The sequence below is a fragment of the Cnephaeus nilssonii genome, assembly GCF_951640355.1.
Source record: "Cnephaeus nilssonii genome assembly, chromosome: 7".
NCBI lineage: Eukaryota > Metazoa > Chordata > Mammalia > Chiroptera > Vespertilionidae > Cnephaeus > Cnephaeus nilssonii.
The window spans coordinates 51,113,475-51,257,653 of NC_137078.1; the positions used below are offsets into that span (position 1 = coordinate 51,113,475).

General features: G+C 38.2%; 1 pseudogene across 1 annotated transcript; it reads right to left on the minus strand.

Annotated features, from left to right (window-relative positions):
• Window positions 1-128,111: 128,111 nt before the first annotated feature.
• Window positions 128,112-128,822, minus strand: LOC307103888 (thiamine pyrophosphokinase 1-like; annotated as a pseudogene). The gene has a single exon. The product of its transcript is annotated as a thiamine pyrophosphokinase 1-like (transcript).
• Between the last annotated feature and the right edge of the window lie 15,357 nt (window positions 128,823-144,179).

Below are 144,179 nucleotides of genomic sequence, written 5' to 3' on the forward strand. Positions count from 1 at the left end.
TTATTATATGGGTATAAACACAACCTAACTGCAAATGAAAATAGTCTTCTACTTTATTAGGCCTTTAATCTTTAAAGATTATTGTTTGATCACAGCCAAAGCTTTGAGATATTCTCTTTGTTTTATTTTTAGAATTATAATGGACTGATAAAATGGAAATAACCCTTATTGATTCTTCAAGGTGTATTGTCTTCAATTTCTACAAGTCAAGCTAGAAGTGATTGTTTCATTCAATGACTTGTTTTCCTAATTGATTTAATCCAATTCTATATTTAAAGTAATGGTTGAAAATATCAAGATCTTAATTTTTTAAAAATGCAAATTTATTCATCTACTTCTAATGCATACCTAATAATTTAATTGATATCCTAAAAACACAGTGTGACATTCTATGAGCCAATATTAATACATTTTTGGTAGTCTTTCTTAGTGAAATTACCAATGTTATTTTTAAATATTAAATAAGGCAAGGATAGCAATGAATGCATATATGAAAATAATAAAAAGAAGAAAACAACTTCTAACCTCAAATAAAATATAATATGTTCTACTGAAGAAATGACATTAAATAGATGGAAACATACAAGATAACAGATTAAATTAAGAGAACTTGAAAATAAGGTATAGTAATAATTGCAATTGTTTAAATTTTACTATGTCCTTGGAACTTTGATAATCATTTTACATGCTTATTTCATTCAATCCTTGCAAGGGCTCAATGTTCAGCTATACAAATACATGTATTTGTATAGCTGAACATTGCTCAAATACATAGACTAGCACTATACATAAATACAGGGTGTCCCAAAAAATGTATACACACTTTAACAGCTGATAGATCAATTTTGAAAATGAAATGTATTTCAATACACAGTGCCTTTATAATTACTCGACATGTGTGTATATATTTTTGGGGAAACCCTATACGTATATTTTACAGATGCAGTTGTGATCAATGAATTTGTTTGGGGTCACACAATCAATGAATTGAAGAACTGGGGACTCAGTATGTTTGACTTCAAAGCCCAAGTTTCATTTTGCTTCACTGTCAATAAACTGACCACTATTGGAGGAATATTTGCTGTGAATATGATTATGAAGCATGAAAGACACTATGATGGCTATAGGAATGAGAATTTCTTGATTGTCCAAAACTATGTTAGACAACTAAACATATATTTAGAAAAAAATTAAGATGAGATTTTATGCTATTTTTTAAATATAAAATTCCACAGATAAAACACAGTACTGAAACAGGAATTTTTGGGGGTGAAAAAGACAGGTTTTAGGAAATTAAGGGGACATGGAGGAAGCACAGGGCTGCAGAGCAGCAAAAGGTATATTTCCATAGAATAGGGGAGCTGAAAGGCTGCAACAGGTACATTTCCATAGAATGAGGGAGCTGCTAACAGCAAAAGGTCTCTATATATAAAATAAAGGGAAGGAAGACCTTCATCCAGAAGGAGAAGAAGAAAGCCAAAAAAGGAATAGGAAAACAATAAGAAAGGAGGAGGGGAGAACCTCAAATGTCCTTGAGGTTCCACCTTTGAGCTCAGGAGTTACTATAGTAACCAGTCTAAGGGAATAGTGACCAATCAGAGGGGATATCAAGGCACAAGGGTCTGCAGCCTTTATAAGCCATAGGGAAAGAGAACCCAGTGGGACTCTTCCCCCTCCACACGTGGGAGTCCATTCTGTGGGACTCTTTTTCCTCTCCCCACGTGGGAGTCTGTACTTGTTATTCAATAAATCTCCACCTTTCCTATACTACCCTCTGTCCATAGATTCATTCTTCCACTCTGGCGGACAAAGAATCCGAGTTCCAGTCCAAAAATTCTATTTTAGTACGGACTTATTTTTTTTCTAGTAATCTAAGGCTATGCTAGGAGACAATATGAAATAATCATTTCATATTACATTTATTTTTACCTTACTGATCAATAAGTTTATTATTTTTTACCTATTACTACTTTGGTTAATTTATCAAATCTATTGTGTGTGCTCTGTAAAAAAAGGTTGAATGTGAACTATAAAGTCTTCAGGTAATGGGTGTTCAACTCATATTTGTTAAAAATAGTATGAATGAATAAAGATATGATGAAATGGCTTGCTATAGCAATTTCAATTATTTAATAATGCATTTTACAAAACAATCATAAAGACAGTCATGATCCATTTTCCTTCTATTATCTGACCCTGATATTATCTTTGCCAATTGTTTAATTACTATGGCTATTCGTGTTTTATGCATATAAAATATTTGAATTTCCATACTTTTGTGGTGCAAAACAGTTTTGCATTGCACACAGATTTTTAAATTATAATAAATCGAAGTACATTTCCGTATCATTTGGATACTGTGATTACTGAATACAAATTTACTTAGGGACAAAGCAGCATAGCAACTGATTAAACAGAGAATTACTTGCACTTTTTAGTATATTTTTTTGACTACATAATGAAATTAATAATAAATTGTATTTTTGTAGTTATTCAAATTGGGATTTTTATTGTTTAATCTGAAAACTTTGAAGACCTCTGAAGTACTGCTTATACTCTAATTTAGAAATTATTTCTGTGGGTAATGGATATGTATTTTCCACAAGAAAAGCAAGGTATCCAGTAGAAAGAATACTGACTTGAAGGATCTTAACTATACTAGTAAAATCATCAGCTATCTGATCTTTGGCAAATCTTTAATTTTGTTGCAGTTTGATTCCCTTGCCTTTAACAAAAACTTATGCTATCTACTGAGTAGTTGGTGTGAATGTTAAATGAAATAACATGCTCTATTTTCCCAATAAATTAGAATAATATATCATTCTAACAGAATTTTGATTATATAAAATATTAGGTAAGAAACTCATAAAATTGCAAAGCCTGCAGACCACTTTTATTAGCACATCACTTTCCTGGTTCATCAACCATCTGATATTTAGTAGATCCTATCAATATGTACAGCAGTATGACAAGCACTATGAAGGACACAACATTTATCAAACATATTTTATAGTTTAGGTAACAGTAGTAAAGCTATGGAGATATGTCACTTTTAAAAGTAGGTATAAAAAAGAATGAAAGGAAAATATGAGCGCTTCTAACAGGTTCTACAGAGATAGACAGGGGAAAGTTAATTTTAAATCTGAAATTCAGTGATTTAGCTGCATGTTAAGTGTGGTTCAGTCTGGAATAAAGATTGGGAAAAGACAGGACCATGTAAGAACAATAAAATACGCTTGGTGTTCAGAAAAAGGCATGGGGACTGTAGGTAGAAAATGAAGTAATGGAATATGGCTTTTAACATAGCTATCTTGACCAAATTATTTTAATGCAACCATTTGGTACAAGGGATATTTTAATTTTCATATTTTTCCTACCTCCTAAAAGATACTGGATTATAAAACTGATCACCAAACAAGATATTCAACTGATATTCTTACATCACACTCCTCATGTCTTCCCGTCCCTTCTCACTGATCCTTCAAGCTTATTTTATCCCCAGACTTCCTCCTGCTCAAATTCTCATGGAATTAAAATGTCTTAAGAAATCATCCAGGACAAATTTTTCTAAAATTGAAAAGATTCATTAAAATGTACTATTTTGGCAGTAAACACCAGGTTAAAATTAAAAGCAATAGTTAGAAGAGTATTGAAAAATCAGATTTCAATAGCTAGAATGGACTTTACCAGTGTAAGATTTGCAAAAGTAATATGATGAAAGCAATGCTTCAGGGAAAGGACTATGACAAAGTAGCAGAATGAATGTAGAATGGAGTTTATCACTGAAGATAATGGAGATTAGTTGTGATATTCTTGTAAAATCCACAAATAATTAAACCTAGACAGAGTGGTGGATATTAAAATTCAGAAGGGACACATGAGGAAAATATTTTATGATGACAATAGGAAAGAATGATGCTTAAGTGGATATTGAAAACAAAGATGATGTTCCTAGATTTCTAAAACAATATTGAAGCTATTAATAAAAAATAGGAGTTAAAAAGAGTTGTTTTTTTAAAAATCTTTATTGTTGAAAGTATTACACATGTGCCCCTTTTTCTCCCATTGATGCCTTATCACTGGCCCCTGCCCCCGACCCCAGAAAAAGTTATTTTTTGATGATGATAATGAATTTAGTTTTGACAGTTTGGAGTTTATTATAGAAAGCTAAGTATTTACATGTATATTGTTTACTTAAAATTATTGCCACCTAGTCAACCACAAAAAGAGGCCTGCTTTGTTTTAAAAACTCCTAAAAATAAATTAGTTAAATATTATAAATTTAAAATAGTAAACAGAGATAAGAAACAATTAATTTGATTAACTATTTAGGAGGGAAGAGAATCGCAGCTAGAATATATTTATTTTAGTCATTAAGAATTGACTACATTTGGTCTCAGAATATTTTATCAGTCAATATAATACCTAAAATATATTCTGGGTTTAAAAAGTTTGTTTTAAAACATCATTTCCCAAGAATTTACTTAGAGAAAAATCAACCACATAACCATTATGCAAGTTGCAATATTACAACTATATGGGCTTATCCAGCTATATGATTTTTGATAAATAATAAATAAGAAAAAAACATTTTACAAATAATATATTGCCCTCTATAAACATAATATACTGTAAATTGCACCTCTTTTAAAAATAAAAGCAATAAGGCACTAACATCAAATTTCAATTAAGTTATAGCATTTCTGCAGAGAAGGTATGAGATGTACACAAAATACATTACATGAGTGATTTAACTTAATACAAGGATAGAATTTACTGAACATGTCCCTCTCTCTAAGCTGTTAGATTCTTACCTGAGCTTTTGGTACTGCTGGATCAATTTAGGGCAAATGCTTTGGCAAAAGACTGCATTGTTGGTTGAAAAGTTACCCATATTATTTTGATTTTAGACATACAGGTAGAAAAACTTACTTTCTATTATGATATTTAGGAAGCCTTAGTTATATTTTCATTCTGACGATGAGTTCTCCTTTTGAAAATTGGTGGTACAAAATAAAATGTGGGTGAGAATTTAGAACCGATGAAACAAACTTGGAAGTGGTATGGTTAAAGAGCACAGAGCAAATAAATGACATGATTAATTAAGTGTCAAAAGGTGGTAAAAATGATAGATGAAAGAGGCATGAATGGAGACAGAGAAAACACTATTGAATTGTGATATAGTAGATGATGACAGAATGAACCATCTGATTAAATATGAGAGGAAAGAATATTTTGGAGATCTTAGGAGAGAGAAGCAAAAGATATAATGATTGTCTAATGTATGTGATGGAGAGGGAAGGATCTAAGATAACTCCAAAGTTTTCAGCTTGGCAAACATACTGTTATTTCATTAATGGGAAAAGAATTTGAAAAATAGACATATTAAAGTTATAGAAAATACCATTTCAGTGGATGGGCAAATGGGTCAAAGAAAAAATATATAGTTCCTAGACAGCAAATTACTTTAGATAACATATAATGATTGAGGACTAGGTAAGGTATTACATAGCCACAAAGAGAAAATAGTAATTTTACATACTAGTAGTCATTTGGAGTAGGTTGGCTGTGGCATTTGAAGGGGGACTGTGGTGAGAGGGTAACGAAAGTTTTTACAAAGGAAGTTGCCCCGAGCTAAGCAATGAGAGATAGTAATTTTAAACTGCAATTTAGCAGCTAGTAGACATAATCTAAGTAATAGTTACTAAATGGGAACATTATTCCTGGAGAACAATTTAGTTTCCCAAAATGTAGCTATGATCAATTACTCCATACCAGAAATACATAGTACCTTCTATAAATCAAGAGCCAGTTAGAGCAGTTTATTTTAAACTACTATGTTTAAAAAATGCAAAATAAAATATGGAAATCCAGAAAGTCTATAATTAAATATCCAATCTTAAAAAGTTGGATATTTAATTTCATCAAATTGCAGACTCATAGGAAGTTCAAAAAATAGTATACCATCTCATGTACTCTTCACCCAGTTTCTTGTAATGGTGATATCATATATAGCTGCAGTACAACATAAAAACCAGGAAACTGACTTGCATATATTACCGTTAAGTAAATTACAAAATATATTCATTTTTCATATTTGCTTTTATCTTGCATTCATTTATTTATGTATGTGTCTATGCAGTTCTATGCAATTTTATCCCATGTATAAATTTTATAATCATTATCACAGTCAAAGTACAGAACAATTCATCACCACAAAACAATGCCCTCGAGCTACCATTTTTTATTTGCACCCATCCCTTCACCCAACCTCCCTTTCTGTCCACTGGGAACAAGTAATTTTACCTTCTTCTCAATAATTTTGTTATATTGAGGATGCTATATAAATGGAATTATCCAGTATGTAAATCTTTGAGACTTTTTTCCCCATAATCATAATTCTCTTGAGGCTGTTGCATTTATCAACAATTCATTCTTTTATACTACTGAGTAATATTCCATTACATGGATGTCTTAGACTTTGTTCAACAATTTATGCATTGAAAGACAGATTGGTAGTTCCAGCATAATGCTATTACAAATAGAGTGTCTGTGAACATTTGTGTACAGGTGTTAGTATAAATACCATTTTACTTATCTAAGAAAAGTACTCAGTATGATTGCTGAGTCATGTGACATATACATGCTTAATTTTGTAAGAAACTGCCACCATGTGGTTTTGTTTATTATTATGACAGTTTTATATTATACAGATTTCAACAATTATGTCCCCAGGTTTGAAATATCCTTTGCAATGTCAGTTCTAGAAAAGGTTCTTTGTTTTTCTACCAATGCCTATCTTATGTAGAGCACATTGGTAGAAAAATGAAAGAACATTTAACAGCAGCCCAGGTATATACTAGTATACCATTGACTTAATCCATTTGGACTGCTATAACAGAGTACCATAGACTGGGTGGCTTTTAAACAAGAGGAATTTATTTCTCGCAGTTCTGGAAGCTAGGAAGTCCAAGATCAAGACGCTGGCAGGTTCTGTGTGGGGTGAGGGTCCATGTCCTAGTTTACAGGTGGCAATCTTTTCCTATTGTTTTCACATGATGGAAGGAGGCAAGGGAGGCCTCTTGGGCCTCTTTTGTAAGGGCACTAATCCCATTAATCAGGTTTTTGCCTTAATGACCTAATTACTTCCTAAGTGCTCCATCTCCAAATACCATCTCATAGGAGATTAGTTTTAATGATATGAATTTGGGGGAGAGAGAAATATTCAGTCTACAAAAACAATTTAACTGCATAACTACATTTATTTCAGTAGTCCTTGCTCTATCTTAGAGTTATATTAGGTCTGAAAATATTAGCTAAGCAATGCTAAAAACAATATAATTATTAATAAATATGTAATGTTTGCTTATCAAAAAGAAAATAGAATCAATTGAAAATTGTTTAAATTGATAATCCCCAAGCTAAACTTAAAATTACCACTTTAAATTCCAGGAGGCTTGCATATAAAATTTATTAAAGCAAAGTTGTTTCCCATTTTACAAATGAATAGGATATAAATAATAACAAAAATTGAGCCTCATTAGGATTCCTCTTAACATTAAACTCAAATTAAAATGTAATATAAATTTTTTGGAAATGTTTAATTTTTTAAAGAATTAACAGCTTTATGAGGTATAATTGACATACAATAGATTACACATGTTTAAAGTATGTGCTTGGTAAGTTTCAACATACTATGCATGTGTGAGTCCATCACCACAATCAAGTTAATACACATGTCAATCACTCTGAAATATTCAGTCATGACCCACTGAAATTCTTCTCTCTCACCCTCTACATACTTAACCCATTTACAGTAACCACTTGCTTTCTGTCCACTCTAGATTCATATATGATGTTGCCCATATTATTTCTTTAGGTATGTATTTAACTTTTATTCCCAACTTTTTCAAAGTGATCTTACCATTTTACATTTCTACATTTCAAGGTTCATATCCTCTCTAGCCCTTGATATGTACAATCTTTTTTCTTTTGGATTGCTCATATATTTGTAGTGATATACTTCTTGTGGTGGTAATTTTCATCCACTACTTGTGTATTTTGACACTGCTGTTAAGTCTATGGATATTTAGAATTATTTCCTCCTGATAAATTGACCCCTTTAACATACTGAACTAACTCTCATCAGGCCTGGTAATATTTTTTGTTCAGAAATCTGCTTTTACTGATGTTAATATAACCCCTCCTACTTTCTTTGAGTCGTGTAAGCATGGTATACATTTCCCCACCATTTTACTTTTACCCTATGTGTTTTTTTAAAAGGGGTTTTATAGGAAATGTACAGTACGGTTTTGTTTCTTTATCCAGATTGAAAATCTTTGCATTTTAATTGAAGTGTTTACATGTTTTAATGTAATCATTGTTAGTGATAATTGATACATGTCTATTGATTAAGTCTATCATCTTGCTATTTACTTTCTATTTGTTCTACCTATTTTGTGGTTTTTATTAAGCTACATTTTTCCTACCATTTTATTAAGTAATTTTTATCTTTATTTTATTTTTTTGTTGTGCTAGCTATAATTCCTTCTTTTCATATTATGTTGATTGCTGTATAGTTTTAAAAAATACATGGAAAACTCATCATAATATACCTTCAGGTGATAACATACAATATATAGTAAAGGACCTCATAAAAATATGGAAGGAAAAACTGGAAGGAAAACTTCCAGTTTTCCTTCCTTGACTTTTATATTATTGTTAACACACATTTAGTTATATATATATAACTAAATGTGTGTTATATATATAATATATATATATATAATATCCTACAATAAGTTGTTTTTACTTTCAACATTAATTATATTTTTCAATAATTACTTTTATAATTCTGCCAAATAGCTTGGAAGAAATATAGCATTTGGGGGAAGTAACTACTGAACAACCTGTTTGCTAAGACATAACCAAAGCCCTAGGACTGCTTTTGCTCACATATCTTTAAAAATCATGTTGGCAGAAATAACTCAACTTTTGCAATAAGTAAGGTTATACTATTTTGGCACTACATGCTCATGGGAGCAGAGAGAGATAGATTGTTGGTTTGCATACATGCAACAAAATCAATTCTAAATATTAATTCTAGGTACAGTAAATTGTGAACCAACTATGGAAGGAGACATCCTATGGAAGAAAGAAATGAGGGAAAGGCTATGAGAAGATATACATAAACTAATAAGCCAAATTGTAATTTAAAGATAAGACAAGCTAAATATGAACACATGGGTGTGTATGTATGTGAATATAACTTTAACTTTATAATTTTCTCTCTCTCATGAATATATTCATATTATGGTACCAAATACCGAATAAGATACTATCATGGCTCACAAGAAGCTGAACATATAATTTTGCTTAAGAAACTGGACCAAGGCTAAATGATGATGATGATGATAATAGTTGAGTATAATAAAATCTTGCTGGTCCAAGGACAGGAGATAGAGACTGGGCATGCACAATTTGTAGTTAAATTAAAATTAGGTATAATAAAGTACCTAGACTAAATGTCCACTTTGTCTTCTATTTTTTTCTATTTCTAATTTAAAATATTTACAGTCTAGCAGTTAATTACATTTGTCTCGAAGAGTTTTGTGTAGAGAGATAGGTAAAATGCTAAGCTGAGCTTTATGGCAAAGACAGGAAACTACAGGGTTAGCAACTAATGCTTCTTTCCAGATACTATTAGTAACTTAAGCCTGTGTTATCTATCAACCCACCCTTTACCCACCTGACTCCCCATGGAGCACTCCAACTAATAAATTATTTACAAAAAGCGGATAGTATTTAACTCTTAGGGAAGAGATAGTTCTATAAAAATACATGTGTCCATGGGCATTATTATTTAGTTTTTGTTATTGCAAAATGTAATCCAGGACCTCCTGGATCCATATATTTCAAGTTTATTGTTAAAAGGAAACTCCCTGGGCTCTACCTTAGTCTGACTTATTTAGACTCTGAGCTGGAACTCTGGGAGCTATTTTCACAACTTACCCACATGGGTGTGTTAGAGTCACTGTTCCAACGATAAATGAATTTGCCTGCCTTTCTTTTTGACCATGTATAGAAAACTCCTTGTAATAAGTGACACATTATTTCAAGAAAGATATTGTTATGAAGCAGTCAATCCAATTGAATCCAATCATGTTTATTGATTAGGAAGTTGCAGAGTACTTGAACTGCTGTGAAGGGCACAGCGATGAATAAGATGAGGTACCTTAAAGCACTAGATGAGGTCTGAAGTGGGAGTGATTAATGTCACAGAGAGGATGTAGGTAAAGTTCTCACAGAGTGCTTTGAGGTGAGCATTGAAATGTGAGGCAGAACAGGAAACATGAAAAAGGAGAAGGATTCTGAGTAAGAGAATGACTCAGGTCAGAGAAATGGGAACGGGACCATTTGTTCTGGAACCTGGGGTAGGTGTACAGAACTGGGATTGGCTTGGCAAGAAGTGAAAGGGGGTGTCCTTGTCAGGCCTTTGCAGCTTTGTCCTAGTACATGACTCTCATTGCTTCTTTATTAAATACTTGTTAAGTGGAAACAAATACAATCCTAAATGTCTTAACTCTATCTTCACTTTTTACCCAACGGTGACTTCTTAGCATAACTGACTGCTGTGAAACTCCAGGGTGTGCACTCAAGCCTCATTTTAGCCAGGTTCTTTGCATGGCTGTAGATTGTTCCTGCTAAGAAAGAGGTCCTGCTGAAGAGGTGAGGTCGACACATATGAAGAGGATTTTCAAGTCTGTATGCCATTCACAATAGCTTGGCCGCATTCATTTCATACAGGAGGACACCCAAGGGTATCTTGTGCACATCATTCTTACCGGACCATTGTGTCCTTGCAGGTTTTCTTTGTATCTCTTCTTTATCTCCTGTCTTTTCTGACATCCTTGGAACTGAATCCCCCCTTCTCTGCAGATACATCTGGACATACATAAGTCCATTAACATATAGTTTATGGTAGTCAAAATAATTATCTGTCCCCTCCTCCCCCTGCTAAAGATGTTCACTTGCTAATTACTGGAAACTGACAATATATTGCTTATGGCAAAAGTAACTTAGCAGTCTTGGGATGGGAAGATTAATCTAGATAATCTGGGGGCGGGGTGTGTGCAATGTACTCAGAAGGAACCTTATAAAAGAAGGCAGGAGGGTCACAGTCAGAGAGCTGTAACTATGGAAAGACGGGGTGGAGAGATGCACTTTGAAGATGGAAGAAGGGGCCGTGAGGTAAGGACTGTGGATGACCTCTAGCAGCTGGAAAATGCAAGAAAATGCATTCCCTGAGCGTCTCTCAGAGGGACATTGCTTTGCTGACACCTTGAATTTAGCACATGAAATCGATTTTAGACGTCTGACCTCTAGAACTGCAAGATAATAAATGTGTGTTGTTTTAAGCCACTAAATATGTGATGATTTTTATGTCAGCGATAGAAAACGAATACATATTTCAAGGCAAGTAAGCACTTTGGGAGGGAGCACGCTCATGGCAGCATTAATCCCATCCAGAATATGCTTACCTTTTTCTTCTGCGAGGTTATTTGGAGGCAATCCCTCTCAAGATCACGTAGGCACTTAGAGCTGAATGATTGAGAGCCATTTATTTTGCTTGCTTTGGCTGCCAGACTGGCCTGGAAGCTGTCTCACCCATGATGGCCAGAATACTGTGGAGGGGCCACAGTCCTGGTATCTTTTTTATAATGTCAATTGTAGATTTTCTTGTTTCTTGGCTGGATCAGTTCAGTGCAGATGGCCTAACCAGACAAGTTCTCTTTGTCCCATAGGATTTAACTCATATTGCTGAGGACAGCTTGCCCTTAGGGTTCTCAGCAATTAAAATGTCTGTTCTCTCATTTGAATACTCTCTTCTGTCTGGATTGTAACAACAGCTGTTTTTCAACTCTTGACTGGACAGCTTTGTGTATAAGTGGTGTGTGTGTGTGTGTGTGTGTGTGTGTGTGTGTGTGTGTGTGTGTGTGATTTATATGGATTGCAGATGTAATTTGAAAAGTCAACTAAGGGTTAATTAATATTCTCCCATCCCTCCACTGGCAGCCTCAGACCCTTTTAATGCTCCTATTGGCACACACATAATTGTTCACCAACCATTGGGAGAGACCTAATTGTGGTTTTGTAGCTCATAGTTCTCCTCATTAAGCTAATGCCATCTCTCTTCACAACAGTGACAATTAGAACCAGGAAAGTGCCAAAAGTTCCCTTAAGTTCACCGAGCCTGCGAGCCCAGACAGGCCTAATTACAAGTCAATGTCAACTTTCAAATTGAGAAGCAGAAATTGAAATAACACAGAATTAATGGTGAGACTAAATTTGAAATCCATCCATATAGGAAATCATAGGGTCTCACTGCCTATTAGAAAGGTCTTTGGTTCATTGAATTTAATTGTTGTCATATTTCACATATAGTTTTTCTATAAAAATATAATCACTAATTTATAGGATAAATTATTTCATAAAGAAATAATCATGTTATAACCTGGAACAATCCCATCCTGCTTGGTTTCTAATAAATTATAGAGGATCAACGTTTGAATATGAATTGTAGGATGAATATTTGGTTTGCAACAATATTATCTGTGTGGCAGGATTGAGTTTTATATCCATTTCATCCTTTTCTTTCTTCTGCTTCTCACTCCTGGTTGAGGGTTTATGGTATAGACTTTGGTGAAATAAAAAGTAAATATATTCTTACTATAAATGCTCCTCATATGTGTATAATAGCAATTATTAGTGGAGGTTGGGAGATGGGGCAGGTGATAGGCCTTGTTAGTATTGTTGATTTTATTTTGAAGAATCTGAAAGATACCTCCTTAAAAACTGACAGTGAGGAATGATTATTTTCTGTTTAATAAATCAGACTTTATGAAACGCAGGAAGGACCATAAGAATAAATGAGAGATTTAGGAAAAAGAACAAGAAAGAGCAGAAAGAAGATGCCCATTCAAGGCCAGATGTAAGGTGACCATAATGAGAAAGCTCAAACATATAGCACCAGCTCCCTGTAAATTTGTGACAGGCTTAGAGAAAGCATATCGTGTCACTCTTCATGGTCTGCCTCTGAAAAGTCTTTCAGGCTTTGAGCAAGAATGAGGATCACAAATATAATATTGCAAGACACTTTCCTCATTCAGTTCTTGCCTCTATCAAATAAACGTAACACCTAGAATTTCAAAATAAATAAAATACTAGTTGTTTTAAATTAGCTGTGACTGAGTGATCTATGTGAATTAGGCTTTGCTATGGTACTATCAGGTTTGTGGTTCTGATCAACTTGGTAAACTACAACCTATTCCATTCACTCAAGCTCCTATAGAAAATATTTCTGTGTGGCTTCAAATATGGACTCACAAGAAGAAAAAAATAAGTACAGGGATGGACAAAAGTAGGTTTACAGTTGTGATTACATGAAACAGAGTTTATTCTTGTATTATTTTTTATTAATCACTAGAGGCCCGGTGCATAGATTTGTGCAAATTGAAAGGAAATTAATTAAAAAAAATATTTTAGAGGCCGGGAAGGGACTGTGGGAGGTTGGCTCCAGGGCATGTCTGGCCCCTCTAGCTCAGTTCCCATTGGGGCCAATCAGCTAGGGAGGGGTCGTGGGAGGACTCCAGGGCGTGGTCTCACCCAGTCCCCATCAGTGGGACCCTAGCAGCAAGCTAACCTACCAATTGGAGAGTCTGCCCCCTGGTGGTCAGTCCATGTCATAGCGACTGGTTGAACGGTCAAACGAATGGTCAGACACTTAGCGTATTAGACTTTTATTATATAGGATGGTATTAGTTTTTAATCTCAACAACTGTAAACCTATTTTGCACATTCTTGTATAGCTACATTTAAGAGGATAGGAGAAGTATATTATAATTACCTGGAAAACTTTTTCCAATAATGCTCTTACATTCTCCACCATCTTTTTCTGATATAACCTATGGGGTTGTGAATCACATAGCTTGAGAACACTACAGAAGTGAATAATTTTTCCCTGTTTTACCTCTCTTTAAAACCCCTATATCCAAAACGTTAAACAATTGTAAAGCAATTAGATAATCTTTTGTTAATTTTGGGTTTAATTTTGATTTATTTGTCCTTGATTTCTCCCTGGAATACAAGATATATAATGGCAAAAAAGGGTAAAAGTAATAAAGGAGTCTATAAATTCTAATATTTAATATTAAGTAGCCTTTTTTTTAGAGATAACAGCTATACATATGTTATCTTAAGGAGATGCATTTATTAATCTTTAGTTAATTTAATAAAATTTATTTATTGAGCATCTGTTATATAGTAAGCTCTTTGCAAGATTATTTATAAACACTATTTTATTTATCCCTCAAAATAGTTATTTACAATAGGTGGTCAGTTTATGTTTAATGTTAAAGTAATTTATAGTCATTGTAAAAGTTCAGAAAAATACAGGTGAGTATACTGAAAATTATAAAAGTAATCTATAATAATATCCAGTAATAACTACTTATAACTGTAGCTTATTTTTATATGTGTGTATATGTGTACTTTAACACATAAAACAATAGAAGTACAGTACCTATGAATCATAAATGTAACATAAAGCACTTGACAAAATACAACCAAATGTTACCATGCATGAAGATAGCAGATTGTTGTAGTAGTATCATATTTTATCCTGGAGCTCTGTAATAACTATGGAAACTGGACCTAAGTTGGAATGTTTTCCTAGACATTCACACCCTCTCCCTTCCATTCCTTTCCTGACACTTTCATTTTTGCAAATAAGATGCTGCAAAGCTGGGCACTTTATAGTTTGTCCTAATTTTTACTTCTTGTTTTAAAATAATTGGCCTTCATATTACATCTGGAGTGAATCCTATATAACAAAGAGGTAATATGCAAATTAACCATCACTCCAACACACAAAATGGCTGCCCCCATGGGGTCAAAGATGGACACCCCCATGTGGAAACAAGATGGCTGCCACAAGATGGCCAGCAGAGGAGGGCAGTTAGGGGTAACCAGGCCAGTAGAGGAGGGAAGTTGGGGGCAACCAGGCCTGCAGGGAAGGGCAGTTGGGGGGACCAGGCCTGTAGGGGAGGGTAGTTGGGGGGGAACCAGGCCTGCAGGGGAGGGCAGTTTTGGGGGACCCAGGACTGCAGGGGAGGACAGTTGGGGGACCAGGCCTGCAGGGTAGGGCAGTTGGGTCCAATGAGACCTGTAGGGGAGGGCAGTTGCGGGGGACCAAGCCTGCAGGGGAGGGCAGTTGGGGGGAACCAGGCCTGCAGGGGAGGGCAGTTGGGGGTGACTAGGCCTGTAGGGGAGGGCAGTTGGGGGGACCAGGTCTGCAGGGGAGAACAGTTGGGAACGACCAGACTTGGAGGGGAGGGCTGTTAGGGGCAATCAGGCCAGCAGGGGAGCAGTTAGGCATCGATCAGGCTAGCAGGCAGAAGTGGTTATGGGCAATCAGGCAGGCAGGCAGGCGAGCAGTTGGGAGCCAGCAGTCCTGGATTGTGAGAGGGATGTCCGACTGCACATTTAGGCCCAATGTCACCGGGATCGGGCCTAAACGGGCAGTTGGACATCCCTCAAGGGGTCCCAGATTGGAGAGGATGCAGGCTGGGCTGAGGGACACACACCCCCACCCCCCATGCACAAATTTCTTGCACCAGGCCTCTAGTTTACATATAATTAAATAACCCTAGGTGTTTTCAACATCTGCATGGTGTCTCATCTTTAAGATATCTGATCATTGATTTACTTATTCCCATATTGCTAGTTTATTCTATTTCCAATTTTCCATTATTACTAATAGTTCTGCATAGATCTACTTTTGCATAAATCCTTGTCTGCATATCAGATTTTGTCTTGTGATAGCTTTCTGGAAGAGTAAACACTGATTAAAAGTGTTTTTATGCCCTGGCCAGGTGGCTCAGTTGGTTGCAGTGTCGTTCCATACACCAGAAGGTTGTGGGTTCTATTCCCAGACAAAGCATATACCTAGGTTGCAGTTCAATCCCTGATTTGGGTCTGAATGGGAAGCAACTACTCAATGTTTCTCTCTCTCTCTCTCTCTCTCCCCCCGCCCCCTTCCTTTCTAAAATCAGTAAAAAGAAAAAAGAAAAAACAAAACTAAAAAAACCCCAAAGAAACAAAATAAAACATCTTTGGATAAGGGTTAAAAAAATTGTTTTCATTATCCTATGGCTCTTTATATGGATTTGACAATTGATTCTAGAGGTGTATCAATATCTAAATTCACAGTGCTTATTTTATTGCACTGGCTAACACATATCATTAAGAAAGTATTAATTTTCTAGTTAGATAGTCAAAAAAAGTAACTGCTTATAAAAGATGTAGTATGGTGATTATAGCTAGGATGTGAAATTAACCAGATTTAGAGTTGGGAAGACTTGGAAATTTTTATGCATAGTTTTTCTTTAAAATAGGGAAACACACTAACCTCATAATATTGATACATAAAAAGAGTAGATTGTTTTATGAAAACATTTCCTTTAATATCTAAAAGGTAGTAATTGCTCCATAAATAATTGTTTTAATGAACTTTGTTATTTTGCTGAATTAAGTATATAAAATTTTGCATTACATGAATTACCAATGAATTCTAATTGCCTTTATTAGTAATGAGATTGAACATTTCTACATAAGCTCATCAGGTATATGTCATTTGCCTGTTTTCTTTTACAATCTCTATATATATATTAGAGGCCTGGTGCATATACTGTGAACTTGGTTTCTGGCTGAGTGGTGCTCACCCTGTGGGAACACACTGACCACTAGGGGGAAGCTACTGCATTGAGCACCTGCCCCCCGATGGTCAGTGTACATCATAGCAACCAGTCGTTCAGCCGTTTGGTCGATTTGCATATTACACTTTTATTATATAGGAAGGATATATATCAATTTTCTAAAATTTAAATTCTTTATTGTTTATTATATCAATATTGTAAACACATAATTAATCTGGAAATAATTTACTATTTTTTATTTGACTTTTTGTATTATTGTTTACAGAGTTTTGAATTTTATGTAACCAAATGTTCTCTTTTTTCCTTTAAAGTTTCTTCTATTGCTTTTATTTTAAAAAATCTTTATTGTTGGAAGTATTACATATCTCCCCCTTTTCGCCCATTGACCCCTTCTAGTCCACCCCTTCCCCAATCTTCACCACCCTATTATCTGTCCATGGGTTATGCATATATACATACAAGTTCTTTGGTTGATCTTTTCCCACTCACCCACCCACCCCCACCTTCCCTCTTCTTTTGCTTTTATATTAAACAAAAAACTTATCTTTATTTTTATTTTTTGGGGGGCAGAGAGTCTAAATTCATGACCAGAACAGGTAAGGGCTTTCCTGGTACCCATGTCCCATGTCTAAATATGAAAAGGGATCTGTGTGTGGGTGCATATTATGCACATTTGGGACGAAATATGAGGTCCTTGAGGATTTACTGAGAGATGAACAAAACAGTATGCGTTCTCTCTCCTGTGAAAAGTTGTTTATGTTTTTGTTTGTTTTCTTTAGATTACGTCTCTGAATGTGTGCTATAGAATTCCTTATATGGCAATGGGGGTCCAGTGAGGAAGAACTTGATATCTATTACCTCTTTTGAATCTTTCTTACTGAGAGCAGCTACCACTGAACATGTGTGCATTTTGAATACATGAATGCATTTCTCTTCCTAGAGACGGAGACATCAAATTATTTTGGACCATATCTTTAATTTTTGAAAGAATCACTTAATGGCTCTTAGTATTATTAATGGAAGGCAGGTGAAGACAAACTTCCCTTAGAGAGGACAACAGGATTTTTTTGTTTACTAGGATTATGTGATACTTATCTTTCTCTGGCTGTCTTATTTTGCTTAGCATAATACTCTCCAGGTCCATCCATTCTGTTGCAAATAGTAAGAGTTCTTGCTTTTTTTACAGCTATGTAAATGTACCACAGTTTTCCAATCCAATCATCTACTGATGGGACTTGGGCTGTTTCCAAATCTCAGCTATTGTAAATTGTGCTGCTATGAACATAGGGGTGCATATATTCTTTCTGATTGGTGTTCCTGATTTCTTAGGATATATTCCTAGAAGTGAGATCATTGGGTCAAATGGGAGTTCCCTTTTTAATTTTTTGAGGAAATTCCATTTGGTTTTCCACAGTGGCTACACCAGCCTGCATTCCCACCTGCAGTGTATGAGGGTTCCCTTTTCTCCACAACCTTGCCAAAACTTGTCCTGTGTTGATTGCCATTCTGATAGGTGTGAGGTGATAGATATCTCATTGTCATTTCAATTTGCATCTTTTGGATGATTAGTGACTGAACATTTTTTCATGTATCTCTTGGCCTTCTGTATGTCCACTTTGGAGAAGTGTCTATGTAGGCCCTTTGGCTATTTTGTAATTGGATTGTCTTCCTTTTGTTAAGCTGTATGAGTTTTGTATATAATTTGGAAATTAACCCCTTATCGGATGTATCATTGGCAAATATATGTTCCCATGCAGTGGGCTCTCTTGTCATTTTGTTAAAGGTTTCTTTTGCTCTGCAAAAGCTTTTTATTTTGATGTAGTCCCATTTGTTTTTCTCCTTAGTTGCCATTGCCCTAGGAGATGTATTGGAAAACATATTGTTACGAGAGATGTCTGAGATTTTGCTGCCTATGGTTTCTTCTAGGATTTTTATGGTTTCATGACTTACATTTAAGTCTTTTATCCATAATCTTTTTTCAAATGCACTTCTTTCTTATTCATTTTACATTTAACATAGAGCCACTTAATGTTTTTTTCAAAACAGTATTCTATAGCTTGTTCACTTTTTTACAAACAGTCTTCTCCGGCCTATTCAAAAATACACCTTAAGAAACAAAGTGTAGCCAAAGTAGCTATCAATTATTTTTTGTCTAATTTGCTTTCATTGTTAGTAAGAATAGTTCTGTTAAAAGCTGCTTTGTTACCTCCTAATTACTATGCTTTTTTAGCATTTTAAACTTGTACACTTTTTAAGGTTAAAACTGCATTTATTTTTATTATCACACTAGAGGCCTGATGCATGAAATTCATGCAAGGGTTGGCCTTCCTTCCCCCAGCTGCTGGCTTCACAGCCCTGGCTTCGTGGCCCTGCCCACTGCCCACACCTGCCTTGGCCTGGCGCTGCCCACATCCACCGCCACACCCCCAGCCCCAGTTCACTGGTTCTGCAGAGCCCCCCCAATTGATCGCCCTGCCAGCCAGTGGCCCGGGCCTCCCTCTGCAGGGCAATCATGGGGCGATAGGGGCCCCCCTGCCCCCCGAACAATCCCATCACACCCATCTTAGCTGGCCTGGCGCCAGTGCATGTCATAGCATGGTCATCCAGATGGTCATTCTGTTATTCGGCCGTTCGGTCAATTTGCATATTATGCTTTTATTATTATAGATTTGAGTCTAATAATAAGATATGTGATAGCAAAAGGAGGGTTGTTAGACCCATCACTTTGTTGAGGACAGTGTGTTAGGAAAAGTCTTAGATACTAGTCTAAAGCCACAAAACAAGAATATTGGCAATTTGCCTCTGAAACCCAGATTATCTTAATAAGACATAGACTACACTGTTTTTCCTTGCTATAAGTATGCTTTCCTTTACACATGGATGCTTTGACAATATTGATTTAAGTAGCCTATAAAATGGGCATAACAATATACTTCCCAAAGACAATACAAAGAAATCACCTGATTCTAAAATTATATATATATAAGTTTTTCATTATCTTTTTATACTGTTTATAACATACCCATTAGAAGAAAGATACTAACTCTAAAAATAAGATAAATATCTGATACTATTCAGTTTAATCATGTTTAAGAGTTCTTCGGTAGAAAAAATTTTCATCAAAATGTATAGAATAAATCATAAGGTAACTTATTTACAAATAGTGAAAATAAATGTGGAATCTCTACTTTGCTATACTAAATGTGTCTGTATAATGTATTTTGAGGCCTGTAATGACAATATCCTAAAAAATTTTTTGTGCCTTACCACATGGTTGTTACAATACCAATTAATTCACCATCACAACTATGTTGTTCCAATGCTATGTCAAGTGTTGAAATACAGAGAAACGTATGGCAAAGTCACTATTCCCTAAGAGCTTGCATATCAATGGGGAATAAAAGGTCAGGGACTAATACAGATTGAGTTCTTATTACATGCCTTAGTATATTCCATGTTCTGTGATAAATTAGTGCATCAAATTAATGACTTCATGCCCCACTGTCATGGCTCAGTGGTTGAGCATTAGCCTATGAACCAGGAGGTCACGATTCATTTCCATGTCAGGGCACTTGCTGGGGGTTCAGGCTTGACCACCAGTGTGGGGCATGCAGGAGGCAGCTGATCAATGATTCTCTCTCACCATTGATGTTTCTATATCTCTCTTCCTCTCCCTTAATCTCTGAAATCAATAAAAATGTATTTTTAAAAATGAATGACTTTATGACTATTAATCCTATTACTCAGGTGAATAAATGGAGAAAGACTATATAATTTGCTTAAAAATTCACACCCAATACTTTGTGGAACCATTTTGTAACTAAGTATCTTTAGCTCCAAAGTCCACCATAACACATGGCTCTTCAGGGAAATCCACCAAAAATGAAGGTAAAATGTGATCATTTCAGTGTGATAATTTCAATGTGCTATAGGGACCACTGAGGTGAGGGCCTGCTAAAGTGCTGAGGGTGAAGGTAGAGATATTAGCCTAGTAACACATTGGAGATACTCACATTTATTGCAAGAAAAAAAAAGACATCCTAGAATTTTCAGGAAATGAAAACACATGTGAAAAGTCTCACAGGCATGAATGCACGGTTTATTTCAAATAATGCAAGCAGTTTACCATGCCTAGAACATAAAATGCAAATGGGTGGAGGAGTGAATAAAGCTGAAAAAGAAGAAAAGAGCCATACTGAGAAGTGACTTGAGGCAGGTGGGGGCGGGGGGCGGCGGCGGGCAGCGGATTAATCAATCCTGGTAGATGGGTTAAGTGCTTTAGGCAATGTAGGCTAAAAATCATTTTGTTACTTTGATTCAATATATACTAGTATTTAGGAGGGTAATTCTGGGTTTATGAAAGGCTAAAGGTAGGCAACCATCTGAGAAGTTACTTCAATTGTCTAGGTATGAAAATTAACTGTTCCTTTGTTTTAACTTCTGAAAAATCAGTTCTCCTTTATGCCTATTTTGTTGCATCTATGTTTCTGATACAATACTTGATGATGGTATATGTATTATATATGTCTATACTTTTAAAAGGGTAATATGCTAATTAGACTGGGAGACCTTCTGGACAAAGCCATGGTGGCAGGGCTGAGGTAGAGGCAGTTAGGATAGGAGGGGAGGGAAGTTGGGGACAAGAAGGCTGGTGAGGGGCAGCCGCGGGCGATTAGGCTGGCAGTGGGGGGGCAGTTGGGGGCAAGCAGGCCGGCAGGCAGGTGAGCGGTTAGGAGCCAGTGGTCCTGGATTGTGAGAGGGATGTCCGACTGCTGGTTTAGGACATCCCCTGTGGGGTTCCAGATTGGAGAGGGTGCAGGCCAGGCTGAGGGACACCCCCTGTGCACGAATTTCATGCACGGTCACTAGTATATATATATATATATATATATATATATATATATATATATACACACACACACACATATATGTATATGTATATGTATATGTATATGTATATGTATATGTATATGTATATGTATATATACATATATATATACACACATATATCCTATATAATAAAGAGCTAATATGCTAATTAGACTGAACAGCCCAATGACCTTCCGGCTGTCCTTCTGGATGACCTTCTAGACGAAGCTAGGGCTGCAAGGGCTGGGTGAGGCTGCAAGGAGTTGCGAGGGCCGGCCGAGGATGCAAGGGCCGGTTGAGGCAGCTGGGACTGTGAGGGCCGAGCCCCTTGCACGAATTTCGTGCATCAGGCCTCTAGTATGTATATATATATACATATATATGTATATATATATATATATATATATATATATATATATATATATATATATGGTTTTTAACTACCCTTTTTGATGCTTAATACAGTTAATGAAATAAATGAGTGAGGCCAGTGAGTGTTTCTTAAAATCATGGGTCTTTAAAAACAGTTTAGCTATAGCATAGTCAAGAGGCTGTTGAAAATGTTCTGATGTGAAAGGTACATAAAGTCAACAAAGTAAGTAATATACCCACGACTCTAAACTCTTGTAAATTGGAGAAATGAATTTCTCTGGAGTCCCTGTGGTATTGCCTTGGTGCCATTTGCCTTGGTGCCATTTGCCTCATGCTGAATGACACATATTAGCGGGAGTGAAGGATTCTGAAATTGTCTTTCTTATTGACCTCATTTTCAAGCACAGGTTTTTTTTGAGTTCTTTTCCTCCCAAGAATAGTATATCTCAAAAATGCAATTCTTGTCTTGAAATTGTTACCACAGGGCTTGAAAAATTATCATCTGAAAGCAAGTATGAGTAGCTTATATGAAATAGAAAGTGTAGGTTACTTAGAGAATCATGTTGTGTTTTAAATCTTCCAGAGATTTTTTTTTCTGTCAATTTTCCTTGCTCTCTTTTATCTATTCGACCTGTCCTCATATATATAGGCTGCTTCCCAACAGCACTAAATAGGCTCAAACATCTCTTACTTTATAAACAAAACCAACCAAAGTTCTTTCATTTAAGCCACAACTCCCTTAGGTACTTTTCTCATTTTTCCATTAATTAATTCATTGGAGAAAAAAATATTTAATCCCTAGCTCTGTGCAATACAGTCAGACTTCAGCAGTGAACAAAAAAATCCTCTGCACTCACAGAAGCTCATTCTGGTGGGTGACCGGCCATCAGAAGATAATTAGAAGAGTGGGGACAAGCGCTAGGAAAAATAATCAGGGTAGCATTTGAGGACCTGTCCTTTGAGCTGTGACCTGAGTGACTGAGAAGAAGTTAATAAGGAACATTAAATTTAAAGACAAACACAGAAGTGAGCCTGGGGTGTTTTAGGAACTGAGGGAAGGTCCTTGTGGCTGAAATGGAGCAAGAAAGAGGGAAAGTGGTACAAGGTAAGTTGGGAGAAATAGGAAGGGGCTAGATTATCAGGGCCTTTTAGCTGGTGGTAAGTTGTTCTTCGAATTATAATGGAAACCCATTGAGGATTTTTAAGCTGACTTTTTTTTATGGTCTCATTTGTATACTTAAAAGATAATACTTTGCCCTTAGCAAATTGGTTTTTGTGAACCGGCAAAAAATTTTTATTTCATTTTTTTATTGGTGGTTAAAAGGTTTCAGAATATATTTGCATTTTGAAAATATAATGTAGACACTAAAATATACTTGGAGCATCTACTACAGATATATAATTAAGATATACTGAAGGGCTGTTTAAAATCAATAGGGAGATATGCTCTCTGAAATAAAAGTGTGAAAACCTTTTCTTTCAAAGGGGAGGAAAACCAAGTTCAAAGACCTTAACACAGTCAAGTTTCCTGTTTTACAGGGTTGCGAAGAGGTCAGGGAGAAGCATTTTAAGTACAAGGCAGTGGCTTAGGATAAGTTTGGGAAGCCCATGATAAAGAGATAATATTTTATTTCACTGATAATGGAAAGCTACCCTGTTTTTAAAGCAAGAGAATGATTAATATGATGCTTGTCTTTAAAAGATCAATATGGTTGCCTTTACCTCCTCTGCTAGAGCAATCTTACTTTCTCCTTCACTTTACTGAAAAAAAACCTCCCTCGTGTCAGCAATATTTTCTCTGTTGCCATTTCTAATGGATACAACTCACTCCCTACCTCATTTCCTACTTTGGCATTTGACAACAGTGACCCATCTCCTCTTTCTAGAACACGTGATTGCTGGACTTCAGGAGTCCAGAGTCTTTTACGCACACCCATGCCTCCTGGGAAGCCCCCTCCTCCTCTGCCCTACGTTTGTGTTTGGATTTGTGCACTCAGGATGCTGCCTTTTGCGGAGAGTGTCTTGCTCTGCACACGCTCCACACGTGAAGCCATCCAATCTCATGGTGTCCGTTTCCGTAACTGTGACTCCAAAATTCCACCTGAAGTCCAGGATCTCTCCTATACGTTAGGCTTGAATACACAAACATCTTCCAGTCATCTCCGTTCTGAACACCCACCTCAGACACACCTAAGGCGTCTCAGATGGGGATTTATAACAACATTTGCCAACACATTTGCTCCTCAGCCTAGGGACAAAAAAACTTAATCCATATTTTCTCCCTCCTGCTGTGTCCATTCCAAAATGTCCACTTAAGTTGTGTCAGTTCTATTTCCAAATTATATTTCAAATATCCCCTTTGTCTACTTGTTGCTAATCTCACTACATGCTGGTCTAGGAAAACACCACTTTTTGTCCCCCATGAGTCCTATACCCTGTTATATTCTCCTATAATATTCTGTGTATATATTTATATTATAAATAAAATAAAAATTCATAAACATCCTTAATTTATCACTGTAGTTTATGCTTCACAAGGCTATGACCACACCTATTTGGTTTATGCCTTTACAGGGTTTTGCCTATACTGTGGATTTAATAAATATTTGTTAAACAAATTAATGGATGAATAGATGAAGGTGAGGATAATTGTTCCTAGATAAGGATGAAAAATGGCCAAGAACCTGGGAAGAGATTTTAGGTTAGGTGATGATTTCAAAAATTGTACTGGGATCCAAATATGTGCCCGTGCCAAATAGTTACTTTAATTGTGCAATCCTGACTTCGTAAGACAAGGGGTTATTATTAAGTATTTAGCCTAATAACTCACCATACGAAGGGACAGAGAAGAGGGAGAGTATTATCCTCAGTTATTACCAAGAAATAATTCCTAGTAACTGAAAGAAGTAAGTGGTCAGTAAGAGACATAAAACATTTCTCTGGAAACTTTACTATAGTCATTCTTTGAATACAACTTTTTGTTGTTGTTGTTGATCCTCACCCAAGGATATTTTTCTATTGATTTTTAGAGAGAGTGGAAGGGAGAGGGAGAGACAGAGAGAGAAAAACATCGATATGAGAGAGACACATGCGCTCTCCAACCAGGGCTGAGGATTGAGCCTGCAACAGAGCCTGCAACCTAGGTATGTGCCCTTGACCAGCATCAAACCCAGGACCCTTCAGTCTGCGGGCTGACGCTGTAGCCACTGAGCCAAACTGGGAAGGGCAAATTCAACTTTTTCTTAATCACATACCGGTTATGATAATATTCTTTTGTATCAATTGCTTTTCTTTCTTCGTAATTAAAGATTTATTTTAGGTATATTTTATTCAAGGTATGTTTCACATTGCAATGAAACTTAAAAAGGCAAAAGCTTTAGTAATATTGGCTTGGAAACATGTTCTTCTGACACTAAAGTAGAAAAAGAACTTGTAGGTGCTAAGAATATAATTCATGCTTAGCGAGCAAAGGCTCTCTGTACCATCTTGCAAGAAGATAATTGAAAAGCTGGTATCCATTCAGTAACTCACTCAGGATTCAAGAATTCATTATAACTATCAAATCTTCATTACTTTCTTAGTAGCTAAGGTGGGTTTTATTTGAAAGTGCTGGGTGATATACAGTATACTTGTATAATATGACACCCTTAGGCAGAAAATTTGGAGACTTGCTATAGCACCATTATGTACAGATTATAGCTTGCCTGTGGTCTTCCTATTTAAAAAAATAAAACCCTAAATTTTGACTGTAATTTTCACCTAGGGGCCACCTATTTGAGAGTTTTATTCTTAAAAAAGTTTGAGTCTGTAATTAAGGATAAACTATGCACTTTTTAAATGCAGTTTACACATATATTAAAATTTTTAGAAACTGCCGAATTAAATACTCAATAGAGAACTGAGAAGCAAAAAGAACTAAGACTGAAAACCAAGGACTGTTTGACAATCAGAAAAGGTGAAACATATGTGTAATGGGAAAGCCAGAAAAAGAAAAATGAGGGGAATGCACAGAAGAAATATTTGAAACAATAATGACTGATACTTTTTCCAAATTAACGTCAGGCACCAAACCCAGGAAGTTCAGGGAACACCAGGCAGGATGAATATCTCCCCAAACTGCACCTCAGCATGTCATTTTTAAACTGTAGGAAATAAAAGTAAAGAAAATACTTTGAATATTTTCCCCTGAATATAAAAAAGGGGGGGGTTTACATACAGAAATTGCTATCTTTGTTCTTCACCTTTAGAATAACAAAGATAACAATTACATCTGACTTCTCAGAAACTAAGTTCTAAGGTACAGAATATTCACTGATCCTTAAAGGATATAAAGAGGTTGATGGCAAATATGGGAGGGATCCCAGATTATTTTCTTTTGTGAAATCCTGAAATTTTAATTCAAGTGGACTGCATTTTATCTCAGTGGCCGAAGATCCATACGACTTCATCTGGGGCAGCACAGTCGGACTCGTATCCCTTCCTCCCACCGTGGGTCAGGTGTTTTTGGCACATTGTGGTTTCCACACAAAGTCTGTAGCTTACATGGCGATTTTATATCTGCATGAGCACGTCAACATTCCCTCTGCCATTTCCTAAGAACTAATTATAAAGTGACTTAAGAAGGTGCCGTTTTTTACAATCTCCCAACAAAATACTCTTCGTTGTAGCTTAGAAATATTCTGCTAGATCCTGTTCATTGAGCACTGAGACATGTGGTTTAGCCAAGCCACGCTATTCTTAAGGTGCTGGATCCATTGTCACCAGTCGCCAGACAAGTCAACTAAGACCTTAGAACGTAAGGCATTCATTGATTTGTTTCTGAAGTTTTGACTGCATGTCATCAGCCTGGGTGAGATTGGTGAAAGGAAAGATGCAAAATGCAGCATGTTCTGGGCAAGTGGCTGACAAGGGCCGAGATAGACGCTTTGGGGAAGGCTGCTCAGTGAGCTGTGACTTGTGAGATCAAACATTTGTCCACATGCTTTTTGTGATGTGACTGTTTATCCTCTGTCTTTAGAGGTTGATTTATAAAGTTTGACATGGCACTATATAAACGTAACACTCTGCTACTTGGAAACAGGAGAAAATGATATATTAAGTCACAGTGGCTCAATTGTTTTTGAGATCTTACGTCCCATGTCATAGCAGGACAAATGAAAACTCATTAGAAGTGAATATTGTTGCTGTTCTTCATACTTGAAAATGGCCTTTTGAACAACTGCCAGAAAGATTTCTATAGACTCTAAGAAGTTTTGATATCCTATGCATAAGTATTGTCTACTGATGCTAACACTCTATCATTCTATTCTATTTTCTGCTCAATTCAATCAGCCCATCTCAAACAAAACAAAACAAAACACACAACAACAACAATAGCAACAGATTGAAACAACATATATTTTTATAAAGTTACATACAGAAATAATTTAATAGTGTTTCATTTAGGACATTCTCCACTATAGCCATAAGCCAATTTATACAACAAGGAGAATGACTTTCAACTGATTTTATGGTGAGTTGTGATAGGGTTTTCATATGTGATATCACAACTATGACTTGTTCTGTTTTTAAAAATGTGGGAAAGTATATGTAATTACATTTCTTTTGGTTCCATATGCAACTGATACAAATCTAAGCAAGAAATTCATGTAGGCAAATGTTATTTTCTCCATAATTAAATGAAAATTATTTTTGGAATCTCACTGCAATAAGGGAAATAATTATAATCTATCAATTTAGTATTTTGCCTTACCAGGATTGTATTTACAGGATTGTATCTTTGGTTTTGGCGAGCTCAAGGCATAAGGAGTGGTGTGGGATGGATAGAGGAGGGCCTTCAGGCACATAACTATGTTGTCATCTGCTAAAATGCCCTCCTTCATCTGAGAATCATTCAATTCCTGAAACTAAACACAAGTCCACTCCTGGTCTAGTTTATTCTCTCAACTTTCTTACCCCTTTCTAGCACATGGGAAATATGTGTTGTTTCCAAATCAATATGAGATCATGAGGTAATGGTAAAACTTAAGGATCTTTGGTCCAGGTACAACACAGTTAGGGGCCGGAAAAACTGGGCTTCTTCCAACCTTTTCAGAATCTAGTTGGGGACATATAGCTTAGATTTCTCTGCTCTCTAATATCCTTAAGGTTATCTGAGCTTTCCTTGTTCACCCCACACTCTTATGGAAAGATAGGAAGGACATAAATGTATTGAAATTTCCTTGTATTGATTGAGATAAAACCACCCCTTGCAGAATGGAGTCTTGAAATAGAAATCAAATTCCATTTCATAGAGATAAAATAGTTTATTTTTGTGTTTCCTAAGTTTATAGTCTAAAAATTATATTTGCTAAATATAATTGTTTTCTGGCTATGATAGAAGTAGCTCTTTATACTTAACAACTTTTGATACCTTTCTGCTTTTATACTAAGCATTCTTCAAGGACAATATTATTTAATCTTCATAACCAACAGAGAAGTAGCTACTTTATAACCTGTTATTATTAATGTACTAGAGGCCTGGTGCACGAATTTGTGCATCAGTGAGGTCCCTCGGCCTGCCCTGCGGGATCGGGCCAAAACCGGCTCTCCGACATCCCCCGAGGGGTCCCAGATTGTGAGAGGGCACAGGCTAGGCCAAGGGACACCACCGGTGCACGATCAGGGCTGGGGAGAAACTCAAGAGGTTGGCCAGCCAGGGAGGGACCGCAGGAAGGCTCTATGGCGTGTCTGGCCCATCTCTTTCAGTCCTGATCGGCCAGACCCCAGCAGCAAGCTAACCTACTGGTTGCAGCATCTGCCTCCTGGTGGTCAGTGCACATCATAGCAACTGGTTGACTGGTCGACTGTCTGCCTCCTGGTGGTCAGTGCACATCATAACGAGCGGTTGAGCGGCCTTAGCATATCATTAGCATATTATGCTTTGATTGGTTGAATGGATGACCAGACACTTAGCATATTAGGCTTTTATTATATAGGATTATACTAAAAAGTATACTGAAGTTCTATAACATTATCCATTACCATGTCAAAATTGTATATATAGTAATTGATGAAGTCAGAATTTCAACATTGGTAAAAGAGATATTGACATTTATGTTGTTACCCTTATTTTAGATATAAGTATTTTTTAGTATGGGGATAGATAGATATGCAAACAGATAATTTACTTTAGATTCCTATGAACATATCATATGGTTAGAGTGTTCTAGGAGTATAGTAGACAAGATAAGTAGTTCTATTTTAGTGAGCCATTAATAGTTTTCTCATTTTGTATTTATCAACCACCATTTGAAATAATTGGATAGATACTATTAAACAAAAATAATTTGATGCAGTGGCTTTACATTCAATGTGGTAGCTAAGTCTGCAAGATTTCCCCACAGTGACCTCAGTCTCCAAGTATTCATACCCTTGTGTGGCATGAATACTAAATCAAGGCTGCTTTATAATAGCAGTGACACTGGTTGACTTCCAGGGCTGGATCATAAAAGGCCTGTAGCTTTCTTCTTGGTCTTTTGAAACTCTTGCTTTGGGGAATCTTCCTCTTGGAAACCAACCACCAAGTTATGAGAAGCCCAAGCCATATGGATAAATAATGTGTAGAGATTCTGTTTCAAAGCCCATGTCAAATGACCAATCAACAGACAACATCAGCTCTGCCATGCAGGAGAGCCATCCCTCTTTAATATTCCAGCCCACTGTCCACCAGATGACTGAAGCGCTGACACCATGTGAAACAGCTGATACTAGTCAATACACCAAATTATGAGAGATAACAAAAGAGTTGTTCTTTTAAGCCATTGAATTTTGGGGTGGAAGTGGGGAGGTGAGGTTGGTATGTATAGATAAATAACCAGAATAGTAAAAAACTTGACTAGCGTATCTTGAAGTTTCTAGGTGGCTTTAGAAAAATCACTAAATCTATATAAACTTTATTTTTTTAAATCTGTAAAGTATATAAAATAATAGTTCTTGAGTAAGAGTAGAGTGGAATTGATATTATGTGAATGAATTTTTAAAACTCTGGAGCAATCCCTAAGTACATGTTAACTCTTTTTTGTTTTTTATTTTGCATTTTGATAAGGTGCTATATAGAGAAAGATTAAATGACTTGCCTAAGACAGCAGCTAGTATGTAAGTAAACTAGAACTTTAGTCCAATGGCTTCTATGACTGATACTCTTTCTACTTCTTTAGGTGTTTGATAATATAATTTATTAAGAAATAGATTTAAAAAAATTCATGATGCATTTTGCATACAGTGCATTTTCTCTTAGAAAATGGGGAGTCAATGTCAAGAAATGGACATTTCATTTTGAAATGCATGCCTTTTGGCATATTACATTGATGGTCATTGAATATAATTTTGTCTAAAACATTTTGCATATTTAGACAATGGTCTCATAGCATTGTTTACATTTTGTATTATCCACTTAGTATATACATGGGAGTAAAGATTTGTTTCTTGGCTGAGAAATTACATGGCAAATTATTATAGACTAGAGGCCCGATGCATGACATTCATGCACTGGGGGGCGGGGGAGGTCCCCTCAGCCTGGCCTGCACCCTCTCACATCCTTGGGGGATGTCCGCCTGCCGGCTTAGGCCCCAGCAGGAGGACATCTCCTGAGGGGTCCTTAGTGCTGCTGTGGAGGCGAAAGAGGCTCCCACCACCACTGCTGCACGCACCAGCCGTGAGCCCAGCTTCTGGCTGAGTGGTGCTCCCCCTGTGGGAGCGCACTGACCACCAGGGGGCAGCTCCTGTGTTGAGTGTCTTCCCCCTGGTGGTCAGTGCGCATCATAGTGACCAGTCATTCTGCCATTCAGTCAATTTGCATATTAGCCTTTTATTATATAGGATAGCTTTTAGAAAAAATCCATAAATTTAAAGGGGTATTATTGTATATTTAAAAACATAAGATGAAGTAATTATGTTAAAGTAAGATTTTTAGTATGACTTATGAAACTCTGCTTTCTGCTTCTTTTGGTGAATTCTATTATTTTAAATAGTTTATGGAGCAATGTGATCTTTTTGTATATGTGGAGCTGATGACCATCAGACTAGAGGTTTTTTTGTTCTGTTTTGTTTTTTAACTAAAACCAACTGTAGCTATTATGTTGAAAGTACAGAGAAGTCCATAGGGCTCAAATAGAAAGTGTTTTTCATTTTAAAATCTGAATATGTGGCTTTGTTTTCTTTATCTTGGGTGAACTCTGTCTGCTATAATTTTACATTTTAAACATATAATTCTTATACCTTTAAAATTATTTTGATCACTTTAGACAAATGTACAGTCAGAGTTTAGCTATTATAATACCCAACAGAGTTTCATAAGACAACTCTGAACATCTTTTAAAGTTGTAACTTCTCACCTTCCTCAGTGTGGTACAGCTTGAGTCTAGGGAGCCTGCAATGGAGGAAGAAGGGCCTAGTTAACATCTTTTCTTTATTTTTTATTTTTTCTCTTTGTAGTTGACACCTCTTTCCCACGTATTTCTGCTCCATTCTCTAGCTGTGGTTTCTAATACTTTAGTTTTATAGCTATGAGCAAAACAGAGGAGATTATTTAAGGGACTAAAAAAGGTGTTACTTTACTAGTATCTTTGTGATGTGGTATTTTTCATACTGTAAATAGTGGATTTGAAAGAGGACTTTTTCTCTGATAAATTCTGTACGTTTCTCAGAGATTTTCTCACTGAGGACATCCAACTGAAATTTCTGGGAGAGCTAGATTTACTCTGGCTTACTTTTTATTCCAAGCCTCAATTTTGGCATCCTATAATCTCTTCAACACAACCCTTTCTGTTGGAGCCCTGCCATAACTCTTAAGTGATTCTCTTGGGCAAAGTTCTTTTCAAGATGAGTCCTGGCTGACTTTCTACAAAGTGACCCATGGTGGGTTTGGAAGTCTTACATCTGCCATGCATAGCTTCTTTCCATGTAGCCACCTTTACTCTCTCTGCTACTAGAGGTCATTCCAGCCCCAGGTTGTAATCCTAGTCTTTTGGATGTGGCCTAATTACCATTATTCTTAGCTTTTATATCCCATCACCTTTCCCCCTAAAAAAACTCCAGGTAATAAATATAAAAATTTCCATGTGGCCTTCTGAAAGTTTCTTTCACTAGCTTTGAAGTGAATGGGAAGACTCCCTTCACTATCATGTTCATTATGGTAGCAGGGAGGCTCAGGAAAAAAAAGCATATATATATATATATATATATATGATAATTATTTAGGCTAGGCCTCCTCAACCTCATGAAGATATAAAAAAACAACATTATTTGTATCTCTAAATCCAAAGTTGTGTTTCATGTGACAAAATCATTTTTTATTACATTCTTAGTAGGTCCAACAACAGTGGTTTAACACCTTACTTTGAATTGAGGGGATACTTGCCACTTATTGTTTAGTTCTGTAGCTACTGTGCCTCAACCACAGCTGATAAAGAATATTCACAAGGACATCCTATTACACATTTGTAAAAACAGAACATAAAATACTTCTTTAATTCCTTTTCAAAAGAATAAGACACATGAAAAGTAAGGATCCTATAGTCTAAAGAATGTGTCAAGATCAACACTGAAAAATAGCAGAAATGTTAATGAATATTTATAAGCAAGATTCTTCATTACAGTGTTAAGATTAAATATGTGAATAAAAATAAATTAATTTTAAAAAAGGTGAGAACCAACTAAATATATGACAATATGGGGATAGTTTAAGATCTTGTGGTACATCCATGGTATTAAACACTCCACTGCCTGTATTAGAGTTCAGGGGGTAAAAACAGATCCACTATACATTTTATGGAGATAATGGATTTATTATAGGAATTAGACATAAGTATGGTAAAACTTGGGCAGAAAATTGAGTGAAGAAGAATCAAAGAAACAACCAATAACCAGTATGTCTAAAGCAAGTTGAAGCTTTCAGGGAAGAAAAAAAGCCAAGTACAGCACTTTTGAACACCAGAGAGGTGCTGAGAAGAAGGACCTCCCACAAAAGACTATTGAAATTGCCACCTTTGGGAATATGGTCCTTGTGTGTAGCCAAGTTTACAGGCAAGCCCTTAATGGCAGACTTGAATCCCCTGTTAGCTAGCCTGGCTGGTAGTCAAGAAGATATGCTGAATATGAAACAGAGGAGAGTGAGGAATAGCTGGACACCTCTTTCTGTCACTTTGGCTGATTGTGACATGCTTTTGAGAGTAATGGTTTCTGCTTCACTTCTGCCAAATACATACACTTTCCTTTCTTTTGCCTACCTCCTACTCAGAGGTGTCCAGGGAGAATGATTTTGGAGCCATGTTCAGCATTAGCCACCTTGACATAACACCATCCAGTACACTCTTCTTAAACAAACCTGACATCAAACTCAACAATTTAAGAACAAGTTTCTGACTACTAATGAGTTTAACATATTCCTTGACTACCCATAGTATGCTAATCGCTGTGCCTGTCGGATGCAAATACATGTAAACATGGATCCTACACACAGGACATATAATCTACTACAGTGGAGGATTGCAGGTAAGGATTAAATCCCTGTGTGAAAAGCATGATTACAGAGGAAATATAAGGAGATCTCAAAGTACATAAAAACTGCATCTAATCTAGACATGGGGATCAGAGAACCCTTCCCAGATGCAGTGACTTTTAAACTTGGAATGGAGAAATTAACAGAATTTACCAGAAGCAGTTGTGAGAGAGTATGTGTGTATATCAGGGGTCTATTGCAGGAGGAGGGTGTGGAGTAAATGGCATAGAGTGAGTGTTTCTCAAAGAACAAATATTTTAACACTTATAAGTACTCTGTACCAAATGCTGTCAAGTTCTCTACTTTTTGCATCTGTGATTTTTTACTTGAGAGTGTTCTGGCTGCAGGAGCCTATTTATCTTAGGGACATATTATGACTTCTGTGGACCCTAGGCTAATTGGTCTTCATGGGCCACTTTCTCCATAAAATAATATTAAATGTTATGTTTGATGACTGTGTTGATATGAAAACAAGTAAAATCCATACTGTATTATATTCTTTTTTAAATTATGAGTTAAAATAAGTTAAAACTTACTTTGGAAGCCTCGAAAAGTATCACAGGCCATAGGCACTGCTTAATGTAGAAGTCAGCCCTGAACTGGCCCACTTTCAGGGCAAGTCAGAGTTGTCAGGGAGCCCTGTGAGCAGCTCACAGAAATGAGGATGAGACATTGTGGATAAAATCTCCAGCTCTTGTCCATTCAGGGGAAAATACTTAGAGTCTGTACCACACAGTTTCTCAGGGATCCCTGGTCAGGTACTCATGATAGTAACTGGCCCATTAACTCAACTGTGTTGGCTTCCTGGGATCAACTCACACATAAGCCATTTATGTTCAAATTATTTCCTCAAAGTCTTTTTATTGTTTTATTTTAAATTCTGGGAAAAAAAACAAGGTAAGAAAAATAATAGCATATTGGAGGAGATGAAACATGCCCTGGGTACTTGGGATGTAAAATCCAAGAAAAAAATATTGAGCAACATTATACTGGAGAAAGTAGGTCTTATAATCACTTCAAAATGTTTGGATTTTATCCTAAGGTCATGAGAGAACTACACAAGCTTTATATTCCAATTGACTAGTGTCACTCCAATAAATTTAATTTTAAAAAGATATCAGCCTGATCAGAATTGTTGGAAGAAGATAGTTCTTATTAGCAAACCAGGAGAGAATCAGATGTGAAAGTTTTGGAAGTAATACAGGCAGAAAAAGTTATCTGGACTACTCAGTTTGTGACAAGAAGCTTGAGAAGAATGAAATAAAGTTTGGGGAATGTTTAAGGAGATAGAGAACACAGGATTTGATAATTGGTATGGAGAATAAAGTAAGAAGGAAATATAAGGCTGGCACTAAAGTCTCAAACTTATTTGTCGGAAACTAGGGGTGAAACAAAGAATAAAATATTTCAAAATATAATTCAAAGCTTAAATATGAAACTATGCATTTGTAATTGTATTTATATATTCTAAATATAATTATTTATTTATTTGCATTTTTATTTTATTATTTTATACAAGTTAATATATATACAAACTTTTAATTAGCAATTTTTTCTTTTAGATAAGCATGCATAGAACAGAGTTCATTTAAGGTACAGTGTTTTATTGAGAAAAATTCACAATTTAATCCCAGAAAAGATTCATTTATATTAGTCTCTGATAGATCAAATGTACCATATAACTTCTAATATCCACTTCATTTTTTTGTTTGTTTTTAACCATCTTATAAAATTTGATTTCAAATTAGTCATTGACAATTAAATGTTTTATTTGAGCATTCATCTTTATTTACACAGCCATTTTTCAAATAAGATTTGAAAGCTTCTATAATGGAGACTAGTAATCATTTAGCTGTTTTGATCACTGCTTATGACTAGTTTAAGTGATTTCTGTGTCCAAAACAGAGAAATATATGATATTTCGACTTTATGGATGAGTTATCCACAGTGGACTAATTAACTAAAAAATAATAAATATTCACCGTTTTCATCATTCCTTAGGAATTTGTCATTTCATTTATCCAGTTGGAATTCAATATTTTAAAGTATATCTGAAAAAACTGATAAGCTAGGATAAATGTTTGTAACAAATTAATCAAATAATTAGTGTCCTTAAAAGATAAGACCTTACAAATCAATAGCACACACACACACACACACACACACACACACACAAACAACAACAATGATAAGTAATTTGATTAAAAAATGGACAAGTTTAAGTCATTTGTAAAAGATTAGATACAAATTTCAAGTAAACACAACACAATATAAATTTCAACAGTTTAAATATACTGTACATTAAAATAAAAATGAAAACCTGTTTTTCTTTAATCAGGCAAAAGCCATGTTTTTAGAAAGGTAATGGCTAATGAAGGTAATCATGTAGTTTAAAGGACATCATTCCATCCCACAGTTCTAGCGTATGTTCCCTGAAAGCAATTTGTCTATAGACGTGTATACAATGAGGATTCTGATATCATAATTTTGTGACCAAATATCTATACCCTTCTACAATTTGGTGTCTGAACCTGCTGCAGTCTCCCATACTGGAGTTTAAAGTCTGACTCTGATGAATTGCATTGCCTGTATTGTCCATTTCAACACAAAACTTGTTTACTAGTTTATTTGCATACTCCAAGGGAAACTGAGGCATTGGCCCCTGCCTTATGACCACCCCTCCCCTGCTTACCATGTCTTATAACTCTACCTCACTTACCCAATGTAACTAGAACATTTCTACTCATGAATTCTGGAGTGAGTCAATGCATATAATCACTGAGTAATTGACAGCACTCCATCTTTTATAGACACTTGATACTCCAGCCAAGTTACCTGAGTCACGAGAAACAGCCAAAAATTGGAGTCAACTGAAACTATCCATTGTTTTTATCTCACAATTCCACTTGCTGACTGCTGAGTCAGCTGACCCTTGAAAGTCCAGTTGCCCCAACCAATCAGAAACTGAATGATTTAAGATAATGATCTTGTTTCCTTAGTAATTTATCCTTTTAACCATCAGCTCCTTGAAACTCTTACTTTTAAAACCCTTGCCTTATTTCAGAGAATGTCTTCAGTTTATACTGAAGGGTATGTTCTCTGATTTGCAAATCATATCAGAATAAAAATTTTGAATTCCTCAGAGTCCTGTGGAGCTTTTCCTTATAACATACTATTTGAGCTCTAAGAATTCTAAGTAAATAATCAGAAATTTGTTAAATTTATTTATTTAAAATTATTCTCATACTAGAGGCCTGGTGCATGAAAATTCATGCACTGGTCGTGGGGGGGTCCCTCAGCCCGGCCTGCCCCCTCTCACAGTCTGGGAGCCCTCAGGGGCAGGAGGCAACCAGGTGATCAGTGGAAGGCGATGCCTCATCACACCTCTGCTGCTGTCACTGTCAGCAGCACAAGCCTCGGCTGACCCTGGTTACCTGAGCCTTGGGAGGCCCTGGATGGCTGGGGGGTTGAGGGAACTGGGGGACTCTGGAGGGCTGAGAGGACTGGGTGCCACCATCTTGTGGCTGTGGGTGCCGCCATCTTTGAGGGCATGGCAGTCAGTTAGCATATTCCCTCCTTATTGGCTGTGGGTGCTACCATCTTTGCAATGGCATGAGGGTCAATTAGCATATTCCCTCTTTATTAGATAGGATTTGTTTTTATCATCATATCTAATAATAGACAAGCATGTAAATTGACCGTACCTCCACTACGCCCACAGCCAATCAGAGTGAGTATGCAAATTAACCCAACAAAGATGGTGGTTAATTTGCATACATAGGTGCCCAGCAGCCTGGGTCCTGGGAACATTCTCGGCACCCAGATCACTCCGAGGTAGGCCCCATATGGGTCCTGAGAAACCTGTGAAAGGCCTGAGCCAGGGGGCTCCTGGGCAGGGGTGGTGCTGGTGATGGGAGGGAGCTAGGGGCCCCTGCCCAGGCCCCAAGGCTTTAGGCCTTGGCAGGGGTGAGGCCGGCGATTGGAGGAAGCTGGGCAGGGGCGGAGCCAGTGATCAGAGGTAGCTGGGGGGCCCCTGCCCAGGCCCAGAGGCTTTAGGCCTTGGCAGGGGTGGAGCCGGCAATTGGCGATGGGCAATTGGTGTGAACTACAGAGGAAACACCTTTTCTGACTGCTTATTGGCTAAGCTTCCTGTATGCCACTGGTAATATTCTTAGTAATTTGGGTATAAGAATCCAAAAAGGTTATCTAGGGTTTTTCCACCACACTCCTGGAGAAAAATAAGGAAGGTCCGCTTCTGGACGGCTAAGAAATATAATATCCTGCCCTAGCCGGTTTGGCTCAGTGTATAATGCCTAGGCCTGCCGAGGGTCTGTGTTTGATTCTGATCAAGGGCATGTACCTAGGTTGCAGGCTCCTCCCTGGCCAGGGCCCAGGTCAGGGCTCGTGCAGGAGGCAACCAATCAAAGTGTTCCTCTCACTTTGATGTTTCTCTCTGTCTTTCCCTTTCTCTTCCACATTCTCTAAAAATCAATGAAAACATATCCTCAGGTGAGGATAAAAAAAAAAAAAAGAAAGAAAGAAATGTCATATCTTATGAAAGACACATCTTGAAAATGCCTAAAGAAAGTTGTCATTTTTTCTTGGTGAAGGGACTGGAGTCCGTGTTGATGAAAACACCTTGGTGGCTGCGGTGACTGACACTGGCTGCAGCAGCGGGGTGATGGGGCTGGTGCCTTCCCCTGATCAGCCTGGTCGCCTCCCGCAAAGGGAGGCCAGACTGCGGCCTAGGCCGGCTCCCCACGGGAAGCAGGCCTAAGCCATCAGTAGGACATCCCCTGAGGGCTCCCAGTATGTGACAGGGGGCAGGCTGGGCTGAGGGGACCCCACCCCAGTGCATGAATTTCATGCACTGGGCCCCTAGTAGTAAATAAAATCTGAAATAGCATAATATCCAAAAATATTTAATTGGTTAATAATATACATATAAAATATTTGACAAAACATTTTCAAAGAGTATTTTAACATATAAAAATGATTCTTATTAACAGTTATATATTTTAACCATATCACATTGATTTATATAATATTAAAATAAATATGATCTAAATTTTCTACTAAATTATGGGAGTAGAGAGATAACCTGGACTCTTGTGGTATATAGATGACTTATTCTTAGAATAACCTTTTGCATATAATTAAATGTCCAGATGTCCATATCTAGTTGTCAGTTTTAGTGGGTCCCTAAGCTTTCCTTTACAAAGTATAGGTTGGATAACTTCTGGGAAAGGCCAGCTTGTAAAATGTTTTTTTGGTCCTTATGCACATTCTAAATAAGGGTTCTAAACAAGTCTGACATATTTAATATTGTTACAGATTTTCCAGGTGAGTCTCATCCAAATGTATAGCACGTTTTTCTTTTCATTTACCCAAAGAAACTAGAACATTTCTACTCATGAATTCTGAAGTTAGTCACTGGAAATGATCACTGAGTAATTTATAGCAACCCATATTTTACAGACACTTGACACTCCAGACAAATTACCTGACATTTTGTGAAATGGAGAGTTTATTTAGGACAGACATTCAAGCAATTTTTGCCATTTTTATGTAACTTTAATTCTCTGTGGAGTTCTTAACCTCCTGGTGATAAACTTTATTTTATCCTATTTGTTTTCTTTTTTTCATTTTCCTTTCTCTCTCTCTTTTTAATGTTCAAGGAATAAGATTAATTTCCATGAACTTGTATTATTGAAATGAAAAAAAAATGCATTCTCCTTACAAAGATATTAAAAGTTCTGAAATAGTTTTATTAATTGAGATTTCGCTTAACCACTTTTAAATCCTAATGATTTAAATCCCACCTTTCTTTTCAAATTTTCTAAAGTCTTTTATATGCTAAATCAACTTTCTAATACCCACAGGATGAAAAACTGACTAACTTTAGTTGGCCATTCATTCATTCATCCAAGAAACATTTATGGTTTGTCTTCTATGATCCACTCCCTTCAGTGGTAAAGTGTTTACCCTCATGTAGTAGAATGACTAAAGGAAAGACAGACATTTCAAAAAATGTTAAATTATGAATTAATATTAATAAATAATTACTATTAATGCATACTCATAATCATATTGATAACAGTTATATGTTAATAACAAATAATACAGAATTAACTGATATATTAATTGATTAAAATAGCCTTAAATTTTCTGTTCTGTGACTGCACAAATTCATTGTTCATTTTATCTTTTGATTTTTAAGAAAGAAAGAAATTGTGTTAGTGCTTTCAAAGGATTCTTAATAGGACAGAGTCATTTCACTTTTCAGGTTCTATTTATTCAAACTCTGACTACACTTTAAGGAAAGCCCAGCACAAACATTACATGCTTCATGAAGCTCAACATGACTTTTCATCCAGAAGAGTATTTTGTTCTCAAACAGCAATATCACTTGATTTGGAATTTTTATCTGAGATGTAAAATTATTTTAAAGATACAGTTGTATGCACCTATTTCACTTATTAGAGAACAAGATTTTGAAATTTTGGATGATAATATTTACATTTAAATGTGTATCTTTCACTATAATATGTACCCATTATATGTTGTTGAAAAAAACAGAAGCATAAACAAAATTAAAATGAGTATTTGTGTGTGATGCAGCAGTAGAGAGAGGTCAGAACTTTGTGCTGATCCAGAAACAACTGTTCTAACAAATCTCTAACTCAACATATCCCTAAATAGAGCTGAAGAATTGGAATAAGATTCTTCCTTCTAACTCTCATATTTGTAGCCATGAATGTAAACTTGCTCTAGCCCTGTTTTCATATATCTTCAGTGATTTTTATCTAGTAACCCAGTCTCCTACCCTGGAGGCAAGGGACTTATTAACAGCCTGAGCTCTGAAATAGCTCATTCAGAGACTATAGTATTATTAGGGGCTTAGGGCAAGCACATTCAGAGCATTACAGATGAAAAGTCCTAATTCTTTTTGTTTTATTTATTCTAATATGAGTTCATGATAGTATAGTTCAAAGAACTTGAGTATTAGTATTGTTTTTTTGATGGTCTCATTCAATATGTTAAATTGAATATGTTAAATTTTATAAGAAAACTACAATTTAATTAGTATCTCTGGAATTTTAAGTGCAAAGCAGGTAGTGGTGGAAGTTGAATTTGAAGAGCAATAGATGGACCTAGTCATAAAGGGCCATCTATAGCACACTGAGAAATTTGGAATTTATTATGTTAATGACATGGAGGCACTGAAGATTTGGTAACATGAAATTTCACTCTGACCATATGGTTATATAGTGGTGTGATCAACGGAGAGACTAGAGCAATAGATAAGCCATCTTCATGAATGTAAAAGTTACCCAAGGTCATTCAGGTATTATGATAGAAAGATACTGAGGTCATGTGTTAAAGTAATAAATAATGAAAGTGACTATAAGGTCAGAGATGTTGACGAGAGAAAAGAGGGGAGGATGGTTTTAAAATGTGTTGTAAACCTTTCAGAATGAGGTTATTTGCTTGTTAGTGTGTTTGTTTTGAAAAATGGGGATCTTTAATGTTTTGACAGGCAGACCATGATAAATACAAAGTTCAACAAATACCAACCATACTGTTGACAAATGGAACTTTTCTGGTCAAAGATAAGGAGATCCTAAAACAATACAGTGGTTAAAGCTCTGGGGAAGGGAAAGTGGAATTTGTACTTATTTAGAAGTTAAAATTGGGAGCATTTAGGTTTTATTTGGCTGTGGGTTGTAAGGCAGAGAAGTCAAAAGCATGTTTCCAGTTTGGGGCTTAGTTTTGGATGACTAGTTGGACCATAAATAGATTGTAATATTAAGAAAATAACTGACCTGGTTTGGGATACTGGCCTCATCTCCTGTTAACTACATTCACTAAGATACATTACTTAAGCTTGTTTTAAAATGAGTTTTCTTGCCCTAGCTGGATTGGCTCAGTGGATAGAGCATCGGCCTGAGAACTGAAGGGTCCCAGGTTCCATTCCAGCCAAGGGCACATGCCCAGGTTGTGGGTTCAATCCCCAGAAGGGAGTGTGCAGGAGGCAGCCAAACAATGATTCTCTTTCATCATTGATGTTTCTATCTCTCTCCTCCCTTTCTCTCTGAAATCAATAAAAATATACTTAAAAACGAATTTTCTTCATGGTATAATGAAAGTAATATTACCTATTTAATATAGTTGTGTATTAAATAACAGGGTAGCCATAAAGCATCAAGCACAAATCCTGACAGCATCAGACACTATGAACATTAATTTTTATACATTTTTTCTACCCTTAATGATAGAGAGACAGTATAGCTTAGTAAGAGTTTGGACTTGTATTTAGACAAATGATCTCAAATCCTGGCTCTTCCAAGCACTATCCTATCTAATAATAGACAAATATGCAAATTGACCGTACTTCCGACACACCCACAAGCCATGCCCACAAGCCACTCCCACCATCCAATCAGAGCAAGCATGCAAATTAACCCAACAAGATGGCTACAGCCACAGAGAGCAAGGTTTCCTAGGTAACAGAGGAAGCCAAGCTTTCTGCCTGCCCTTGCCAGGCCTAAGCCTCCACTTAAGCTACAAAGTTTCAATTATAGAAGGTAAACAAATTCAAACAAATGGTGGCAGAATGGAGCTTGAGAGAGCAGGCCAGGGTTGCCGCCAGCAACAGGGGAAGCAAAGCTTTCTGCACACCCTGGCCGGGCCCACCCACTTAAGGCAACAAAGTTTCAATTATAACCCCAACACAAATGGCTACCAGCCTTGGAGGGAGCCCCAGGCTTGGCTCTGCTCCAGACTACAAAGTTTCAATTGTAGAAGGAAAATAAATTCCAGATACCAGGACCTCTGCTTGCATTGCCAGGGGGCGTGGCCCACCTGCAAACCACCACAGGCCCCTCGCTCAGGCCCCCCACACCCCAAGGGAACCCCCACCTGATCCAGGACACCCTTCAGGGCAAACCAGCTGGCCCCCACCCCTGTACCAGGCCTCTATCCTATCTAATAAAAGAGTACTATGCAGATTGATCATCACTGCAACACACAATATAGCTGCCCCCATGTGGTCAAAGATCCTGCCCCCATGTGGACACAAGATGGCCACCACAAGATGGCCAGCAGGAGAGGGCAGTTGGGAGGCACCCGGCCTGCAAGGGAGGGCAGTTGAGAAGGACCAGGCCTGCAAGGGAGGGCAGTTGGAGGTGATCAACCCTGCAGGAGAGGGCAGTTAGGGCTAACCAGGCCGGCAGAGGAGGGAAGTTGGGGGCAAACAGGCTGGCAGCAGAGTGGTTAGGGGGTGATCAGGCTGGCAGGCAGAAGCGGTTAGGGGCAATCAAGAAGGCAGGCAGGCAAGCAGTTGGGAGCCAGCAGTCCTGGATTGTGAGAGGGATGTCCGACTGCCCGTTAAGGCCCGATTGGATTGGGCCCACACGGGTAGTCGGACATCCCTCGAGGGGTCCCAGATTGGAGAGGGTACAGGCTGGGCTGAGGGACAACCCCCCTCTGTGCACAAATTTCGTGCACTGGGCCTCTAGTTTGATAATGGTTATATAATTTTTCTCAACTTTGTTACCTTAATCTATAACATGGGGATAGAAATACCAACATTTACATTTTTCTTGGGGATTAAATGGGATAATATACTTTAAATGCATTGCCAATTGTTTGGCATATTACTCTTACACTTAATAAAAATAATTATTTGTTTAGTGCTCTCAGAAGACAGTTTAAGAAGGCCCCCATAATTGATCCAAATCCCTCTTTGATGCCTGTGTTATGTGTTGTGCTTACCTACTCACTAGATAAGCACAACACATAATTTAGTTGTAAATTTAGCAGTAAATTTTAAGTATCAGAGACTAGGACCATGTATTTCCCCACTCGTGATGCCTAATGCAATGGAAATGCTATTCAACTGAAACTATTCTTCTTCTTCTTCTTCTTCTTCTTCTTCTTCTTCTTCTTCTTCTTATTATTATTATTATTATTATTATTTGGCTTGCACAACAGAACTACTGAGAGCAATTAGTGTTATACCATGCTCCTGCCTGTGTTGAAGCATGATGTGCCAGTCTGAAGTATGTACACAGTACATGTGACTACTGGCTTGCATGCCATTTGTACTATAAAAAAAAATTCTTCTGTTTGCTTCAAGTTCTGAGTAATGCTTTTAAGATTTTGGAAAGCTTGATTAGCTAAAATAAGTCTGGCTGAAATGGAATATGGCAGGGTTGCACAAATTCTGTCAGGATATATTTTTTTAAAGATTGTGGGGAAAAACCTGCCAAATCTGGTCCATCTGTTCACATATGAGTTCTTCAATATTAATAGGCTGGGCAATCAAGATATTTATTTCATTAATCTTCATGGCTAGTGCATCAGGCAGCAATTATCTTTACTCTCATCACAACAGTGCTGCTATTTCAAATAAGCTCAGTCCTGGCCAGTGTGGCTCAGTTGGTTGGGCATCATCTCATGCACTGAAAGATTGCCAGTTCCATTCCTGGTCAGGACACATGCCCAGGTTGTGGGCTTGATCCCCAGTGGGAGGTGTGCAGGAGCAGCGGATCGATGTTTTACTCTCACATGGATGTTCACTTATAGCTCACCGAGCCTCTTTAAAATGATCAGTCAGGTATATCAAAGATCTCCGTTTCTTTAGGGTCATTTCTGGTATTTTATTTTGTTCCTTTCTTAGTGTCATGTTCCCATAATTATTTGTAATTCTTGTTGCTTTGCATTGGTGTCTGCACATTTGAAGAAGTGGGCCCCTCTTTTAAGTCTTCATTGACTGGCTTTGGCAGGAAAAGCCCTTCACCAGTCAGCCTGACCAAAGATTCTGAGAGGGCCATCAGGGTGGGTCTGCATGCAGGATGACCTGGTGCCTGGGAAGATATGGTGCTTGGGTCTACAAAGCAGATGTCAACCTGAGATTTGAGTTCACATGGTTGGGTCCTGATGCTGGGTCTATGCATAACAGCCTGGCAGCAGCAACCATGGGGTAGACCCTGTGACTGGGTCTGAAGGATCATGCCTGGAGACTGGATCTTGCACAAGGACAAATCTGGTGCTGAAGAAAGTATTGAGCCTGAGTCTGTGGGGGCTGGCCTGATGCCTTGGTCCCTGGTAATGAGCTGGGTCCTGGTGTAAGAGTTTACTGGAGTGACGTTTGTGCTGGCATCCACACCAATCTGGTGCTTGCTTCATTCTCCTTCTTTAACAAAGAAGGTATCTCTCTCAGCATTGACTGCCTAGACTTGGAGGAGGAGTGACATGGGTAATGTGATATTATCATTCATACCCTCTTCAATGCATGTTTTCTTATTTATGTACTCAGTTGCTATCACCTCTCACCTGGAATTTGTAACTCTTGTAAAGGTACTTTTGAGTGTGGATAGTTATTCAACTTGATTTTTTCTGCGAGTGTACAAGAACTGGAAATGCCTATTCCACCACCTTGCTGACATTGTTTTGCTGATACCAGGCTATAATAGAAGTGTTATACTAGTAGCATGTCAAGGATAGAAAACAAAAATTACTTAAAAACATTCCTGGTTTCTAAGTATGGGAAAACTCTATGTCTCCTTTCTAATTTAGGAGTGAAGTCAAAATCATTTTTGCTTATATGAGTTAGGAATATGAAAAGTATAGATTTCTAAGATTACAAAAGAAAAAATGCAGGTCTCTTTGCCTTTGTTAGCAGCTATGTTCTCCAGGTGTCTAGGTTACCTTCCAGACATTTTATCTATTGGCATATGCACAACCTCAAATTAATATGTTTTCAAGTAAAATCATCACCTCCGCAAATTCAGAAGGAGATTTATTATTATACTATATCCCAATCTCTCAAACTATAAACTCCTATTACTCTTTCTTTTCCCAAACCTGATAGCTTTCAAATTGTTAATTCTAATTTCAAAAATGTTTTTCAAAACTAGCCATTCTTATACATCTTTACTGCCACTGTCTTACCAGATGATAGTAAGTAGATTCAAAAAATGTCTGGTACAGTGGCAAGTAGAAACTTGTCATCTAAAATTGTGCAGTTATCACTAATCAATTCTAAACTCTTTTCATTAAGAAAATTGTTCCCTAGATATATACTTCTAGTTACTGAGATTTTGGACAAGATGAAGAAGGAAAAATTATTAACTTCATTTACTGTGCTCAAATTCTGGATTAATTAAGAGATGGACAAACTCAGAATAATAGAAATAAATTTATAACTTTATTAATAATTAATCATTAATGCTAGGTAAGAGGGACTAGCTTAGATGTGCAAAAATAATGGACTTTCTAATACTGAACCTCAGAAATACACAGCATACTACATTAGATACCTGTTAGTCACCCTTCCCATTGCAGCCAGCCTAGTAAAATTTGAATGGAGAGCAGCAAACAAATAAGTTTGCCTCCTCAGAATGCTGTCTCTGGAAAGAAAAAGGGAAGAGAACATTGTTTGAGTTAGAGGCACTGATTCTCTCCCAAAGTATTTAGATTACCTTAGTCCACTTTCCTGGCCAAGTAGTAAGAGATAGCACAAAGAAGCCAGGATTATTGAGAGGGGTAGGGAGGAAGTGTTCCACTAACAGTATAACTAGAGATCACTCAAAAGACCAAATGTATTTCCCATTTCTAAACCAGACTACTTGAAGTTGGTCAAACTGTGAGGTTAAGGGTACAACTATCCACATTTCCACATTTACCCAAGATATCAAACTCCAACTGCAAACTGTATGCTTCAACTACAAAGTTAGAAGAGTATACACAAGACTATTCTCACTTCTGACACCAATTGTAAGTATGAGAGTTATTCACAACCATCTTCAGGTTTAATAATTTAATAGAAAGGCTCACAGAATACTGAAACCAATCATACTCGTGGTTCTAATTATTATACTAAGACGACACAGAACATCAGTCAAATAAAGAGACACATAGGGAAGAGTCTGGTAACATTCCACAGGCAAGATTTCTGTTGTCCCAGGATGTGTTACCCGACCAGCATAATGTGTAACAAAAAACACAGTTACCTGAGCTTTAGTGACTGGAGTTTTTATTGAGGCTTCATTTTGTAGGCATGATTGATCGATTGACCATGTTGAACTTAAAAATAAGCCTGGTTATTAAATTTAACTCAATGGCTAGGTTGACTGATATTGCAAGATCCAAAGCCCCTACCCTAAATTATAAGGTTTGTCTTTATAATATAGCCAGACTCTACCCTGAGACTGCAGGGTGTGGCTGGTCCCACCATGAGTCATCTCTTTAGAGTAAACTATTAGGTATGGTTCAAGGGAACTAGCATTATAAACAAAGATACACATATCAAGAAATTCCAAGGATTGAGAGGTTACCTTCTAGGACCTGGAGACAAAGGCCAGACTTTTCTTTGGACAAGGCCAAATTCCTTACTATACATAGGCCTTAGTCATATCTTTCTAAACTGCTTCAGAACTGACTTCCCAGTCTTTCTCACTTTAAGACCATTAACTATAGTGCCAGGAGTTATCTCCCTCTGTAAAAGAAAGAAAAAAAAGAGTAAAGGGAGGGGAGGAAGGGAGGTAGAAGGAAAATAGACCTGCTCACATCATTGACATTCTTTCTCTTTAAAAAACCATTCTGTTCCTGGTTTTCATTTTCTTTTTGGCTTTAAAGCCCTCTACAATCCTTTTAATTTTCTGTCCAATTTCCTGACATTCTCCTAAGGACCCACTGTGCATTCCTGTAGGATGACATTTCACTCTTCACTGATGGTCACTGTTCTCTGGACAGTCTGCTACCTTTTGTAACTTAGTCTGTTGGTACATGGAGTCCTTCAACCCTTCTTTGTCTGGAAAGCTCTCATTAACTTTCCAATTTCCAACACATTAAAAGTATATAGTAAGGATAGTGTATTAGTAACAGTAGACTAACCATTATATATATTTTTAAAAAGACCAAAATCTCAGTGGCTAAACATAATGCAAAAGATATATTTCACACCAATTTGTCAGACTGCTGTCTACACAGTAATCCAGGGACTCAGACTCCTTTTATCTAAACACTGTGGTTTTCTAAGGAAGGCCTCAGAGTTCTCCACTGGATCCTCTATATTCAATCAAGTGTTGAGAAAATAAAGATCTTTTGAGAGATTTTTAAATGCCATTACTGGAAATGGTATATGTAAGTTCTGCTTCCATTGGTGAGAAATAGTCACACGATCTCACCCAGATGCAAAGGCCCAGAAAATTCAGCCTAGCAGACAGATTCAAGGGTGAAAGGACAGAAAAATTGGGGAACACTTAGAAAACTTCTGGCAAAACAGTTTAAATATAACCACCTCAGTATATCCTTCAAGATGTCTTTCAGACAGAAATACTGACTCTGTTCTTGATGATGGCACAGTTTTTGTTCCTGTGGTGGCATATGCCATATTGATTGCAATTTATTTATTTGCATATCTTCTTCCTTTAGGGGCTATGAATTCTTAGATAAAAGAGTCTATATTTTATTTATCTTTATATCTGACATATAGCAGATATAGAATAAATACTTATGGATGAGGAATATAATAAATTAATGTTATTCAATATATCTCATGTAGTTATAGAAAATTCATCTGACTACCTTTAGAATCATTAAGCAGAATGTGAAACACATTTTGTGACTTAGAATTTTAGAAAAAGGGGACTTCATTATCAAAGTAGGAAAAAGAAAGAGAGAGGAAGAAGTGGAAAGGAAATGTTAAGGAAAGTAAAATGGATTTTTAAAAAATCCTGCTACTTCTCTAACAATGCAGAATACTGCAGGTCAACATTGACCTTGGGTTATGGAAAGAAAGGATCAGCTTTGATTATAGAAAGGTTAAAGTTTAGCACTCAAATGAAGACAGGGAAATATCCAAGTTTTAAGAATAAGCCAACAATAATATTGAATGTAGTATTTGACCAGAGATATTTTATTAAGGCTAATGGATCAGAAATACACTTCTTTAAAAAAAAATCCAGGAGTCACTATTAATAAACATTTAAAGTACTGATATATGGCAATATACTGTTTTTATGTACAATCTAAAGATGTACTCCTTGCCATGTTATTTTTGTTCTAATATGTGCAATCAAAATAAACATACATCCATGTAAGGTACGTACCTATAAAGCAGTTCAACAATAGTAAAAAAAAAACCATAGAAATACAAAATTAGGACAATTAAATTAATTGAAAAAAATAGTGAACTGGACTTTTATGTAAGTACCTCATTTCTTCCTGTAGATAATTGGAATGAGGATTACCTGGTTATTTTTAGGTAGATATTGACATAGCATTCTAAGCAAAAATAATTTTGTATTAGTTGTTGGGTGGCTTACAACACACATACATATACACACACACACACACTAACAAAAAACAAAACACAAAATGTATTCTCTCACAATTCTGGAGGCTAAAAGAGTAAAAGAAGGTGTTGGCATGGGCATACTTCCTCCAAATCCTCTAAGGAAATATCTGTCTTCATCTCTCCCAGCTTCTGGTTGTTCCCACCAATCTTTGGTATTTCTTAACTTGTAGAGCATTACTGTAATCTCTGTCTCTGTCAACATAGCATTCTACCTATGTCTGTGTCTGTGTCTTAATTGACCTCTTCTTCTCCAATCATATTGGATTAAGGCCCACCCTAGCATCATAATCTTAATTTGATTAAATCTGTGGAGACACTGTTTGCAAATAACATTACATTTATAGGTACATGGTGTTAAGACTTGAACATATTGGGGGGCGGGGGGAGTTGCAATTTAACCCATAAGTACTCTATAGGAAAAATCTTACCCAAGTGCTTAGTTAATCTCCTTCTTGTTTTCTACACTTTTCAGTTTTAGCTTTTATTGTTGCTTGTTGTGATTTGTGTGGATAAATCAAATCATTCCTTCAGCTTCTTTTTAAAAAATATTCAACAGATGATAGGTTTTAATGATTTTAAAGAGAGAGGAAGGGAGGGAGAGAGAGATGAGAGAGAGAGAGATGAGAGAGAGAGAGAAGAAAAGAAAGGAAGGAAGGAAGGAAGGAAGGAAGGAAGGAAGGAAGGAAGGAAGGAAGGAAGGGAGAGAGAAAGAGAGAAAGATGAGATGAGATAGTAACATCCACAACTGTGTATCAAACCCACAACCTAGATATGTGCTTGGATTGGGAATGGAACCTGCAACATTTTTGTGTATGAGATGACTTTGCAACCAACTGAGCCACCGGGCCACGGCTCTTCCTTCAGCTTCTTGAAGGGCCCTAGCATCTCATCCTGGGAAGATGGCAGCAGTTCTATTTCTTCTACGTGTGCCCGGTAAGTACAGCTAATATTCACGTATGAAGTTCCCAAACAAAGGTAGCTCAGAAATGGCCAGTGATTTCTAAATTTAGTTGAAGAAACTGAACCATAGCTCATAAATCTAGCTTCCCCAGATAGAATGAATATAACACAGTCCTATCCAAAAACAGATCAGCATAAAATGAAACATCAGAATGGTCTTTTTGCTGCAAATTTTCTATTTCAAAGACAACTTAAATATGAATTTTGTCTTTTTTTTCTGCTAAAATGATGGGGAAGACATTCAAAGATTTATCTGGCCCTTGCTTTTGTTTCCTGCAGTAAAATGAAACAAATAGTTCGATAAAAATCCTAATGCCATAAAGAGAAAACAAGAAAGCTGTATATTGCCAGGAAATTAAACAATGTTATACCTGAAAGGGATCCTACTGAGATAGCTAATTAAACATTTGAAACCTTAGATGTGTGAATGTATAACATCTGCTTCAAGCTTGGTTGCTTTTCTGGTTCTGTTTCATGTAATTCACCAGCATTAAAGTCATATGAAGTTAATATATTAAACACACACACTCACACACACACAAATCACACATTCACACCATGATTTCACAAATATAACAATATAGCCTGTATTGGATTTGGAGAACAAGTGTTGGAGAGATATGGATTTTAAGCTCTTGCAGACACAAATTCTGAGAAAATATAATTCATATGTAAGATATGCTTCCTGCTGAAAACCTATTTAAACAACATTTTTTAGCACTTACTATATGCAAAACTCTATGTTAAGTGCTATCAAGGGCAGAGGTGTAGCATTAGAGATGAAAAAAATTATAATGTTTGAAAATATGATGGAAACATCAAAGGTAAACGAAATTAGCCATGTAAATTGTGAAGCATTAGTCTTTACTCCAAAGCCTCAATGAAAGTATAAAAATTCTACCTCTTCTAAAGACATAAAAAAAGAAAAAATTAACTTATCATGTCCAAATAATCTGTTCTACTACCCTTTTCTTGCTAATATACCTATTTCCATTGCACTATGTTGTTATAAGGAATTTAGTGCTAAATTACACGTAATTTCTTTTCTCCAATTTCCAATCAAGCTGGAGTTTGTAGGAACTTTTAATTTTGAGGTTTATTTCTTGCTTGTTCTTGTTTTAGTTTGTTTTTGTAAATTGCAACAAAGTATTTGGAGTTCCCACCTTCTAAAAGCACTAGAGTTAAAAATCTGGATTAGTATAACAGTCTGGGGCTTTATTCTAAGAAGTTGACTATTGAAAGTAGAAATTGAATGGTGTAGATATCAGTTATAAATATTTTTCTGAAACATGAAACTAAAATTCGTTTAGCGATTCAAAATTCCCATGAACTACCTTTGCATCTGCAGCTCTTTCCCACATCTAACTGTCTAAATAACCAAGTAACTCTCTATGTCCTAAACTGTAACATAAAATCCTGATTACATTAGCACAATTCAGTTTCTTAAGAAATTTACATTCTGCTAAATATATAATTTAAGTAAAATTTTCATCAAACATAGATTTTAAATTCATTTGTCAGCTGAGTTTACCACATGTTCTAGGACATATATACACTGAATGGCCAGATTATTATGATCTCTGAACGCATAACAATCTGGCCACTCAGTGTGTGTGTGTGTGTGTGTGTGTGTGTGTGTGTGTGTGTGTGTATACATATATATATATTAGAGGCCTGGTGCACAAAATTCGTGCACGGGAGGGGGGTGTCCCTCAGCCCAGGCTGCACCCTCTCCAATCTGAGACCCCTCGAGGGATGTCCGACTGCCTGTTTAAACCCGATCCCACTGACTCTAAATGGGCAGTCAGACATCCCTCTCACAATCCAGGACAGCTGGCTCCCAACTGCTCACCTGCCTGCCTTCCTGATTGCCCCTAACCGCTTCTGCCTGCCAGCCTGATCACCCCCCTAACGACTCCCCTGCCAGCCTGATTGATGTCTAACTGCTCCCCTGCCAGCCTGTTTGCCCCCAACTTCACTCCTCTGCTGGTCTGGTCACCCATAATTGCCCTCCCCTGCAGGCTTGATCACCCCCAACTGCCCTCCCTTGCAGGCCTGGTCCCTCCCAACTGCTCTCCCCTGCTGGCCTGATTGCCCACAACTGCCCTCCTTTGTAGACCTGGTCCCTCCCAACGGCCCTCCCCTGCTGGCCATCTTGTGGTGGCCATCTTGTGTCCACATGGGGGCAGGATCTTTGACCACATGGGTGCAGCCATCTTGTCTGTTGGAGTGATGGTCAATCTGCATATTACTCTTTTATTAGATAGGATAGAGGTCTGGTGCATGGGTGGGGCCAACTGGTTTGCCCTGAAGGGTGTCCCGGATCAGGGTCGGGTTCTCTTGGGATGTGGGGCGGCCTGGGCAAGGGGCCTGTGGTGGTTTTCAGGCCGGCCACACTCCCAGGTGACCCAAGTGGAGGCCCTGTTATCTGGAATTTATTTATCTTCTACAATTGAAACTTTGTAGCCTTAAGCGAAGGCCAAAGCAGGCCAAGGCTGCAAAAGCTTGGCTTCCTCCATCGCTGGGGGCAACCCTAGCCTCCTGCTCTCTCCAGCTCTGTGGCTGCTGACATTTTTGTTGGGATTTATTTATCTTCTATAATTGAAACTTTGTAGCCTTAAGCGGAGGCCTGGGCTGGCTAGGGTGTGCAGAAAGCTTGGCTTCCTCCATTGCCGGGGAAACCCAAGCCTCCCTCCTGCTCTCTCTGTTGTTGCAGCCATCTCAGCTGGGTTAATTTGCATACTCACTCTTGATTGGATTGCGGGCATGGCTTGTGGGCGTGGCTTGTGGGTGTAGCGGAATGATGGTTAATTTGCATATTACTCTTTTATTAGATAGGATATATATATATATATATATATATATATATACACACACACACACACACACACACACACAAACATATATATATTAGAGGCCCGGTGCATGTATTCTTGCATGGATGGGGTCCGGTCAACCTGGCCAGGGAAGGGGATATGGGCGGTTGGCTAGCCTGCCTGCTGGTGGAACTCCTGGTCGAGGGTAACAAGTTGCATATTAGCCTTTTATTATATAGGATATACACTGAGTGGCCAGATTATTATGCATTCAGAGATCATAATAATCTGGCCACTCAGTGTGTGTGTGTGTGTGTATATATATTTGACTCAATATATTACTCCTTTATCTTTATAAACTATCATAGGATGAACAAGAATGGAACGAGAGGCACTCATAGTCACTTCTCAGTGCCTCCATCTACTAAATGATTTATTATTAAATGACTATTTATAAGTAGGCTGACACTGTTCTGGATGGCAGTATACAGAACTAAAGAAAGCAGAGGTCCTTGCCTTCAAATAGCTTTCCATGTGGGAGGAAGAAAAAGGCAATGAAGCAAATATATAAACACAAAATACTTTCAGAAATTAAAAAGAGTTATAAACATAATACATCTTAGCAATAAAAAGGAGAAATGAAGGCAATAGTAACTTTATGGAAGGCTTCTCTAAGGAGATCTATATGTGGAAGAGGATTTGGCTATGCAAACAGCATCCTATACAATAAAACATTAACATGCAAATCGACCAAACGGCAGAACGACCAGTCACTATGACGCGTACTGACCACCAGAGGTCAGACGCTCAATGCAGGAGCTGCCGCCTGATGGTCAGTGCACTCCTACAGGGGAGCACTGCTCAGCCAGAAGCTGGCCTGACAGCTGGTGAGCGCAGCAGTGGTGGTGGGAGCCTCTCCTGCCTGCACTCAGGCGGGCGAGGAGTACCTGACTGTGAGAGCCCCAGACTGCGAGAGGGTGCAGGCTGGGCTGAGAGCACTGCCCCCCACCCAGTGCAAGAATATCATGCACTAGGCCTCTAGATGAGAAAATAAGTCCTTAGCCTGAGAGAACATTAAGTGTTAAAGACCAAAGGCAAGAGCAAGCTGTTCAAGGAATAGCAACAAGGCCAGCATGGCCCATGTTGAGAGAGAAAGAGAGAGTAAGGTAAGGTGTAGAAGGTAAGGTATTTCCAACTTTTGAAGGGCCTTGTAAACTGTGGTAAAAAGTGTGGATTTTATTTCAAATAAAATACATTAGAAGCCACTAGAAGATTTTAAACAAAGCATGGAGGGGATCTGAAATGTACTTTAAAAGTTGACTTTGGCCACTCTATTGGTGAATGAATTGCAGGAAAATGTATTACTTATGGTATAGACGAACCTCTGTGATAAAAAGTTGGCAAAGTCAATAGAGCTTATAAGATAAAGTTTCTCTCTCTCTCATCTAGTTCTTCCATAGTAAGTACGCATCTCACTCACCTCCAAAGTATGACTCCGCAAACCAGACTCTTCTCTTTTGCAGCTCCAATGCTGTCATCATTTTCTTTTTTTATCATTACCTTGTAATGTCTACATTATCTACTGACACTGTTCATAAGCATCAGGATCATATTCCAGCCAACAGAGTAGGGAAAGAAAGAAAATGGAAGGTTAGGCAATTTATCTTTTAAGTGAAAGCACACATTACTTCTGATCACACCTCACTGGCTAAAATTAATTATGTGGCACACACACAGCTGAAACATGTGATTACTTAAGGGAAGGAAATATAAGGATGGAAATAGAAAAAAAAAACAATAGAAGAGTACATACACGTAGCCATCTAGTCCATACAGGTAAGTTTATGTCTTGGACGAGGCAAGTGGTGATGATGACATCACCTTGCTATCGTGAGAATGGTCCATGTTCTGCTACATAGTGACAAAGCTGTGGGACATGGTCCTTCTATTCAAGGCCTATCCTCCTAAAATAATACCTCTCTGTTTTTTTTTTCTGTGTAAATCAGCCTATAATAAACACTGGGAATACTGGTACTGATGCAGCCTCCAGGGATCAAATCACTTCACTTCAAATGTTACTTCAATATTTACTACTTGTGTGACATTCAGAAAATCACTCAAACTTTCTTTGTCCATACTTGTAAATATGACATGGCAATGTCACCTACCTGTAAAAACTATTGTGATAAATAAAAATTATTAAGATAACTAGAATTTATAATTATAAACTACATAGATATTATTTATATGACATTGTGCTGGACATGCAGTATGTACACTATGAGTACTAGGAATTGTTTCTTTAAGAGTTATTAGAGTTTATGCCACAGCAGAACACATATCACAAAATGGAATGCCAGACACCTTCTTTTTAATCATCCCTTGATCTTTTATAGAATTAAGCATCTAGCCACCCCTCTTATTCTATTGCCTTTCTTCTCCACCCCTCCATCTGTGGTACCAAAGAAAAAGAAAAGGATTCTTCCATTTGTTATGCAAAAATTGCATTAGGTTGAGGATGTTTATTTGTTCCTATGTTACAAGTTAAGTCTCTTTTGGATATTGGAATTTCTTATTTAAAGCACCTATTTTAGAAATATTTACAACAGTCTGATGAAATATGTCTCATTAGACTTTTCTGTGTTCTTTTACTTTGGGGCCATAAGTGCTTTCGTAGAGTGACTGGAGAGAGCTGTCTCAAGCCTCACTACTTATCTGCAAGAAAAATATTTTTAAAAAAACCTTGCTGCCATATTTCCAGGAAGGAATGCAATAGCTCTGTTCTTCTCAGTCCCCAAACCAATTTTGCAAATTTCAGGATATTCAATGAGACAAGGTCTAATACACTGGAGAAAAGAAAAAAAAAGGAAGCAAGATCATAAGTAATCAGTGACAATATATTCAGTATCATGGGACACTAGGAAAGGGCAGAATGAAGAAGACCTTTATACTTGACTAGGACAGATACCAGTGAAAAAATGTACATAGAAAGTTCACCCAGACTCTCATGGACAATAACCACGGTCAGAGATGGAGAGGGAAGAGAACTGAAATTCTCATACATCCTCACAGCTGAAATGTATGCATAGGGTTGGAGTGGAAGACCAAAAATCAAAATTAATTCATTTGTTTGTTTGGAGATAACAATAATCGCTCAGGAATAATAAGATAAATACATATATACATGAAGCTCATGTTTGTTTGAAAGCAACCCTTAAAGAAAGCTCTGTCAAAGGTAATAAGATAGAAAGATGGTATGCTCATTGTCATTATGCTTATTTTAAATACAATTTTATTATGGCTACTAGAAAAATGACTTCAACTCGCACAAATTGAATTAATGGCTTACTCTCTTGTTCATCATTCTTGTAGAAGAAAAGAACTGAAGATTATATTAAAGCAGAAAAGCATGATCTCATTATATACTTCCCAGGAAAGCTGTGTACAAGACCAAATAGAAGAAGGGAGTTGAACAAAAAGGCAGGATTTAATTACATGATTACAAGTGACAATAAGTTGCTTTCCTCAGAATGAAGCACTTAGTGCATACATTTGAAGAGTAAAATTCTATATAATAAAAGTCCAGCGACCGAAACTGTGGAACAACCAGAACTGCCGGAGACCAGGGCGATCAGTCAGGTAGGCGAGTGGTTAGGGGTGATCAGGCAGGCAGGCAGTTGAATGGTTAGGGGCAATGAGGCAGGCAGGTGAGTGGTTAGGAGCCAGCAGTCCCGGATTGTGAGAGGGATGTTCAATTGCCAGTTTAGGCCTGATCTGCGCAGGATCGGGCCTAAACCGGCAGCTGGACATCCCCCAAAGGTCCCGGATTGTAAGAGGGTGCAGGCTGGGCTGAGGGACACCCCACTCCATGCGCAAATTTTATGCATTGGGCCTCTAGTATCAAATAATAAGAATATTAGAAAAGTGAAGAAGAATATACGAAATGTCCTCTGGTGGGAGAGAGCATTTTAAGCAGGACAAGAAAACAAGCAAACAAAAACACAATAGCTGACAGATTTTACTTGACACAAATTATAATGTCCATTTGACAAATATAGCCAAACAAAATACAAGACAAACAATAGATTGAAAAAATGTAGTTATGATAGATTTGATAAATGGACACTTAATATTTCCTTAATATTTGTTAAGTGTCTATAAATTGATAGAAAAACAAAACAAAGATAATACCAAGAGGAAACGATGTCAAAGATTATAACAAGGCTATTCACAAAGAGAAATACAACTGCTCCATAAATAAATTAAAAGAAGCTCTATTTAGTTATGTGACAGGAAAGCACAATCAAATAACAAATATTCTTTTACCCATCAAATTTGACATTAAAAATAAGAAAGATCAGAGCCATCTGTTCTGGCAACACAATGTACAGAATTGGGCTCTTTGATAGGTCACTCTGGGAAAGTGAGTTGCTGCTACTTTGCTAGAAAATAATGTTATTATAAAATACATTTTAAGACATATTATTTTTGGTCCAGCAAGCTCACATACAAAATACCTCTCTAGAGGGATACTTGAACGAGATATTTTTAATTACAACAAATTATCTAGGATGGGGAAAAAAATACTATGAAAACCTGAATATCAGTTTGCTGCAAAGAATATCATAATGATTTTGGTATGAAAGGAAAAGTCAGAGTTATAAACATTTTAAAAAGATAGGGGATTAGGCCCTAGCCAGTTTTGCTCAGTGGATAGAGTGTTGGCCTGTGTGACCTGGCTCAATTCCCATCAAGGGCACATGGCTGGTTGGGTCTCTATCCCCAGTAGGGGGAGTACAGGAGGCAGCTGATCAAGGATTCTCTCTCATCATTGATGTTTCTTTCTCTCTCACTCTGAAACCAATAAAATAAAATAAAAATAAAAACATTAAAAAAAAGCTAGGGGGAATTATGGCAAGTGAGCAGAGGTTGGTAGTACGGCTGTCCAAGGCATGTGGCGATATTGTGCTCAGCTGGAAAATGCATTATCAAAGTTATAAAAAAACTAGAGGCCTGGTGCACAAAATTTGTACACTGTGGGGGGGGAGGGGGCTGTCCCTCAGCCCAGACTGCACTCTCTCTAATCTGGGACCCCTTGGGGGATGTCTGACTGCCGGTTTAGGCCCAATACCACCAGTAGTCAGACATCCCTCTCACAATCCGGGACTGCTGGCTCCTAACTGCTCTCCTGACTACCTATCTGATTGCCCCTAACTGCTTCTGCCTGCCAGCCTGATCACCCCCTAACTGCTCCCCTTCCGACCTGATGAACACCTAACTGCTCCCCTGCCAGCCTGATCTCGGCCCCAACTGCCATCCCCTGCAGGCCTGATCTCGCCTTCAACTGCCCTCCCCTGCAGGCCTGGTCCCCCACAACTGCCCTCCCCTGCCGTCCTGATCTCACCCCCAACTGCCCTTCCCTGCTGATCACCCCTAACTGCCCTCCCCTGCCATCCTGATCTAGCTCCCAACTGCGCGCCCCTGCAGGCCTGATCTCACCCCTAAGTGCACTCCTCTGCTGGCCAATTTGGTTCTGATTGGTCGGTTTCTATGCCAGTCAGCGTCAAAAGCTCTGCCTCCTAGGCAGTCATTGGCTCCTCACAGTTGACCCAGATTTGGTTCTGATTGGTCGGTTTCTATGCCAGTCAGCATCTCTGGGCCTATCAACGGGGCCTGATCAGAAAGGTGGGGCTGATCAGCAGCCCCAGTGGAGGCCTGGAGAGAAATGGAGGCGTGGCAGCTGGCCAGACTCAGAGAGAAAGAGAAAGGCAAGTGCTGATCAACAGCTGCCACAGAGGCTATGGATCAGACCCTGCTTCTCTCTTTCTCTCTGGGCCTGATTCGCAGCCCCCTCAGCAGTCAGTGCTGGGTCAGAATGCCTGCTGCCATAGCAGTTAGTGCTAGGTCGCCATGGCAACCCAGCACTGACTGCAGGACTGACTTCCTGTTGGTCCAGCCTGCGGTCATGACGGACCCAGGGTTTTTATATATTAGGGTGTCTCTAGGCCTAAGTAAAGGAAGAAAATAAGAAGCAGTGAGCTGAAATGGAAATTCAGGGATTTTCAATTTAAGATACTGGGTTTGAAAATTTAGCTCAATTCTCTGATCCTCCTTTTTCTCTTCAAAAACTGGTGATAAAATACTGAAATAATAGGGCTGTGGTAAGAATGAAAAGAGACTAAATTACTCAGTGAAGCTGCTGATACAACCGCAGTGCTCAGTTGAGGGAGAGTGAATAGCTGCAGGTAGCTGAGATTCCGCAGTGCCAGCTTTATAGGACTGATCACCATACTGAGATCTGGGACTGGCACAGCCTTCAGGAGAGATAGCCTGACCCATTGTTCCTGCCAAACATGCAGATGAGGGAAAGTGTTATTTTGAGTTGCTTTGAAATATTGTTGTTGTTTTTTCAGACACTTCCTGAGCACATACATATTCATGAGTGCAAATTCAATATTGTAGTTATCATCCAAATGAAAAAAAAATGCAACATCCTTACAGGGAAAGATACTTAAAAACACTTTTAAAATTTTTATACCTTCAGTGTAAAATATAAAGCTTCAAAAGGCCATTGAAAGTTGTAAAGTTTAATTTTTTTTTCCAACAGAGAACAAAGAAACTAAGACTGGTTCTAAATGCCTTAATTTTCTACAAAGAAATGAAATTTGCTTCTCTCATCACTTCAGGAAAGCCTTTTCACAAATATCCACTCCCTACCCTACCACCGCAACCACCAAAGTCTGGAGTTAAAGTTTATGCAAAGAAGACAGGAGACACAATCACAAAAGGACTACTGATTCACACAATATGCTTCTTTTACCCTGGAAGGGAGGCAAGCCTGTGCAATTGATGGAGAAAATAAGACATTTTTTGGGGGGCTAGCAATCTGAATCTGTGCCAGTAACCTAATGTACATTCTTGATAGCCTATAATTAAGTCACTGACCCTTTCTCCACAATCTGGTCTTGCAAGACTGGTTTACCTAAATACTCACATTTTACAGAGGCCATAAACCATGAACAATACACAACCCCCTGAGGGGGTTATCAGCGCTGGCACCAGGCCAGGCCTTTAGGTGTGGTCTCATGGCCCCCATCCTGCAAGAAGTCCAGAAGTCCCATCCATATTTGGGGGACAAAGAAACCAAAGGGTATAAAAGGAGAGCTCCCTTCATATTGGTTTGCTCAGGATTTGGAGAGAAACAGTCTCCCCTGAGTCACTGTACTAGTACATGCGAAACATCTGAAAATAAATGGGTTTCTCCTGTATCTCCAGGTACTCCTGTGTATTTCCCGGTCTCCTGGTAAATTCTGTAATACAATGACTAATCAAGAAACTCTACCTTTGAATTTGCCACTTTTAGTGAAGCTCACAGCCCATTAATCTTATTACACAGTGGAACTGATTAAAGCAAACCTAGGAAATTTACAAAATGGCTCTCTGTGACATTTACTAGTAGGTACTCATGTAAAATAAGTGTCTATGTTGCTTTTGCTTAGAGCATATAAAATGATTCTGCTGCAAGTTGCAAGCACTAAAACAAAGATGATTACAACACCCCTTACATACAAGACTCAACTGCCTTGTACCCCTTATAGAGAATATCAGGGCCAGCAATGAATGCCGTGAATTTCCACAGGTTGCTGTGTCTCTAAGCAAAGGAACTACAGCCTGGGAATTATCACTTGATTGATACTGAAACTGATCCAAAAACAATCCCAGAGACTCTTGGAAACAATGTTGGTAGATAGGTCTGTTTGACACTCAGCAATCACAGTCTGCTCAACAAAGGTATAACACAGACCATGATTAAAAGGAAAAGCATAGCCAAAACCAGTTTGGCTCAGTGGATAGAGCGTTGGCCTGCGGACTCAAGGGTCCCAGGTTCGATTCCGGTTAAGGGCATGTACCTTGGTTGCGGGCACATCCCCAGTAGGGGGTGTGCAAGAGGCAGCTGATCGATGTTTCTCTCTCATCGATGTTTCTAACTCTCTATCCCTCTCTCTTCCTCTCTGTAAAAAATCAATAAAATATATTAAAAAAATAAAAAAAAGGAAAAGCATAATTATAAACCAATTTTTGAAGAAAAGGACACAAAGTACTTTAAGAATACCTAAAAGTAATTTTAGCTAAACTGATGTACTGGCCAATATTGAATACTTTCTACACTTATTTCTCTTGATAGTTATATTTGACATTTGCTAATCTCTGTATAAGAATCTACATTCTGTGAATGCAACTATCATCTTCCTAGGTACTATTGCATATCATATAGTGCTTTTTTAAGAGTTAAAATAACATATTTGAAGATGTTAATTTCCAAAGTTCCTTTCTTGTTGTAGAGTAGATGAATAGTATTCATTAAATGCATGTGCTTATTCAAACAAAAATTAAAACACCAGTGGGAAATGCCTCCACTCTTTTAAGTGAAAGTTTGATTATCATCGGAAATCTGGTAATTATATGATTCCTCATCTTTATTAACTTTAGTTTATATAACTTCAATAACATTCTTAATTTAAATAATTTTCTTTTTTTTTTCCTTGTCTTAGATTAATTCAAGTACTTGCTTTTCTCTGTCTGCAACTTCTCAACTGGACTTGCTGGCAAAAGTCAGACTCAGGGCAGGGGTTGGGGTGTAAATTCATGATCAAAATCCCATCTACATTTCCAGTCTCCAAGTCAGTTTTACATTGGATCTTTCTTTATTATTTATACTAGAGGCCCAGTACATGATTTAATCATGCACCTGGTGCACCAGCGGGCTGGCTGTCCGCCGGTGCACCAGGCCTTCCGAAAGCCTCCGGCGCGGCGGAGGCTTTCGAAAGGCCTTGTGCCGGAGCAGACAGCTGGCCAGCTCCCCCGTTTTGGCTTTTGATCGCGGGGGAGCTGGCCGGCTGGCCGCCGGTGCACCAGGCCTTCCGAAAGCCTCCGGCGCAGCCATGACACAGACGCTGAGCTCGCGGCGCCAGTGGCGCCGCAAGCTCAGCGTCCTGCTGGCCCAATCAGCTACCCCGGCCACCCTGAGTCCCGCCCCCTGCGCCTCCTGCTGGCCCAATCGTGGGTGTAGCGGAGTGATGGTAATTTACATATTACCATTTTATTATGTAGGATAACTAGTGACCCATGGTGCAAGACCCGGGACCCCTCTCCCCTGATCCCCCGTGCCATGGGACCTTACCCAAATGCTCTGAGCACAAACCCCTGCACTTGCTACTGGGATGAGGTTCATGTGGGCAGCCATCTTGGCTATGCCCCTTACACCTCGCTAAGCCCCTCACACCGGTCACGTCATGTCATTTTGCTTATTCACATTATGCCCCCATCCACCCAACAACGCCTTAAGCCACGCCCTGGCCACGCCCCCTAAGGGCACCTCAGCTTTGCTCAGAGCCTCTTCCACGGTCTCGAGAGCCTGTGCATTAACTTGGCCCTGCCCCTGCCCTCCACCTGGTTCAAACCTCCTTCTAGCAGGACGTTCTTTGCAATGCCTCTGAGGGCAGCAAAGCTATGCCCTGTGGACTGGGTACACCCTCAAGTTTAGGGTATGTCCTTGGGTACACTACTCCATGGCCCCTCCTCTCTATTGGTGTTCACCCTCATTCTGCTGACTCCACGTCTGTCCCTTGTGGGCTTTTAACTCTAGTAATCCCTGTGCCTGAGTTAAGCCTCCCACAATCTCTGGGTTAGGCCAACGCCACGCCCCTACCCACAGGGCCAGCGCCTGCACTCCTTCCTGTGGTTCCAGGCTCTGCCCCACCGGTTTGTGTCCCAGAGTCCTGGAGTGCCTCCCTGATGCCCTGCATGAAGCGGATGCCGGGACCCCCATGGGGCCATAGGAACCCTGGCAGAATCTGTGTGCCAGTAGCTCTCTGCGGGGCCTGGCCACTCCGCCCCCACTGCCCAGAGACTCTCTGCGGCCCAGAGGCATATCTGCGGCCAGGCGCAGAACGCTTGCCCACTCTCAGGGGCCATGCCCCCGGGACTGGGGTACTCCAGCAGGGCTGAGAGGACTGGGTACTGCCATCTTGTGGCAATGGGCACCGCCATCTTTGTGATGGAGTGATGGTTAATTTGCACATTACCCTTTTATTAGATAGGCTAAAGCAGTACTTACATCAAGAACAACAAAACTTCATCATAATTCAAATACCACTGATTGAATGTTTTTGTAATGGAAGAGTTCATTGAATTGGTACATTTCATTCACATTTAATCCATATTTCCCCCTTTTTTAAAGTTAAAACAGGGCTTTTAATATAGTCATTTCTATGGTAAGAATATAAGAGGTATAGTTATTTTTTCCTGCTTCCTGAATTTCCCTCTCACACAGGCTTGTATTGCTGTGCTGCATCTTGAAAGAGTCCCTTTCTTAAAACAAATGTTTTGTGTGTGGCTACTGATTGTACTTTGCACTTGTTTTGAGAGGAGGCTATATACATAGAAGCAAAGATATGCTTTCTTTCACTTGAAGGGCTTACTAATTACTTTGTAAATCACACTCATGCAGTTGCATGAATAACTTTAAGTAGAATATAGTGTATTTTACACATTATAGGGCGAAGCTTAAATTAAATTATATTCATTCATTAATTTAACAAATATTTATTGAGGGCCTTCCATTAGACAAGCATTTTCCTGGATGCTGGGGATACAGAAATGCAATCTTATACTTAAGTAACTTATAAAGTCTAAAGGCAAAAAACACCTAAGTGCCTGGCAGGTGTGGCTCAGCAGTTGAGCAATGACCCAGAGGTCACAAGTTCAATTCCAGGTCAGGGAACATGCCTGAGTTTTAGGCTTGGTAACCAATGGGGGTCATGCAGGAGGCAGTCAATCGATGATGTTCCTCTTTCATCAATGTTTTTCTTTTTTTTTTTTTTAATTTCTTTATTGATTAAGGTGTCACATATTTGTCCTCATCCCCCCATTCCCATCCCACACCTCTCCCCATGGATGCCCCAACCCCCTGTTGAACTTAACCATTGGTTAGGCTCTTATGCATGCACACAAGACCTTTGGTTGATCTCTCCCTTCTCCCCCCACCCTCCCCTATCCTCCCTCTGAGGCCCGATAGTCCGATCGGTGCCTCCTTGTTTCTGGTTCTGTTCTTGTTCATCAGTCCATGTTGTTCATCATTTCCCCTAGATGAGCGAAATCATGTGTCACTAGAGATGTACTTATAAGAATTGAATGTGCGACGGGCAATAATAGTTATGCTGACAGGCAAAAAATCAGTCTGTAGTGAGTTTCTTTCTGGACCAACAGTTCTTTTGAGACCCAATATCAATGTCCACCAGTTCCTTATGAGTACATGTCGGCACTGACCTCTCAGCTCTGGATGGTGGACAAATAGTGATAATGCAGGTCCGACTCCCTCTGGTTTGGTCTCGGCCGGACCCAGGGGGGGCACGGCTTCACCCGGACCCGGGACCCAGGCTCACCCGGATCCAGGGGCCCGCGGCCTCACCCGGACCCGGGACCCAGGCTCACCCGGATCCAGGGGCCCGCGGCCTCACCCGGACCCGGGACCCAGGCTCACCCGGATCCAGGGGCCCGCGGCCTCACCCGGACCCGGGACCCAGGCTCACCCGGATCCAGGGGCCCGCGGCCTCACCCGGACCCGGGACCCAGGCTCACCCGGATCCAGGGGCCCGCGGCCTCACCCGGACCCGGGACCCAGGCTCACCCGGATCCAGGGGCCCGCGGCCTCACCCGGACCCGGGACCCAGGCTCACCCGGATCCAGGGGCCCGCGGCCTCACCCGGACCCGGGACCCAGGCTCACCCGGATCCAGGGGCCCGCGGCCTCACCCGGACCCGGGACCCAGGCTCACCCGGATCCAGGGGCCCGCGGCCTCACCCGGACCCGGGACCCAGGCTCACCCGGATCCAGGGGCCCGCGGCCGCACCCGGACCCGGGGCCAGGCTCACCCGGATCCAGGGGCCCGCGGCCTCACCCGGACCCGGGGCCTCGCCCGGACCCGGGGCCCAGGCTCACCCGGATCCAGGGGCCCGCGGCCTCGCCCGGACCCGGGGCCCAGGCTCACCCGGATCCAGGGGCCCGCGGCCTCGCCCGGACCCGGGGCCAGGCTCACCCGGATCCAGGGGTCCACGGCCTCACCCGGACCCGGGACCCAGACTCACCCTGACCCAGTTCCCAGCCTCACCCGGACCCAGGGGCGCGCAGCTTCACCCGGATCCGGGACCCAGCGGGGTTTCGTCTTCTTGATCCCATTTCCTGTTGGTCAATTCCATCTCAGTAATTCCTTCGGCCATTTTCTCAGAGCTCCAGGGCAGCCGCCGCAGAACTCGTTGGGCGGCGGGCTCGGCGAAGCTCCGGTGTGCCCGGTGCGCGGCAGCGGGCTGGTCCGGGGTGGCTGCGTCGGCCCTTGGGTCTGCAGCGGTGGCCAGTCACCGAGCGTGCGCACCTGGCCGCTTCCGGGGCGTTGAGATTCTTGAAGGACTCGGAGGTCAGCAAGCGCGGAGTCTCCCACCCCATGACTCCCAGGGGCTCGTCTGTCCGTGCTCGGCAGCGAGTGGGGCTTTCCCCTCAGCCGGAGACCGCCGGGGGAACTGCGCCGAGCACGTTCCAGGCCGCCACTGTGTCGTCTGAGCCGTAGTTCTTAAAGTGTGATCTTTGGGTCACCGGCATCAGCATCATCCCGAGTACCCCTCTCTTTTATTCTAGTTGTAGAGCATCTGCTCAGTCAGCCCTCCGGTGGTTCTGCATGGTGTCTGCTCCGCTCTCCCGTCGTAGACTCAAAATTGTTGTGGTAGGCAGCAATCAGGCTTCCGCCCTATGCCTCCATCTTGGTCTTCCTTTGTATAGTTAAGTCTTGATTGTTGTTGGTGTTGCTGGGAGGAATTGTCCTCCAGGCCAATTGGCCGTGCAGATCCTCTGTGTCTATAAAGGAAGAGTTGCTGTGTAGGAGACAGATTTATGGGCCGGGTCTTGGTGCAGCAAGGCTTTGGCGCTCATTGATTCTGCCTCTGGAATGTGTCCTTTATGCGAGTGGTTGAAATCTGGTGTCATCTCACACCGACCACTAGATGCCCTCGTTTCTGGGTCTCCAATGGTGTGTAGGTCAGCTACTACCTGAGACCACTCAGCAGGACTTACGGCAAAAACTGCAGTTTCCTCCTCCTGTCTGAGCGTCCCTAGAGCAGTCCGACTAGAACCGCAGTTTATCTGGTCAAGCTGCCATAGGGCAGGCCACCCACATGCAAAAGCCGTTGCTTGGAGCCCAGGTGTGCCTGCAAGACGTGCGGGGCGGACCTGCAAAACGAGCGGGGCGGGTCCCAGGGCGGGGCGGGTCTCAGGGCGGGGCGGGGCCTCAGGGCGCCACCAGGCCATGGCGAGGCGAACCGCACTGGCTGCAAGTCTGCTTTTTCTGTTTTCCACGTTTCCAAGCCCCCTCATTCCGCACTCCAGCGCAGCAAACATTGATTGCTGGGCGCACCTCCACAAGGAAGTCACTCCCACTCTCCGACAGGAAGGCCGAGAGTCCAGCCTCTTCCTGCAGGCGTCTGGGGAGCTAATCTCCCCTAGGGTTGGAACAAAAGCCACAAGTCCCTTCCCCCAACCCACGCGCCTCCGCACCTCAGCTTCTCCAGAGTTCGCTCTTTCCTCTTCTCTCTTAGCTGTAAATCCACCATTCAGCCAGCTCTCCTGTGGTTCTGGGTGGCAGACGCTCTGTGCGCGGCGAAGTTCCTTTGTTTAACTTTGAAATTGCTGTGCGCGAAGTTCCTTTGTTTGACTTCGCTGCCTTCTTAGTTCTCCTCTCTCAAAATGGCTAGAGGACTTGAGTGTAAGACAGGAAGTCTTAAGAATCCTCTAAGTCGGTGTTGGCGGTCTCCGGGGCCCCCGAGGATCTCAGTGGGGAGCTGGGCCAGGTCGGTGACGCGGGTGGGCCCGTCTCGCAGAAAGATGGTCTCTTCCTTCACCGAGAGCCGCTGCGCCGAGTCCGCGGCCGCCGCCACAGCAGCTGCCGCGGCGCCCACGAGCTCATGGCCCCGGCTGCGGTGCTGGCTGAGAGGAGCCGCCGCCCGGTCTGGGGAGACGCGAGCAGGAGTCGCCGCGCTCACCAGTCCATCTTTTAGTTGTTTTTCCAAAACTGCCATGCGAGGCAGCAGATCAGCCGTTCACCTCCGCCGCCATCATCAATGTTTTTCTATCCCTCTCCCTTTCTCTTCCTAAAAATCAAAACATATATAAAAAATACCTAAGTAAATAAATAGCTTAACTCAAAAGAATGCTGTGTGTACCATATTGAAACGTAGGTTGAGACAGGGAACTTCTAAACCAACCTGGAGTATCTAAACAAGAGCCTACATCAAACACACACACACACACACACACACACACACACACACACACACACACATCATCATCATCATCATCATCATCATCTGACCCTTAATGCAATATAGATTATGTTTTTAATTAAACTAAGTCTGTGAATTATCTCTGAAGTCAAGCTGCTTGGGTAAACACTTACCTCTGCAATGCCCATGTTTTTTAAACTTTGATATAAATTTAAAAAAATAGTAGTACTATTTTTATATATAAGATTGTTGAAAGTATACACAGTACATGCATATGATAGGTCCTAGCACATAGTAAGAAATCAATAAAGATTAGCTGCTGTTACTCTTCCAATACGTCTTTATCTGACTAAAAGGCAATATTTATTGATTTTAAAAACAACGAAAACATGTAGATGAGTAAAATATTTTAAAATATAAAATATCCTCCAATATAATTACTTTAAAAATAGTTATACTTATTAATATGAAATTTTTGGACTGGAATCCAAATTCTTTGTCCACCATAGCTGAAAAATGAATCCACAGAGAGTAGTATAGCAAAGGTGGAGATTTATTGAAGAACAAGTACAGACTCCCACGTGGGGAGAGGGAAAGAGTCCCACAGAATGGACTCCCACATGGGGAGGAAGAAAAGGGTCCCACTGAGTACTTTTTCCCTATGGCTTATAAAGGCTGCAGATCCAGGTGCCATGATATCCTCTCTGATTGGTCACTATTCCCTTAGACTGGTTACTATAGCAACTCCTGGGCTCAAATGCCCCATGTGAGGTTCTCTCCCCCTCCCTCCTTATTGTTTTCCTATTCCCTTTGGGCTTTCTTTTTCTTCTCTGGATGAAGGGCTTCCTTCTCTTTATTTTGTAAATATAGACATTTTGCAGTTCCCAGCTCCCTCATTCTATAGAAATGTACCTGTTGCAGCTTTCAGCTTCTCCTATTCTATGGAAACTAGTGGCTTGGTGCATGAAATTCATGCATAAGGGATGGGGGGTGTCCCTCAGCCTGGCCTGTACCCTCTCCAATCTGAGACCCCTCGAAGGATGTCCTACTGCCGGTTTACAGGGATTGGGCCTAAACCGGCAGTCGGACATCCCTCTCACAATCTGGGACTGCTGGCTCCTAACCGCTTACCTGCCAGCCTGCCTGATTGCCCCTAACCACTATGCCTGCCAGCCTGCTCACCCCCAACTGCCCCCCCCACCAGCCTGATCACTCCCAACTGCCCCCCATGCCAGTGTGCTCTCCCCCAACTGGCCCCCCTGCTGCCCTGCTCACCCCCACCTTCCCTCCCCACTGGCCTGCTCACCCCAAACTGCCCCCCTGCTGGCCTGCTCACCCCAAACTGCCCCCTGCTGGCCTGCTCACCCCCAACTGACCACCACTGATGGCCTGCTTGCTCCCAACTGGCCCCTCTGCTGGTCTGCTCACCCCCAACTGCTCCCGCCCCCCATAGCCTGATCACCCACAACTGCTATCACCTCTTGGCCTCTAACCGCCTCTAACTCGGCCCTGCCACCATGGCTTTGTCCAGAAGAACATCCAGAAGGTCTCCTGGAAGGTCTTCCAGTCTAATTAGCATATTACCCTTTTATTAGTATAGATAGAGGCCTGGTGCATGGGTGGGTTGGCTGGTTTGCCTTGAAGGGTGTCCCGGATCAGGGTAGGGGTTCCCTTGGGGCGTGGGGCAGCCCAGACAAGGGGCCTGTTGTGGTTTGCAGGCCAGCCACACCCCCATGGGGTAAGGGTCCCCACTGGGGGGGGCATGGCCAGCCTGGGTGAGGGGCTGAGGGCTGTTTTCAAGCTGGCCATACCCCCTTCAGGGTGAGGGTCCCCGCTGGGGTGCCTGGCCTGCCTGGGTGAGGGGCTGATGGCTTTTTCAGGCTGGCCACATCCCCCAGTGGGGACTCTTACTTCATGGGGGCGTGGCCAGCCTGGGTAAGGGGCTGAGGGCCGTTTTCAGGCTGGCCACACCCCCTTCAGGGAGGGGGATCCCGCTGGGGTGCCTGGCCATCCTGGGTGAGGGGCTGATGGTTGCTTGCAGGCTGTCCAAGCCCCCCAGCAGGGACCCTCACCCCATGGGGGTGTGTCCAGCCTGTGTAAGGGGCTGAGGGCCATTTTCAGGCTGGCCATGCCCCCCTGGCAACCCAGGCTCCCAGCCCCTCCTTCAGTGGAGGCCAGGGTGGGCAGGAAGCTTGGCTTCCTCCATCGCCGGGGGCAACCCAAGTCTCCTGCTCACTCCAGCTCTGTGGCCTCAGCCCTCTTTGTTGGATTAATTTGCATAATCACTCCTGATTGACTGGTGGGTGTAGCAGAGTGATGGTTAATTTGCATGTTTCTCTTTTATTAGTGTAGATATACCTTCTGCTGCTTTGCAGCCCTGTGCTTCCATAATCCCCTTAATTTCTAAAATTTCCTAAACCTGTCCTATTTTTCCCCCTAAAATTCCTGTTTCATTATCATCATTTAGATCATTATCCAGTGTTTTTTGCTTGTGTCTGTATATGAGTGTTTTTAATAACATATGAATTACATCATACATGAAGGATTTTTTCTACTTAGCAAGTTATTATAAACACTAGAGGCCCAGTGCATGATTTAATCATGCACCTGGTGCACCAGCGGGCTGGCTGTCCGCCGGTGCACCAGGCCTTCCGAAAGCCTCCGGCGCGGCGGAGGCTTTCAAAGGCCTTGTGCCGGAGCAGACAGCCGGCCAGCTCCCCCGCTTTGGCTTTTGATCGCGGGGGAGCTGGCCGGCTGTCCACCGGTGCACCAGGCCTTCCGAAAGCCTCCGGCGCAGCCATGACTCAGACGCTGAGCTCGCGGCGCCACTGGCACCGCGAGCTCAGCGTCCTGCTGGCCCCAATCAGCTACCCCGGCCACCCTGAGTCCCGCCCCCTGCGCCTCCTGCTGGCCCAATCGTGGCCGTAGCGGAGTGATGGTAATTTACATATTACCATTTTATTATGTAGGATCATGTCAAATTAATAAATATTAATTTACAACATTTTTCTTAATGGCTCAAAAGCATTATGTTGGGTACCCAAAGATTTATTAAGTGAGTATTCTATTGTAGGACACCTCACTTATATATAAAAAAAAGCTATGATGAAAATCTTTGTAAATTAACTCATATGATTAACTAATGCCTTCATTTCAACGATGACTGGGTATTGAGATGCCTTCCCTTCACCTTGGATATTAAAATCTTCTAAAGTGAGAAGCATTAAAAAAAGGTGTTTGTGTCAGGCATAACTTAATCTTATTATAGAGCCTAACTAAATTTTCATGCTATAACTATCATCTAAGTGGCTTCAATCAGGTAGTTTTATATCTTGGGTCAATTTGTACCCATTACCTAATGTTATTTTTCCTGATTATCACATTTGCAGTACAGAAATAAAATATATGAGAACAAACTATTTTGTGGTTAGCTAAATGATGTCCATGATTTTTAAAAATCATTTAAATTCTAAATAGCACATTAAAATTCTTGTAAAGTTAGCTATGGAAATATATTATAAATATACCATAATCCCTACTATTTTTTGTGTATTTTCAGGCAATAATCCTTATAATTTAGACTTAGAGAATCATCTTATTTAAAATGACTATTTGGGAGAGAAGGGGGAGATTTATAATTTAGGTATTATTTGTCTTTTTTGAATTTTCCACCAACATATGATTTTCTATACAATATGCCTTGCTGAGTCTGAGTCTTAAGGGATTTAGTTTTATTGATAGAAGAAGAAAGAATAGAGTCTGCTATGTGGATAATTATTTGATTTTACTATGCTGTATGTTTTAAAAGAAAAACTTAAAAAGAAAATTAAACTAATTTAAAAAGCACATAATTTGTTTTTTGCATCAAAGCAATTAAGAAAGCCGCCTATCCAAAGTGATGGGTAATATTCTAAACACAAAAAGGGCTAAATTGCCTTTTGTTTGGAAATTGTGTATTATCTCTCAAGGTTTAATAAGAAAGAGTATTTCGGATTAATATGAAGATTCACTGCATTCTGTTATTTATGAGTTACTAAAAATTTGCTATACATTTTAAAGTTAGAATCAATTCAAATAATTTTTTTATGAATAATTTTTCTCCAGTTTGTATTTGAAACTAAACAGAAATATTTTAAACCAAAGCATGGCAATTAAAACTCAGAGTCCACCTTGTATGAAAATATGTTTTTTAATATATTTTTTCTATTGATTTCAGAGAGGAAGGGAGAGGGAGAGAGAGATAGAAACATCAATGATCAGAGAGACTCATTGACCAGCTGCCTCCTGCATGCCTCACACTAGGGAATGAGCCTGCAACCCGGGCATATGCCCTGATAGGGTATCGAACCATGACCTTCTAGTTCATAGGTCGATGCTCACCACTGATCCACACCGGCCAGGTCCATGAATATCTTTAATACCTGTATATATTTTTCAATACCTGACCTTGCACTGATCAAGAATTTTTGGGGGAAAAAAAGAAAATTTTATAAATTATTTATTCATAGAGCATATTCATTTGTCTTATTTATTATCCTAAATTATTCCTCATTTTTTCAACTGATATTTCCAGGATCATCTCCTCCGCTAAACTAGAAATTTAGAACTGTGTTGTTTCCATATTCCATTTGTATTTAGATTCTCTTTCTGTTTTATCCTTATTACTCCTGTTCTAGGTCAGGCTGCACCCATTACAATTCTCTATTACTGCAACCATCTTCTAACTAATTCAGGGTTAAAGTTCTTCATTGGAATGACATTGTCTATGAAATGATGCATAAATTATTTTTATTGATGCATAAATTATTTTAGGGTCACATTGGTTAACAAAATTCTATAGGTTTCAAGTGTACAACTCTACAATACATCACCTATACATTGCATCTTGTGCTCACCACCCAAAGTCAAATGTCCTTTCATCACCATTTATCCTCCCTTTACCCTCTTCTACCTCCCCCTACCCACCTTTTAACATGAGGGGTCAGAGTTTTCGTTTACTGGCCCCTGTTCCCATCATCAGCTTCATCTACATTACCCCTCATTCTTCACAGATAAAATTTCAACAACAAAAACCTTTATGTAATGACTTACATGTGCCATATGGTCTTCTTTCAATTAGTTTCCTCAAGTATATTAATCTTATCTGATGAAACTAAAACAAACATAAGCTATATATGCTTAAACCAGTGGTGGGATGATATAGAGACAATTAGAGAACTTTCTGAAACCATTTATGTTTAATTTTTGGTGAATGCACTTTACCAAAGCTAGTTAAGATATATCTTAATTTTACTGAATTTTAATATTATGCATTATATATTAGACACTATTATATATATATATATATATATATATATATATATATATATATGAATATTTTTAAAGCATGGCAATTAAAACTTAGAGTTCATGAGCCTTACAATTTAGTGTTATGTTTTCTGATGAACAGAAAGGATATTAAGACTCAAAAATGTGAAATTATTTGACAAAATTCAAGCATCTAGAAAATGTCTGTGATGGAATTGTTACAGTAGCTAACTCAAAAAATTACTACATTGGAATAATGTTTTGAGTTATTAAATGATATAATTTTCCTTCTTATAATTTTTTTTTTTTTTTTTACCTTAGGGTAGGTGGATATCCAAGGTTACCTACAGCTCTGGGCTGCTTCTCTTTCAGGCCCTTTCAATTACATAGCTCTGTGTAGGGTATTTTTAGAGCTATTCCTAGCACTTTTATTATGCTGCTTCTGGCTACTAAGTGTACTCAGTATGTATTAAGTATAGGTAGAGAGAGAGAGAGAGAGAGAGAGAGAGAGAGAGAGAGAGAGAGAGAGAGAGAGAGATAACGGGAGAGATTGATTGTCTTTCAAGGAGCCAATTCCTTCCTAGAATTACAGAATTGCAGTAATTATGGGCAGAGAGATTTTTCCCTTCGAAAGAGTGGTACCTTCCTGTACCCACTGAGCATGAATCATAAATATGATAATCTCTTCTCTTTTTCATTTTTATGATGCACAGCCCAGAACCTTTTTCAGTAATGAAGGGCTTATTCCCTCAGCTTTTGGAGGTGCTGCCAATAGATACTTCTTAGCTATCAAGCCTCTTTGAGGATTGCTTTGACTCAAGACATATGGCTTACCCAAGATCAGGCCTCATTTTGCATTTGATGCTTAATCAGTTTGAATGCATGAAAGCCGGGTGACTTCACCCCCATTTGGAAAACTCTGAAGGTTATCACATATGCCATGGGTCAGAGGACCCCGACTGCACCTTCTGTTCAATCCCTTTCTTCTCCCTTCCTTTCCATAGGTGTTGTTCCCAAGAGTGCTCCCTAGGGAAGGTTCTACATATTAAGCTTTAACTGAGAACTGAACTGGCAACTGCGAGTGTTTGGGCTGAATTAATAGTCATATGAATCAGTTTGGCCAATGAGATACAAAGGGCAACATACTGGAAAAGATATTTTCTTCTTAGGTAAAAATACAGAATTGTGAGAAGACTCCATTTCCACAATCCATTCTGCTTAAATGTCTGCCAACTCTTTTTTGAACATGAGGACAACCCAAAAAATATCCTGGATATGAATATATCCTGTATTATAAGTGAACCACTGGTAATGCCCACCTTCTGATGCATTGTTATGTGGAAAGAATAAATATGATATAGGTAAAGCCATTGTGTTATTAGGTTCTCTGCTACATATAGCCAAAATCACACTACTCTATTACATTGTGTTGAGAATGTGTGTGTATTCCAATAATGGAGGTCTAGTGTGGGAATTTATTTCTCTATGTGTTTTTTTATTTTAAATTACACTTATTGAGGTGACATTGGTTAATAAGATTATATAGGTTTCAAGTGTACAATTATATGATACATCATCTGTATATTGCATTTGCAGGTAGTGTTTAATGAACCACCCTGATAAGGGCCACATAGACTTTCCTTAATTTTTGTATTGTTTGATTTTTGTTTTGGGGTATATTCATTTTTATTTAATCTTGTCATTAGTTTTCTCATTCTACTAGTATGTTTGTGTGTTGGACTTATTTTATTCTTCTGTGATGGTTAATTTTATGTTTCAGATTGGCTGTACCATGAGATGCCCAGATGCCTATCTGGTTAAACATTCTTTCTGGGTCTGTCTGTGAGGGCATTTCCAGAAGAGATTAGTACATGAGTTGGTACACTGAGTAAAGCAGATGGCCTCCCAATTGAAGATGGGAATCGTTCAATCTGTTGGGCCCGAATAGAATAAAAAGGCAGAAGATTGTATCTGTTCTCTGCTTGACTAGTTAACTAGAACATTAATCTCCACCTACTGCTCACATTCCTGGCTCTTAGAACTTCAAACTTGAACTGAAATCTATACAATGTATGTTCTAGTTATCAGGCTTTCTAACTATACTGCCAACTTTCCTGGGTCTCAAGCTTACAGATGGCAGATCTTGGGATTTATCAGCCCGCAATCATGTGAGCCAATTCTTTATAATAAATCTTATTTTATATACAGAGCTATTTGTGTATGTATAGTATAATTATTATAATGATATATAAAAAGTATATATCATATATAAAATATTATATATTTAGATTTATGTTTCGTTATATATGTATTTATTTTATATATAATACTAGAGGCCTGGTGCACAGATTTGTGCACCGGTGGGGTCCCTCAGCTTGGCCTGTGGGGATTGGGTCAAAACCGGCTCTCCGAGGGGTCCTGGATTGCCAGAGGGTGCAGGCCAGGCCAAGGGACCCCACTGGTGCTCTATCGGGGCTGGGGAGGGACCACGGGAGGGCTCCAGAGTGTGTCTGGCCCGTTTCGCCCAGCCCCAATAGGCTGGACCCCAGCGGCAAGCTAATCTACCAGTCAGAGGGTCTGCCCCCTGGTGGTCAGTGCGTGTCATAGCAACTGGTTGAATGGTCAAACAAATAGTTGGGCACTTAGCATATTAGGCTTTTATTATATAGGATATATCACATGCCATTCAGTCCAGCATGCCTACTGCTGTTTTTTATCCAAAAATTGAAAACATTTATCCATCAAAAGACCTCTATATTAATGATATATGTGATAAACAAAATGTTATATATTCATGCATCTCAAAAGCATCATGTTAAGAAAACCCATTGTATAGTTCTATTCATGTGGTTCTATACTAAGGGCAAAAAAAGGTCATTGATTGATTACCAGGGACTGTATTGATGGAAAAGGTAATGACCATATAAATAGACACAAGGTAATTTTGGGAGCTGATTAAAATTTTTATATTTTAATGTGTTATGAACTTAAAACTGGATGCATTTGTCAAAACACATTACACTGTTCATTTTAGGACCTCATTCATCATGATATATAATTATATGTATCATAATTTTGAAATAAATTGCATATTTTTCAAAAATTATCAATTGATTTTATAAAATGTGTATTTAAAAATAAGTACCTAATACTTTTCTCAAGGATGAAAGAGAGGAGAATGAATATTTTTGTTCAAAAAATCTTTTGTCCAAAGCAAATCTCATAGGTTTTTCAATCAATCTTAAGATAATAACTGCTTATACTATTATACTGTTTTTTAAATGTATTTTTACTGAACAATTTAGAACTGTGGGAAGCTATGGACAATGTAAATACACATTTGCATTGGCAATACATATGAAGTTTAGTCTCATATCAGATCAAATATGAGTTATGTCTGGCTGTAGCCCTGTGTATTCCCAATGACTCAGGCAAAGCAGGGAAGTCCCCAGACCAGCCAACGGGTAAAGTGAACATCAGTTGTACAGTGACTCCTGACAGAATTTTCAGAGGACAAGTCTGAAACTCCATAATTTAATTTCTTAATTAAGTGGAAACCATGTATAATGGGGTTTCTGTGATAGAAAGAAACAAAGTGTAACAGAGCAAAACAAAACAAAAATGTTCAAATTGGAAGAAAAGTAGATTTAAGAAATTGCAATGATAAATAAATGTAAAGAAATTAATATGTTAAATAAATATCAAAAACATTTTGGGAGATATAAACTGTATTTTTATTTTGAATTTGCAACTGAATTTCTCTGCATCAGTTCTCTAAAACATATGAAACTATTTACTTCTTCTACAGATTCTTCTTTTGCCATCTGGATTATTTTTAAACAACCCAGTTTTCAGGTTTTGTAAAGGATTAATCCTACAAATGAGAGCTTATACTGCAGTTTTTGAAGTTTAAACTTAATCACAGAGGTTTTTTTTTTTTTTTTACATATAGAATTTTTTTCTGCTCCTTCTGTAAAAATTAAAGCTACTGTACAAACAATGTGAAAAATAAGAATACTAGATAAAAGAGGGTACATTAAATAAAGTATATTTACAAAATATCTTTCTTCAGAGAGTTGGAATATGTTCATATTCTATCTCATATTTGGTAATGCAGGGCAAACAATGCCATATGAAAATTAAAGGTGGGAATTAAAAGAAAGCACACTTGGGAAGTGAAGGAGGCTGCAGAATATGATAAAACCATATTTTTAAAGACTACTCATTCTACTGAAAATTAGTTTGGAATCCTCATCAGTGTAATCAGAGAAAAAAATCACTCTATGCACAGCCCCAAGATTAAAAAGAGATCTCCCAAAGAATGAATTTATTCTCCACATTCATTTTGTGGTACAGAAGAAACATTACTCTACATTATGCGTTATATTAGACTTAAATAAATTTCATTATGAAAACAAGGTTAGAAGAGAGTTTTGTAATATAAAAACATCCAATATTTATATGAATTTCATAATAAAGCACTTTCACGATGATAATGTGCTTCTGTGATTTTTAGATAAGTAAATATCAAAGTTCATAGAAATAGTTTTTAGTCTGATTTTATAGGTTTAAATCAAGCGAATTTAGAATGAAATCCTCAAGACATCTGTAATTTATTTTGCCATTTATAATGCTTGGCATTGATTGCCTTTATTTAGATTAAGTGTGCAAGCAAATGTTTGCTGAACATGAAAATGAGAATTCAAATGTAAGCTTGGGAAGAGTGAGCACTCTTATTTCACTCTAACTGATAGAGTATACCTTTTGTAAAATCAAAGGCCATCAGAAAAATATTAAAATAAATAGAATTCCTATTTGATTCATTTTTCTTTCAGTACATAAAGAAACAATTCATTTATTTAAATGGAGTAGTTTTACTGCAAATCTTTTTTTTTTGTCAAACACTATATTAATGCATCACTTCATAAAGAAAAAATCATACCAGTCAAACCAATATGGATATTCCTCGTCCTCCACATGACTGCCCATTACTCTTCAAATGCAGAATTACTTTGATGTAAATATAATAGACCTCCCTCCTCTTCATTTTTCTTGTAGCCCTTCAGAGTAAAACTAATGTCTTCTGCTAGATCCAATTCAAATTTAATCCCAAAGTTGAATTATTTCCTTTCTTAGCAATTCGGCCCTGGATTTGATGAGCCAACTAATTTCCTAAGTAATTCCATGAAATAATTTTCTCCTAAGACTATTAGTTAATACAGGTAGACAATTAAGAGGTACTTTGAAAATGGTTCTGAAGAACTCTAGACTATTGGGATGCTGCGTAAAAAAGTTTTTAAAGATTACATAGTAAAATATAGTGTCCTCCTGACTATTCACTAGAAGCTTCAGGATAATGTGCTCAGTTACGATAAATCCAGGATTTCTTAAAGTCACAAATATAATTACATAAACTTATAGGACACATTGGGAAAACATGTTTTAAAGGGTAATTTATTTGTGAATACAAATTTATGAGTAAATCTAATACAGAAGACAAATGTGCATTTTTTCTATACATAATACATTTGATATTCTTAGCAGATAAGCTAAGCAGTATAATTAACACTTATCTGTATAGTTAGATTTCTATTTTTGAAAATTGACAAAAAATCAAATTAGATTATTTTTATTCCAATCAAATTTATAGGAGTATGGCTTAAAACAATTGTTTTTCTGTTAAATATAAGAAAGATATAGAGAACACTGAGTGGGATATTAAGGGAATACATTTGTTTTTGTTTTTACTTACTCATTTACCTACTTGTGTGTTTAATTACTTATTAAGATGAGAGATACCTAGCCATGTCTTTTTGGTTCCTAACCCAATTCTGTATACTAGTACATAGCATACCAATTCCCCAGTTTGATTAAGAATCCTATATAATAAAAGGGTAATATGCAAATTGACCCTATTGGCGGAACAACCAGAATGACCACTCAACCAGTCACTATGAGGCGTACTGACCACCTCTTGGTCCCTCCCCCTGGCCAGAAGGCTCCAATCGCCCGATGGCAAACGGGGTACTGGGGGTGGGTGGCAGCTGGGGGTGGGGCTGGCTGTGGGCAGCTGGGTAAGATGGCCCTGATGGCAAGCCAGGCCTAGGGACCATACCCACACGAGTTTTGTGTGCCAGTCTTCTAGTAGTAAAAATAAACAATCATATGACATTTTATGTAAAACTTCTTGGGAAGACTATCACTAGAAGGTAGGGCATCTGCTTTAATCAAATTTTGTTTAAAATTAGGTTCACATAATTTCTCAATTTTTAAGTTTACAGTTCTATGGATTTTGAAAAATGCACACAGTTATGCAAGTACCCCACAATCAAGATAGAGAACATTTTGGTAAACCAAAAATTTCCCTCATGTTCCTTTGCCATCAAGATTATCTGACATCTTTCCACTACTGCCTCTAGCAACCACTGGTCTATTATGTATATAGGGACAGATAAACTAGAGTTTATTATTTTAAAAAATTATTGAGAAGTTCCAATCAGAAGCAAATAAAAGAAGAGTTGCTTTGGTAAATTGAATTTAGGAGGGCTGGAGGATTATAAAATTAACATGGCTTTAATCTCTGACACTGGTGTGACTAAAGCTTCAGAGAACATCAGCTAATTAAAAAAGATGCTTGAAATAATACTTATAGTTTTTCACACTCTCCTAAATTTGGATGTTTTGGTTGTTTTTGAAGATAGATAAGGGAGACAAGGAAATCTGGAGGAATGATTTTGAAAAATGAACACAATTATGTAAGTACCATTTTAATGAAGTGCATGGAATTCTAAAAGGTTTGATTTTGGTAATATTGGCATCCATTCATGGCAAGTGATAAACTTACTGCCCAAACTTTCTACATAGATAGCTAAGAAATCTCATGACTTCCTTACTGTGCTCAAAACTTTGTGGCCCAACACCTTTAATCATATTACCATTATATTTTTAAGTGGCTATATTGTCAAACTTTTCCTTAACATTCATGAAGAAAATTATAATCTATATTTGTTCTTAGGCTATGTTGTTAATTTTTCATTTTTTTTATTAATTTCAGAGAGGAAGGGAGAGGGAGAGAGAGAGATAGAAAATCAATGATGAGAAAGAACCATTTATTAACTGCCTACTGCACAACCCATAATGGGAATACAGCCTGCAACCCAGGCATGTGCCCTGACCAGGAATTGAACCATGACCTCATGGTTCATTAATCGACGCTCAACCACTGAGCCACACCAGCTGGGACTAACACTCCAAACTCGTTCTCATCTACAATAGTTGTGCTTGGATTTTTCACCTTCGACTTGTTCCTTTCTTGATTTTTTGGACTCTTGTCTGATTTAAGCTTAGTTTTGTGATCTGTGAAAGATTTTATGGGAGTTTCTATGCATATTTTGAAACTCTTACTCTGTGGTTCTTATCATTCTGATATTTTCTCCTTCAAATTCTAGGCCCTTGTTGCAGCATAAAGCTGTATCTCTTGCCCTCTAAAGAAATATGTTTTCTGCTTTCTAATCAAGATCTACCTGGTGGCTACATGGACAAGGCAGTGTTCTGAAGGGGAAAACTATATAAATATGGATATCATCTCTTATATATTTCTGCATTTAAGGATTGAATCTCCCCAAGTGTCTGCCTGCTTTTGTTCATTCTATAGTGTCTTCATTTAATTGTTCGACATATTTTGGCCAGAGATTTTCTTATTTATCAGCAGGAGGGTTAGTTTATAAAACCCACTTTGTCATTCACTAGTGAATGCCAGAAACCTGCTTTTAGATTTGTTTTGAAAATAATATTGTTAATTATTATCTGATGATGCAAGTAAGAAAGGGTCATTATAGGACCTGGCCAGGTATCTCTGTTGGTTAGAGCATTGTCCTGATACGCTAGGTTGCAGGTTAGGACACAAAGAAAAATCAACCAATAAATGCATAAATAAGTGGAAAAACAAATCTATCTCAAAAAAGGGGGGGCATTATAAAATATTTTGAAAACACATTAAGTGATAATGAATAATATAAAATGACTTATTACATTAATTAGAATTAAACTGTATTTTCCACATTTTTATGTACATAAACATGCTTATAGCTAAAATATAAGATACTAGAGGCCTGGTGCATGAATTCATGCACTAGTGGGATCTCTCAGCTTGGCCTGTGGGATCAAGCTGAAACCAGCTCTCTGACATCCCCTGAGGGGTCCTGGATTGCGAGAGGCCACAGGCCAGGCTGAGGGACTCCACTGGTGCACAATTGGGGCCAGGGAGGGACATAGGAGGTTGGCCAGCCGGGGAAGGACTGCAGGAGGGCTCCAGGGCATGTCCATACCATCTCACTCAGTCCCTATTGACTGGACTCCAGCAGCAAGCTAACCTACCAGTCGGAGAGTCTGCCCCCCTGGTGGTCAGTGCACGTCATAGCGACTGGTTGACTGGTCAACTGTCTGCCCCCTGGGGGTCAGTGCATGTCATAGTGAGCAGTTGAGTGGTCTTAACATATTATGCTTTGATTGGTTGAACAGATGACCGGATGGCCGGACACTTAGCATATTAGGCTTTTATTATATAGGATTATAGTCATGTTGGTAAACACTTAAAATCTTGTGTAGACATATATTTTACTTAGCATGATATTAATTTTTATTTCTTAAATAACCTCTTAAAACACAATTTTAATAACTTTATATGGCATCACACAATTAGCTATAATTTGTATAACTCTTCTAATAAGTCATTTATAAATAACTAATGTCATCTACCTTTGCAAGGAAATATATTTGTGCAAATTTCTTTATTTCTTTAGCTTAGGAAAATAGAAATGGATTATTAACACAAAGGGAACAACTATTTTGAAGATGATTGCTATATTTTGCTAAATTCTTCTCTAAATTTTCCCCCAAGGAGTCTGTGAGGGCATCCCTTTTATAACACCTCCAATCAGCAGTTCCTGCTACTTGACTTTATATTCACCTAATTGGGAGAGTTTGTTTTTTATAGGATGTTGACCACTTATAGTGTCTCACTTTATAATCATCTAACCATATTCTTTAGCCGTTTTGTTGATTGGTATGAGTTCATTTTTTATCTATATTACTCACAATATTAACTTTCCATTGTAATTATTTTTAACTCAATTTTGAGTATAAATATTTGATTCTATTGTAGCGGCCTCTGTGTTACCAGGTTTCATTTGTTTAGTTTTGTTTTGAGGTGAAATTCACACAGCATGCAATTAACCACTTTAAATTATAGCCGTGCACTCACATTGTTGTGCAACTAGCACTTCTTTCTAGTTTCAAAACTATTTTATTAACCCCCAAAGAACAACCCATATGTTCTAACTCTTTGAGGCTGGAGAATGATAGCTGCCATGTGAAACACTGAAATTCACTGAATATTACCAGCCTTTTTCTTTGTCAGACATTATTCTGGATACTGCAATTGTTTGAGTAGATTGCAAAGTTCCAAAATAGTTGACTCTAATAGTTCTTGCCAGCTCAGAAGCTATTTTGGTGGACAAACCAATTCCTGGAGCTTCATACCTCACCATCTTCTATGATGTTATTTAATTCCTAGGTTTTTTACTGTGGCCAAAATAATATTCACTTTTGCTACTGAATTTTCCAATAAAAGTCCAGGAGAGCTTACTTCAAATTGCCCACTCAGCACTCTGCTTCCTTAAAAATATATACTTTTAAAATTATGTACTTTTCAAATATATCAATTGCCACAAATTTCACAGCCTGAGCTCACTGGAAACAGCTTTACATTGTAAAAACAAAATGAACTTTGCGAAGTTTGGAAAAGTTGCCCCAAGAACTGGCGTGTTTTGACATCTTGTCCATCCTTTTTTATAGTATAATACACAATTGGCAAATGGCAGGAGTGGGGTTTGAACCCAAAAGACTAGAAAAAGTGCCAGGAGACGAAAAGACAAACGTAATCTTCATTTGCTACAAAGAGCATGATGAAGGGTTGAGAAAAGGGCTGTGAAAGACTGGTACATTCTTTAAAATGTGATAAACAATATTTTAAATGAACATTTTCATTTTGGCATTTAAAATATGATAATATTTAATGTAATAGTATAAAAGAACACAAAACTGTTCCTAAAATTTAACTCAGAAAATTATTCTTTTCATAAATACTATAGCCACATACTTTATTCCCTAAAGGTCTTGATATGCAATATTAATACTTATTCTTTTTATGCAAACTCATTTTGACAGCAATGGTGCAAGCCTATGATTCATTTTCATTTAGATTCCTTACTTATTTAAATACTTTAAGAAAAAAGTACAGCTAGCATAATTTATGAGGCAGTACAAAGACGTGTATGATGCTTATAGTTCAAACTTGATTTAACATTTAAAAAAATTACAAAGGAAAAGAAAAAATACATTCAGACTGTCACCTCTTGAAATTCAAAATATATGTTATATATGAATAGATATCATACATTTCTCTTTATAATGACTTATTCTGCAATTGGAGACAGCACATTTTGAGGAATTTTCATTTGAATATGAAAGAAAAATTCTGAGCATTAAAATGTGCTAAATTGATTTCAGTTAAAGGATGTTAATGCTATTTTAGCCCCACCCCTTCCATATCCATTATCCAAGAATTGTAGTGATTTCAATGCATTATCATGACTTTTATTTCTAAGTGGAAGTGTTTATGTGAGAAGATTAATGTGATATAAAAGAATTTCTGGGCCAAGGTATTGTATAAAGCAGCACCGTGAAATCAATAGCAAATGGGAAGAATAACATTGGCATTGAGGGTAAAATCATATGAAAAATAAAAATTATTTGGTTATTTCATGCTAAATGGATCTATCTCAGTTCCCATGATAATTTGAGGAAAAGTTATTTGTCAAATTATCTCTCTTCTCTATTTTACTTTGGATTAATCTGAATGGCACTGACATTGGAAAAAAAGGTAAAGAATTTTATTAGTTCATTAATCTACTCTATCTTTACTGATAGACTCTGTGAAGCTGGTATTCTGCCCTGGAATTTCAAAATAACAATTTACTTGCCTATTTTCAAGGCTCTTACAGTATTCCGGTAGAGGCAGACCAAATAACAGACACTTAAAGAACCATGTGAATGGGAATATGGTACAGGAAATCACTGACTGTGTTGAGAATATGGAAAGTCACTTAGTAGATATAAGCAGAAAATTTTCACCTGCCCTAAAAAATATGTTTGGGTCATCTCATTGGATAACTCTCTTCAACTTTTATACAAGTTGGATTTAAAAAAGAAATTGAAACTACACATGACACATTGTCACAGAGGACTCTCATATACTTCCCTGGCTTTAGTAATAATATATTTATTTAGGGTAAGATAGGACTCAAAATTATATTGGATTAAATGAGATAACATTAATTTCTGTCTTATATAAAAGTTCAGATAGGTAGCCAACACTAGGTGTTATGAGAGTACTGCTCCAAAGAGTTATTCTACTTTCCTTAATGAATGGCCTTAATTCCCAAGGTCAGTTTATACTCTGGGATGGCTGTTACAGCCACAGATATCCAGTCCAGGCAGGAAGAAGCACAACCATAAGGGGCAGTGGGCATACCTCACCCATCATTTAAGGTAGGTTTTTAGAAGCTGATGCAGGGCACTTCAACTTACAGAACATTGGCAGTTATTAATTATATAGGTACACCTACCTGCTTTGAAATTCTAGGAAATATAGTCAAAGTTATCCTTATTTTTATAGACAATTTTACAAGAAATGTATAGAAAAAAAGCTTTTAAATTAAATCACATTATCCATGTACTACCGACTTCCAAATCTATATCTTCTCTTTCATGATATTTCAGAGTTTTTGTCCAAACATTTACTGAATAACCAATTTGGTTCAACAAATATATATTTAGGACACACTGTGTGTTACACATTTTATTCAGTAATAGGGATAAAATAGTAAATATAATCATCTTCATCCCTACTCTCAAGTAATTTATAGACTCGTTGAGGAAGACATCATGTAATTATTTCACAATTTAATCAGTTGTATGTAGAGAAAATTTAGGGTGCTATGGGAGAATAGAGGAGGGAACATAACAGGTTTGGTAGTCAGGAAATTTATTATAGATTGGGTGACATCTAGGATGCTCAATGGTAATAAAAAATCACCAAACAAACTCTAAATGGAAGGGTATTCCATATATCTCCAGTGATATGAATATTTAAAGCAAGGTAACTTCAAGGGGCTGAAAGAGTTTGCAGTGTTATTGCAGTAAGTACAAGATAATGATAAACTAGAGATGATGCTAGAAAAGTCAGCAGTAGAAAGCTCATGATGGGGCATTTGACAATTCAAGAAAGGGTCTTGGATTTTAGAGAGAACAGCAGCCATTAAAGCATTCAGGCACAGTTCTGCTGCCAAAGGTTATATATGAGATTGTGAAAAACATTGATTTCACCATAGTACTTTAAAAAGCGAGAAAATCTAAAAACTTATGTATTTTTAAAGTCATAGAAGAGCTAAAGTTGCAACAAAGGCTTAATAAACCTAAATTCCAGAGTGGAGTGAGTTCTTCCTAAGTGATTAGAGATTGCTGTTGTGAATATATTTTAAAAATATATTTAAAATTACTCACCTACAGACATATGATACTAAAGGTTCTCATTACAGTTTGGACAGCAGGCATTTATGAAGCCTGATTATGTGCTGATGATGTGGAGGGTCTATACTTTATTCTCAAATAGCACATGTTTTGTTAGAGATATGAGTGATAATTAGGAAAGGTTACACTCAAGCTTTATATTCATATTAATGGTTAGGGATTTTATAATTTGGGAGAGAAACAGATGAGTTTCCAATGAAAATAGTCATTCAGTTTTTTGCACTTGAATTGGAATTTGAAAAGTAAGGAAACTGGCCAGATAGTTCAGTTGATTAGATTACTGTCCCATACACCAAGCTTGTGGTGTTGATCCAAGTCAGGGAACATACAAGAATCAACCAATGCATGCATAAATAAGTAGAACAAAAAATCTCCCTCTTCTCTCCTCTTTTTTTCTTTCTCTCTGTCAAATTAATAAATAACAATTTAAAAAATAAAAAAATGATGAAAATCTCTCTGACAACTCTCTGTTGGATTATGCATTGAAGTAAACATCTCCATATTTGCCACAAACCATAGGTAATCTTTTCCTGAGTTTTTAATGAGGTAAATCAACCTGTTCCAATAAACTTAACAAACAATTTATTGCAGCAGATTCTAAGCTCAATTCCTACAAAACTTTTTGGACCAGAAACCACATATCTAGCCATACCCATTAGGTATAATTGCCTTCCCCCAAAAGTCAGCATATTCTTGTTCCCAAGCTCTTCACTTCTGCTGCCCCCCCTTTTCACTACATTTTAAAAAGAATTTATTATATTCTACATTGTATTGTACAATAAACAGATTTTTTTTAAATTAAACTTAAACTTTTTTTTTAACCCTTATCCTTCCTTGATACAAATCAGAAACCTTTGGGGCCAGAGGGATGGAGTCATGTTATCACATAGGTAGAAAGATAATCCTGTTAGTTACTATGTCTCCAGCAGTCTTTTTACCAAAAACAAATAACCAGTATTTCTTTGATGAAACAGTGTAAGTTGGAGACCATGTAAGGTAATCTCAGCATCCCAAAGATGAGGACAGCCTCATGTTGAAGGGCACGCCAGTTCTGTCACTTGCTGGCTTTGTGACACTGGGCAAGTCTCTCTTTTATTTTAATATATTTTATTGATTTTTTACAGAGAGGAAGGGAGAGGGATAGAATTAGAAACATCGATGAGAAACATCGATCAGCTGCCTCCTGCACACTCCCTACTGGGTATGTGCCCGCAACCAAGGTACATGCCCTTCACTGGAATCGAAACTGGAACCCTTGAGTCTGCAAGCTGACGCTCTATTCACTGAGCCAAACCGGTTAGGGCTAATATATTTTTTTAAATATAATTTTTTTATTGTTTAAAGTATTACATAAGTCTCCTTTTTCCCTCATTGACCTCTCTCTCCAGCACATGCCCTCACCCCCCTGTCTGTGTCTATTGGTTATGCTCATATGCATGCATACAAGTCCTTTGGTTGATCTCTTGCCCCCTCACCCCACCTTCCTTCTGAGGTTTGACGGTCTGATTGATGCTTCTCTGTCTCTGGATCTGTTTTTGTTCATCAGTTTATGTTGTTCATTGTATTCCACAAATGAGAGAGATCATGTAATATTTATCTTTCTCTGATGACTTTTTCGCTTAGCATAATGGTCTGCAGTTCCATCCATGCTGTTGCAAATGGTAAGAATTCCTTTTTTTTTACAACAGTGTAGTATTCTATTGTGTAGATGTACTATACTATAGTTTTCTAATCCACTCATCAGCTGATGAGCCATTAGGCTGTTTCCAAATCTTAGCTATTGTAAATTGTGCTGCTATGAACATAGGGGTGCATATATCCTTTCTGATTGGTGTTGCTGTTTTTGTTTTTGTTTTTTATATATTCCTAGAATTGGGATTACTAGGTCGAATGGGAGTTCCATTGTTAATTTTTGAGGAAATGCCATACAGTTTTCCATAGTGGCTGCACCAGGCTGCATTCCCACCATCAAAAGTGCACGAAGCTTCCTTTTTCTCCACATCCCAACCAGCACTTGGTGTTTGTTGATTTGTTGATGATAGCCATTCTGACAGGTGTGAGATGGTATCTCATTTTTGTTTTGATTTGCATCTCTCAGATGATTAGTGACTTTGAGCATGTTTTTATATGTCCCTTGGCCTTCTGTATGTCTTCTTTCAAAAAGTGTATATTTAAGTCCTTTGCCCATGTTTTATTGGATTATCTTCCCTTTTTTAAGTTGTATGAGTTCCCTGTAAATTTTGGAGATTAAACCCTTATTGGAGATAACATTGGCAAATATATTCTCCCATGCAGTGGGCTTTCTTATTTTGTTGATGGTTTCTTTTGCTGTGCAGAAGCTTTTTATTTTGATGTAGTCCCATTTGTTTATTTTCTCCTTAGTTTCCATTGCCCTAAGACCTGTATTGGTGAAGATATTGCTATGACAAATGTCTTCTATTTTGCTGCCTATGGCTTCTTCTAGGATTTTTATGATTTCCCATCTTACGTTTAAATCCTTTATTCATCTTGAGCTTACTTTTGTGTATGGTGTAAGTTGGTGGTCTAGTTTCATTTTTTTGCATGTATCTGTCCAATTTTTCCAACACCATTTATTGAAGAGACTGTCTTGTTCCATTGGTTTATATGTCTATTCTTTTGCCAGCACCAGGCAGTTGTGAGAACAGTGGCTTTGTAGTATAGCTTGGTATCTGGTATTGTGATTCCTCCGACTTTGTTCTTCTTTCTCAAGATTGCTGCAATGTATATGAGGTCTTTTTTTATTCCAGATGAATTTTTGGAGAGTTTGTTCTAGGTCTTTGAAGTATGCCATTGATATTTTAAAGGGGATTGTATTGAATGTATAGATTGCTTTGGGTAGTATGGACATTTTAATGATGTTAATTCTATCAATCCATGAACATGGTATATTCTTCCATTTGTTTATGTCTTCCTCTATCCTTTTTTTCAGTGTCCTATAATTTTCTGAGTACAGGTGCTTTACCTCCTTGGTTAAATTTATTCTTAAGTATCTTAATTTTTTTGTTGCAATGGTAAATGGGATTGCGTTTTTAGTTTCTCTTTCTTTTTTTAAAAAATATATTGTATTGATTTTTTACAGAGAGGAAGGGAGAGAGATAGAGAGCTAGAAACATCGACCAGCTGCCTCCTGCACACCCCCTACCAGGGATGTGCCCGCAACCAAGGTACATGCTCTTTACCGGAGTCGAACCTGGTAACCTTCTGTCCGCAGGCTGACGCTCTATCCACTGAGCCAAACCAGTTTTGGCAGTTTCTCTTTCTTTGAGTTCATTATTGGTGCATAAAAAAAGCCATAGATTTCTGGGGTTAATTTTGTATCCTGATACATTGCAGAATTCATTTATTAGTTCTAGTACTTTTTAATGGAGTCTTTAGGGTTTTCTATGTACAATATCATGTCATCTGCAAATAATGACAATTTTACTTCTTCTTTTCCGTTTGGATGCCTTTTATTTCTTCTTCTTGTCTTATCACTATGGCTAGCACTTCCAGTACTATGTCAAACAGGAGAGGTAAGAGTGGGCATCCCTGTCTTGTTCCTGTTCTTAGGGAAAATGCTTTTAGTTTTTGCCCATTGAGTATGATGTTGGCTGTGGGTTTATTATATATGGCTTTTATTATGTTGAGGTATGATTCCTCCATTTCCACTTTGCTGAGAGTTTTTATCAGGAATGGGTGTTGGATTTAGTCAAATGCCTTTTCTGCATCAATTGATATGATTATGTGATTTTTTGTATCTCAATTCGTTTATGTGATGTATCAGGTTTATTGATTTGTAAATATTGTACCAACCTTGTAGCCCTGGAATAAATCCCACTTGGTCATGGTGTATGATCTTTCTAATGTAATGCTTGATCTGATTTGCTAGAATTTTGTTGTGGATTTTAGCATCTATGTCCATCGGGGATATTGGCCTGCAATTCTCTTTCTTTGAAGTGTCTTTATCTAGTTTTGGGGTTGGGTAATGCTGTCTTCATAGAAAGAGCTTGGAAGTGTGCATTCCTCTTGACTTTTTTTTGGAATAATCTCAGAAGTATATGTTTTAGTTCTTCTTTGAATGTTTGGTAAAACTCTCCTGTGAAGCCTTCTGGTCCAAGGCTTTTGTTTTGCTGGAAGTTTTTTTTATGACGGCTTCAATTTCCTCCTTAGTTATCAGCCTGTTGAGATTGTTTTATTCTTCTTGATTGAGTTTTTGAAGTTCATATTTTTCTAGAAATATGTCCATTCTTCTAGGTTGTTTAGTTTGTTGGAATAGAGTTGTTCATAGTAGTTTTTTTTACAATCTTTTGTATTTCTGTGGGGTCTGTTGTTATTTCGCCTCTTTCATTTCTGATTTTATTTGGGTCCTCTCTCTATGCTTATTGACCAGCCTGGCTAGATGTTTGTCAATCTTGTTTATCCTTTAAAAGAACCAGCTCTTGTTTTTATTGATCTTTTGTATTGTTTTGTTGTTGTTGTTTTTGGTCTCCATGTCATTTATTTCTGGTCTGATCTTTATTATCTCCTTCCTTCTACTCACTCTGTGCTTTTCTTGTTGCATTCTTTCTAATTTTTTTCCCCTAAGAGACGGTGTCTTGCTATGTTGCCCAGGCTGGAGTGCAGTGGCTATTAACAGGCACAATCTCACCACTGATCAGTATGGGAGCTTTGACCTGCTCCATTTTCGACCTGGGTCAGTTCACTCCTCCTTAGGCAACCTGGTGGTCCCACACTCCCAGGAGGTCACCATATTGATGCCGAACTTAGTGGGGACACTCTATCAGCATAGTGCACTAAAGCTATATCACTCTTTATTTCCTCCTGATTCTTACATAGGTTGTTGATTTTCTCATCCATCCGGTTTATGAACTATATGACCCTTGTTCTGAATCCTTTTTCTGACATATTGCATGCCTCTGTTTCACGTAATTCCTTTTCTGGCAATTCCTCCTTTTCTTGCCTTTGGGTGTTGCTCTTCTGTCTCCTCATTGTTGCTTTCTCCAGAGGACCTAGGTGTTGAGTCTCATGGGGCATGTGGCTGCAGCAGTGGGCTTGGTGGCAGGTCGCATGGTCGCGGGCAGCAGTGCTCCTCACGCAGTTATGGGGCAGCTGCTCCTCACGAGGTCACGGGATGGCTGCTATTCAGGCAGTCATGGGTGGTGGCTGCTCATGGGTCAGCTGGTCCTCGCATATTTGGGCTGGCATGGTCGTGGTGCTGGGGCTAAAACATATGGCTGGTGGGAGGGGAGCGCACTCCAGAACTCACAGTAGCCCTCAGCCAGGGAGTCTGGATTCCCAGTGTCTGTGGGTCAGTAGCTGAGGCAGCAGGTCCCAGGCCAGTGTGGCTGTAGGATCCCAGGTGTTGTCTGAGGGCCCCCTGGGTAGAGGTGAGGCTGGGATCCCAGTCACAGCAGCTCTCCCCTTCAAGATGGTGCCACCTCTGCAGCAGAGATGGCGCTCCGGGAGAGATTATAGCAGTAGCAGAGGCTGCCTGGCTATGCGAGCCCAGTCTGCCGGCCCCCAAAAGTCCTGTAAGATCTAACTGTCTCTCATTCAGACACACACACACACACACACACACACACACACACACACACACCACGTCCACACATTCCCCTTTCACTCCCTCACTCACTCACACTCTCTCCCTCACTGCTGTCCTCCCAGCCACCATCTTGGAATTCCAACAGTCTGGGCAAGTCTCTTAAGATATCTATTTGTCAACTGCACTTGTAAAATATAGATAATACAGGACTGGAACTAGCAATATGGGAGGCACCTATGAATGCATTAATCTAGATAACTAGTATTTTAATACAACATTTAAAAAATATTTCAATATATGAATGATGAATAACATAAACTTTTACATAAGGATAAAAAATCTGACCCTGTACTGACATGACTCATCTCAATCAATTCACCTTAATCCCAGTTTGATAAAATACCTACTTCCCAAATTTATTGTAAGAATTTAATGAACAAATACAAATGGAAGGGATTAGTAAAAGCTCAATAAAACAAGATTGTATTTAGGATCTCATTTCAATTTGATTCAGACAATTAAATACTTTATTAAGAGAATCACTAACATTTGGCTATAAATGTGTAATTTAATATCTTATTTCAGAAGTGAGAGCATATGCAAACAATGATAAAAATGGTGAGACTAAGTAGAATTTCTATTGCATAAAATAAAACTAAAATTTTTATATGAAAATGCAAGTGTACAATTGTGTTCATGCTGCATAACTATTATGATTCCAGCACTATTTAATTTTTTGCATAACTGCTGTAACAGATTAATGGTGCTTTCTCACTTTTGTGATGTATTAAGAACAATAAATTCAGATATAAATGTCAATATAGAAGTGGGTGCAAGGTCTGATATAGGTGGAGAGAAGAAAGAGGTATTTTATCATTAAACAAAATATGAAAAGTGTTATTTCTCTTAACAATTTGACATGGTTTATGAATTTAATTGACAGCTTGTATACAAAAGAATGGACTGTAAGATAGCAAAAGAGAAAAACATCTCTTCTACATGCCAAACATAAGGAGGGTGTTAGAACGCACTCATTAGAAACAAAGATGATTTCTAAATAACATTTTAGAGAGGACCAATGACTCCTGACATTTTCATAATAACATACTTCACAAGTAGGAACAGAAATAATAAGAAATAATTTCTTTTTTGACAAAGATTTTATTCAAATGTGTTTCACTGTCCAGAGACATTAACAGATATCTGTACAAATATCCAATATCAGTATCTCTTGTATAGGAAAAAAATCACAAATCTAAATTAAGAAGACTGGTTGAAGATTGAGAGACTATATTCAGCTTAATTACTGTGGGATGCTGGGTAATCTGTTTAAACTCTGCATTCTCACCTTTTTTTTATCTGTTAAATGGGGATAATAATATAACAGAGCTGTTATGTATATTACAGTTTTTAAAATGCATGTCACAAAGCTGCAATAAATGTTACCTTTGATAGTTATTAATCATCAATCCATTCAACAACTTTTTAAGAGTATGCATAACATGTGGAAGGCACATTCCCCCTCTACAATATCTTCCATATGATGTTATTTTGCTCCTTCTTAAGCTATGATTACTTATACATTATTGCAGTTTGCATAACTTAAAATGTTCCCTTTTGCCCTCAACAACAGAGAGTTAACACATATAACCTGCTTTATGAGGCATATGCAAAACTACATTTGACCTCTATTTGTTCATATAATTTTATTTGATAGAACTGTTATAATTAGTTGTTTATATATTACTAGGAGCCCGGTGCACGAAATTCATGCACTGGGGGAGGTCCCTCAGCCCAGCCTTCCCCCTCTCACAGACTGAGAGCCCTCAGGGGATGTCCTACTGGGGAGCGAGCCTAAGCAGCAGTCTGGACTCCCTCTGCGGGAGGCGACCGGGCTGATCGGGAAGGTGCCACCCCCATCACCCCACTGTTGCAGCCACTGCCAGCCACCGCAGCTGCCAAGGTGTTTTCATCAACACGGACTCCAGTCCCTTCACCATGAAAAAAATGACAACTTTCTTTAGGCATTTTCAAGATGTGTCTTTCATAAGATATATAGGATATGACATTTCTTTCTTTCTTTTTTTTTTTTTTAATCCTCACCTGAAGATATGTTTCCATTGATTTTTAGAGAGTGTGGGAGAGAGAGAGAGAGGGAGAGACAGAGAGAAACATCAGTGTGAGAGGGACACTTTGATTGGTTGCCTCCTGCATGAGCCCTGACCTGGGCCCCGGCCAGGGAGAAGCCTGTAACCTAGGTACATGTCCTTGATCAGAATCAAACCCGGACACTGCGGTTGGCAGGCTGAGGCTCTATCCACTGAGCCAAACTGGCTAGGGTAGGATATGACATTTATTAGCCTCTCCAGCAGTGGACCTTCATTTTTTCCTCCAGGAGTGTGGTGGAAAAAATCACCTTCTTGGATTCTTATAACCCAAGTTACCAAGAACACTGCAAGTGGCGGCGTATATAGGGAGCTTAGCCAATGAGTGGTCAGAAAAGGTGTTTACTCTCGAACTGGTTTGGCTCAGTGGATAGAGGGATGGCCTGCTGATTGAAAGGTCCCAGGTTTGATTCCTGTTAAGGGCATGTACCATGGTTGGGGGCACATCCCCAGTGGGGAGTGTGCAGGAGGCAGCTGATGGATGTTTCTCTTTCATCGATGTTTCTGACAGTCTATCACTCTCCGCTCTTCTCTGTAAAAAATCAATAAAATATATTTTTTAAAAAAGAAAAGAAAAGGTGTTTCCTCTGCAACCCAGGAGCAGAGGATCCCCTGCATTGTGTCCACTGGGCTAGGGGTGTGCCCCCGGGCTGCTTGGCGCGGGTGCACGTGCAAGCATCTGCTTGTCCTGGTACCCAGCCTGCTTGGTGCCCCTGGCCGCTTGTCCTGGGACCCAGGCCACTTGGTGCTGGTGCCCGTAGGCTACTCCTGGCCGGGGCGTTCTGGGACCCTGGCCACTAAGGACCTACGCGCGGAACTACAGGCTCGGAGCAGCCTGGGTCCCGAGGATGTTCCTGGGACCCAGGCTGCTTGCTGGGTGCCCACATATACAAATTCAACTGCCATGTTTGTCAGGTTAATTTGCATACTCACTCCTGATTGGCTAGTGGGCATCGCGGAGGTATGATCAATTTGTATCTCTTTTATTAGTGTAGATTTTGTCTTTACTCAACTTTTGCTTAAAGACAGTGTTTGTATCTTCTCTATATTATTATTATTATTATTATTATTATTATTATTGATTTCTAAGAAGAAGGGAGTGGGAGAGAGAGATAGAAACATCAATGATGAGAGAGAATCATTTATCAGCTGCCTCCTGCCCCCTACAAGGGATCGAACCCGCAACATGGGCATGTGCCCTTTGACCGGAATCCAACCTGGGACCTTTCAGTCCATAGGCTGACACTATCCACTGAGCCAAACTAGCTAGGGCTCTTCTCTATCTTTTTATTCAGGGTCCCAGAAGTGCAGTGTTAGGAACGAAGATTCACAGGAATCATCATTTGAATTGATGGCCCAATAAGCATGTGCATTAGCTTGAACTATTTGGCAACTGCAATAAGTTCTCTTAAAATGGAGGAAAGATGGAAGATCTATTACAAATTGTTTGGATTATCTTGTAAGTGTAACTGTCAAATGCAAAAGGAGAAATTATAATAATGAAGATCTCAAAGTTCATCATGGATTAGATATTTTTAATGATAAGCCCTCATTAATATCCAATATTCAGATAGAACAATTATGCAAGAATTAGAGTTCTACTGGGAAGGTTAATAATTTAAGTGACAGAATATGATCCTCTATTTAAATAAGATATTAGGATTTGCATATGGAGATTCTTCAGCTATAAATTCTGACAACCCCCATCTAACTCCTTGTCATGTAACAGGTATTTTTTTTCAACCAGGTTACTGCTTCAATGTAGGAGAAAAACTGTGGCTCTTCAATAGAACTTGTTCATATTTTTTTCTTTCTGTGGACATTAGCCACTGTTTGTATTTAGCCCTGGTTGAGACATATGGACATATTATATAGCAAAAGCAATTACAATATTCTTGACTTCATTTCTTTCTTTTTCACTTCAATTTTTAATTCTCTTACAAATAGGTCAGGTGACAGATCTATCACTCAAACATTTTATCTGAGACAATATGTTTCTCATATTGGTACCCCCTTGCCTGTGGACCTGGTAATCAAGGACACATTTATTATTTATTTCTGACAGATTATGTGTGACCAGTATTCTATTTAAATATTTTACAAGGGCTAGTTCTCTTATCTCTTCCCTCTCCCAAATAAAACTGTTTTTTTTTTGTTTTTTGTTTTTTAAAAAGAGGCCCAATGGTGGGTGGGGGAAGGAGGAAGGGCTGTATTTAGATTAATGTTGAATGACAATAGAAAGATGTTCAGTGCTGAAACAGGTGGTATCAAATTAACTAAATGTGGAGTATATTTGTGAAAGAGGGATTGAGGAATCAAGAAACAGAATTCCCTTTGTAGCTTTTCCTCTGGACAGAAGGGGTACGGACTGGATTCCAGATGCTTTTGACACCCCTTTGCAGGCCCTGCAGCTGCTACATTTGTTGTGATGGCTGTATCACCTCCTGTCATTGCCTGCTTGAAAGTAAAGAAATGGCTTCAACAAAATGAACAAAACGACACTCTCTGTGATTTACTTTTCCTCTGCTCTTTGGTTGAAATCACAGATACTCACTCCCCAGAAATGTACCGCTCCTAGATCTCTAATTATGTGAGATTGTAATTTGACCCAGAAGCTTTAAACTGCATTGTACCTTGAAAAGCAAGTAAAGTCCATATTCAATTTGACTTCTTCATACATTTTTAAATATCAAAATGATTAGGTTAGGTTTAGGATCAATTCCCTGAGAAAGTTCATAATTAAAAGGCTCAGTCAGTTCCTGTCCATGAGATTATCAAGCAAGTCAACACACCTTTAGAATTTTATGAAGGAGGAAAGAGGTTACTAATCTCTGCCTTCTATATTGCCAAACTGATGTGTACATGGAGTTTGGGTAATATAATACATATTCATGCTGACAGCTAATTTTCAGGCTAATGCAATTCAAAACAGAAAAGATAATGAACCCTAAAAAAACAGAGTTTGTAAATGGAAATGCTGACAGACTCTTAACTCTAATAGCTGTGCTATTGGGCACTACAAAAATAACAAAGCTAATTTTAATGAAGATTTGAAAGTAGATGAGGCATTTATCTTCGGTAATTATGGTACTTCTGTAGGACTAATATCTAAATGGAATTTAAACCATTTAAATGACCCAAGGGAAGGGAACATTGTAGGAATAATTCTTGCTCAGTGTGATTCGATACAGGTTATATGTATGGGTATATTTCAAGAGCATTTTCCCCTGTATGAAGCCAGACACATTCCAATTATTAATATACTACTTCTTTACCATTTTGATTTGAGGAAACCTGCATCAAAAACAAGTCTAGTTGAAATTTTCTTAAATGATATTTATAAGCATTAATTTGTTTCAAAATTGTTAATAAGTGAGAAGATATGTTACAAACCTTGTTATCCAACTACTTAGACGTTCAGTATATTTTACTAACCCTAGATTGAGAATCTCAGTTGATATCCCTCTCAGCCCTGTTTCTGATTCTGGGGGTCATTTATATTCATGTACTAGGGGCCTGTTGCACAAAATTCGTGCACTGGGGGTCGGGGGTCCCTTAGCCCAACCTGCCCCCTCTCACATACTGGGAGCCCTCAGGGGATGTCCTACTGACGGCTTAGGCCCGCGCCCCACAGGGAGCGTACCTAAGCCACAGTCTGGCCTCCCTTTGTGGGAGGCAACCGGGCTGGTCAGGGGAAAGGCACCAGCATTCACAGGTAAAATATTAATTACAAAAGAGTTTCACATTTCACTTTGTGACTCAAAGTTTGGTTAGGGGATGTATATTTTCATTATATCCTCTATCTAATTAAATATTACGCAGATATGTCTCTTAATTTCCAGCCAGATTTTTAAAAAAGCACTAAAATTTCTTAATATTCAAATGTCAAGTCTTTTTTCCCCCATGCCTTCACCAAAAGCTGTGTGTGTGTGTGTGTATGTGTGTGCAGAGCTGCAAACACTTCAAAATGTATACCTCTTCTGAGCTAGGTTATGCCTCAATTCCTCAAGTTATTTGATTGTATATAGATGAGTAGAGATTTGAAAGATCAAATTACTTTTTGGTGACAGATACACTATCTTCCTGTAACATGATAATATGTAGTCTTAATTATATTTTTAATTTCCTGAATTCTAGAAATAGTTTTTGACTTATTTCCATAGCTCATTAATTAAAAATGTACATAAATTGGGCAAGAGTTTTTTTTTCATAAGGAGAGAAATGTTCTATTTTCTTGGCAGCCATAATCCATTAACCTTTTATTTTTTAACTATTTTTTGATGTGTGTTCTATAAAGCAAATTGAATATTCATTTTGAGATAATTATTCAGTCAAAACAGTTCTGTTACCATATTATGTAATAAAACAGAAAGCTATTGATTTGCCATTGCAAATTAACTAGTTTTATGTTTTTCATATTGTGATTCATCTATTCGATGTGTATTTATGCATGAATCTTGCAAACCAATAACCATTTTACTCAGTTGACTAGGAGTTCAGTTAAAATATATTAACTCAGAACATTGAAAATAAATATGTCAGATAGGTTTAAATACATGTGGTCATTAGATTTTCATAACATATAAATGAAGTATCTCTAGAAAAGATTCCAATCTTCCAGTTGAGATAAAAGATGAACCAAATACCTATAAACATAAAATAGTCTCAAGTTAATTAAATGAAAACACATGCAGCACTCGTGCAGCTGAGTGAGAGTCTCCAAAACCAAAAGAATGGGGAGCTGGATAAAGGTACCTTCATTGTTCAATGAGCTATACATAGCTATTGATACAGTCAACAGACTGTGACAGCTGTTAGAGGGGAAGGAGGGTTTTTTTTGTTTGTTTTTGTTTTTTTGGGGGGTGGGGGGGGCGGGGGAGCCAGACCAGGCAGAAAAGGTGAAGAGATTAAGCAAAGAAAACACCAAGAAAGACCCTCATAGACACAGACAACAATATGATGATTCTCAGAAGGAAAGGGGCATGGTGGGAGGTAGAAGAGGGTAAAGAGGTGATAAATGGTAATAGACTTGTATTTGGATGGTGAACAAACAATACAATATGCAGATGATGTATTATAGAATTATACACTTCAAACCTATATAGTTTTATTAACCATTGTCACCCAAATAAGTTCAATGACATTTTTTAAAAATTAGAATTAAATAAATACATAAATGTTAAAAAAGAGATGGCACCAATTCACACTGCATACTGATCTTTGTACAATACAACTGGATAAATATACATCCAAATGTTTTAAAGTACTTAAAATAAAATAACCCAGCAAAAAAGCATATAATAACAAATTTATTCCAATAATATGACTTTATGACCACTATTCATATTTATTAGAATCACACAAAAGATTGTATTTTGTAACACTGAAATTCACTTAATACTTAAAGTATGAGATCCCAGACACTACAATAATAATTTATCAGTTCAAAAATCAATTCCAAAAATATTATTGGGCAAGATACTTAATTTCTCTGAACCTTAGCTTCTTCATCATTAAGTGAGGGAAACAAATACATACTTCATAGGATTATTTTATGGGATAGTGTATACTGACTGTTTAGTACAATTCCTGGAATATAGAGGTTTATTATTATCACTAGAGGCCCGGTGCACGAAATTCATGCATGGGGGTGGGTGTTCCTCAGCCCAGCCTGCACCCTCTCCAATCTGGGACCCCTTGAGGGATGTCCGACCACCCTTTTAGGCCCGATCCCATTGGGATCGGGCCTAAATGGGCGGTCGGATCCCTCTCACAATCCAGGACTGCTGGCTCCCAACTACCCTCCCCTGCAGGCCTGGTTCCCCCAAACTGCCCTCCCTTGCTGGCCTGGTCTCCCCCAAATGCCCTCCTCTGCCAGCCTGGTCACCCCCAACTGCCCTCCTCTCCTGGCCTGGTCACCCCTAACTTCCCACAACTGCCCTCCCTTGCAGGCCATCTTGTGGTGGCCATCTTGTGTCCACATGGGGGCAGCCATCTTTGACCACATGGGGGCAGCCATCTTGTGTCTTGGTGTGATGGTCAATTTGTATATTACTCTTTTATTAGATAGGATTATTGTTTTTATCCAACAGCTGGATGCAATAGGTCAATTTTTGGGCTAAATATTATCTATGGATATATCAGTTCGGGCCTTAAGCTATTTCAAGGAGAATGAAAACAAGGCTCCCAGCATCTCAGAAGAGTTTCTGTTTTCCATGTTGACTACTTTATACAAATATAATAGAGTTTAAGTTTCCTCTTTGCAAACCTTTCTTTGTTCCTTTTCCCACATATTCCATCCCTGATTCCAGTCTCACAATCTCACACAACCATGGAATTTTAAAAGCTCTACATTAGTTTACATTGCAGAAAAATTTACATAAATGAAAGCAGTCAATATATACTTCATTTTTCTATCTTCTTTCACACATCATAATTATTTTGAGATTTCTCCTCATTATAACTTGTATTAATAACCCATCTCTTTTTTACTGCTAAGTAGTAGTCCATTATATGCATATGTCTCTGTATGTCCATTCAACTGTGGATGAACATTTGATTGAATCAGTTTCAGTTTGGGGCTTTTGTGTAAAAGCTGCTATGATCATTCATCTTTAAGTATTTGTATGGACATATCTTTCATCTCTCTTGGAGAAATACCTAGAAGTAGAATAGCTGAATCATATTGTAGATATATGTTTAATTTTTTAATAAACTGCTAAATTGTTTTCCAAAGTAGTTATTGTGAAGATTTCTGAAGTTCCCACCTATTTCTACTTTTGTGAGAGTTTGTACCAGAAATGAATAATGTCTTTTGTCAATTGCAAAAATCCAGGAGAACTAATTTAAGAAGGTGAGGGGTGAAATCCTAGGAATGAGGAATTAGAATGGCATGCAATAGACCTATAAATTAATCCATTTAATCTCACAAGAGATTTATCTGTGGGAAGATAAATGACCCTAAAAAAGTTACATGAAAACTTTTTTTTAATTTAAATTATTTATTGTTTAAAGTATTACATGTCTCCTTTTCCCCCCATTGAGCTCTCCCCCACCACCCCCACCTCCAAGCACAAGCCCTCACCCCATACTGTCTGTGTCCATTGGTTTTGCTCATATGCATGCATACCAGTCCTTTGGTTGATCTCTTACCCCCTCACTCCCTGCCTTCCCTCATAGGTTGTATAGTCTGTTCAATACTTCTATGTCACTGGTTCTATTTTTGTTCATTAGTTAATGTTGCTCATTGTATTCCACAAATGGGTGAGATCATGTGATACTTACCTTTCCCTGACTGGCTTATTTCGCTTAGCATAATGCTTTCCAGTTCCATCCATGCTGTTGCAAATGGTAAGAATTCGTTCTTTTTTTATAACAGCGTAGTATTCCATTGTGTAGATGTACCACAGTTTTCTAATTCACTCATCTGCTGTTGGGCACTTAGGCCAGATCTTAGCTATTGTAAACTGTGCTGCTATGAGCATAGGGGTGAAAACTTTTTTTTTTTTTATATGGAAGAAGTTACATACATACACCACACACACATGGTTGTGTGTATGTATATATGTATAAATAAGTAGTGTAAAGAAAAATAAAATAGCATTACTGCTTCTTCAATGAACAATGTTCGCACATTCAACATGATATAAACAATATTTACTGACAATAAATTTCATGAATGACCTACAGAGAACTCACATCAAATTTAAATTTTAAAATCATGGTTTAAGCCTGTCTGGCATGGCTCAGTGCTTGAGTGTTGACCTATGAACCGGGACGAGGTCATGGTTTGATTCCCAGTGGGGGGTGTGCAGGAAGCAGCTGATTAATGATTCTCTCTCATCATTGATGATTCTCTTTCTCCAGTTGCTTTGACACACACTGACCACCAGAGGGCAGACGCTCAATGCAGGAGCTGCCCCCGGGTGGTCAGTGTATTCCCACAGCCAACCTCCCACGGCCAGCCAACCTCCCCTAGTCCCTCCCTGTGTCTGGCAGGCCCTGTCAAGCAGCCTGCGGGCCCCAGCCTGGCTGGCCTGGCCCCAATCAGGACTGGGCAAGGCAGCCCCTCTAAGCCCTGATCACTGGTCAGGCTTAGGGACCCCACCGTGCACAAATTTCATGCACTGGGCCTCTAGTTGTTTAATAAAAATGTAATAGTATTAGCCTTCACAATGAACAAAAATGAAAGTGCAATTAACAGAATATGGGAAGAGAAGCTCTGTGGAAGAACTGAGGGAAGGGTTATCTTACAAACAGAGAAAGGTAAGAGATACTGACCATAGCTATTGAAACAAGACAAAAATGTATTTCTGTATTCTTCAAGGTTACAAAGATAAACAACAGCAGAAATGAAATTTCAAAGATATGATTAAGGTGATATATATATAATATACATCATGTAAAATTGATTTATATATGTGAAATATAACATGCATATCATATGTAACTATCTAATTCATATGTATATATGTATATATATTTGGCTTACATTCCTTATTAGATAAAACCTCATGCAAGAATTAAGTGCTAATTCTTTATCTTGGGTGTTCAACTTTAAGCAGAAGAAAGAGGAAAATGGCAGTGAAGTCTAAGAGTGGAAAGAAATGGAAGATGATGTACTATCTTGTTGTTCACTTTTTTTACAAGGAACAGAAAGAAAAAACAACAACAGCGATTGCTCAGAAAATACAATTGGCTTTGCAGGAGGAATTCTCCAGGCCTACTGACACTAGAAATCATACCTTGCAACAATCCATTCAAGGCATAAAGGGAGAGAAAGTTCATTCTCCTTTAATGGTCTCTCAAGTTTTTCCGATGGAAAGTTAAATTCCATTACTACAGATTTAGTTACCTGATCTCTTGGTAGATATCCCAGAAGCCAGATCCTATATTCCTTGGTGTGGTATTTTATGGTACCATATCTGAATGAGTCAGAGCTGGGACATATAACTGGTCACATTCATGTGGCAAAACTCTACAGACCCCCCACAAAGTAGGCTGGCTATGAGGTGGTGACTGGGGTAAGTAGCTGATAACTAGGAGACATATAAAACCCAGAGAAGTTCTATAGTTAACTTCTGGAGATCCAGCAGAAATATGGTTGGGAGAGGGTTAACACTCACACCCTCTTTTCTGCACTGACTGCCTTGGAATACATTAAAATGGAAGCAGAGGTTAGGAAGTCCACTGCAGCAGTCCTATGGCATCAGCCTCCTGTCCACAGAGCAGTGGGCAGGGAGAGACTCTTGGGGCACAGAGCCAGAGTGGAGAGGGAGGAGAATTTTAGACAGTGTATTTGATGAGGCAAATGGAAGATATCTAATGCAGTCTTCCCCTTTTTTAGTTATTGCAGTTTACATTCAATATTATTTTGCATTAATTTCATCCACCCCTATATTCATTGCGGTGCTATTTACAATATCCAAGCTATGGAAGCAACACAAATGATCATCAATAGACAAAGGGATATAAAAGCTGTGGTGCATATATACAATAGAATATTACTCAACCATTAAAAAGGATAAGCTTTTGAAACTAAAACAATGGAAAGGTTAATTTTTACCTGTGGGTTACAACAACTTTGATTGGAGAAAAATAATGGAGTATGGAATGACCATTCTTGAAATTTAAATGGAACTCCACAATTTGTTGTTGTTTCTTATAAATATTTTATCATACTATTTTTAAGAATAAACTAAATAGCAAATATTTAGATCCCACTAGTATTGAAATTGAACTTCATTATATTAAAATTGACAGCACTGATAAATATTGTGGACTTAGTAGACAGATGCTTTACATTCTGCGCTAGTTATATGACTGTGGGCAAGCTATTGATCTTTTTGAATCTTATCTTCTTTTATAATGGGTAATATCTACCGAACACAGCTCTAGGGTGAACATATTTTCAGTTAGTAGTAAACACATTGTTCAAAAACAAGATGTGTAATGTCATTCAATATAAAGTATAGTATGTGTACAAACAAAAACAAAAAGAAGGCATGGATAACATACTTGAATGCTCAGTCCTTCTAATATATTCATATTGTACATAAGGTGTTAAAATTACAAGAGTATATGGGAAATAAAGATTTAATTTAGGCAGCCATATAATTTATCCACAGCTTTTATCTTAGGTAAACATATAATGTAATATAACCTCTGACAAATTTATTTCTTTCATTCAGTCTCATGCTGTTAAAACGTTTCTTTATATGTTTTGTACATAGTTCATTACAATAATGTCATGAAAGCATTTTTTTGGGGGGGTAAGAAAAAAGCTGCAGGAAAAATAAATATGTGTAATAGAACTATTGACCTAGATCAGAAATTAGTTATTAAAATATTAGTTATTAAAGATTTCACATGAACTTGTCTTTTGGTTTCTAGGAAGAATTCTATTACAAATGAATGAATGAATGAATGAATGAATGAATGAATGAATAAATTAAGTGAACTATATTACTTTAATAATATTTACTTGCTACTTAGTTCATAACATATGTCTTCTTTCAGAGGTTTAAATTTACATTAAAATATTACATAAATACTTCTTTGTCAGATAAATAAATTAGAAAAGCTAAAATATTTATAAATAAAAATACAAGAGGACCCTTTATTTGTAGTCAGTGAGACTGCTAGCATTAATTTAAGAAACAAGCTTGTCTTCCAATGTTAAGTTGTGAGTTCTGAGTCTCAGGCAGTGAAAACTTTTCAAAAGTGATATCATCTGTAACTAAAGAGGGTGCAAAAGAGCCAGGACAAAATTTTAATGTGACTGAAAAATTTTGTATTGAAAATATTAGTAATGACAATAAAGACTATTAAACCAAAGATCAGATAGAAAACAATAAAGAAAAAGTAATTCTCATTTCAAAACATTTAACAAACAGATAAACTTAATTATAATCTTTCTATTACATTTTTGGTTCATAATAGAAACTGAAGAGACAAACCATGGATTGAGAAAAAATATAAACAATGCATATATCTAACTATGGACTTGTATCCAGAATATATAAAGAACTCCATTAAAACCAAACTCTATTAAATAAAAATGTACAAAACATAAAAAGTAATTAACAAAAGAATATATAAGCATTATCAATAAGTACATGAAAAAGTGATAAACACTATTTAATCCTTAGGAAAATACAAACTAAAACTATAGTAATGTCACCTGCTAGATTGGCTAAATATAAATACTGATTATATTAATTGTTGGTGATGATGTAAAGCAATAGACTATCATACATTGCTGGTAGTGGTTGAAATGGTACAAACAATTTGAAAGACTAACAATCTATCTATAATAATAAAAGTGTAATATGCTAATTAGACCAGACAGCTGAACGACCTTCTGGACATCCTTCCAGACGAAGCTGGGGCTGCAAGGGCCAAGGCAAGCGGCCTCAGCTGCGAGGGCCCAGTCCCTTGCACAATTTTTGTGCATTGGGCCTCTAGTATATATACAAAAGCCTAAGCGACCATTAAGGCAGAATGACTGAACGACCAGAATGACCAGTCATTATGATGTGCACTGATCAGGGCCTGCTGGCCAACCTCCCAGTCCCTCCCCCTGGCCAGCACGCGCTGGTTGCCCGATGGGTAATGGGGAACGGGGAACTGGGGGTGGGTGGGGGCAGACGTGGGCGGCGCCAGGCCAAAGTGGGTGTGGTTAGGGCCAGCTGCCTGCAGCCAGGGGAAGGAAGGCCCTGGCAGGCCAAGCTGCTGGTCCCTGAAGGCTTTTGAAAAGCCTCTTTCTGGGGAGGCTTTTCTCCCCCCACCCCCAGTAGCATGCAATTCAAAGGTGCTAGCCTCCGAGCTGCCTGCCACAGAGCCACCCAATCTTTCCCCACACCAGGTCGGATTGAGTCTGGTTCACAGCAGGGTGGAACACCCCAAGCTGCTGCCTGCAGGTGGGAAGCTGGCAGGGGTGGGGCATGGACACAGGGGCCTCAGAACTGGACCACCCGGCCCCCAGCGTGCTCTCTGCCTGGAAGTGTCCAGCTGGAGACCTCCGACCCCATTAACTGGATCAGTGGTGGGGTGGAAAGTGACCGGGGAGGGTGAGGAAATGAAAATTGGGGCAAATACCATGGGTGCAGTCCCTGTGACCTTCCCCTCCCAGGATAATGCTGTGCTCCCTAACCTCCCAAGTGCCAAGAGATAAATGTGGATTCACAAAGAGGCAGGCCCCCAAGTGCAGGGAGAAGCTCTAGGGTCAAGCCTCGGGCTGACCTGTGGTAGGGCCACAAACAAGTCCCAGCTTCAGCTGGGGGGACGAGAGGAGTTACTCACTTCTGACACCCCCACCCTTTGCTTTAAGGATGCATTCTCTTTCCCTAATACATGTTGCTTGAAGTACACAATGGTTTGTGTTTAGACACGCAATAAATGTGGGGAAAGCAAAGTTTGTGCTTTAGAACAAAAGAGTCTGGAGTCTTTGGGGGGGTCTCTCTCTCTCTTCCTCTCTCTCTCTCTCTCTCTCTCTCTCTCTCTCTCTCTCTCACACACACACACACACACACACACACACACACACACACTCCTTCCTCCTCTCTTCCCTGGCCTGGCGAATCTTTATACAGAAAGTTCACCCTTGCTCCTCAGAACCCACCCTCGCTGGAATGGCCTCTGTTTTGTTTTGTTTGTTTTTCTCTCACAAGGTTTTTTTCTAACCTCTAAACTGGCAGTCAGACATCCCCCGAGGGTCCTGGATTGCGAGAGGGTGCAGCCCGGGCTGATGGACCCAACCCCCCCAGGGAAGATTTTGTGCACTAGGCCTCTAGTGTCTTATAAATTTAAAATACATCACCCTATAACTCAGCAATTCTGTTCCTAGATATCTTTATTCTCTTCTGTAAATTTTGTTAATATATTTTCTCATAACCACACATTTTATCAGTCCTTTAAATTTAGTAATCACACACAAACTATATTAAATGTTTAATGTCTTTATTGATCCCTTAAGTAAACTTCCATTAAAATATTGCTTTATTTCACTCAGAAATAATAAGTGACATTTGTCAGTTAACATAAATATATTAATTTATTTTATTTATTTATTTTTAGTTTCTTTTTAAAAAATTTTATTGACTTTATTGGGGTAACACTGGTTAGTAAAATTATATAGGTTTCAAGTGTACAGTTCCAAAATACATCAGCTATATATTGCATTGTGTATTCACCACCCAAGTCAAGTCTCTTTCTGTCAGCATTTATCCTCCACTTATGATCTCCCTTCCCCCCCACCCCCCACCCTCTTTTGCCTCTGGTAATAGCTATGTTGTTTTCTGTATCTTCTAGAAGCTTGATGCATGAAATTTGTGCAAGAGTAGGCGTTTCTTCCCCAGGCTGTCAGCATCAGCTTCCCTCCAGCACCCGGGACCCAGGCTTCCCTCGAAGCCCCAGCTTCATCTGTAAGGTCGTCTGGTCTAATTAGCATACTACACTTTTATTATTTTAGATAAGTTTGTTGTTGTTTTTTCTTGCTTAATCCCTTCACATTTTTGCCCTAGCCCACTAACACTCCTCCCTTGTGACAACAGTCAGTCTGTTCTCTGTATCTGTGAGTCTGTTTCTACTTTTTTTAGTAATTTATTTTGTTCACTGTGTTCCTACATATAAATGAAATCATATTGTATTTGCCTTTCTCTGACTGGCTTATTTCACTTAGCATAATACTCTCCAAGTCTATCCATTCTGTCACAAATAGTAAGGTTTTCTTCTTTTTTACAGCTGAGTAGTATTTCATTCTGTAAATGTACCACTGCTTTTTTATCCACTCATCTACTGATGATTACTGACTTTCAGCATCTTTTTATATGTCTATTGGCCATCTGTATGTCCCCTTTGGAGAAGTGTCTATTCAGATTCTTCACGCTTTTAAAAATTGGATTGTTTTTTTCTCTTTTTATGTTTTTTTTTTTTTTTTTTTTTTTGGTGTTGAGCTGTATAAGTTCTTTATAAATTTAAAATGGATTAAAGACTTAAATGTAAGACTCAAACCCATAAAAATCCTAGAAGTAAACATAGGCAGTAAAATATCAGACATTCCTTGTAGCTATATTTTCTCTGATATATCTCCTCAGGCAAGGGAAACAAAAGAAAAAAATAAACAGATGGACTACACCAAACTAAAAAGTAAACAGCAAAGAATCCACAAAATGAAAAGACAAACCCACAAATAGGAGAACATATTTGCCAGTGATATATCTTATAGGTATTCAATATACATCAATATTGTTAGATTAAATCTTTTTTAACTAATTACTTAGTCAAATTACAATTTCACTTATTTCCTACCAATTTCTCCCCCCCAAGTTAGCATTCCTGTTACAGGAATCTTATAATGTCACTAGGGGCCCGGTGCATGATATTCATGCACTGTGGGAGGGGGGTCCCTCAGCCCAGCCTGCCCACTCTCACATATTGGGAGCCCTCAGGGGATGTCCTATGGAGGCGACCGGGCTGATCAAGGGAAGGCACCAGCCCCATCACCCTGCTGCTGCAGCCACTGCCAGTCACCACAGCCACCAAAGTGTTTTCATCAACATGGACTCCAGTCCTTTCACCATGAAAAAATGACAACTTTCTTTAGGCATTTTCAAGATGTGTTTTTCATAAGATATGACATTTCTTTCTTTCTTTTTTTTTTTTATCCTCACCTGAGGATATGTTTCCATTGATTTTTAGAGGAACACTTTGATTGGTTGCCTCCTGCATAAGCCCTGACCTGGGCCCTGGTCAGGGAGGAGCCTGCAACCTAGGTACATGCCCTTGATCAGAATCAAACCAGACCCTGCGGTTGGCAAGTCTTGGCATTATCCACTCAGCCAAACTGGCTAGGGCAGGATATGACATTTCTTAGCCCTCCAGCAGTGGACCTTCGTTTATCTCTCCAGGAGTGTGGTGTAACAACCCTAGATCACCTTTTTGGATTCTTATACCCAAGTTACTAAGAATATTACCAGTGGCATACAGGGAACTTAGCCAATGAGCAGTCAGAAAAGGTATTTCCTCTGTAGTTCACACCGATCGCCTCTGATCTCTGGCTCCTCCCCTGCCAAGGCCTAAAGCCTTCGGGCCTGGATAGGGGACCCCCAGCTCCCTCTGATTGCCAGCTCCACCCCTGACAAGGCCTAAAGCCTCGGGGCCTGGGCAGGGGCCCCCCAGCTCCCTCCAATCTCCAGCTCTGCCCGTCAGGCCTAAAGCCTCGGGGCCTGGGCAGGGGACCCCCAGCTCCTTCCAATAGCCCGGCTCCCCCCCTGCCCAGGAGCCCCCTGGCTCAGGCCCTTCCCAGGTTGCTCAGCACCCACAGAGGGCCTACCTCGGAGTGACCTGGGTGCTGAGAAAGTCCCCTGGACCCAGGCTGCTGGGCGCCTACATATGCAAATTAACCTCCATCTTTGTTGGGTTAATTTGCATACTCACTCTGATTGACTGTGGGCGTAGTGGAGGTATGGTCAATTTACATGTATGTCTATTATTAGGTATGATTAAGGTAAGTGTCAGGTCAATTGTCACTCTGCTATCTGCTATGACATAATATTCCTAGTTTTGTCTTATTTTTTATTTTATTTATTTTTTGGTGGGAAGAGATCAACCAATGAACTTGCATGTATATATGTATAACTAGTGTTGTCTTATTGTTCTTTGGTTGATTGGTTGTTTTTTGTTTTGCCTTGTAACTGCTACCTATTACATATGACCTTTGGTGATCAGGTAGGTCATTGGTAGTAACTATGTGCTGCTCTGCCTCCAGCATCTCAGTTGCTTTAAAAATTTTGTTGCTATATTCTTGCTCCTCATGGGAGTCACTGGAACTTTTTATCCCCCACATATGTCAACATAGGATACTCAGACAATCGAATAAGGTGGGGACTGGCTTCCCTAATAAACATTCTCTATCCCTCATTTAACAATTACACAATTCTTTTTTAAAATTTATTTTTATTGATTTCAGAGAGGAAGGGAGAGGAAGAGAGAGATAAAACGATCAATGATGAGGGAGAATCATTGATCGGCTGCCTCCTGCATGCCCCACACTGGGGATTGAGCCCGAAACCTGGGCATGTGCTCTGAGCAGGAATCCAATTGTGACCTCCAGGTTCATAGGTCAACACTCAACCACTGAGCCATGCCAGCCAGGCCAATTACACAATTCTTAATTAGCATTTAAAATTCACCTCACAAAGTCTTTGATTATCAACTGTTTTTTTGTGTTTTTTTTTTTTTTTGTCTGATTGTTGTTCTGCTGTGATTTCAACTTGTGAATATGTTTATGATTTTTTTTTCCCATAGTCTCCATCATCATTTTAAGAAAATCATGTGTTTCTTGTTTATGACTATTCATTGTCTACTTCACTTAATTAGAATAGAAGTTCTACCACAAGGGTAAATATTTTTGTTTTTATTTTTTTCTGCTGCTTTACTCAAAGCCTGGAACATGTAGTAGCAGTCCCCCCAGTACTTGCTGAACAGATTTGTTTCTTGTCTGGCTTCCTTCTTAGATTGGGTTTTTCAAGCCATAGGCACTGTTGTTTTCTTTGTTATACCCCCAGTGATTATCACAGAGTCTGTCTAATAGTGAACATTTGATCAACTTTTATTGACTAAATGACATGATATAGTCTTACCTCATCAGATTAACTTCAAATTAACAGTAGAAGACTTGACATAAAGTTATTTGAAACCTTAATGTAGAAGTAGGCCTTATTCTATGCAACACTTTTGTTGCATTTTTCAGTAGAACTCTTCCCTCCTAAACTTGTGCGATTGCGTATATCACATTCAATTGCCTTTATGTATTACATTTATCTTCCTTATTAGATTTTGAATCATTTGGAGAAAGAATCATATGTTATTAATCTTTGTATATAAGTACAACATCTTTCAGTGTCTTTCAGAAAATGAAAAAAGATGTTCAAGAGAACAAATGATTCACAAACCAGTGCCTCTCGAGGTTTTCCTAAATTGTTGGAAGAAAGGTATACTTTTCATTAAAGGAAATGGTCTCCTAATAGCTAGAGAAAACTATGTAATCATATTACCTTAATGGTGAAGGAACCTTAAATTAGCTAGTGAGAAGGACTAGATTTAATGTATACTCATAATGAGATTGAGGACTTCTGTATGTAGGTATTTCATTCCTCTGGGTTGCAGGACTTCAGATCTTTCCTTAATGTTAGATAGTTGCATTTTGAAAGTCATTGCTATATTCTTAGATTCTGTAACTTCAATTAAAACATAGGACTTGATTTGTTCACTACTGTATTACTTGTGTTTAATAAATGCTTGATTGGTGGATGGATGCATCGATGAATGAAAGATTTATTAATGAATGGCATGTGACTTTGGGCTAGTTATTTTTCACCCCATGATTCTTTGGTTGCAACTGTAAATAATATTTTTAATCCATAGTTCATTCCTCTAGCACTTGATACTCCTACCACTAATTAATTCTTCAACCCAGGATCACCAATACTATCTATTTTTTTTCTAAATTGTATAATCATTTTATGATCTAATAATTAGAGTTGTATATGTATTCATATATTACCTCTTGTCCACAAGAAGTACATTTAACTTTTTGTCACATGTTCTTAAGTTATAAGGCAATTTTTCTATATTATCTTAGCCTTTAAAATTACTATAAGCTAAATATTATATATATTATCTATACAAACAGAGTCAGACAAATTAATTTCCTAGAGATAACTTCTGTACAGTTTTTAAGCCTGTTAAAATGAAAGGATGTCTTGGGAAGAGTAAGAAATAAATCTGGAGATATGAATAATGAGAAAAAGGAAAGGGATGGTTAATGGAGTCTCCAACCCAATGCAAATATTCAATTGAGGGTAAATGTCAAATTGAAAATAGATTTACCAAAGCAATAATTGAATTCCTCATCTGCTTCTCAAGTGCTCAGATCTTCTCTCAGAGGGTGCAGAATCAGTCAAGAAGCTAATCCAAATAAAAAGTAGTCCAATTAAGTGGAAATATACATAAACAATTTTGATCATGTGATCTTAATAATGTAAGTCAAAACAGAACAACTTGCACTTCATTTTTAACAATTTTAAGATTTTTATTTAGGCAGATGAGCTAAGCACTCTGTTATTTACCCAAAACTTTCAATATTGGTTGGCAATAACTTTATGTATTTATTCACATGTGCCAATAATTTTACAGTAATTAGTTTGGAGTTGTTAGTCTTGCTAATGGTGGAGTGGAGAGCACCTTTCTAAGATTAATCATGACCCTTTTTGTCCAATGTCTTTGGTCCTCCTTGATAAGACTATGGGTACAAGTGGGACCAAGAATTTGCTTTGATTTCTGTGTGGATCAGTCAACTTTTCTCTGTTTCATCCACATGATTCTAAAAGCATCTAGAAAAATATATGACAAACATTAGAAAAAATAATAAGTAATTTTGAATTAAATTAAGTTATATTTATATTTTCAATCCCCTGTAACAGGATCACCAAAATCCTAGTTGTGCTACTGAAAATTCAAAGCCCTTGCCCTATATATGTCCAAGACATACATGATATCATCATATAAAGATAACCCTCATTTTTTAATGTTATAACCATTTTTAAGTCAAGCCCAACTGCAAAAATAAGATGTTTAGAAACTGGATCTAGCCCCGAGTTTAAGCTTATTAATTCTCTTAGTTTAGAAAAAAAAATCTACCTAGAACATAAAAATGCAGAGAGAAAAGTGATAACCCACAAAGCTTGTGATATAAATATGGAATGATTTATTTTAGAGTTCTGGTCCTGCAGTAGATTTTATTTCTGCAATATTCCCCACCAATTTAAGCATCACACAGGTTGACTAATTAATTCAAAGGAAAAGTTTATGAAAGGGAAGAAATCCATCCAAACAAGCCTCATGACATGCATCTCAGACTATGGAGCCTGCTGTCCCATTAGAAGAGCAAGTGTTCAGGTTGAGGCCTAAAAACCCTGAATACAATGGCTTCATATCTGCAGAGATCTACCATACCAATGTCACTAAAAATAATTCACGGAGAAGTTCTTTTCCTTTGAATTTCAAAGATTTTTATCTTCTTCTTCTATGGTGTGCTGTGTGTTTTAAGATTCTTAGCCATAGGATTTAACCTTTATGTCACTGACAAACTACAGACCAGAAGCTAACATTAAATTCGATTGTAAAAATATCAAAAAATATATAATTTTCATGTAATTCATATCTCAGCATGATATAAAGAAAAGTAGCTGGGCTTTGGGGGAAAAAGATCCTGGTGTGAAGCTTGAATTTCTTGATATACATGTGATGAAATGAAGTAGCAAAGAGGTCAAGGAGTACCAGTTTGAAGAGAGGGAAAACCTCTCAGATAAGGTGAGATTTGAATAGAAACATGAATGATCTGAGGGAGTGAGAGAATAGGATGTTTTCCGGCAAGGGGAATAACAAATGCCAGATTCCAGAGAGAGAGAGGCACGCATGGTGTGTTTAAGGAACAGTGAGGAGCCCAGTGTGGGTGACAGGAAGCAAACAACATACAGTAAAAAAAAAAAAAAAAAAGGGTCAAACAGGCAACATGACTAGATTATGTGAACCATTTTAAGGGACTTGGCTTTTACTCTGAAATGGGAAATTATTGGAAGGTATAAGGATAGAAGTGACATGATCAATTTAAACTTTTAAAAAGATAATTCTGTCTGCTATATTGAGAACTAGTTATAGGAAGGCAAAGATTAAAGCAGGTAGGTTGGTGAAGGAATTATTATCCCTTATCTGGAGTAAAATGTTAGGTACCACATTCAGTGTTCTGGGAATTTATTATTAATGCCCCAAACTGAATTCAACACAGACCAGGGGCCCATGAGAGACAAATGTGTACATACCACATCCTCCTCTGTATTGAGTTTACTTGGCGGCATGAATAAATTCTTATAGCATTTAATTCAGCAACTGCTCATTGAATGTCAACTTTTGAACTATAGTACGATATTAGGTAGTATGCTGGAAAGAACTGACTATACAAGGAAGTTTTTCTATTTAAAATGCCTGTACCCGCATTCCGGTTAACATTACTGAATGTCTAATATTTGTAGCTGTGTTCAACAGTAGGGGAGAGGCAAAAGGCACATTTTCTGCCCTCAAGTAGCCCTCTAAAATTATGTTTAAAAAAATGGGGTAGGATGAATAAAAATCTTTAATATAATATTAATGTAGAAATTGCATATGGAACATAAAAACTTTTAGGGAAGACAAAAGAGACTAGGAGGGGAAGATGTAAAATTAATGCTACCATATTTCAGTAATGAAAAAGGCAAAACTATGATGGGTTTATTTATTTTTTCTTTAGTTTTGTTTATTTTGGGGAATTTCTTAGAAAATGTTCAAATATTTTGTTTTAAAATGAATATTTATACACTATAAGAAATAGGATGAACTAGTTTATTGAGAACAAACTTTATGGTGTGTTTAAAAACATAAATTATCCTAAGAGCTTTAAAATATACTACTGGGGGTGATCTGATGGAAAGCAGAAATCCAGAAAGGTTACTGAGCCTTAAAAACAAAAGAAAAAAAAAGAGACATCTGTAATACTTCAAACAATAAAGAAATTAAAAACAAACAAACAAAACCACAAAAGTACTTATTTTGCCCCAAGAGAAGGTTTGAATTTTGAAACACAACATTTGGTTTTGGAATCCTATCATGAAAACAATAGAATTCAAAGCTTTTAGGTTAGGAGATCTAACAGGAGACCATCCCCACATTTACTTATGATTTCAAAGTGGGACACACTCAGGATAAAGCCGCCTTCAACACATTTCAAGGAGAGGGCAAGGGAGGTTGTTTCGGTAATGAACAGAAAAGGGAGGGGGGGTTGTACCTGCATTTTAGATATTAGAATTATCTGAAATAATGTTAAAATAACTATGCTTATTATAGTTAAAGAAATAATAGCTTGACAATATGTACAGGAAGAGGTGCATTTTCTGTAAAGAGGTTAATAAAGCTTAAACTTCAGTTCATTTATACAGATTCCTCTAATGGCTCAGTTCCTGAATGTGTGGTTTGTTTTGTTTTCACATTGTAATTTTTATAGGAGTAAAATATCAAAATTTAGTATTCAACAATCTTTAAGGGTACAGTTCTGTGTAATTGCATGCATTTACATTATGTGCAAATTCTGTACCTAATTTAATAATCATAATTTTGCATTATTCTTAAGAAAATAAAGGATTTTCTCTAAATTGTCTAAGTTTCAACCTCCTGCCCCAAATTGATTTGTTTCCTGCATGGAATAGAAGATTTTAAAATGAGAACTAGAAGAATTAAAAATAGAGCAGTAAGACCTTCAGAACATGCTGAAACAAAACACAAACAAAACAAATAAACAAAACATCTTAACCTAAAATTCTATACACAAACACACACACACACACACACACACACACACACACTAAAATAAAATAAAATAAAATAAAATAAAATAAATAAAATAAAAATAAAACATTATTCAAAAATGATGACTATGGCCCTAACCGGTTTGGCTCAGTGGATAGAGCGTCGGCCTGCGGACTGAAAGGTCCCAGGTTCGATTCCAGACAAGGGCATGTACCTTGGTTGCAGGCACATCCCCAGTAGGGGGTGTGCAGGAGGCAGCTAATCGATATTTCTCTCCCATCGATGTTTCTAACTCTCTCTCCCTCTCCCTTCTTCTCTGTAAAAAATCAATAAAATATATTTTAAAAAAATGATGACTATGAAATGATGGAGCAGTTTTGTGTCCTGATTTTGGTAATGCTCACAGAAATCTACTGTGTTAAAACTAATAGGGTTATACACCAAAAGACAAATAAATCTATTTCACTGTGGGATAATTTAAAAAATTCAATTGAATGAAATACAATATAAAAGGAAAAAATAAATTTATGCCAAACATGAGTACTTTTTAGACATACAAATGCTGAAAATATTCATCATGAGAATACCCAAAAATAAAAAAAAAATGATAAAGTCACTGGGGCAGAAAAAAAAGGCTACTATATAGAAAGCTGGTTATATATTAAAAAGAAATAAAGAGCACTCCAGAATGTTAAAATTGTGGTTATAAAAATATTTTTCTTATGACTTAATTTTCTTTAAGAACTATTTGACTTAAACAAAATAATAAAATGGATTGTAGGGTTTAAAACAAAGAAGAAATAAAGTGTATCATAATAGCACAAAATGTGGATGAGAAAAATGGATATATACATTTTAACATTCTTATATATTATGTGAAGTAGTATAATATTAGTTAAAAGTAAGCTGTGATGAGTTAAAAATGTATGCTACAAATCCTAAAGCAACTCTGTAAAAACAAAGATAGAAATAATAAGACAACAGAGGTTATAATCAAATTATCTCACTTATATAAAATCTTTCTCTATTTACTGACATCATCAATAAAAGGAATATGAAAATTATTTACTAAAGTTCACCTCTCTTTAAAATAAAGATGCCAGCTTTCTTTAAGGGACTTGGGAATTCTGAGCAAGATAAACAAACAGATAATGTCTACACAATGTTAGTTTATATTTGTATAAAATCACATTAAATAATGGAATATAAAACAAGCAATTTTAAATAGTTTTTGGCTATTTAAATAGTTTTAGGAATACCTTTGTTAGACTAGATAACTAGGAATAACAAACCTGGAGGGAGACATTTTATCCTTCATGAAAAGAATGTACCAGTATTTCAAAGCAAACACAGTAAAAATGACTATATATGATGCTATATGGTGAGTTTTTCCAAATGCACATTCTTGAGGAAAAAGATATGACCATGAAAAAAAACTCAGTAGAAAACAATCAGAATATGAGAATACTAGAGGCCCTGTGCACGAAATTCATTCATGGAGGGGGGGGGGGTGTCCCTCAGCCCAGCCTGCACGCTCTCCAATCTGGGACATCCCTCTCACAATTCAGGACTGCTGACTCCCAACCACTTGCCTGCCTGCCTGCCCCTCTGCCTGATTGCTCCTAACCACTTCTGCCTGCCAACCTGATCCCCCCCCAACCACTCCCCTGACAGCCTGATTGACACTTAACTGCCCTCCCCTGTTGGCTCAATTGCCCCCAACTGCCCTCCCCTGCAGGCCCGGTGGCCCCTAACTGCCCTCCCCTGCCAGCCTAGTCACCCCCAACTGCCCTTCCCTGCAGGCCTGGTCCCCTCCCCTCCTGGCCTGATCACCGACAACTGCCCTCCCTTGCAGGCCTGGTCCCTCCCAACTGCCCTCCCCTGCTGGCCGTCTTGTGGCGTCCATCTTGTGTCCACATTGGGGTAGCCATCTTTGACCACATGGAGGCAGCCATCTTGTGTGTTGGAGTGATGGTCAATTTGCATATTACTCTTTTATTAGATAGGCTAGAGGCCTGGTGCACGCGTGGGGGCTGGCTGGTTTGACCTGAAGGGTGTCCCAGATAAGGGTGGGGGTTACCTTGGGGTGTGGGGCAGCCTGGGTGAGGGGCCTGTGGTGGTTTGCAGGCCAGCCATGTCCCTCGGCGACCCAAGCATAGGCCAGGGCCTGCTGGAAGCAGTTATCTGGGATTTATTTATCTTCTATAATTGAAACTTTGTAGCCTTGAGTGGAGGCCAGGGCAGGCCAGGGTGGGAGGGAAGATTGGCTTCCTCCATCGCTGGGGGCAACCCAAGCCTCCTGCTCACTCCAGCTCTGTGGCTGCGGCCATCGTAGTCGGGTTAATTTGCATACTTGCTCTGATTGGCTCGTGGGTGTACCGGAGTGATGGTCAATTTGCATGTTTCTCTTTTATTAGTGTAGATTGTGGACAACTATATGGAAATACATTTGATGACTTAATATAAATAATTTTTAAAAATATAAGTAATCAAGTTTCCTCAAGAAGAACTAGATATTCTTAATATTTTAATGCCTATTAAAAACATTTAATGTGGCTTAAAACCTTCCACAAAGAGTATGCCAGATAGATTTATGGGTGAATTCTACCATGTACTCAATAAAGAAATACTGTTAATTCCACACAAACTCTTTAATAAATTTAAGGGGCAGAAATTTTCCAAATCTTTGCTCTGAGGCAAGCATCACCCACATACCAAATCCAGAAAATGACAAGGTTGGGTTAATATTTTTAAACTAGGGGCCCAGTGCACGAAATTCATGCACTGGGGGGGGGGGCATCTCCTCAGCCCAGCCTGCTCCCTCTCACATACTGGGAGCCCTCAGGGGATGTCCTACTGATGGCTAAGCTGCAGTCTGGCCTCCCTTTGTGAGAGACAACCAGGCTGATCAGGGAAAGGCACCAGCCCCATCACCCCGCTGCTGGAGCCACTGCAAGTCACCGCAGCCACCAAGGTGTTTTCATCAACACGGACTCCAGTCCTTTCACCAAGAAAAAAATGACTACTTTCTTTAGGCATTTTCAAGTTGTGTCTTTCATAGAATATGACATTTCTTTTTTTTTTTTTTATCCTCACCTGAGTATATGTTTCCATTGATTTTTAGAGAATGTGAAAGAGAAAGGGAAAGACAGAGAGAAACATCAAATTGAGAGGACTACTTAGATTGGTTGCCTCCTTTATGAGCCCTGACCTGGGCCCCAGCCAGGGAGGAGCCTGCAACCTAGGTACATGCCCTTGATCAGAATCTAACCTGGACTCTGAGGTTGGCAAACCTAGGCATTATCCACTGAGCCAAACTGTGTAGGGCAGGTTATGACATTTCTTAGCCCTCTAGCAGCGGACCTTCAATTTTTTCCCCAGGAGTGTGGTGGAAAAGCCCTAGATCACTTTTTTGGATTCTTATACCCAAGTTACTAAGAATATTACCAATGTCATACAGGGAGCTTAGCCAATGAGCGGTCAGAAAAGGTATTTCCTCTGTAGTTCACACCTATCTCCTGTGATCTCCGGCTCCGCCCCTGCCAAGGCCTAAAGCCTCCAGCCTGGCTTTATCCCCAGGCTCCGCCCCTGGCCAAGGCCTCAAGCCTCTGTTTGAGGCTTGGGCCCTGGGCAGGGACCCCCAGCTGGTTCCGATCGCCCGCAGGGACCCACAGCTGGTGCAATCGCCCGGCTCCACCCATGGCCAAGGCTGCAAGCCTCTGGCAGAGGCTTGGGCTCTGGGCAGGGATCCCCAGCTGGCTCCGATCACTGGCAGAGGACCCCAGCTGGCTCAATCACCTGGCTCCACCCCCAGCCAAGGATGCAAGCCTCTGGCTGAGGCTTGGGCCCTGGGCAGGGACCCCCAGCTGGCTCTGATCGCCTGCAGGGACCCCCAGCTGGCTCTGCTCTTGGGTTCCACCCCCAGCCAAAGCCTAAAGCCTCTGACAGAGGCTTGGGCTCTGGGCAGGGACCCCCAGCTGGCTCTATCGCCCGGCTCCGCCCCCAGCCAATGCCGCAAGCCTCTGTTTGAGGCTCGGGCCCTGGGCAGGGACCCCCAGCTGTCTCCCATCGAGGGGCTCCACCCCCAGCCAAGGCTGCAAGCCTCTGGCAGAGGCTTGGGCCCTGGTCAGGGACCCCCAGCGGGCTCCAATCACCGCAGGGGACCCCAGCTGGCTCTGATCACCTGTGGGGGACCCCCTCTGGCTCCGATCTTCCCCTCTGATCTTTGGCTCCAATATCCCAGTTCCAACAACCGCCGCTCTCCGAGGCTGCAGCCATCTTGGTTAGGTGTATTTGCATATTCGCTTTCTGATTGGCTGGTGGGCGTGGTTGGTGGGCGTGGCTTGTGAGTGTAGCAGAGTGATGATTTGCATATTACTGTTTTATTAGATAGGATAGTCAATGTAATTTATCATATCAAAATATTTTTAAAAAGAAAAGCTCTAATTCCATTTGTCTATGTGTCTATTTTTATGTCAGAACCTTACTATCTTAAATATTATAGTTTTACTAGAGGCCCAGTGCACGAATTTGTGCATCGGTGGGGTACCTCAGCATGGACTGCACCCTCTCGCAATCCAGGACCCCTTGGGGGATGTTTAACTGCCAGTTTTGGCCTGATCCCCAGGGATTGTAGGGTTTACACTGGCAGTCCTACATCCCCCGAGAGATGTAGTAGTGCACAAAGCAGCAGGTGGCCAGAGAGGAGCCTGAGCCTGGGCCAGGCACCACACCACTCCCGCTCATCCCAGCCCTACTGCGCCTGCCGCTGCTGCCACTCAGTAGCAGTGCCATGGAGACAGGAGAGGCTCATGCCACCACAGCTACGCTTCACGGCCATGAGCCCGGCATCTGCTGCCCATAGGTTAGCTGAGAGGCGCTCCCGCTGTGGGAGTGCACTGATTTCCAGGGGCCAGTTCCTGCATTGAGCGTCTGCCCCCTAGTGGTCAGTGTGCATCATAGTGACCAATCGACTGGTTGTTCAGTCGTTCAGTCGTTCGGTTGCTTAGGCTTTTATATATAGAGATATTATAGTTTGAAATCAGGAAGTGTGCTGCCCTCAGCTTTGTTCTTTCTCCTGATTGCTGTGGCTACTTGGGGTCTTTTGTAGTTTCATACAAATTTTACGATTATTTGTTCTATTTCTGTTACAATAAATGCCATTTGAACATTGATAGGGATCGCCTTGACTCTAAGGATGGCTTTCGGTAGTATAAACATTTTAACAACATTAATTATTTCAATCCATGAGCACAGAATATCTTTTCAATTATTTGCATCTCTTCCATTTCTTTCATCAATGTCTTATGTAGTTTTCAGTGTGCAGATCTTTCACCGCCTTGGTTAAATTTGTTCCTGAGTATATTATTATTGTTGGTGCTATTGTAAATGGGATTGTCTTGTTTACTTCTTTTTCAGCTATTTTGTTAGGACATAAAACACAACTGACATCAATAGGTTGATTTAGTGTCCTGTAATTTTACTGAATTTGTTGATTAATTCTAACATTTTTTTTGTTTTTTTATGAATTTCTGTTTGTAAGGTTATATCATCTACAAACAACAAACATTTTTTCTTCTTCATTTCTTTGTTATTTTCTGATTGGCTTGGCTAGTACTCTTATTTTGAATAAGAGTGGTGAGAATGTTCATTATCGCCTTAATGCTGATTAAAGGAAAAGCTTTATAATGGACAATAATTCCAAAAAAAGTCCATAAAACTTTGGAAACATACAAATCCTAGCACATTCACAAGTGATAGATTATACATTTCACCAAGACATTAAAATAAAAATTGTTTGACAATTTCTGTTGAAAGGATGAAGACATTAATTTCTTCTTGTTTATATTTTTAATGGTATCAATCATTATTAGAAATATTTCAGACTATTTGTCATTGAATAGTACAATTAAGAATTTATGAATGTACTGGGCAGTCTTTTATTTTGGAGTTCAAAACATTTATGATTTTATAAAGTCTTCACTGTGACATTGACATCTGATAGCTATGCTTATTTGACCATTGGAATGGGGATAAGGGGCAAAGAGCACACTGGGGTAAAGGTGAGCAGATTAGAAGAAAATAAGTTGAATGGGTCATATCTAATACTTTATTATTACAAAAAGTCATTTTAGAGACATCTTATTAAGTTCTACATGCTGCTGTCTCAAAAAAAAATTTTTTAATTCATGTTCTGTTCATGTTTTGACATAACAAAGCAGTATCATTCTCCCAGCTGACAATTGTACTTTAATGAAGTATAGTCTTCATTATATTTCAGGAGATCAAATATAACATTTACCCTGGGAACGCAACACTTTGTCATGTTAAGTTCTGTTGCTCAGATAGATTTCAGAAGCAAATCTTACATGATCTCACAGAATGCTAGTACTCAGGATATAGGGCATGCAAGGGTCTGTTACTACATCTTCACTTGCTTTATCATATAATTTTAAAACATTTTTATATACTCAGATTGTCCTCTGCAGGAGAGTTTATTACAGCACTAAGGAACTGTAAGGGACTTTAAAGGGACATTTATTCAAATCCTTTGCCTTCAGGAAGCAGAGTACCTTAGTTGTCTTATTTTTTTAAGCATACTTTTACTGTTTATTAAATTTTTCCTCAAACATGTTTTTAAAAATATTCGCAGTGTTAAAAATATCTGGCTGCATTTTACTTATTTGTGCATGAGTTTCTTCAAAACTATTATCCAGGGTCAAAAAAAAAAACACAAAAAAAGAAAAAAAACCCAACATGCTATTTTTGAGAAACTTCTGACAAAAGTTTGATATGTTCTTAAAATTATCATTAAATATGTCTGAAATATGATTTTAAAATAGTCACATCATTCTGGTTCTCTAGAGGTGTTAAGTATTTTCTATGAACTAGACACATTAAACAGAATGTCAGTGGTATCTACAACAAAACATTATAATGTTGGCATATTATTCTACATTTTATATATTAGAAGCAAACCAAAATGAAGCAACAATTATAAAAATGTCTTGTAGTTTTTAAGAGCATTGTAGCAGAATATAGAATGATCATATCATTCAAACTAGAATGCTTTTGAGAAAGACAACACTATTAAAGTGTCCTGAATTAGCTGATAATCAGTAGTCTTAAACAAAACAATAAGAATAAACTATAACACTGTATGCATCCCATAAAGAGATAGCACTTCTCCACAAACTCTGAGGAGCTATTAATCAGGGATTTCATTTCGCAGATCTCACACTGGCACCTTGAAATCATTCAACTGCTTTTCAAGAATGGAATGTGAATATAAGTAACTAGTATCACATTTGCTAGGATAGTTAAGAAGATGAGCTTTTCTTTGGAAATGCATTTATTTATTTTTCATTAAATTTATTGGGGTAACATTGGTTAATAAGATTGAATAGGTTTTAAGGGTACAATTCTATGATACATCATTGATACTTTTCTCTCTCCCTCTTTCTGTCAGCTGGATCCTTAGGACCCAAGGTCCTAGAGAATGCAGAGCCATATGGTGGAAGAGGCCATTTCTCCTTAATCCCTAGGTGGAAGACTGTCAGTATTTGACAATTTAGGTGAGCAACAAACCAACTTTAATTGTATGAAATTATAGAGCATGTAAGTTCACTTGTGATAGCAGTATATATTATCCTAACTGATCTTGTTGTAGAATGGGAACAGGTGGATTACTTGAAAAGCCTAGAATTGGAAATCAGTTTATATGGGTTTTGATTCAGTCATTGACAATAAGTAGGATCAGAACAAGTAACTTTAATATCCTAAGGCAGTGGTCGGCAAACTCATTAGTCAACAGAGCCAAATATCAACAGTACAACGATTGAAATTTCTTTTGAGAGCCAAAATTTTTTTTTTAAATATATTTTATTGATTTTTTACAGAGAGGAATAGAGAGGGATAGAGAGTTAGAAACATCGATCAGCTGCCTCTTGCACACCCCCTACTGGGGATGTGCCCGCAACCAAGGTACATGCCCTTGACCAGAATCGAACCTGGGACCCTTGAGTCCGCAGGCCGACGCTCTATCCACTGAGCCAAACCAGTTTCGGCAATGAGAGCCAAAATTTTTAAACTTAAACTTCTTCTAATGCCACTTCTTCAAAATAGACTCACCCAGGAGTGATATTTTGTAGAAGAGCCACACTCAAGGGGCCAAAGAGCCGCATGTGGCTTGCGAGCCGCAGTTTGCCGACCACTGTCCTAAGGTCACAGTGTTTTATTGCTATTTTCATTGTTAAATGGCACAGTTGTCTGTTATTAATTCTTCCTAAACATAGATTCTTTAGCCTTATCCTATTTTTATAGATATTCATAGATAAGATTGGCCTATAATTTTTCTCTTTTACACCATACAAGTTATATGATTGCATCAATTTTATCTTAATAGAAACAGGACAGGAAAATCCTATCTTCCTATTAGCTGAAAAATTCATGTATGATTATAATTAATTTTTCCATTTAGTATTTGATAAAAATCACACTAGAAGCCACTAGGCTCTGGACTTTTAATACTATCAAGAATAAGTGGCCTCAAAGTATTGAGTTTATATTTTATATAATAGATTTTAATTTGCATGTATAACAATAAAAAACACAAAAAAAAGTGTCTCTTAATTAATGCTTTAACATTCTTATTCATATGACTGGACACACTAACAAAAGCAAAATGTATAAATAATTACATGTACCCAAAGGATATTGATCAAGTCTATTTTTACAGCTTGCATAATAAATAAGCAGTTATTTCTTTTGCATCACAGAACTAAAATGATCTAAAACAAGGTCATTTGAATATGCAAAGAGGTGGCCTCTATTCCCTGTACCTACAAAAATAGATATACTTCTCCTCTGTAAGAAGAAAATACCCCTTTGTTGATGGCTTCCCTGTTAGGATAAGAAATTACTTGAACTGGGGCTGCATTACTCTCCACAATCTGTAAACTGCTCAACAGCAAGAGAACACCTTGGGTTATGTTAGATTTCAACTGGTCATAGTAATGAATCCCATTATTCATCTCCTGAGCAATTCAGTTCCACCCTCAAGGGCACTCAAAAAGCTAAAATGTATTTTAGGTTAAATTGTGCAGGTTTCAAAATATTTCTTTGTGTATTCAGGTTCCTTCATATGACTACTGCGGCTGCTGACAGGAGAGACCCTGGAGATGACAAACAGAGGCAAACTTTAAAAATAGAATAAAAGGAAGTGTTTTTCCTTTTGATGATATCAGCACTTTTAGAAATAAGAGTAAAGATTCTTTCTTTAAACTTCTTCATGATTTTTTGATATTGTCTTATTTCAACAGTAGCCTTATCTTCAACATACTCCTTTCTTCCCTTTGACTGGTAAGGTTCAAGGCTAACCTGTCCTTTTCCACCATGTCTTGGCCTCCTCTAGAAGCTGTGCCTTCCCTAGTCTCTGGTCCCAGGCACTTTCTAATTTCCTCTTTCTCAAATCCTTCTTAACCTGAGCCCTGATCCACAAAGACTCATACCTGCTGTCTGTATCCCCCCACAGTGAAGGCGTGCTGGCACCCACAGCCCTCTCCTTTCTTTGCAAAATAGCTTCCTGGTTCTAGAATCCAGGGTTGAGTCCAGAGGTTACTCTGCTGACCTTGAGTGTTTGTTTCCCCATTTCTCTGTCTCTTTTTATGTGTGGTTTCTATGTAATTTTTATTACTTTCCTCCTGTGTTGGAAGGTTCATATCTCAACAATTAGCATTATCTTATGGGAACCCCTGTCGGAAGGGGTGGAAGACAGGAATGGGTTCTGGTGGTATTAAGAGAAAGGAATTTCAGAGGGCACGTGCCTGGGAGAAGTTTAAGTGTAGTGGTGAGATTTAGTGGGGTGAAGGGAAATAAGCCCTTGGGGACATAGAAGACGGGCAGGCTCTAGTAGCAACTGCTTCCCGAGATCCTTGATTATCTTTCATGTAATTTCTTGGTTTGAGGGAATGAGTAGGCTTTCTTTCAAACTATCCTACCTACTTCCTGGGTTTTCCCCAGCTTGTGCTGGGACCTCCCCCTCAATATCCCCTACCACACCCTTATCTAACCTTATTCTTTTCCCAGGATAGGCTCCCCCTTTTATGTCACTATTTTGGCTCCTACTGTAAATGCCCCAAAAGTTTTGCTGCAACATCTGGTTTCTACTGAGCATGCCCTGAGCACACATGTTTTCCCTTCATTGTTTATTCCTCCTCCCCATAGTCTGGGCAAGTGGACCAGTTGTACCTGAGGCGATTGGAAAACTTGTCCTTCCTCCCTACATGGGAAGGGTGGGGGTGTTAATCCCTTTCTGCTATCCCCTTCGGTGTCAAAAGCTATAACTTCCAGACTTAAGCCTGATTAAGTATAACTTCCAGACCTAATCAGACCCAGCCAGTCTAGTTCCTTTCTCTTTTCTTAACTCCTAGATGCCTACCCTAACAGGACTTCAAGCAATGCAAATGTAGCAACTTTATAGTGTAAGAAGTATCATACTATTAAGGGTTATAATCTTGGCTTAATCCTGTCACTGCTCACATGGAGTCCCCAAGGGCTTTATGCACACAGAGAATGAGAGCTAAGATAAATTATTAGCCTGAATAGTCTGTTTATCCCTAGTATAGGACTTGGTAATGTTCCATGAGAACATGTGAATTGAACTGAAGGCTCAAGCAAAACCTCTTTTCAGTTATCTTTCAATCTTATCACTTAAAGAAAATGTATCACTTGTCACATTTGAATAGTAAAGAAAGAAAAAAAAAGACAATGATGTGGTTATCCAGAAGACACAATGCATGGAAGATTGAATTAGAAGAGACAGAATTATTTGTGTCAACAATCATTTTAGAGCACACTATGTGAGGCTCAATCAATGCCCTACAATCTGAGCAGCAGTGTGAATTGCTCCTCTAATATGAGGAGAACATTGAAATGAATGGAACATTCTATGTCCTCTATAAAAAAAAAGTTTCCAGCATATATTATATTACTAACGATAGCACTAGGATTGCACAAAAGAACAAAACACAGTATTAATTATGTAGATAAATTAAAAAAACAAACACTTGTAGACGAAAAAGCAGCAATGCCACCACTGCTTCCAGAAACTGAATTTCCTACAAATCTCACTCTGGCTACACTAAGATTCTTGCTTGTCTATTTCCCTAACTACCACTTTCAAGTCTGGGCCCATGTAGCAGGTTGACATGACCCAGGTAATGATCACAACCAACAAAATGCCATTATCCCATTTGGGAGGCACAATAAAGGTCCCCCAAATATATCCTTGAAACCCTATTCCTGGAACTGATGAGTACATTACCCTTCATGGCAAAAAAAGTGTTTGCAGACATGATTAAGGTTAAGATCCTTGGATAGAGAGCATCCTGAGCCCAGGCTAAATACATACATTTTTAAAAGCACAAAACCTTTCCAGGCTCTAGTTATAGAGAGATGTGACATGAGAAGAGGTTGACCTCACATTGCTGACTTTATTTATTTTATACTAGAGGCCCGATGCACGAAGATGCATGCAAGAATGGGCCTTCCTTACCCTGGCACCGCCTTCGCTCTGGCCAGAGCCACCTTTTCGCTCCGATCTGGAGCTCCCTTTCCGCCTTCCCACGCTGCCCAGAGACCCAGTGGCTGGGGTGGTGCAGAATGCCTACATTGTCGCCATGGCGACGATGCAAGCATCCTGCCCTGCCCCCGGCCGCTGGGCACCTGCATATGCAAATTAAACCACCATCTTTGTTGTGTTGATTTGCATAATCACCCCTGATTGGCTGGTGTGTATCACAAAGGTACAGTCAATTTGCATATTACCCTTTTATTAGTGTAGACTAGAGGCCCAGTGCACAAAATCTGTGCACAGGGGTTCCTCTCAGCCCAGCCTGCATCCTCTCCAATCCAGGTCTACTTTGGAGATGTCTGACTGCCAGTTTAGGCCCAATCGGGATGAGGCCTAAATCGGCAGTCGTACATCCCTCTCACAATCCTGGAACACTGGCTCTTAATTGCTTAACTGACTGCCTGCCTGGTCTCCCCTAACTGCCCCCCCCACCAGCCTAGTTGTCCGTCACTGCCCCCCGTCAGCTTAATCACCCCCAACTGTCCCTCCCTGCCGGCCTGGTTACCCCAGCAACCGGCTTGTTCAGTCATTTGGTCGTCCCTCACTAACTCCCCAGCCAGCCTTGTCATAGGCAGCCATCTTGTGAGGGTGTAGGGGTTAATTTGCATATTACCACTTTATTATATAGGATTTTAACTAAATATTGTTTTTGACATCTGGATTTCAATCTCACATATATTTGCATAAATAATTAAAATGATCTCTAATGATTAACTGTTCAAAACTGCATGCTGGTTCAACAAATGCCCCATTCATTCTGAACTCTGTGATAGCACCAGGAAGAAAAAAAGCTACAGCTACCTTTTCCTACAGCATCGTGGGAGTTGTGTATGGAAATCCTGTTGGGCAACTTCTCCTTACTTCATGGCAACATATGGTTTGGGAAATGGGACAGAAAAGGGTAAGAAGCTAGAAGAAGGTTTCATCCTAAAAGAAAAGTGAATACTCTCAGGGCCCCAGGTGGTTCCACCGCTTAGTCACCCTGGGCATTCTATGCCTAATAACTGTCAACATCAGGGTGGAGAATCTGACTGTGGAAAATGGCTCAGGCACCCTCTGTCCATCCCCTTCCATTTTCCAGCTGAAGAGTGGGATTCAGGTAAATGGCTGGACTCAGACAGGAATGCAGGCTTTCAGACCCAGGCTCCTTAGTACATGGTGTTCACTTGTCCCCATAGGTTGCCAAACTCATTTTCTGGTAATCTAAATAAACATGTGGTCTATGAACAAATATTTTTTCAGTCTGAGATATGTTAGGAATGGTTCCATTTTTATGCTTGTTTCCTGTGCATAACACTTTCAGTCTAGGTTGAAATTATGATGATGAGGGCAGTTTTGCCAGCAAAGTGGCACACTGGGGTGAGTATGTCACTAGGGCTTTTTGAATTGTCATTTATCTTTCCTGCCATTTCTCTTTTCACCTAGAGCTTCCATAATTGCCTGTTTTCAAATGTAATAATTAGGTCAATGGTTCTTATTTTTATAAGACAATACCACTAGTCCAGGCCAGGTAGCTCAGTTGGTTGGAGTGTCCACCCAATGCACCAAGGTTGACAGTTCCGTTCCTGGTCAGGGCACATACAAGCATCAGCCATGAATGCATAAGTGGGTGGAGCCACAAGTTCTCTCTCTCTCTCTTTCTCTCTCTCTCTCTCTCTCTCTCTCTCTCTCTTCTTTCTCTCTCTGTCTTTCACTCTCTCTCATCAATCAATCAATAAAAAATTAAATTAAAAAAAAGAAAGATAATAAAGATGGTAATAAGACCACAGAAAAATGGTGTGGTTCTAAAATCTCAATATGCAAAGAAAAAAATTTTGGGTATTATACAGAGGGAATCTGATATTAATAGACACTCAGAAGTAGTCCTTATTGTTAAGCATTTAAGGATGTACAGAAAGAGGCTTATATGTGTTGAATATCAAGAAGACTCAACTGAGCCTTCTCAGCTTCAAAATTAAATCAAATTTTTAGGATAAATGGAATGATTCATAAAATAAGAATGATCAGTACTGAATTGTATTGTTGGAATGATTTACATTAGTTTTCAAACCAAATGTGATAGAACTTATTTATTTTCTTAAAAATTGGGATTTCTGCCCTGGACAGTTTCTGTGAGCGTTGGCTCACAGACCCTTGCAGGAGGTGGCCAATTGATGTGTCTCTCTCACATCTATATTTTTCTCTCTCTCTAAAAAATATATATATGATTTTCCTTTAACTATAAAACTGAGATATGTCATTTATGTTACCTGAATTATTTAAAACTAGTGGGTTTCCCATGGAGATGCTTAGATTCCTGCAAACTTAGGAGAACTGTTCTAGTTGAGCAATAAGTCATAGGCTGATGAGGTAAGTTGGAGTCATGGCTATGAATGCCAGGTCTTGGGTCAGTTTTTGATGGCAATAGTCCAGAGGAGCGGGTGGTCCCTTTCTATAGTCACAACACCAGATCCATTGTAGGTACTGGAAGTGCTGAGTAGTGTTCCCAAACTGAGCACCTGACTTGTGCTCATTGTCGGAACCCGATTGCAAGGCTGTCCAACAGGAATAAGGCCACACCAATCACCTTCCATTCCAGGGTTTTCATGCAATTTGTGCTTTCTTGTTTAGAGCATATAGATGAGTGATTTCTCTTGGATGATTATAATTGGCAAGGGAGTGATGCAAGTCTTTTGGAACAAGGTCCTCTCAGAAGTCATGATCTGGACAAACCACACAGCAAATCCTCCCATGTCACAATCACATCGACCTGTAGGTCTTTTTCTTCTACCTTCTTTTGGAGCACTTCAAGGTACTTTATAAAGTCAGTATGGTCTTGATCAGGAGTTGAAATAAGCTCACATCTCTTAATAGCATAGTATTCTATAACTTCAGGACTAATAGAATCAAAGTCCCTATTGATGAATTCAGGCAAAAAAGCTTTCCCTCTCTCCTTCAGGGATATATAGTAGCAGTTGGAGCCTCCATCAACACAGGCTCTTAAAAGAGATTTGTTCCAAAGATGATGAAAGCTTTTGTCCAGAGTTTCAGAATCACAAGGCAGTATTTTAAATTTCCAGCAGGAAACAGGGGTTCCAAGATGTGAAGGCATGCTCCATATCGGATTATTGGCCTACAATGGTGGGTGGAGCCACCAGCAGTGGAGCTCACCAGCTGTGGGACTGACTGACATTGCTGACTTTAAAGATGAGAGATCACTACCCTCAGAATGCAAGTTTCTATAAACGGGAAACTACTCTCAGATTTCAGGCAGCAGTAAAATCTAAATCTTGGTTTTCCATTTGCATGGAACTAAATTCTGCTAAGAAACCAAATGTGCAGAAAATGGATTCTTCCCTAGACTTTAGAAAGAAATGCAGTCTACTAACACCTTTATTTTAGTCTGCTGAGATCTGTACCACTTGATCTAAAAGACAATCTATAATAATAAAAGCATAATATGCAAATCAACCGAAAGACGGAACAGCAGAACGACCATCTGGATGACATTCTGGATGACCATGCTATGACACGCACTGGTGCCAGGCCAGCCAAGGCGGTGCGATGCAATTGGTTGAGGGGTCCCACCATCGCCCCATGATTGCTCCGCAGAGGAAGGCCCAGGCTACCCTCTGCAGGGCCATTGATGGGGGGGGGGGTTCCACAATGGTCCCAAAGAGGGAGTTCCAGGACACCCTCTCTGCGGCAATTGATCGTGGAGCCCAGGCCAGGTGGGCGGGGCCTCCCTCTGCAGGACGACAGATCTGCGGGCCCTGCGATGGATCACACCACAGAGGGAGACCCAGGCCACCAGCCAGTGATGCTGTGGCGGGTGTGTGGGGCCGGCCAGTGATCACCCCACAGAGGGAGGCCCAGGCCACCCAACCGATCACACTCTATGTCTGTTGCTCACAGAGGGAGGGGACCGATGGTGGGGGAGGGAAGGGCAGTGCTGCACAGATGGCAAATAGTAGCAGTGGTGGGGGCCAGGCCAGCTGCCGGCAGCTGGGGGAAGGAAAGCCCCAATAGGCCCTGATCGCAGGCCAGGCCTAGGGACCCTACCCGAGGGGTCCTGGATTGTGAGAGGGTGCAGGCCAGGCTGAGGGACACCCCCTTCCCCCACATGAATTTCATGCACCAGGCCTATAGTAAAATAATAAGTTTGCATTGTTTTAAGGCACAAGGCTTGTGGTCATTTGTTGCAGCATCAATAGAAAACTAACATGCCTACATAACAAATAGCAAGAACTTATCTAATTAGAATCACCTTTGCTGCATCTCATATGTTTCGGTAGGTGGTATTTCTATTTTTACATTTCTCAAGATTTTTTTCCTCTATTGATTACTTCTTGGACCCTTTGCTTGTTTACTAGCATGTTGTTTAATCTCCATATATTTATAAATTTTCCACTTTTCCTTATGTAATTGATTTCTAGTTTCATAACATTGTGATCAGAAAAAAAAAAAAAAACTTGATATGATTTCAATCTTTTTAAATTTACAAAGACTTGTTTTGTGTCCCAATATATGATCTATCCTGGAGAATGCTTCATGTGCACATGAGAAGAATGTGTATTCTACTATTATGGATAGAATGTTCTGTAAATATTTGGTATAGTCTTTGGGAGATAATTTGATCATGAGGGTGGAATCCTTATAGTTAGAGATAGAAGGAAGATGATTTTTCTCTCTGCCATGGGAGGATAAAGCAAGGAGGCTATCAACCAGGAAGAGGATCTTACCAGGAATTAATTTGACTGATATTCTGAACTTGGACTTATTAGCCTCTAGAACTGTTGGTTTTTTAAGCTACCTAGTTAATGGTGTTTGATTATAGCAGCCTAAGAAAACAATTTAGAAAAATCAATTATCTATATTATATATATGTACACATATACACACACATATTAACAATAAAAATTGGAAAATAAAATACCATTCATAATAGTATCCAAAAACATAAACTCATTTGAAATAATCATATCAAAAATTGCCTAAGTCTCTATGTTTAAAATCATTGTTGAAATTAAAGACCTTCAACAATGAAGAGATATGACTTAAATATTTAATTGTTAATAATATTTCTTTTTATGTTTATATATTTGCCACTGTTATGACTGCATTGTGGCATACAATAACTGTAAGAAAATATAGATTGTAATATGCTTTCTCTTTCAGAGATGTTGAAATGTAATAAAAATGTACTTTAGAATTTATTTAATATATCAATAGCTAATATTTATTGACCACTTATGAAATGCCAAGAACTATTGAGGTTTTAGATATATCACCTTTTCTCAATTTAATCTTTTCAATATACCTGTCTTTATTCATATTTTACCCATAATGAAACTGAGACCGTGATCATGTAATTGGAAATGGCCAACTATGAATATAGGCAATCTGTCTCCAGACTTAGAACTATAAAACACCATGTTACAGTACCTCAGTCTAACAATCTAGATTTTCAGGAAGAAGAACTTCTCATTTCTATGGCAATGTTCCCAAGTATATGATTCTAGTGTTATAGAGCACCTGTAAGTTAGTCAAAGCCATATGTAAATTACTCAATAGGTCATAACATTTCCAAGCCTGAAGAAACTGGGATGATGGGTTATTTGCATGCCTTAAAACCTTTTTATTCTTCCAATTAAATATAGTTCTCCAAATCATAAAGTGATTGTTAGAAAGCTAAACACATTTATACTTAGGCTTGGATTGGGTATCATATCGATTGTAGAGTATAGCGATACTTATTGAATTCATTTGTGTATAAATGGGAAATAAATGTCAATAATAATTTTTTGAATTCTAATAGGCTGGAGTGAATAATAAAAGCATATACTTTTTATTAAGATAGCTTTGGGTGTTTAAAATTTGAACTATGCAAATGCATGTTATATTTTTAATGCCTATTATAACCAAGTCTTAGCATCATCCTGCAAATACCGTGAGAAAATTCCAACTTCCTGCAGCTAGGAATGGAGACAATATATTTTAAAAAAGCTTTTCAGCACAGATTGCAGCAGCAGGAGTGTTTTTGCTCATTGTCATTGTATGTAACAGGATAAGATAATAATATCATAAATTATAAGAAATAAAAAATTATTTGCATTTTACCGTAAAAATTCAATCCAAAGAAGCTGTTCTTTAATACATAGTAGAAGGCAATCTACTTATTGTCAAAAATATCTATCAAAATGAATCTCAATTAGTCTCATAAATTTGACAGTTTAAAAACTTGCAATTGAGACAATAATCTTCTGATATTTTTTAAAGTTAAGTGATTTGGGAATCTGTATAGCATGGACTTGACAAGAAAAGGGTATTTTGGTTTTGTTGTGCAATAATTATTTTCAAATATTAGAAAAATGCATTCAGGTCATCACATAAGTTATATAAACATTGAGATTTGTGAAAAATGGTAAAAGGATATGAAAAAATATATAATCTCTAGTGGAAAGTTGCATTATTGTAGTTACTATAACTAATTCACCATTAATGTCCACATTCCCTGGTAGAAGCCAAAGCATTTGACAGCAGAAAGTATCAGCAATCCAAAAAGTTATGGGATTAGTCCTGTTAATGTTAGTGTTTCTGTCATTATTAGTGACAGCTTACTTACTGTCTGATTGATTTTAGACCTAACTCAATTTCGTTCACTCTCAGAGGCTGTGGGTCTCTACCAATCTGTATTGCTGATTATCAGCCCTTTTACTTCCAATAGGGCATTATAACTGTTTAGCATGTATTACTCATTAAGAGTTTTTTAGTATATCTGTAATGATTTACTGATTAAACAATTATTGTGCAAATGTCACTGAGTAAAGATGAGGGTGAGAAAGAATGGGCCAGCAAGTGCAGGAGAGAGGGACATTGAAGAGAAAGAAGAAAGAAAGAGGGGAGGGAAATTATGAAGGACCAAAATATAAGAAAGGTAATATTATTTAAAGTAGAGTAAATTAATTTGGAAAACATGGAGAGAATGCTGAGTTCATTATTATGTTTCATCAATAATAATAACTTTCACTAATTTCGTATTTAATGTGTATCAACTACTCTGCTATTATGAATAAAGTATCCATTCCTCATGTTAAGACTTTGACTTTATGCTACAGGTAATGATAAGCAGTCAGATGATAAGCTCAAATTTGTGATTTTAAGTGTACATCTCATAGCAATATTTGGTTATTGGAAAGCAATGGTGATCTGGAGAGACCAGGAAGACTGCTCTCATTAATAATAAAGACAAAGCTAATAGGAATTTAGTTATATATTCAAAGAAGAGAAAAAGAATGCTGATATAACTGGAGTAGAGGTGGAGATTAGAAAAAAGCAAGTGATAACATCAGCAGGTCATCAAGGGAAATACAAGCCATTAAGGATTTTGATCTTGACTCTGATGTGGAATATGACTGATGGTTTTGTCTAGAGGAGTGTCACGGTCTGACATACATTTAAAGAGGAGTGCTCTTGATGATATGTGGATAAAAGATATTAGGATCTGGAACCAAAAAGAAAAGCCAGTTAGGAGGCTATGTCCTTAAACCTCAAAGAGGAATTCTTGCTCTGGGCACTATTCTTACCCTTTTCTTAGTGAGGATTCTGCAGAGAAAAAAGATGCCTCTGACCCCCACAACACAGTTTCCACACCTCCTCTTCCCATTCTCCAGGTATCTGGAACCCTGGAAAACTTGATCTATCATGACTATTTCCCCCACTTCCTTTTTGAGGAACGATCCACTGCTCAGCACAGGGAAGACAGGCTTCAGGGGCATGCAACTTCATGGCATAGGGTTTGGCACTCAGAAGGGCCCTTTATTCGATTTAATGCATTGCTATCACTGTTTCAAAATTTTTAATAATTTTATCTTCAAACTCATGCTTTGAAGTGAATTCCAATGGAATAATCAAGCTCGTCCGTAAGCAAAGGAGATACACACAATCTGCATGTAAGTTATTCCTTGCCACCATAATCATATGTATGTTTCAGGATACCCCATGAACACAGGCTTTCAGTGAATCTACAATGCTCAGGAATTCAACAAGTTGCAAAGTGAGGATATGGAAATCATGTTATACATATGACTGAGTAAGTGGCAAGTGGAGGGGGGCTGATAGCCACAGAGGTCACATTCTCAGTTGGAATCAAAACTTGCTCTGCTTGTAGAAATAGAAAAGTGGGATTCTAAAAAAAAAATAAAAATGTTTAAGTGGGATTCTATAACAACAAAAACAAAACCAACCAACCAACAAACAAAAACAACCAAGGAACTCTATCATATTCTTTCTTACTGGTGTTATTTTCTGTATTAGGCAATAACATAGAAGCAATAGAAAGAAATGGCAACCGGTAGTTTCTTCTTCAATCATCCCTTACTTAACAGTAAGCTGAAGGTAGAAAGTGTTGGTCAAATGTGTACATGTCAAGAAGTGAAATAAATAGAGTTGATTTAGTATAGGTAGCATTTCCACTATTTTGGTAAGAACAAAATGCATATGCATATGCATATATAAGCTCAAATACAAACTATAATTTCAGTGATTCTGCATTCAAGAACAAAAGTTCTATTTGAATTTGAAACTTGGCTTGCACAATATAAAGATAAATGGTAAAATGTATGCTAATAGATAATATTAATTTTTCTTTATTTATATTGACATTAACTAGCAAATAAAAACATGACAAGGTGAGAGACTGTAGAAGAAAGGAAAATCTTTATATTTAGTAACTTTAATGGCATCTCTTTTCCTCCCCTGATTTTGAACAAGGTGTTTGGTGTTTTAATTTTACACTGAACTCCACAAATTATTTAACCACCCCAAGTATATTCATCCTAAGTCTGAGATGTGGTCAATAAATGTTTGTTTTCAGAGGTTTTTGGGTTAAACTCAAATGTGCAAGCTTGATTGTCTATGTATCTGTATGAAGCCATCACATATAGGCTACAGCAATATGAGGGGTAGGTAAGAGAAGGAAGCAGGCTAAAAATTGACAGCTAGAGACTCATGGGAAAGTGTTGGCTCTTTCTTTGTTGCCATGTTTTATTTAACTATTTTTAGAATGTTTTAAACTTTTAAATTTTAAGATATATGGCATGTGGGCTTCTATTTGTACTCTTACCCTGAGCCCACAAATGTTCAAGATGAGACCCATTGTAGAGTCCAAATAGAGATGATGGTGGCATAAAGGAGTCATGAGAGGGGCCTGGATGAATTTTTATTTATTTATTTATTTATTTAATTTAATTTAATTTAATTTTTTTTAAATTTCTTTATTGATTAAGGTATCACATATTTGTCCTCATCCCCCCATTCCCATCCCACACCCCTCCCCACGCATGCCCCCACCCCCCTGTTGTCCTTAACCACTGGTTAGGCTCATATGCATGCACACAAGTCCTTTGGTTGATCTCTCCCCTTTACCCCCACCCTCCCCTACCCTCCCTCTGAGGCCCGACAGTCTGAGGCCTGGATGAATTTTTAAAGTAAAACAACAATATGTGTTGTAGGAGTTAAGTACACAGTGTCCAAGAAAAGCAGGTCAACAAAGACTCTAGTCATGGAAGTATAGAGGTGTGTGGATATACTAGTTTGCTTATTAACATTTCGCTTTTCTCTAACTTTTGGTGATTATGAATAAAGCTGCTATAAACATTCACATACAGAATTTTGTGTGAACAAAAGCTTACCAGGTTATATTACAAGTACACTTTTAAGTTTATAGAAACTTTCAAGAGAGCAGTACCATTTATCATTCCCACCAACAAATTGTAAGGGTTCTTGTGTTCAAAAATCTTTGATAATGTCAGTTTTTAGTTGTAATTTTTATCATTCTAAGAGGTGTGTAGTATATCTCATATAATGATATTAGTGTTGATTTTCCCTAATAACTATTGAAATTAAACACGTCTTTATGTGCTTATTTTCCATCTATCTATCTTCTTTGGTGAAATGGCTGCTTATATCTTTTTTTTTTTTTGCTTGTTTTTTAATATTTTGTTCTTTATATATTTAGAATACAAATTCATTGTCACATGTAATTTTGAAACACCTCCCAATTTCTGGCTTATTTTTTTATTCTCCTAAAAGTGTCTATCAGAGAGCAAGATTTTTAAATTTTAATAGAGGTTTATTTGTCAATTTGTTTATTTATAGACAGTGTTTGGGTTTTTTTGTATTATGGGCACATATTCAATACCTTAATCAATAACAAAAAATTGGAAAAAAAGGTCAGGACTAAAGATATTATTTTGGAGTAGTCAATGTGAAGATTGCCATAAAGCTATAATACTGAGTGAAATTACTTAGGAAAGTTATAAGAAAAAGGGTAGAGTACAAGGGTTGGCAAAAGTAGGTCTACAGTTGTCCATATGGATATGTAATATAAGGATACTCATAACTATAACCCTACTTTTGCCCACACCTATAGATACTGTTCCCTACATCACTCCAAATTTTACAGATGAGAAAGATGAGAAATATCCACAAAGAGATGCAGATGAACCAGCCGGTGAGATAAGAACTATGATAATGGGATAAGAGCCAGTTGGTGGGATCATTTCAGAGAAAAGAGAACGAGCAGCTGTGCCAGTTTTGCCAAAGTCAAATGAAGTAAAGCCTAAGAGTTGATGTTAGAATAACAATGAGGTGACTTTCCACAAGAGGAAGTTTGTGAAATGGTGAAAATAAAAGCCTGGTGAAGTGTTAATTCTAGAAGATATTCAGAAGACAAGTATTGCTAATGCTTTTGACAACACTTCCCTCTTATACACCTGAACAAAATGAGTAAAATAGAGATGGCAGATGTGGGATTGAGAAAAGTATATATGTTTTTTAAATTTGAGATGAAATATATTATGTATGCTCTTATGCTGCTGATAATAATACAATAGAAAGGGAAAATGCTAATGATGTAGGGATGATAAAGGAAATATTGAGGAGTTTCTCCAAAAAGTAACAGGAAATAGATCTGTAAACACACAGACTGTTTGATCTCATAAATGAGGGGACTGGCTAATTCACTGAAATATGAGGGAAGGTAGAGGATGTATCTAAATATATATAAATAGGCTGGTGGATTTGTTCCTAGGAACATGTGGGGGTGTTCAGATAGTGTCTGGTTTTTGTTTATTATATTTAAGTGAAATAAGAAACAAAATATTTAATCAAATTATCTCCTTTTATTGTGACTTTTATGAGACTATTATTGCCACATCATTATATAGGCAAGTTCTTGCTCTTGGATATATTGTTCCTTGAAATCTTCAAATAGTTGAGCATTTTATTTTCAAACATTTTGAAGATTAGAAAACTACCCATCATTTATATGCATGGTTTGGAATTCTAAAACATTCCCAATGCTAGCTCAAGGGTCTCCTAGTCCTAAATGTGCTTATTTAAAAGTAAAATAACTTAATTTGCCCAGTCCCTTTTCACTCCTCTAGTAGCCTCACTTCATGGAACTAATCAAATTTCCCCTCCCAGGTTATATCTCTGTTCCAGTTCTGACAACAAAATTGCCAGTTTCCATGAGTCATAAGCAATAGAAAATAATGGTGCCAATCTTCAATGCTATCACTCTGGACTGGTTTTGTCATTGTTCTGACATTGCATTGTACAGAAATAAATCACTGCCACCAGAATATATGTAAACCAAATCTGGAACTTTCAGATCAGATTAATTTACTATCTATTCCCTAGACCACACCCCTTCAGTTGTCTCTGAACAGTAGTGACTAATATAGAGGTACTTCTATTTACCTGGATATAACCAGGTTAAGAAAACTTTTTGTTCTATAAGAATTTTTCAGAGACAAAAGTATGACTGTGAAACCAAGATAATGATACTAATAACTGGAGATATTTGCCATACAATTTATTTGATAACTGCTTGAAATATTATTGATACCTCAACATATGTTCAATAAAATAAGTTTATTAATACAGAAGATTAATTATTAATACAAAAATCAAATTTTGACCCTAAATTTTTAAACATGAAAATTTCTTTTTTTTTTTGTATTCATTCCATCCAAGACCATATTATCATAATGAATGTTATGGAATGAATAGAAAACAAAAGATGTTGCCCCCAAAAGACATAATTCCTGGTTATAGTTGCTTCATACTATTTCCTTATCTTGGAAGTTCAAAAGTCTGAAAAATGTGTTAAAGATCCCAGTAGCCATTTAGTAAAGAAATCCACTTGACTCTGTTTACAGAGTATTGCTCCAATTTATTAGACTTTTATTTTTTGTCATATCTCCATAGCAATCTATCTATCTATCATTTATCTCCCCCAAAAATAGTTCTTTGGCATACACATTAAAATTGTGAATCTAAAAGTATTATAAATATTGTAGGGCCAAAATACTTAACATTAGAAAAGTGTATCTATTTTAATAATAATTTTAGAATTTAAATTGTTTGTAATGGATGTAGAGCACAAAATTGACATTTAGACACAATCCACAAAGTTTTCTGTCTAACTCAAAGTGCTATCTAATATATAATTAGGGAATAAAAAATATATAAATACTTGCTTTAGAGAAGATTATAAAATTAAGATAATCCTTAAAGATTAAATGGAGTGAGCCTGATAGCTAAAAAAACAAACAAACTTGGTTTTTGTTTCCATTTATTGATGAAAATAGACAAAACAAACAAATTGAGTAGTCCAATCTAGAATATGTCAAATATAAAACATGAAGCAAAAGTTGTGAAAATATAGAGACGATTTTGGGGGGTTTTCATAATAAGGGGTATCATATTAGGAAAGTGAGAATAGAATCCTCATCTCCCATCCCACCACTTAAAAGCTCCCTAGGAAACAGGGAATGTCTTCCTGTACCCACACAGTGTTGCCTTGCCCTACTCTTGTTCTTAACTTTTGAGATCTTGATTCTTTGACATGAGAAAGTGCATTTTATATGAGATGAGGCTCTGGCATATTTTCCAAGCCAAATTAACAATTCCAAGGACATATGTATATATACCATGATATTCATAACATTCAGAAAAGTACAGCTATTAAAAAGTTTCTTATTAAACAGAGCCAACAGAGAACATTGATTGTTTCTCCATGTTCATTGGGTGGTGGGCACTTAAAGAAATAGGAGGATGAAATAAAATAAAGCAGCAGAAACAACAAATACTTTTATTCAGAATGTTATCTGGGCCTGGTGGGCCCATATAACTCTTTCTTTAAATATTAAATATTATTCTATCTGAAATACAGTCATAGCCTAATGGAATTAAAGTTATCTAAATACAATTGAGAAATGGAGACTGTCTTAAAATTTTTGAAGATCTTTCTGATTTAAACTTTGAGTTTTATTCGCATTGACACTGGATCTGGCAGACCCAAAAGAATAACATTAAGGGAATAAAAAGCAATATTGACTTATGTCATCAGAAAAGTAATGTTCTAATCCATGTAAAGGTAATCTAGAACATGATTAAGGGTTTTTGCTGTGTTTCCCCCACACCCCCCACTCAAAGTAGATTGTGGTGAGCAAGAAAAATCTTTTAAGTTAACATTTGAAATCCCAGCACAGCTTTCATATTAAATTTAAGTAGAAAATGCATTTTTTTTGCCAAATTAGATGGACAGACTCAATACAGCTTTCTGTGGCTATTATTTTTTATTTCTTTGCATAGATAAAAATATATTGACAAGCACTACTGAAAACTGCAGTATCAGTAGAAAACCTCACTCTGTATCAGGGAATCTTCACAACAGAAGGTAGTGCCTTCAAGCAGATGTGAGAACTTCTAGCATTGAGAACTTCAAAGCTGAATCAACTCACAAAGAGTTGAATATGGCATCAGCAAAGTCATTCAACTGGTAGGCGTGCAGTATATTTACTCGCAAAATAGAGATTATATATCAGGCTATACAGCACAAAACCTCTAAGGGCTTCATTATTGCTTTTGATTTTGCTGATTACTTATTAACTGACTCTTTTCAGCCACCTGGTTGTTCTAAATGAACAGAATCCACTTAAATTCTAAGTGATTATTGGCACAGTGATTGAAAGAGGGAATCATTCCAAAAATGTGAGAAGCAACCAATAAGGAGGATAGCTTGCTGAATGGAGCCAATTATACTTGATACATCTGCACATAACAGCAAATTGAAAGATTGCAAACTAATACAATGACTACAAAGACACTCTAATGAAGCATTTCTTATATTTGACTCCTCAGTGGGCACAAAAATGGAGATCACACTGTGACTATTTGACACCTGTAGCTCTCCTAGAGTCCTACTTAAAATCATTTCAACTATAACTCCCAGAAAACAGTATTATTTTTACTTTAGTTAACATACCTAAACTATAGTTGGCATGCTTCAACTAAGATTGTTTAAATTATCCCAGGGATTCTGAAAAAACAACATTCTTTTAATGTTTAAATGCTTTTCAAACAAAATAGGTATAATGAACAATAGCCCTAAGTGATTTCTTACATATCCTTTTTTTTCCCTAAAGTATCGCTGTCTCTAATATGCACTCTTGATGTTTAGTAAAATGCCTGAGTTGTGCTAAAATTTTCCCATGTCTATACCCAGCTTTTTTTCTATGAGGGAATACAATAATATTATTATAGAGGCACCTTCAAATCCAACTCAACACCATTCCCATGACTTACTTCCTACCAATGTTTTCCATGGAAGGTAACAGAAGAGAAGGAGGTAAGTGTTAAAGGTAGGAGTTCCAACACTGTAGTTAATTGCATGGTAACCTTCACATCACTCATTTTTAATGCTCCTAACCTCCTCCTAGATTCTCTTTTCTAGGTCTATGGTCCATGGTAATTATTAAAAGTTAATAGTCTCATTATAGAAAATTATCTCAATGAATCACCTCAATTCCAATAGGTCAATTATAACTAGATACTGTTGCACTACCTACAAATGCAGACTTAATGTTGCCAAATGGCAGTCTTCCCAATAGAATACCCTCTTTCAGCAGAGGAACATGTCAAATCACTGACGAAATTATCATTCCTGTACGATCTTTACATTTAAGCCTCAGTCATCCTTTTTGATAAGAAATTAGCCTTAAAAATGGGAAAAAAGAGAGAAGTTTAAAAGAGGACAAATGAGTTTTAGATTCTTATTTAGTGTTTCTCTGTATTATAGATGCTTTGCAATTTTTCAAAAATTGTCAGAGCTAGCACATGAGTTCTAGTGTAAAATAAAATATCCTTAAGAGAAAAATATATGGTACATTCTACCCATATATATTTTTTAGAGAGCACTGTGTTTAAAATACAGATAGCATTCTAGAAGTATAGTAATTTTATAGGCTTGGGAATAAAAGGCTGTAAGAGAATGTCAAGCTGCAGGTCTCAATGTGTCATTGAAGTAAAATATGATGGATTATTCCTCTCAGGGTATGAGAATCTATATTCTTTAAGTAAATGAACATTTTCAAAGTCCAGCAAACAGGCTTTCCTAAACTTCTTCAGTGTTTAAAGGTGGACAGAGTTCATCTGAGAGCAATAATTTTGCATCATCTGCCTTTAGATACAAGAAATTTAATGTTATTCTTCTGTCAGCTGATTGTACTACTGTGAGGAAGATAGCCTGGAAACTAGATATTAGATACATCTTCTTAGTCTCAAAGAGCTTTTCCAATGTTACAATTGGTTTATTAGGGAAGTTTTGGTCATGTGACATCTTAGTTTTCCATTCAATGTTATTATAATCAGTCTCTTGAAATAAACTGGGAGTTGAAATTTATTTTTAAAAAATAAAGAAAACCCAGTTAATAACTTATTGGGCAATTATGATAAAGCTGCTATACACACTTGTGTGCAGGCTTTTGTGCACAAATAAGTTTTCAACTCTTGGGTAAATACCAAAGAGTGTGATTGCTGAATACTATGGAAAGTATATTTATGTTTTTAAGAAACCACAAAACTGTCTTCCAAAGTGGCTGTACCCATGTTGTAGTCTCACTAGGGATATATGAGAGTTCCTGTTGCTCCACAATCTCACCAGCATTTTTGTGTTGTTGTTGGTCAAGATTTTGGCCATTCTAATAGGTGTGCAGTGGAAATGCACTGTTGTTTTAATTTGCATTTCTCTGATGTCATAAGATGCTGAAGATCTTTTCATATGCATATTTCCCATCAATGTATCTTCTTTGGTGAGATATTTGTTAAGTTTTTGGCCTATTTTTTAATCAAGTTGTTTGTTTGTTGTTTTATTATTGAGTTTTAAGAGTTCTTTGTGCGGCCTTAGACAATTTGGCTCAATGGGTAGAGCATTGACCTGTGAACTGAAAGGTCCCAGGTTTGATTCTGGTCAAGAGAACATGCCCGAGTTGTGGGCTCGATCCCCAGTGGGGGACTTGCAGGAGGCAGCCGATCCATGATTCTTTCTCATCATGGATGTTTCTATCTCTCCCTCCCTCTTACTTCCTCTCTGAAATCAATAAAAATATATATTTTTTTAAAAAAGAGTTCTTTGTGCATTTTGGATAAGTCCCTTATTGGACCTATTTTTTGCAAATATTATCTCCCAATGTGGCTTGTCTTTTTATTCTTTTGATATTGTCATTCACAGAGCCAATGTTTTTAATTATAATGTAATCCACCTTATTATTTTTTCTTGGATTGTGCCTTTGGTATTATATCTAAAAAAACATCATTATACCCCAGGATATCTAGGTTTTTCATAGGTGATCTTTTAGAAGTTTTATCATTTTACCTGTTAAATTTGGGTCTATGAAATATTTTGAAATAATTTTTGTGAAGTGTGTTAAATCTGTATCTAGATTTATTTTTCTGCATGTGGATGTCTAGTTGTTCTAACTCTAATTGTTAAAGGGACTATCTTTGCTCCATTGTATTGACTTTGCTCCTTTAACAAATTTAAGTTCACCTACATTTAGAGGACCATTTTCTATGCTCTCTATTGTCCCATCTATATGGCCATTCTTTAACAACAATACCACATTGCCTCATTACTGTAGGTATATAGTAAATCTTGACTTTGGGCAGTGTCAGCCCTCCAACTTTGTTCTTCAATATTGTGTTGGCTATCTTGGGGCTGTTGCCTGTCCATATGAACTTCAGAATCAGTTTGTCAATATTCACAAAAATAACTTGATGGAATTTTTATTGTGATTGCATTAATCTATCGATCAAATTGAGAAAAATCATTATCTTGACAATACTGAATCTTCTCAACCATGAATCCTGTATAATAAAACCCTAATATGCAAATCGACAGAACGGCGGAATGACTGGTGGAACAACCAGTTGCTATGACACGCACTGACCACCAGTGGGAGGTGACCAGTGGCCACAATGGGAGGACAGGGCTAGCCGGTGAGCGGCACCAGACCACCAGCAAAGGCGGGTGGCAGCAGGGGCTCCCCCAATCGTTCTGCTTGTTGGTCACCCCACAGATAGGCCCTGATTGCCAGCCAGGACTAGGAACCCTACCCTATATTGGGAACAGTCTCTTAGATTTAAAAATTAAAACCTGGCAAGGCTACTCTAACACTGAAAAAAACAGGATGATGCAGCAATGACATGCATAGACTTTGACTTGCACATTTTGTGCTCAGCCTTGATTCTGACATTTAAAACTGTGTGAGAAAGCCAATTACTTAACTTCTCTCTGCTTTAGTTTTTCTACCCATAAGATGGGGAAAATGGTATTACTGCCTCAGAAGGATCATGTTATGCACTATTTTTTATAATCAGGGCAAAAAAATGTAGTTGCCCATACAACAGCAAGATGCCTTTCATCTGTATAAGAAGTATGGTCACTGGTGTATGCAGCATCCCAGATTGTGAGAGGGATATCCGACTGCTGGTTTAGGCCCAACATCCCCCAAGAGGTCCTGGATTGCCAGAGGATGCAGGCTGGGTTGAGGGACCCCCTCCCCATGCATTAATTTTGTGCACTGGTCCTCTAGTATAGAATATATATATATATATATATATATATATATATATATATATATATAGCTATTTGATTCCATTCTTCAGAGTTTTGTAATTTTTCTAACATAGATCTTTTATATAATCTATCAGATTTTTAACTATATTAATTTTGGGGAGCGCTGATGTAAACATTTTTAATTTTATATTTTACTCTTTTATTGATGATATATAAGAAAACAACTGACATTTGTATATCAACTTTGTATTCTGTAACCTTGCCAGAATTGCTTATTTGTTCCAAGAGTTGTTTTGTTAATTCTTTTGGATTTTCTACATAGATGATGATGTCATGTGTGGACACACATTTTATGTCTACCTTCCCATCCATATGCCTTTTATTTCTTTTTCATGCCTTATAGGATTAACAAAGACTTTCAGTACCATGTTAAAAAGGAGTGATGAGAGTGGACATTCTGGACTTATACCTCTTCTTTGTCGGAAAGCTTCAAAGTTCTCATTATTAACTATAATATTATCTGTAGGGTTTTTTTTATAAAGAATATCAA